The sequence below is a fragment of the Sceloporus occidentalis genome, unplaced genomic scaffold (assembly GCF_023333645.1).
Source record: "Sceloporus occidentalis isolate IW3139 unplaced genomic scaffold, rSceOcc1.0.p SCAF_1, whole genome shotgun sequence".
Taxonomy (NCBI): Eukaryota; Metazoa; Chordata; class Lepidosauria; order Squamata; family Phrynosomatidae; genus Sceloporus; species Sceloporus occidentalis.
The window spans coordinates 133,996,508-134,131,970 of NW_028316981.1; the positions used below are offsets into that span (position 1 = coordinate 133,996,508).

General features: G+C 43.0%; 3 protein-coding genes across 5 annotated transcripts; 2 read left to right on the forward strand and 1 right to left on the reverse strand.

Annotated features, from left to right (window-relative positions):
* The first annotated feature begins 6,230 nt into the window (after positions 1 to 6,230).
* On the forward strand, positions 6,231 to 21,759 carry LOC149322219 (uncharacterized). Its single transcript, XM_089524715.1, has 8 exons — positions 6,231 to 6,282; positions 10,869 to 11,210; positions 11,891 to 12,035; positions 15,245 to 15,354; positions 16,963 to 17,011; positions 18,064 to 18,145; positions 19,196 to 19,336; positions 20,989 to 21,759. Exons 1-8 carry the CDS (start codon positions 6,234 to 6,236, stop codon positions 21,184 to 21,186), a joined length of 1,116 nt encoding a protein of 371 aa, XP_089380841.1. The 5' UTR covers positions 6,231 to 6,233; the 3' UTR covers positions 21,187 to 21,759.
* A 3,101-nt stretch (positions 21,760 to 24,860) lies between these two features.
* Positions 24,861 to 66,514, reverse strand: HEATR9 (HEAT repeat containing 9). The gene is made up of 16 exons (XM_089524855.1): positions 66,418 to 66,514; positions 60,525 to 60,574; positions 56,313 to 56,482; positions 51,110 to 51,206; positions 48,162 to 48,218; positions 47,290 to 47,346; positions 45,041 to 45,101; positions 42,435 to 42,565; positions 41,875 to 42,063; positions 40,451 to 40,543; positions 36,565 to 36,684; positions 31,140 to 31,213; positions 29,389 to 29,440; positions 26,430 to 26,516; positions 26,221 to 26,312; positions 24,861 to 24,945 (listed from the first exon to the last, which is right to left on the reverse strand). Exons 1-16 carry the CDS (start codon positions 66,512 to 66,514, stop codon positions 24,861 to 24,863), a joined length of 1,512 nt encoding a protein of 503 aa, XP_089380981.1.
* A 22,318-nt stretch (positions 66,515 to 88,832) lies between these two features.
* Positions 88,833 to 131,105, forward strand: XYLT2 (xylosyltransferase 2). Of its 3 annotated transcripts, XM_089536885.1 has the most exons (12): positions 88,833 to 89,093; positions 111,592 to 112,063; positions 112,758 to 112,933; positions 113,414 to 113,616; positions 116,355 to 116,435; positions 117,355 to 117,571; positions 118,814 to 118,990; positions 121,541 to 121,803; positions 123,053 to 123,248; positions 124,612 to 124,945; positions 127,649 to 127,832; positions 128,075 to 131,105. In XM_089536885.1, exons 1-12 carry the CDS (start codon positions 88,935 to 88,937, stop codon positions 128,433 to 128,435), a joined length of 2,823 nt encoding a protein of 940 aa, XP_089393011.1. In that variant the 5' UTR covers positions 88,833 to 88,934; the 3' UTR covers positions 128,436 to 131,105. The 3 variants fall into 3 exon arrangements, with proteins under 3 accessions (XP_089393011.1, XP_089393016.1, XP_089393024.1); XM_089536890.1 differs by lacking the exon at positions 118,814 to 118,990; XM_089536898.1 differs by having other exon boundaries at positions 127,649 to 128,163.
* The last annotated feature ends 4,358 nt before the right edge of the window (positions 131,106 to 135,463 follow it).

Below are 135,463 nucleotides of genomic sequence, written 5' to 3' on the forward strand. Positions count from 1 at the left end.
CACCTCTCTGCTAAAAGGTAGTCTCCTTCATTTCTAAGTTGCCAGGCAATGCAGGATCATTATGGGATGGTAGTACATGACCTGTTTCGTATGCATGCTCATGAAATGTGGCCTGCTAATTAGTGACACAACAGCTATGCAGAATCATAGAATTGGAAGAGACCGCAAGGGCCATCCAGTCCAACCCCCTGCCATGCAGGAAATCTCAATCAAAGCATCTACAACAGATGCCCATCCAGCCTCTGTTTAAAGACCTCTAAGGAAGGAGACTCCACTACACTCCAAGGGAGTTTGTTCCCCTGTTGAACAGCCCTTACTGTCAGGAAGTTCCTCCTAATGTTGAGGTGGAATCTCTTTTCCTGTAGCTTGCATCCACTGCTCCGGGTCCTAGTCTCTGGATTAGCAGAAAACAAGCTAGGTCCCTCCTCAATATGACATCCCTTCAAGTATTTAAACAGGGCTATCATATCACCTCTTAACCTTCTCTTCTCCAGGCTAAACATCCCCAGCTCCCTAAGTCGTTCCCCATAGGGCATGGTTTCCAGACCCTTCACCATTTTAGTCGCCTTCCTTTGGACACGCTCCAGTTTATCAACATCCTTTTTGAATTGTGGTGCCCAGAACTGGACACAATATTCCAGGTGGGGCCTGACCAAAGCAGAATAGAGTGACACTATTACTTCCCTTGCTGTAGACACTATACTTCTATTGATGCAACCTAAAATCGCATTGGCCTTTTTAGCTGCCGCATCACACTGTTGATTCATGTTTAGTTTGTGGTCTACTTGGACTCCCAGATCCCTTTCACTCGTAGTTTCATTCAGTCAGGTGTCCCCCATCCTATATCTGTGCATTTCATTTTTCTGCCCTAAGTGCAGTACCTTACATTTCTCCGTGTTGAAATTCATTTTGTTAACTTTGGTCCAGCTTTCTAGTCTATTCAGGTCATTTTGAATTTTGTCCACTGGAGTATTATGCCCCCAATTCTGTCATCCAAGTCATTGATAAAGATGTTGAATAGCACTGGGCCCAGGACAGAGCCCTGTGGGACCCCACTAGTCACTTCTCTCCTGGATGAAAATAGAAAACAGAAATAGGATGATGCGTGATTATCATATGAAAAAGTGTGTGTGTGGATGCACATAACTGTCTGCTTCTTTCCTTTGTGTCAGTCTTTTGGGTTGTGAGAGCACTGATAGCTATTCACTGCAGCAAATAAAACTACAAATTCTCCTTCCGCCTGTGTGGACATTGTCTTAATCAAACCAGGGCAATGAACTCATATTTTTATGGATATTAATATTATCCCTTCCCCCCTCACAACCATTGCCATTGCCTTCCCCTGAGGCTGAGAGAGTGTAATAATAATAATAATAATAATAATAATAATAATAATAAATTATTTGTATCCTGCTCCTCTGAGAACAATTGGGGTGGTTAACAAAGTTAAAAATACAAAACATAAAATCCCTGGTACACTCCCCTCCTTAAAAAAGTATTAAATCCAATACAATATTTAAAAAACAGAACAAACAACAACAACAAACAAACAAACATACAAATTAAAAACTGACCAGAAGGTCAACAACATCACACCAGCAAACAATCAGTGGGAGCAGCAGTATCTTCCCCAGACGTTTTTCTGAGGCCAGGTTCTCTATTCTGGGAAGGCCTGCCAGAAGAGATCCATCTTAACAGCCTTTTTAAAGCTGTCTAAGGATGTAAGTAGACAGATCTCATCCGGCAGACCGTTCCACAGTCTGGGGGCGACGATGGAAAATGCCCTCTGTGTCCGGGACTGTGGCCAGCACTCACAGACACACGCTGATAGGAATGGCTCAGCCAAGCAAGTGGATGCAAAACACAGACCTTGCAAGGATTCTGTGTGAAAGCTGTCCGAGAAGTCAAGCTGAGGTCAGGATACCAGAAGACAAAGCAAACCAAAAGCCAAGCCGAAGTCAGGATACTGGGAGTCTGAGTGGTCAAAGCAGCCAGAAAATAACAAGGATCCGGTCCGAGGTCAAAGCAACAAGGAATCAAGATACAAGAAGCCAGTGCTAGCAGCAATCACGCCAAGGAATCATGCAATAAACTCTAGCAAACAGTGAAGGTCTCTCAACAGTTTAAATAAGGGAAACTCTCCCCCATGCCACCTGAGTCTGGTTGGCTAATTGCCTCTCTGCGATCCTCTTGGATCTGCGCCTGCAAGCACTCTCAGCCCTTCTCTCTTGGAATGTAGGCACCTCTATGCAAGCTTCCTCCCCAGAGTCACCACTAGGCTGTTGCACCATAGGAAGCCCCTCTCTAGCACTAGGACCTGGTTGGGCCTCCTCCTCTGGGGCTGGGAGAGCACAGCTGGGACCTGACAGAGCAGAATTGCCACCTGGTGTAGCCTCAATCAGCTCTTGCTCTGGAGGAGGCTCATCCTCCGAGAGCTGATCTTGGCTGGCCATGACACTCTGGGAGGTAGTCGAAAGCCTAGATTTTTGTGGCTGAAGTAGGCCTCTCCCAGAGGAGCAGAGTGCGTGGGGAGGATTGCAGGGGAGAAGGCGGTCCTGGAGATAGCTTGGACCTAAGCCATTTAGGGCTTTAAAGGTGAATACCAACACCTTGTACTGGGTCTGGAAGCTAATGGGCAGCCAGTGGAGGGACTTTAGAACCGGGGTAATATGGTCCCTCCTGGATGTTCCAGAAATTACTCTGGCTGCCATATTCTGTACTAGTTGCAGTTTCTGGACCAAGCACGAGGGTAGCCCCATGTAGAGCGCATTACAGAAGTCTAGACATGAGGTTACCAGTGCGTGCACAACAGTCTCCAGATCCCTTACTTCCAGAAAAGGGCACAGCTGGCGTATCAGCCGAAGCTGATAACAGGCGCTCCTGACTGTCGCATTTACCTGGTTCGACATCAGGAGCAACGAGTCAAGGAGCACCCCCAGACTGCGAACGCAGTCCTTTACGGAGAGTGTGACCCCATCCAGGACCAGAGGTTGCAACCAATTCTTGGTTTCGGGGCCGCTACCGTGAGCACTTCCGTTTTGTCTGGATTCAGCCTCAATCTGTTTTTCCTCATCCAGCCCATTACTGCCTGAAGACATTCATTAAGAGAGGAGACGCCATCAGAATTCAAGGCCGACGAACAAGACATGGAGAAATAGATTTGGGTGTCATCGGCGTACTGATAACACCCAGCTCCATAACTCTGAATGATCTCACCCAGCGGCTTCATATAGATGTTAAATAACATTGGGGACAGAATAGAGTGTGACTTGCCCAAGGTCACCCAATAGCTGAGCTGGGAACTGAATCCTGGTCTCCAGAGTCATACTCCAGCACTCAAACCAATATGCCACACTGGCTGTCATTACAATAATAATATAAGTAACAGTTATAAAACAAATGTTATGTTAATTGTTGCACTATTCATTACTTTTCCATCATTTTATGTTACTTTTTTTGAGTGGGAAGAAACTCCTTAGAATGATAAAAGGACAACATGAATTTGACAAATCCTTGTGAAAAGACCTATTAAAAATGTCCAACAGGATTTTCAAAAACAGCTAAATACCATTACTCACTGCACCAATAAAGTAATTTTGCTCTTACATATTACATTACCGTTGAAACATATCATACTCTTGTTGTCCTCAAATGTAACTAGTTGTGTGTAATTAATAACTAGTGATTCATTTGTTCCAAGTTTGCCTGTGATACACTGAAAGGAAGAGCAGCAGAGAGAATGTGTGCATTGGCAGGAGGAACTATGTTTTTGAAGAAACCAAAACCTTTTGAAACCTGACTCTCAAAAACAGGCAACAGATCCTCAAGATCTGTCTTCATACTCTTGCTATCCTTTTTAAATGGATAACTGTTCTTTGTCACATGGGGGGAGGTCCTCTGCTTCCCAGTGTTGCAAAGCCACATCAAAAGGTAGGTCCTCCTGCTTTTATATTTGCTAAGTGTTTGATTTTTATAGCTGTCTGCATATTTCCCCAGAAGGAAAGAAAGTCACTATTTCTCTAATTGGGACTAAGCAGTATGTGAGAGATAAGCTGGAAAGGGCTGCCTCTTTACTGTGTGGTATCTGTAACTGCAGTGTACTCAAAATGTAAAGAATTCTTCTGAATTCCCAAAATGAAGTCTAGCAGACACGAACAAGAATCAGACTACACTCCAATTGTGTACACAACATCACTGTGTGCAAATTTTAGCTGCAAACACTTGCCTTCTCTTCTGTGGCTGTCAGAGTCAGTGTAAAAAAATTTGCAACCTGACATAAAGGACAAAATAAGAGATTAGCACACTCTTTTTAAAGTGCCTTATTCCCAAAGGGATAGAGGCACATTTAAATTTACAAACAGGTTTTATCGCATTCATCATGGCCAAGTGAATGCTGACTGTATACAGCCTAGATGCCAGCCAGGCTTATTCTGCAGTTTTCAAGAATAGGAAAATCCATTTTTTGAAAAGCCGTAAAATAAGCCCGGCTGGTATCCAGGCTGTACAAGGGCTGCATTCGCTGGCACCCATGCTGTATAAGGGCTGCATTCACCCAGCCACAGGTGAATATGATAAAACCCGTTTGTAAATTTAAACTTGCCTCTATCCCATCAGGGATAAGGTGCTTTAAAGAATGTGCTAATCTTCATAGTCTCTCCCCCATCCTTCCAATTTACCTCCATTCTGTGCACAGAAGCATACAAGGATGGTGAATCTAATTTCAGCCTTGGTTTCTGGATAGTATCCACCCTTACACTGAGGTGGGTGGCACACAAATCTCTGATGGCAGGGAAATAGGTGAGAGGGGACTCAGGAGGAATAGGGAATTGTCACTGCCACCTTCAGCTTCTGCCACCCGAGGCAGTTGTTTCACTTTGCCCAACAGTGGAATTAGCTGTACGTTTTCTATGTGTTCACCCAGCAGAATTAGCCCTAATGGACATGACATAGGCTCAGAAGTCCAAAACACACTGCAATCTAGTTTGAGACTACTTCAGCTGTCCTGGGAATTGCAGTTTATTGTGGCACCAGAGGTCTCTGACAAAGAAGGCTAAATGTCTCACAAAACTACAGTTCCCAGAATTCTGTAGCATTGAACCAGTGCAGTTAAAGTGGTCTCAAACTAGATTATTTCTGCATTGTGTTTTGGACCAGAAATGGGGAATTAATCCATGCTCACCAGTGACCCGTCAGCTCATTCCACTGAGCATTTTCAGACCTCACCAGTGCCTCCTCCCCATCTTCTCCAAAGAGCTCCATCATTGTTCCAAATTCTAAACTATACCCATCTACATAGTGATGGAGGAGACCACCATAATGTTGTTTGTAGGAGCAAACTATATTCCAGAGCCAATGTGTTGCACTGGTTAGAAAGGAGTATGTGGTAGATTCAATTCGCCATTCTGCCCTGATGATCATTGGCCAATCTTGGGTCAGTTCTCTTCCAGGTATGGTAGCCATATTCCAGCTCCTTATATCCTCAAATTATAGTAATTTGCATATAGTAATGCAAATTATTCAGGGGCATCACTATGTCACAACAACTATTGCCATTACATTCAGTGATATACGGGCATTACAATTTATGAGTAACATCAGTACTAAAAACATTACTAAGGATTTTGTGTGATGTGGTATGGGAGGAGGTCAATGGCAGGGGAGCTGTGGCACCAACCCTAGTGATGCCACTGTATCCACTTCCTCTTCTTTCTTGCATTTTACCAACAGCTCTATACTATAGCAGTCTGAGACCATTTTAACTGCCAGAACTCCAACTTATGACAATCTGGGATTTATAGTTTGGTGAGGAATGTTGAATTCTCTGCTGGAGAGCTCTAGTGCTGACTCTTCCTCCTGTGCTCCAGTTGTGAACTTCCCATGGCCATCCTGCCAGCTGTTCTTGTGAATAGGATGCTGTGTTCAATGTTATTTTCATCTGATCAAACAAAACAGATGGTAGCTTATTACTCTCGTTCTCAAAATAAAAAAGGGGAAATACACTAACCACAGCAGCAAATGATCAAGAAATTGCAAAGAAGCAGCAGCAGCAGCAGCAGCTTCCTTTTCCACTTCATTTTTCAAGAAAGTTAAATTGCTCTGTTTTCTGATCTCATAATATGGGCTAATCTTCTGGATTTTGAACCACACAATCTATCAGACTGTCTTGAACATCCTGGGACAGAAGAGTTCATCTATAACTTCTTAAGCTTTGGGCCGAGAAGGGAAGCAGAAACATGAGACTGCTGAAGAGGTTTACTCTTCTGAGCTGGGTGCTAATTCCAGGTATTGATTTATTATTTGTTATTAGTTACATTTATATATTGTTCCCTCCTTCTCTCCTATGAACTCAAGGTGGCATTCACTGATGCCCTCGTCCCCACTGTTTTCTCATAGCAATCCTGTGAAATAAGTCTGGCTGAGGGACAATTAGAGACTCAGCACCACCCATGAACTGTAAGTATTCATGGGAATTAGACTCTGGCTTTCCTAAGTCCCAGTCAAACCACTACACTACACTGCTGGGATGAGAGAAGTATGATATCAAGGGTGTGATTTTTAAGGGTAAAGCAGGGTTTCATAAATAAAGGTGGTGAGCAATTGTCATGGAATGCCCAGTGATTCTGAAAATGTATTGACGAAACACCTGATGTCAAAAGGTAGAAAGAAATAGTGGAGGGATTTACTGGAGTATGGTATGATGCAGGCTGGGAACCAGGAAGGACAGGTGATAAAATGGGCAAGAGATTCCTCCTGAGGCTGGGGTGTTAACCAGTTTTATAAAATGTGAAGTCTCTAGAAACCATTGTCTCTGTTTAACCCAGTGCCAATGGATTGGAAATTGCAGATATATCCCAGTTCTGCTGTTTCTCTTTCCTATCTTCCTTGGAAGTTTTCATTTTCTTTTATAGATTGGGAAGAGATTTGTAGATTGGAAAGTGAAACAGCAGCATCAGAATAAATCTACAAACTCCAGTGCATTGACAGTGGGTTGAACAGAGATAATGATTTCCTGGCACGCTACACATATAGCACTAGTTAGCACTCCAGCCTCATGAGGGATCAGTTGCCGATTTTATCACATCTCTCTGGTTCCCAGCCAATATCACACTTCATTCCAATAACTCACTGCACCATTCATATGGTTTTCTACTCCCCTTGACTTTAGGCAATATCCTTCCTCCCACCTTTGACCCACAATGGCCATTGTTAAAACTGAACATCTCATCTCATCACCATCCCCACAACTTTTGCATTTCTGGTGTTGCTGACACACATTGGAAGGCCTATATAGAGAGCTTACTCAATTGGCTCCCCCCCTGAACCCAATACTGGAGTCATCGAAAGCCTGCTGTGACAAATTTAATAACTTCTTCGCGGATAAAATCTCTCGGATAAGGGCTGATCTTGACACTGTTATTTGTTCAGAATCAAGAGTAGAGGCGTCCAGAGCTTCCGTGGACTCAGTTGTACTGGATCATTTTGAGTCTATAAGTACCGAGGATGTGGACAAGATCCTCAGTAGCATTAGGAAGATGACGTGCTCTCTCGATCCCTGTCCTTCATGGCTGGCAGTTCAAGGGGGAACGGCGGTAACAGAGATGTTGCGCCGAATTGTCAATTCATCTCTCAGGGAGGGCCGATTTCCATCCAGTCTAAAAACGGCCATTGTAAAACCTCTATTAAAAAGCCCTCCCTTGACCCCCTAATTCGAAATAATTGTCGGCCTGTTTCACTGCTGCCATTTCTAGGAAAAGTGATCGAGAGAGCGGTTGCCTCCCAGCTGCAAGGGATCTTGGAGGATACGGATTTTCTAGACCCATTTCAAACCAGCTTCCGGGCGGGCTATGGGGTTTAGACTGCCATGGTCGCCTTAGTCGATGATCTCCGTCTGGGCATGGACAGGGATAGCGTGTCCCTGTTAGGGCTTTTGGACATCTCAGCGGCCTTCGATACCATCGACCATGGTATCCTTCTGGATCGCCTGGGGGAGTTTGGTATTGGGGGCACTGCTCTGCAGTGGTTCCGTTCCTACCTCTCAGGTAGATTCCAGATGGTGGAGCTGGGGGACTGTCGCTCCGATAAGAGGGCCCTTACATCTGGGGTCCCTTAGGGAGCGATCTTGTCCCCTATGCTATTTAACATTTACATGAAGCTGCTGGGAGAGATCATCCGGAGACACGGGGCGCGGTGTTATCAGTACGCTGATGACACCCAAATAGTCTTCTCTGTGTCTCCGACTGATGCAGTGACTAGGGATGGCATCTCTCTGCTCAATGCCTGTCTGGAGTCGGTAATGGGCTGGATGAGGGAAAATAGACTCAGCCTGAATCCAGAGAAAACGGAAGTACTTGTGATAGGTTCCCCTGGTCCGGGGATGGAAATTTTTCCACCTGTCCTAAATGGGGTCACGCTCCCCGTGAAGGACACAGTTTGCAGTCTGGGTGTGCTTCTGGACTCGTCGCTTCACCTGACTTCTCAGGTGGATGCGACAGTTAGAAGTGCCTGTTATCAGCTTCGTCTGATACGCCAGCTGCGACCCTTCCTGGGCCAGGGGGACCTTGAAACAATGGTACATGCACTGGTAACCTCTCGACTTGACTTCTGTAATGCACTCTACATGGGGCAACCCTTGTACCAAACTCGGAAGCTACAATTGGTCCAGAATATGGCAGCTAGGCTGGTCACTGGCAACTCCAGAGCCAGCCATATAACACCGGTATTGAAAGATCTTCATTGGCTGCCAATCTGCTTCCGGGCGCAATACAAGGTGTTGGTTTTTACCTATAAAGCCCTAAATGGCTTGGGCCCAGGGTACTTGGAGGACCGCCTCTCTCCATACAATCCACCCCGCACTCTCAGGTCGGGCGGGAAACAACTTTTGAGAGTCCCTGATACGAGATATGTGGTGTCTGCACATAGGGCTTTTTCTGCTTCGGCCCCGCAGACCTGGAACTGTCTGCCTGATGAGCTCCACTCAGCCCCCTCCCTGGAGTCTTTCAGGAAAAATTTAAAGACTCACCTCTTTCGTCAAGCTTTCCCCCATGTTCCCTAATTCCATTCTTCCCCCCTTGTGTTGCTGTATTGTATTGGATGTAATTGGTGCTTTGGTTTTTAACTGTTTTAACTGTGATTGAATGATGGATATTTTTATTGCTGTACTGTATTGTTTAATGTGGGGGGGGATTTCTTTCTATTGGATTTTGTAGTTTCGGTAGGTTTTTATTACTGTTGTAAACCGCTGTGATCATGGGAATAGCGGTATACAAATAAAGATTCATTCATTCATTCATTCATATATAGAGTGGGAGAAAATATGCACACCTGGCAAGTTGACAAGACTAATTCATAGAATCACACAATCATAGAATCTTAAAATTGGAAGATGCCACAAGGGCTATCTAGTCCAAACCCCTGCCATGCAGGAATATACAGCTACAGAACCTTTGAAAGAGGCCCATCCAAACTCTGTCTAAAGAGTCCACCACTCTCCAAGGCAGTCTGTCCTATATCAAACAGTCCTTACATTAAAATAAGCTCTTCTTAATGTTTAGGTGGAATTTCTTTTCTTGTAATCTGAATCCATTGGCTCATATTCTAATGCTGAAGAAAAGAAAGTACCTGACATATACTACTCATATGTGTTCTGCTCACTGCTACAGAAACATGACTTTAAGGAATAAAGAAGGATAGGGAGCACTCCCAAACCAACCCAGATTCTTGGTGCCTCATTTGACCACTACCCCACAAAACCTTTCAGTTAGCGTACATTAAACACGTGTGCAGGACATCTAGATTATTATTATTATTTTTATTTTTTGGAAAGTGTAGCACAGTGATTCAAGGATTCTCTTTTTCACTTGATGCCAAAACAATCAGAAATTATTGCTGGTCCTGGTTTGGTCTGCTGGACTGGATTTTCTTTTCTATTCAGTTGGCTGGCCAGAAAGAGGGGATTAGGAAGCCTACCTATTCATTATTTCTATGAAGGATGGTCCATGCCAGACCCTTGAAAGGTCAACATTATATTGCATTCCTCTGTATCAACCATGTGATCTTTGCAAGGAAGCATGAGTTGGGAGGACATTTGCTGTATTTGGCATTAGCAAGGCCTGCTCTCCATCCCACAAGCTGCCAGTGGGCTCCAGCCACTGGGCTCCAGTCACTACTGCTCATCTGGTTCACAAGGAAACAAGGGTTGGCTGAGTCCACCTTTCCATCCATCCAATGAAAATGGCCCAGGGCAAACATATGTTTTCCAAAGTGTTCTTGGTTTGAGTGTGTGATGAGTGTCACATGGTCCTTGGTAGGAGAATTAAATACAGTGGAGCGTTGCCTTACACGAGGGATCCATTCCAGACAGCCCCCACCCCCGGCATAAGGCGAATAATGTGTATGCTCGAGCCCCATTCGGTATAATGGGGTTCATGCTTGCGATGGGGTGGCACGTGCGTGAGTGTGTGCGACATTCATTTAATTGCTGTGCAGCTTCTGCATAAACCGGAAGCCATGTATGGTATGCCCGCATATAGAGCAGGTGCACTGTAGATACCTTTTTTCATTTCTGTGCCAGTTCAGAACATCACAAATTTTCCCTTCAGACTTCACATTTTGTTCAGAGGTGAGGAAAGCCCAGAGAGACCTTGTTGAGAATGTCATGCCCAGTACTGCTACTCTGTTCCTAGAGGCAGACAGAGCAGCAGAATCTCCTTTGCTGACCAAAATGTATGGAGGAACGAGTGGGGGCACATATATGAGAGCAAAGACTTTCTGGATATGCAAGGGCAAGCAATGTATTTGGCACGACACAGGCATGACTGTATAGCAAAGGATGGATGATCAGTACCTACACTTTCTTTTGCTTTCCACAGGTTGCTGGGCACTCAATGGTCCAAACAACGTGAATGGTTACATAGGAGGATCACTCTCTGTGTGCTGCCATTATGACAAAGGCTATGAAAATAACTCTAAATATTGGTGCAAAGTTCAAAAAACCTGGAACATCTTTAGCCTCTTTTGTAATGTGTTAGTTAGATCTGAATTAGACAAAAAGGTGAAAGACAACAGAATCTCTATCCAAGACAATGAAAAAAACCAGTACTTCCAAGTGATCATGGACAACCTGACATTAGAAGATATTGGTCATTATCGGTGTGGTATAAGACGTGTTTTTCTTGATTTAACACACGATGTTAAAGTGACTGTATACCCAGGTAAACATTTCTACTTCTTCTCTTACTGTAATGATAAAAATGGAAGGATGAGGAATTGCAACTGCATGCGTATTTTGGTGTAAGTGGAAGAGTTAAATATCTCCAGCATAAATGAAGCTTTCCTGTTCATGCAGTAGCACATTGTGGCTGGTGTCCTTTTCACGAATTACAATGGGGTGAGTATGACACCAATTTACATTTACAGTTATGGCACAGATCAGAATTCTGTTCCAACCATGTAACAATCAGAAGTCTTCTCAAAACCTCTCTTTTAAACTATACAATACCCCCCTGTCCTTCACAACACAGCCATTTCCTTGTAGCTGGAGAACAGAGAGATGGGCAGGGATGTACACAGCTCTTTCCCTGTAGTTGGACACAATGCAATAGACATCTGCAAATATTCTGGAGATGCCTTTCACAGCACATTTACCTATGGGAGAAAGTGCTGGATTAATCCCCACACATCCCTCTGTTCTCTAGCAACATGGAAATGGCTGGGTTGGGAAGTGGGAACTGAGCTACATGAAAGGTTGTGGGGAGTAAAATTGGGAGATGCAGCTACACAGAGATCTAGCTATGTTTCTTGATCCAGGATCGCAGTTAGTATGTTTTTTTAATACCAAGAATGATCAGAACCAACCTTTTTTGTTCTGATCCTCTCCAGTGTTTGTCTTTAGCCCCCACCTTAGAACCATCAGGAAGGCTATCAACTACTGAACAAGAAGAAAAGCTACCAGCTACTGAAAAAACAATAACTCCCTCCACCATTCATTCAGAGAACACAGATGAATCCAATACCAGCCCTCACCTCACTCCCCCAGAGTAAGTATTGTTTTTTCCCTCTGGGTAACAATGTGAACTCCTTGCTAGGTAGAATTAGTTACCATGAAATGCTTTCAAGATCCACTTTTTGTCAGAAACATCCAAGCATTTGGATTACTGACTGAGTTGTCAAATTAAATTGAGAGATTGCTGGAAAACTTTCTGCTATGTGATGTTGGCACTGATATGACAGACTCTGGATGTCTCTCCAGATAAGACTACTTAGAGGTATTATAATTAGTACAGTGAGGCAGTCAACGATTCTGAGAAGGAAAGACACCAATGGCTTAAGAGCAAACTATTTATAAGTCTTTATTATAGGAACTCCATTCAATGACGCGTTACAGACCACCATTTAGTACGCGCTCCGCATGTACTAGGGTTAGGAAGGGGCGTGCTAGGGTTAGGAAGGGTCTTATCTTCCTAACCGGCCCCGTCCCTAGTACGCACAGAGCACGTAGTAAATGGCAGCGCCCGTCCACACGGGCACTGACATCTTTACGTCTCGGATGCACAGCGTCCAGACGTCGCACAGCGGAAGTGACGCTGTGAGTGCACGCCTCATGGTCTGGCTGCTGGGGCTTCTCGGCGCAGCTAATGGCGGCGGCAAACCGCCCGCTTTTGGGCGGTCTGTAGCGCGCCTAAGATAGGAAAGTTACTGAGAGAGCTGTTCTAATGTAGCTACATGACTAAGAGGCTATTCAGAAAGCAAAAATAATCCGGGATGAATCTGGGTTGAATCTTTGTTGTTCATATGCATCCTGAATGCACCCAATTCAGTTTTGGGGGGAGCCTGTCAAAAACCCCACTTGACCTGGAATAATCAATACTGGGTTTTTTTTCCAGGGTTTTAAAAAAGATTTGCATCATTGGTAGTGTGACTAACGATATGAATAAACCCAGGATTTAACCCTGCATGCCCGGCTGCATCTTTCCTTTCCGATGAGGGGAGAGGAGGACTCTCTCTCTCTCTCTCTCTCTCTCTCTCTCCCTCTCCCTCCCTCCCTCCCTCTCCCTCTCCCTCTCCCTCTCTCTCTCATTTCCACCCACCTGCACAGTCTCTTGGTAGCCAGAAGCTCCAGGGAGTAGTGGGAGACATTGCCCCACTGCCGCCACCACCGCTGCCTGAATACACCCAGTTGGGGACAGTTTCTCCCAGGGGCCGTCAGCACCCTTGGGATGGAAGTGCAGGCTGGTGAGCATGTCTCAGCAACAGCATGCTAAGAGATCCAGTTCTGATGAAAAAATAGTGTGTTTAACAAACCTGGAATGTGTAGGTTGGCTTATTCGAATCAAAAACATATCTGAATGGCCGCAAGAATGGTCTCAGAGAAGAGTGGGGCTAGGAAGAGGAGTGGAAACATCCCTAAGAGTATCAGAGGTTTATCACACAGGGCTTTTTGCAGCTCAGATCCAGGGTGACTCCTGGTTCAGCTTCCATTGCCCTTCCGAATCGAGGGAGAATCGAATCCAAGGCAAGTCACGTGATGCAGATTCACGCAAAGGGAAGTGAGTGCAAATTGTGTTACCACACCGGTCCATACCATGCAGATTCAACAATTTGAATTGGGAGCCTTGCGCATACTCAGTGGGGGTCTGGAGGCTGTCCTCCTTCCCAGCCCCCTCCTTAGCTGTCATCCTTCATCGGTCTGAAGGAGCAGTCAGGGGATGATGGGATAGGTCGCAGGGAGTCACTGGAGCCAGGATCAGACTGAAGGAGCAGTCAGGGGATGAGGGCATAGGTCGCAAGTGGTCACTGGAGCCAGGATCAGGCTGAGGGAGCAATCCAGGGAAGATGAGATAGGTCGCAGGGGGTCACTGGAGCCAGGATTGAGCTGAAGGAGCAGTCAGGGGATGATGGGATAGGTCGCAGGGGGTCCCTGGAGCCAGGATCGGGCTGAAGGAGCAGTCAGGGGATGATGGGATAGGTTGCAGGGGGTCACTGGAGCCAGGATCGGGCTAAAGGAGAAGTCAGGGGATGATGGGATATGTTGCAGGGTGGCAGAGAGGACGAGATGGGGATACAGGAGCAGTCAGGGGATGATGGGATGTATGCCAGGGTGGCAGAGAGGATGATATGGCATGAAGGAGGAGGAGGGGGATGAAGGAGCAGGATGCAGGGGGCAAGGGGGGTGACATCGGAGTGATCTTTCACACCAGACCAATTTGAAGTGAAATCGAAGTGAGCTTGAAAGTGAATTCTGTGGATTCGCTTTTTTCCGATTTCACCAAAATGAGGGGTCACTTTGGAATCAAAGTGACTTGTCCATCATCTTATGCTGATCCTTTCCCATGCAAACATTTCTACATACACACAAATATTGTGTTTCCTTTGTCAACTAAAACCATTTTCCAAGTTCTCCCTCACCCCCTTTGTTAGTCAATTGTTCCACATTAAAAAGGGACCAACAGCAGTATTAGCAGGTTTTGCCCTCATAACATAACATGACATGACATGACATGACATGACATGACATGACATGACATGACATGACATGACATGACATGACATGACATGACGTAACGTAACGTAACGTAACATGATGTTCCTGGTGCTTTGTCCTCTCATTGAGTCTACATGTACATATTATGAATTTCATTGAGGTTCTGTAAAATTACAAACATGTCGGAATATATTATGAAACAGTGTAAAAATGGATCATGGGAGATGTAGAAAGGAACATATGCCCAAATAGTCATATAGAGCTCATTTGTGCCAAAGTATGGTACATTATATGGTCAAGAAAAATGGAGTGATATGGATCTTTTTATCAGCCATAATTATACACAATTAAATCTCTTTGTATTAAACAGTTTGCATAATCTATTGATCACTGAATCTGAATTGTCCAGTCTTTTTAAAGAACTGGCTTACAAATTATGGAATGCTGGATGTCCCATTGTTTCCTTAATCAGCCCAAATAAGTGTTTTATGCCATGCTCAGCTCACCAGTCATTGTGTTGCTGATTGTGGCACAATTCTGCTTGACTTCTGTTTAAAACAGGTCATAGACACAACAGGTGTATTATCTGGATGGGGTTTTTTGTGCTTGTTGTGTATGAACAGTGTATTTCTTCAAGAAAATGTCCTTTAAAGGTAAGATGTGGAAATGAGGATACTGTCTTTCTAAAGAAGAGAATACATAATGAAAATTGGCATTGTGAGTGTGTGTGTGCTTTTTTTTAACAAAATTAATTTTTGTCAACAGTTCTGAGGAAGCAAAGGTCCAACTTTTGATATATTGCATGGTTCCACTGCTTAGTCTCCTCTTACTTGCAGCTGTGGTCTTGGTTGCAGTTTCCAGGAAAAAGAGAACAGGTAAGAGCAACACTCTGACATTGTTGCATTATGGTGTGTCAATTCATTGCTGCGCCTTCGTCCTGTACTTCCTTTCCCTTCAGTCACAGTTTTACAGTTTCTTTCAGTGAAAGTAAAAGACAGCTTGCTTTCTTGGGAGGAAGCACCATTGAGCACACCTGTTCTCACTGAATACGTGTGCATTAGGCTGAATGGTCACAGTCTTGTTCACGCATACTTGAGAATAAGCCCAAACAGGGAAAATTTAACCTAGTTTTGCATAAAATGTTAACCATGAAAAAGATGCAGGTCTTCATGACAGGTTTACTGCTAGAATGAGAGTGGAAATCATGTGGCCCTCCACATGATGATATTGGACTGCAAATCCCAGAAGACCTGGACAGAATAGTGAATGATAAAGAGGGTGGAAAGGAGCCATGATTCCCACCTCTGTACATGAAAGAGGACTAACTGGTCCCACCATCGAACAGAGTGAGACAGTCTGGAATGTTATGAAAAAGCAAGTCATTTTTAGTTAATAATTTTTGTGATTGTATTTCCACTGATTGTATTTGCTCTACCTCAGATAGCAAAATCTTGAGATGGGTCAAACCTATGGATGGTGGGCCAGGACTATTGGTTGCAATAGGCCAATCCACACTGGAATATTAAGAAGGCAAAAGTAGTGGTTCCAGAAAGATGTATTTCTTTAAAGCTTTCTGTTTTGAACATAAATCTCCTAGCTGTGTGAAATCTTTTCAATTTATAAATTAAGAAATCAATATTTTAACTGAATTTGGTGAGTCTACTGTTAAGGAAAACTTGATTTATTCAGCAGACCACAGTTGTTAGAAAATTTAAAATTTCCTCAGATTTACTTGTCATAAAGAGCCTGCACTCCACATGGGAGTGGTGATGTAGAGCTGTGAAATAAATCTGCTTCCTTGGTATAAAAAAAATGGAGGAAATTGCATTCAATAAACTGGAGATTATACTTTTAAATATAGTATAAAACCCAACAATGGCACCAAGAACAGAAAATCTAAGTGATGGGAAAATAATAAAATAAGACAATTTGCTAACATCATGATCTCCTGTTTAAAACAGGCTGACTCGTTATGTCTCAGGGAAGAGCAACCTTTTGCATATCTGTTGTGAACTATCTTGCTGTTGTTTTTAAAGAAGACGTTAAGTTTTCAGGCTTTAATTATATACCTGTTAGGGTTGCCAGGTCAGGATCATCCCAGACCCTGAGATTTTCAGGTCAGAGCCTGATTCCTAGGCATGGCTCTTGGTCCTGTCATAGGGATGAGCCCTCATGATATCACAGTGGAGAAGTGAGGAAGATGAGCTAAATAAATAAATATATTAATCCCCACCCACCCACCCACTTTTCCAGCAGTTTGCCACAATTTGACTGAAGTCAATTGAGGCAAGCTGCATGACCAGCTAGAATACTACAGGCAGAAAAGGAGGCATCCTTGCTTCCCATCCAGAACTGGCTTGGTTTCCATGGCCAAGTGGGGATTTGAAACCTGGTCTCCCAGTGTCCTATTCCAGTGCTCAAATCTTTGGTTGTGCCTGTGTGTATTTTGACTCACTGATTTCTGTCTGCTGCCCCCATTTCAGGATCGTGTTTGCAAAGGAAAGAGGAAATGAACATGTCAGTCATGGTAAGGCAAACCATCGTATCATCCCTTCATACCTTCATAGCATTCACTCTTAACACCAATTTCCAAAAGATTTCATAGTATCAGAGGAAAGGTTTACTGTACAGGGAGAATATAACTAAATCTATACTTGAATATTTTGTTAGATATATAAATGCTCCACCTTCAAAGCGTCTGGAAGCCATTTTATTTTTCCTGTCTGTTTCACCCCAGAGTCATCCACCCTAACATATTCTAATGACATCAATCACTATAGCATATTATTAACTTCAGTATTAACTTGGGAATCTAGAATGTTGGGTGAAATGACTACAATTAATACCATAATAAATTAATCAATGAGTCAAGCTCTGTGTGTGCCCACTGTTGCCATTTTCTTTGACAACCCTCTTGTGTGCTTTCTTGTTTTCAAACCATGTTCCTAATGTTTCCTCATACTGTGTTGTTGTTGTTGTTGATGATGATGATGATTTGTTGCTATTACAGTATACTCCTTGTGGTCCTCCAGCAACTGCAATACACCTTTCCATTGCCCTCTCAAACTTGTTAAAGCCCCCCAGAGCTACTTTAGACCCAGAGGAATTTTCTCTTCCACACAGATGCAGGCACACAGACACCCAAACCTATTAATTCTTTTTAGTCACCTCCAGAGTTTCTTTTTAAAGCCTATATTACATTAGCATAACACCCTCCCCCCCCCACACACACACACACAAAGCTGGCAAAATTCTCCTTCATGGTTTCTGGAGGGAATTGGGGATTTTAAAAAAATGGAGCAGGGGGGGAAGCATGGTCATTCTAGGTGTAGCAGAGTATGCGTATGGCCTCTAAACTTGGGCAAATTGTCTACCTGTTCTGTGCAATGTTTTACGGTGCAATCCTATCTATATTCTTCCCAGAGGTACATTCTATTGAATGGGCTTTAATCCCACCCAAGTATCCATCAGATGGCAACACATGTCTACCTTGACCAGCAGCATAGCACGGGCACAATACAACAGATAGATTGCAGTTTTGAAGTACATTGATTCTTTGTATCACTGCTGTCCTTGGGGAAAAGCAGCCAGCTGGAAATGCCTTCAGGAGGGAACCATTGTTATTTTACAACAGAAGCTGCACATTCTAATATACTTGCAAAACAGGTGCAATACATTCTCTAACACTGACTGGGAATATTTAATGCATATTTAATTTAATTTGAACTTTATATCTATTTTTTTAAAGAATATCTATCATCTGCTGTCCAATTGGCTCAACAGAAAAGTAATCAGTAAACTGTACCTCTCTGATATACTGACTCCCAACAATTATCATAATCCTTGATCATTGTGTACCCTTCAAATGTCCTGATTTGGCAAGGACAGTCCCAATTAATCCTCTGTTGTCCCACTTTTTCAGCTGCTTTTCAAAAGGCAGTTTCTCTCTCCTCCTTCCATTTTTGCCCTTTGTTCCCAGCTTACTACAGTTGCTTCAAACTGAGTTCAAAGTAGTTTGATCTCAATTAACTCAAAGAGTGGAGGAAAGAGGAGGGGTGAAATAATGTACTTTCCTATAGACTCAGGAAAAAGTAAACAGCTGCAGCCTCTCCTAGCATACTCATTGTTCCTCATTAATAACCTCTGTCATCTTAACCACACTCCAATATTACTTGGTCACAAACGTTGGTACTGGGGAGGATGCCATTGGTCTTGCTTGTCGGGGCAGATGGGAGCTGTTATCTACAGCACCTGAAGAGTGTTAGATTCCCTTTCCTTGTTCTAAATTCTTATTTCTGGGAAGTGAGATGATGGAGAAGTGGCCAAAGCCAGTATATTACAAAGACCCTCACTGTGGTGCATCTTTTTGTGTTGTCAGGACTCCAAAACACATTGGTTTCACACTTTTAAAGCTTTGTTCTTAGTGGCATGTTAACTAAACTGCTGGCCAATATAAATCTAATTTAATGCCAGGAGTATAGTGTTTTGTATGCTTCTCTATGGAACAATATAAATAGAAACAAACCTAAAGACAGATTTCAGAACCCATCTCTTATTTTATACCTGTATGATTCCAGAGTAAAGTTGCATTTCACCCAATGGGCCAGATGCTTCTTTGCTTAGGATCCAGTTGCATCTCGCTTGCCCTTTTCAGAGTTTTAGTCTGTTGCTGTGATTTGCTTTCTAAGTTTGGTTCATTTTCTGCCTCTTGCCCAGGTATCTACACACAATACAGAATATGTCCACACAGAGGACACTATTCTAGATCACCCTCCAGATGCTGAAGGGACAGGGCTCTACCGGATTGTTGAGGTCCAGCCAGAATATAACTCTGATGAGATCCACATTCAGGAAGAGGTAAGAAGAAATGCATAGTGTAATCAGTGTACTTTGTCATTGTTGTTTGTTGTTGCATGCCTTCAAGTGTAACAGAAATTTCAGGAAACTTAAATTTCTAGGATTGGCAGAGCAATAGGATTGGCAAGAGGACCTAGTAATTGAAAATCCATAAGTTTATTTCCAGTTGTCGACAAAGGAAAACAATGAACTCAGTGGAATTCAAGTTCCAAAAGCTGAGACCCCGAACAAGACAAAATGGCTCTTTTTATATTATTCAAGACAAAGAAGCTTCTTCAATACACCTGATTGGCTAATTACAATTTAAACATACAGAATTCTTACAATCAGAACAGAAATACATGCATACATTAAAACTGCATCATCACTCCTTACCCCCTCCTGTAGGAATTCAGTGGCTTTCCTCCTAACCTTGCTTCTGAATGTCCTTATCTCAGTAGTTTATGTTATGTCTTTTTACTGGTGCCAGCTTCCATCCAAGTCAAGATGCACTCCTTATTCCTTTGCTCTAGTTTCTCTAAACTCCAAGCCTTTATTTCAAAAACCATCTCTCTGGCTGACAAAGGTGACTCCATCTTTCTATAGTTTTTTATTTCAACAAGGAATATTTCCACCACACAAGTACTTCTTGACTTATGGTGATCCTAAGGCAAACCTATCATAGGGCTTTCTTGGGAAGTTTCTTCAAATGTGGTTTGCCATTGTCATCCTCTAAGGTTGAAAGAGTGGGACTTACCCAAGGTCACCCAGTGGGTTTGTTGCCATCTGTTAAAAACTGTCAACACATCCAGTTCTCTTGTCACCAAGGCAAGGGAGAGACTGGTCTCTCAGGAACAGTTCAGTCATCTTCCCTGAAATCTCAAATCCTTGAAACTAGTTATAAGTTGATTTTATCCCTCCCCCCCCCTTTTCATTCAATGAACTCAAGATGGTGCATATCAGTGCTTCCCAAGGTATCTGATGAGAGGGATGGACAATTCCCTCCCACCCCCCATCCCCCACTGTGACAGGAACCAGTACCATATTCATGTCCATTGGCTAGTATTGTTTCTTTCTTTCCTGGAAGCCCACAAAGGACTGATAGCCAATGACTCATGGACCACCACTGGTCCATGGATCATCACTTTGAGTAGCACTGTTGTATTTGATTGAGCTCCTTCCCACTTTATTTTCACAACAATCTCCTGATATAAGCCAGGCTAAGAGAATGGCATGCCTCAAGTCAACCAGTGAGCTTCATGGCTCAGTTGAGCCTAAAATCTGTATCACCCAAGTCCTAACCCAACATCCTAAGCACTACCCCTCAATGGCTCTGTGACTTACTCTCCCATGAATCAGATTCCTTTTCTTAATAATTAACAATATTTGTAGTTATTAATCATACAATATTTAATTTAATTTAAAACATTATTAAATGTATTTAATGCACCACCTGTCTGTTGCACCCAAGTGAGTAACAGTACACTTGGTGTAACCTTAGTCCCACTGCCTCCCATGTTTAGCTCCAGCCCTGACCAAGTTAGAGAGTAGTAACATAGATCTCCTGAGAGGAGGGGAGAAAGCCATGCCCAGTTGACACTAGCACCAACAGGCTGAATGGGGCTTTCTTTGGATCAAAGCTTGCTTGTATTTTTCCTCTTATTTTATTTCAGGCTGTGGAGAAGAGAGATGAAGATCCTTATATCACACTGGGTCTTTCAGATGCACAGGAACAGACCATCTATGATAATGTGAGTCTCCCCAGCCAAGCAACTTTGCAGCTACCTTCTCAGGAGGCCTTATATGCAAAGGTGAACAAGAAGCCTGCCCAGAAAGGATGTGCATTGGATCTGACCAAAATCCAAACATAAGGAGGAATGGTTTAGCTGCTTCCCAATGCAAAGAGGCCTTGGAACAAAGCCAGACATCAACCTAGCCAAACCTTCATGAGATCTTCAGATAGGTAGAGTCCAGCACCAAAAATAGTGAGGATTCTGTGGAAAACATCCAGGCTTTCAGAAAGAGGGAGAGAAAAAATGGGGATGAGAGAGTGTAGGGTTGACAAACTTGCTACGAGTCTCCAGTCACAACATTTTGGAGGTGGAATTGCAACTTTGATAAAAATTAATGGTTCCATCTTCCTTCTTCTTTGTGCTTGAAGTCAAAGAGCGAGAGAATGCATGAACAGGTTAGGTTTTAACTATTTAATTTATGGAGTTTGTTTGGGGCCTTCTGTTGTTTAACTGCTTTGGTTTACAGCATCTTCTCTTTTTTAATTTGTTTTTTTATTATACACTTACCCTTATTTATCCCATTCGATCTCTGTGCCTCCCAATCAACCTCGCTTTTCCAAACTCTTTATCTGTAATATGCTTCTTTTTCCCCATTGTTACTACTGTAGTACTATTAGTATATGTTCCTTAACATCTTGAGCATGTATCTTTTCATTGCACCCTCACCCCAATTTAGATTAAATGTATATTGAGAGTGTGTTTAGAATTTGGTTCTTCTTGTTCCTTCCCTCAAATATAGGTCTGTGTGTGTGTGTGTGTGTGTGTGTGTGAGAGAGAGAGAGAGAGAGAGAGAGAGAGAGAGAGAATCATTTTCCTTGTATCTTCTCTACATCCTTCAGTTCTTTCAAATTAAAATTGATTGAGATTTTTCTCCTTATAGTATTTTCTTCTTCTTCGTGTGTGTGTGTGTGTGTGTGTGTGTGTGTGTGTGAAGTTTTGGTTCTATTGTTTGTTTCCATGTGTCTTAGGAAAATTTATTGTTGTTATTTAGTAATATTCAAAAGGCAATTAAATCCCACATGAATTTTTTTGGATTCTATTCCCTTAGTTCCATTTTCTTTGTGTTTCTTTCTTCCATCTTCACACATATATATTTGGTCTGTCAAACACCACCACGCTTCATTATTTAAAATGTCCAACTGGTTTTTATTTTATTTTTTTCAATTCCTTATTCCAAAAATCTGTATAAACTCAAATTGTACAAATATTCTCTTTTCTTACAAATATAAAATACACAATAATCACTGTATTACAAGTTATCTGTCTATCTTAATCTATTTACTCTTCATTAACTACCTGAAGGCACAAGCTGTTGTTATTTTCTTCTCTCTATTACATCTATTATCTCTTCATTTCATATCAGTCTATTCCATTGTTAATGGTTGAATTTCATTACTTCATTACATTCAATGAGCATGTGATTTATTAATAATTAATATTCTAAGTCAAGAAGTTCCAATAAGATTACAAAATTATGTACATTATTATAACTAATATGTATTTCCACTTTTTTCACTGATAAGTTCTATAAAATCAAGTATGTCCCTTTCCTCTTTGAATATTTTACTATTGGAAGCCAGTCTTCTTCAACCTTTTTATTATTATTTAACAAACAGGTGAGTTTATCAGGCTCTAGCATATCAATACATTTTATTAATCACTCCTTTATCTTTGGTGCTTCTTTTTCTTTCCACTTACTGGCAAAAAGAGTATGTGCAGCTGTTACCATAATTTCCAATGCTTAGTTTCATCTTTTTTATCTAATACATCTGTCATCTATAAAAGAAACATTAATTCCAGTGGTCTGGCACATTACTGAATATATCTGTTTCCAGAATTTCTTGGTTTTGGGGCAAGTCCATTATAGATGAAAAATGTTCCATTTAGCTCATTACATTTCCAGCATTTAGGGTCCACCGATTGTCCACTTTGTTAAGTTTTTCTGGTGTTAAATACCACCTATGTAGCAATTTTAAGTAATTTTTTTTATTTATTTATTTTTTATTTATTTTTTTGAGATCTTGCAATCTTGTGAATTTTTGTGTTCTTTTCCAGGAATTTTCCCATTCTTCCAAAGTAATTGTATGCTCAATATTCTGGGCCAATTGATCATGGAATCAGTAACTGTCTCTTTTTCCAAGAGGATTCATAGGGTAACCTTGGCGGTATCCAGACCAGCACAAAGCGCCAGCCTGGATACGTACTAGGGTTGCCTTGGGGTGTCCTTTCCAGACGCCCCACAACCCTAGTATGTAGCCGTGGTATGGTAATGGCAGCGCCCTTTCTACATGGGTGCCGCCAAAATGACATCACGGCTGCGCCGCAGCCAAACAGCACAGCGCAGACGTGATGTCCTGGCACCGCTGCAGGGCACTTGTGGCACCCTTTCAGCGGCACCAGAAGGAGCTCCGTTTTGGAGCTCCTTCTGCCGCACGTATCACTGGGGCAGCCTTTAAACAGCCGCACCAGCGATATAGAGAGAAAGGGGCCTATCATGGGGTTTTCTAGGACTGAGAGGGTGCGACTCACCTAAAGTCACCCAGTGGGTTTCCATGGCTGAGTGGGGAAGTGAACCCCATTCTCCAGGGTCCTGGTCCTATGTTCAAAACACTACACCTAGCTCTTGTCCTTCAGATTAAAGACCCCTTTTCTTTAAAAATATAATGAGCAACACAATGGAAGAGAGTTGTTGATACGTTTCAGCACAGCCACCTTCTGGTGTTTTGTTGTGAGTGAAAGCAAAAGGATCAAAAGGATCACTATAACCAGAGGACAATGTTGGATCTACACCAGGTGGAGAGCTACTATGACAGGAAAGTGCAGAAATTTATCAGAGTGGTAAACATTTCGACGGGCGGAAGGTTGCTTTAAGGATAACCTTATCTTCTTATCTGTGACAAAATCTGGATCTGATCTGGTCCTTGAGAATCATACATTCTCATTTACATACACATATTTTGGGGGAGGGCCTCTCTAGCTCACTGAAAATCATTTGTTTTGTTATCAAAAAACAAGTAGCTTTCTAGCTTTTATTTTAAAAAGGAGAAAGGTCAGAAACTAAGAAACAATTTTAGGCAAGAGTGCCAGGAATTAAAATGGAGATCTGATGTAATTCATTGCACATCTCTTTTCCACTCTATAGTTTTTCTTTCATACTACAGCAAGTCTAGGAAATGAAACTGGCCTGATTATTTGCTTAAGAGGACAGGAACAGGTTTAATGTGTTTTGAAATGATATCAACTGAATAGCAGCGCATGAGCAACCACTCTATAGAAGGGCTACAGCAACCTTAAATGTGGGCTCTGAGCAGTGTCTGCCTTCAACGTGACTCCCCTGAAACAAATATCTACTGAAGAAATGCATTCTGTAAACAAGAGGTGGCCATCCCTTTTAGACTTAAAAGTGTTGGGGCTACATGCCAGTAGAGTAGCGAGGTCAGAAAAAGAAAGCTTGAATCCCTTCTCTCCTTCGTTTTTTTCTCTCTCTCCACCATTCCTTCCTTTGCTTTTGCAAAGATCTGGAATTATCATTTGTTCAGAAATCTTTTGAAATTACTGTAGTGTAAAGGCCACCTGAGATCAGGTCTATGGATGCATGAAACCCTAGGGCCACAGCTTGCTCATCCATGCTGTAGTCAAAGAAAGCTTCACACCACACTGTTATTCCTTGCCTCTATGCTGAACAATGCAAAGCCAGAAGCCTTGTTTTAATCTTGTCCTCATGGCATTCTTGTCATCCTAAACCTGAAGTCTCAGTAGATTCTATAGGATTGAATCACTGACTGTTTTCGGGCCATGGAGATTTTATCAAGGACTTTCAAAGCTTTGGTACATTCTCTGTAAAATGAGAGAAAGAGAATCCAAAACAGAAGAAAAGTTTGTGAACAAAACACATATTTTGGAATCCTTTATTAGGAATATTTCAATCAGCAAGAAAATTATCTGCCCACACTAACTGCTGCTTTGGAGTATAAATCTGCTGATCATAATTTTGTATTAAGAATTCTCTGAGCAGAGATTTCAGGCTCCAGTTCCAGACCCCAGTGACTGATTTTCAGCAAGCTCCCATCATAGTTGTGCCTATTACTTTATCTTATATACTTTGAACATGCAAACAATCTATTGGTTGCTTTCCATCTACTAGGATTCAAGCCTGCAGCAGGTTGGAATTGGAAACAGGACAGAGTTATTATCAGGCAGGGATTCATCCTATGGACCAGCCTGTGTCTATCAGGTCAAAGGAGGGAACTACAAGCAAGGAGACTAGCCATGTATGCTAAGAAGATATTGCAACAAATCAATCAAAGAAGTGATGCTCTCTGACCCTGAAATACTTCCTGATACACCAAGTTATTAACATAGGAAACCTAATCCTGCTGCTCACAGATAGCTTTACCTCACACTCCACTTCAATGGATTAGGGTCCATGATGGTGGTGGTGATTATGATGATGGTAATCATGATTACTATTATGGAGCTTATTGCTTGGCTATTAAAACCAGCTTACTTCTATTGGGTTTAAAGCTTAATTCAGGCAGCATCCCGATCTTATCAGAAGATTTTTGCTGCTGAATTTGCTGCCTGAATATAGCCCAGTTTCCATCCCCACTTGCAGGAGCACTCCACTGGGCTGTATTCAGGTGGCAAATTCGTTGGGGAAGACCTGACAAGATTAGGATGCTGCCCAAATCAAGTTTTAAACCAGATAGAGGTACACTGGTTTTAACAGCCGAGTGATAAACTACTACTACCACCACCACTACTGGCATTTTCCTCCCTCATTGCTCATTTCATATGTCAGATTCTTAGAATCCAGAGATTGGAAAAGTTATCACTGTTGTTACTAATACATTCACAAAATCCCTCTGTAATCTGAAAAATTAATTTTTCCAAGGTCAATTAGGACCTTAAAGTTGGAGGTCCCATAGATGCCATCCAGCCCAGCCTGCTCAGTGCAGGATCTGGAGTGTTGGATATAATTAGACCATTCCTAACAGATGGTCCTTCTCTTGCTCTGTGTCTCCTTTCCTATAAGCCTTCTTCTGCCTGAAAGCACATAGGGTAGGCATGTCTTTACTATACCCTAGCTGCATTCCTTAATGAGGACAGTACCTGGCTAGAATCCCCGCTGTCTGCTCCTTGCTTCTAAGGCTCTTCTGCACATAAATATTGTTCATTCCCAGGGTAGAAAATGCCCTGATAACCTATAAAGAAAAGAGGAGATGGGTCAGTAAATACACCGAGAGAGAGAGAGAGAGGAGAAAGAGTACAGTACCAGGGGAGAGATCTATTCCCCACTAGTCTCTCTGGAGCATCACAACCTGTATACGGACATCCATGCTGGTATCCAGTTCCAGCATCTCCAGCATGACAAAGAACACACTCTTCTGGCGAAGGCCAAGAACACCCTAGTAAGAGGCAAAGAGGGCAGAGTGTCACTTGGCAATTACAGATGGCATATTTATTTTATTTATTGAATTTATAACAATAACAATGTTATTTTTTACAAAACATGATTAAAAACAGTTAAAAACACATGAAGTGCAGAGAGGCTTCTACTCTCATTATTATTATACTAGCCTTAATGATGTGGCACAATCATTTCTAAGGAAAAGAGCATTATTCTGTGTCCTGGTGGTGCAGTCACTCACAAACTATAAGATTGCAAGTTCAATACCAGCCCAGGGGCTCACACTCGACACAGACTTGCATCCTTCCGAGGTCACTAAAATTCAGCTTGTTGGGGGCAATTGGCTTACAGTTGTAAACCAATTAAAGACTGCTTAGGCAGTATAAAGCAGTATATAAATGAAGCTGCTATTGTTATTATTCTTTTCACAATTAAACAAAGACCATAAGAAGCAGAGGCAAAGGCAGATTCTCAAGGTGTCACACAATAAGTTTTTAGCAAACCAATCTTCATGAACAGCCAATACATCCTGTTGGTACAGGATTTTTTTTAACCACTGTTGGATGTGGACCATGAAATCAAACAGCATCTATGGCATAGACCCTGAGACTAGATAAGACAGAGTGTGGCATGAAACATACCACGGGGCACAGTTAAGCAACCAATCCAGGCAATGAACACTGGGAGATGTGCAGAGCTCCACTCCCACTAGTCCATCTTGTTCTCTGCATGTCTTCTGGCTGGCTTCCTCACCTCTTAACTTCTGCCATCAGATGCAGTGGAAGCTACTGTCCCATTACTAGTGCTGAAATCTGATTCAGCTACCAGTTCAGGTAGCATTTGCACATAGAAAGCTGGGAGGGAGCATGTCACACAACTTACATTTTATCTCACACAGAAAATTGTGTTGGAATGGCTTTAATGATTATTTTTTTAAAAAGATTACTACAGAAGGTTAATATAAAAGACCCAGAACATCCACATTAGTGCTCTAAATCTTATGATTGGAGCAGGAATGCTGTTCTTCACTAAGTTTCTTCTTGAAGGAAGCAACAAGTAATTGTAGTAATTTTCTTCCAGTCTTGGAAAACCACACAGTTTTTAAAGCCGATTCGCAATTCAAGACATTGCACACAAAATTTGCATATAGTCACTTGCAAGAAACAGGGCAGAAGAAAATCAACCACATGCAAATCTAGTGCAGAGTAAAGGTTGGAACTGACTGGAGAAACAATCCAGCTTGCAACTGCTTTACTGCCCTGGCTCAATGCTAGCGAATTTCTGGAACTGTATTTTCTTGTAGCTACAGAGCTTTCTAACCAAGAAGGCTAAATGTCTCACAAAACTACAGTTCCCAGCACTCCATAGCATTGAGCCAGGGCTGTTAAAGTGGTTTCAAGCTGGATTATTTGTACAATCTGTTTTGGCCCTAAGTCCCCAACTACAGTATTTTCTGCAAAGAGAAACAGCTTTTTCCTGCACAGGAAATACTATTTCTACATTTTGTATAAAAAATAGTATCATCAGGGTTTCTTGGCATCTGGAAAAAAATTTTTTTTAATATTTCACAACAATTATTTGGAATATTTTTGAATAGTCTTTCCATTGCTAGAATAGTCATTCCATCCCTTTCCATCCCTACATTTTGGCCCCAACATGCACCCCCATACCCTTAAGGGGGTGGAGGCAATTTTGCCACATTTTTGGGCCCTTCCTAGGTCACTTTAGGCCCAGGAAAGGTCTTTTTAAAAACTGGAAACAAACCAGAGGTGATTTCTGCTAACTTCCTGTTTTGAAAAAAGTCCTCTCTTGAGCGTAAACTGACTGTAGGGCTCAAAACATGGCAAAAATGCTTGCCACTGCCCCTAAAAAAAATTAGGGTTTGTTTGTTTTTTGCAGTTTAGGGGATGTGCCCCTCAAGATCTCCTAGGGTAATGGTTCTCAACCTACCTAATGCCATGACCCTTTCATACAGTTCCTCATGGTGACCTCCAGCCATATCTCAATTTCTAAGACCATCAGAAATACGTATCTTAGGCAACCTCTGTGGAAGGGTCGTCTGACCGCTAAAGGGGTCTCGACCCACAGGTTGAGAACTGCTGTCCTAGGGAACTAATACAGCTTCCTAGCCTCCCACAGTTGACCATGCCTATTTAGTCGTTCAACGAAGGGTATAATTTTTAAATACTGTTGGTCCTCCATATCCATGGGTTCCTTATCCACAGATTCAACCATCCACAGCTTGAAAATATTTTTAAAAGATATGAGTTCCAAAAAGCAAACCTTGGTTTTGTCATTTGATATAAGAGACACCATTTTATGACACTACTGTATATAATGGGCCTTGAACATCCACAGATTTTGATATCCAAGGGGTTTCTGGAACCAAATCCCAACAGATACTAAGGGCCCACTGTAAATAAATAAGGTGTTTTTTTTTTTGCTTGATGGAGGTAAAACGAAACAGAGTAGCTAGTAACCCAAGTGAAGTCTGCTGTCCACATTGAGTCTTGCAGTTATACAGCCACAAGTCATCTTCACACCCAGCTCAGGGCACAGACAAGTTGCCTGAAACTGCAGGCTTTTCAGAGCACTGCAGCTTAATCCTGAAGTGTGGAGCATTCTTTACTATTGTATTATACTGTAGATTGTTTCCAATGCCTCCCTCTGGAACACCCCCCCCCCCGGCACCTTCAAATTTGACTCCAGAAGAGATTTGGGGAGGCAGTAGACAGGAGTGCAAGTTGGAGAAAGGGAGAGGAAATTCCCACAGGGGCAGCGGTAGATTCCATCTGAGATCTGTAGTACTTATTTGAGAATTACTGATACACAATATGAAGCTCACTGGCTAGACATGAAAAACAACTTACCAAGGCAATCACAGCCTGCTTTCGAATTTCAGCATTTTGATCCTTCAGATTCCTATGGAGATAATGAAAACGTTGATTGAAACTTTGGAGTGGGGTTGAGATTGTATCCGTTAATTTTTTTTTTAAAAGGAGCACAGTAGAGTTGAATTCAGCTGATCTGCCTTTAGTTCAACCAAAGGCAAAGTCTTCAGTTACATATCTCTAAACTTAATCCTATCTGCATGACTAATGCCAAGAACAGGGCTGTGGTTCTACATATGCTTGTTTTGGAGTAGGATCTGTTTAATTTGGTGAAAGGCTTTGTTCTGAGTAAACAGGCACATGATCAGGGGCTCTTTGACACTACACATTTATACTACTATGATTCCACTTTAACTGCCATGGCGTCCTCCTGTGGGATTCTCCTGGAGTTTATAGTTTGGTCAGAGACATCAGAGGAGCTCCCTGGCTGTGGATTCAAAAATGTCTCTCACTCCACTACCAGTCCCTGGATTCCATAGGAAGTTGCCATGGCAGTTAAAGTGGAATCATAGAGCTATAACTGTGTAGTGTGAGAGGAGAACACTCTCATTCCTTTTTTGGCTGACACAGAGGGGTGCACCCCCTGCACCAAGGAAGAAATGACACTGGAATTGCAGAACAAATACAAATTTAAAAAATAAAGGTATGCTGGGTAGGGCATATGATAGAGAGGTGGGATTAAGAAGGAATGAGGAAGAGAGAAAGCTGGGACCACTGATGGCACAAAAAGTCCCATCATGCTACTGAAGAGAGGTGTGTAGTAATAAAAGCTCCAAAACTGGTATGTTTTCATTCTGCTGCAATTGTGGCAAGACAGAGGTGAGACCAAGGCTTGTGTGATAATCCTTAACAGAGGGCCTGCTCATTTTCCCATATAATAACACCACTGTTTAAAGTACAGTGTTGGTGTTAACTCTGCCTGTCTGGATTTGATTGATCATGAATTGGACAGCCAGGTAGCCAGAAGGTGATCCAGATAGATACAGATTAGCTGACAATTGGCAAAGGAACCCCAGTTTCTCCACATAAAGATATGGGGTGGGAAACCATACCCATTTCGCTTATCCAAAGTTTTATTTTTTAAAATGGGGTTCCTATGATTTGAAGGCCATTATTTTCTCAATTTTTCACTGATGCATTAATGCACTGTAATGGTCAGGGGGTTTTTAAGAGAAGAGAAGGAGACGATTTTGTCCCAATATGTTGCAGAATTAAAAATAACCCCATTTGACACCAGAAATAAAATGTTGCAACCATTGCCAGGAAGTATCAGAAAATAGTTGAGGATAGCATAAACATTATTTTGCAAAGGGATCTTGTAGAACCTTTGAGACTAACTGAAAGGGAGAAGTTGGTAGCATGAGCTTTCATAGACTTGATCCTACTTCCTCAGATGCATGGGGAATAAACTTTTTTAAAATTTCTTTTCAAAACAAAATGAGAACTATAACAGATACTGCAATCTGCCAGCATATTTGCCCCACCTGGAGCAGCCCAAAGTGGACCATACAGATGGATTAGTGGTCTGTGCCAGCATAAGACAGCTTCCTAAGTTCCCGTGGGCCTTTCCTACTCAGTCATCACTTTTCGTCCTTAATATTAAATAGACCTGATACTGAACTGGCTGGGTGTCAAAATCTTATCCAAATGTTGTTCCCTAAAAGGGTTCCCTGCATGTGCTGGAGGACAGAATGGGGCACAGCAAGTAATTCCCTATTTCTCCAACTTACTTCTCCATTATCTCCCAGACCCGCTTCTTCATCTTCAGTTTTTCAATAGCCAAGGCTACACTCTGCCTCACTACCTAGGTGAAGATGGAGAATGGGAGAGACAGTTGTTAGATACCACCAGCTGGTGCTGAGTGAATGCAGGATGTCAGTTTCCCCCATGACAGGAGACATTCTTTCTTCACTTAATAATAATAATAATAATAATAATAATAATAATAATAATAATTTATTTCTATACCACTGTTCCAAAGATCACAGCGGTGTACAACAAGGATAAAAACGGATAAAAACATCACAACCTCACACCCCAACAGTATTACAAGAATAGCAATAAAAACAATTACAAACAACAACATCCATACAAGTGGCTGTGTAGAATGGAATACAGCAAAACATTGTGAAGGGGAAGAGCATAACAACAAGGCTCACGGGGGGAAAGCCTGGCAGAATAAATAAGTCTTCAGGTTCTTCTTGAAGACATCAAGGGAGGTGGAAGTACGGAGCTCATTGGGGAGGGAGTTCCAGAGCTGTGGGGCTGCAACAGAAAAGGCCCTCTGAGATGAAACATATCTAGCATCTGGAACTCTTAAAAGATGTCTATCACCCGATCTGAGAGTGTGGGGCGGATTGTATGGGGAGAGGCGGTCCTCCAAGTACCCTGGGCCCAAGCCATTTAGGGCTTTATAGGTAATAACCAACACCTTGTATTCGGCCCGGAAGCGAATAGGCAGCCAATGAAGATCTTTTAGGACTGGTGTTATATGGCTGGCTCTGGAACATCCAGTAACCAGCCTAGCAGCCATATTCTGCACTAATTGAAGCTTCCGGGTTTGGTACAAGGGTTGCCCCATGTAAAGCGCGTTATAGAAATCTAATCAAGAGGTTACCAGAACATGTACAATGGTTTCAAGGTCCCCCTGGCCAAGGAAGGGTCACAGTTGGCGTATCAGCCGAAGCTGATAGCAGGTGCTCCTGACCGTCGCATCCACCTTAGCAGTAAGGTGGAGCGACGAGTCCAGGAGCACCCCCAAACTGCGAACAGAGTCCTTCACAGGGAGTGTGACCCCATTTAGGACAGGTGGGAAAATTTCCTTACCCGGGCCAGGAGAGCCAATCACCAGTACTTCCGTTTTCTCTGGATTCAGGCTGAGTCTGTTTTCCCTCATCCAGCCCATTACCGACTCCAAGCAAGCATTAAGAGGAGAGATGCCTTCCCTAGTTACTGCATCAGTCGGAGACACAGAGAAGACTATTTGGGTGTCATCAGCATACTGATAACACCGCGCCCCGTGTCTCCGGATGATCTCTCCCAGTGGCTTCATGTAAATGTTAAATAGCATAGGGGACAAAATCACCCTCCTATTGGAGCGACAGTCCCCCAGCTCCACCATCTGGAATCTACCCGAGAGGTAGGAACGGAACCACTGCAGAGCAGAGCCCCCGATACCCAACTCCCTCAGGCGATCCAGAAGGATACCATGGTTGATGGTATCGAAGGCCGCTGAGATGTCCAAGAGCACTAACAGGTACACGCTCCCCCTGTCCATGCCCAGACGGAGATCATCAACTAAGGCGACCATGGCAGTCTCAACTCCATAGCCCGCCCGGAAGCCGGTTTGAAATGGGTCCAGATAATCCGTCTCATTCAAGATCCCCTGAAGCTGAAAGGCAACTGCCCTTTTGATCACCTTCCCTAAAAATGGCAGCAGCGAGCCAGGCCGATAATTGTTCCGAATTAGGGGGTCAAGGGAGGGCTTTTTCAACAAAGGTTTAACAATGGCCGTCTTCAAAATAGATGGAAACTGCCCATCCCTGAAGGATGCATTAATGATATGGTGTAACATATCGGTTACAACCACTCCCCCTTGAGCTGTCAGCCATGAGGGACAGGGATCGAGAGAGCAAGTCGTCTTCCTAATGCTTCAGAGAATCTTGTTTATTATTACTTGTTTATTACTATTAGTTTAAGGTGGTCATGTGCTCAGAGCCCACTGAAGTAAAAACTGTCCAAAATGTGTGAAACCTTTGGAGTAGAACTATTCCCACTGTTCGGACCACATGATGATACTTGCCTCAGGTGTTGCACCACCTGAGTGGTCTTGGGTGAGGGGACTATTGGTGAACCCTTGGAAGACAGCTTAGAAAATACATATGCACTGCAATGGAGGAGAAGCAGCCCAAAACCTTAGGAGGATCAGTCATGCTAAGCAACATACTTGCCCAGGGGGAGGGAGAATAAAAATCCTGCTGATGAAGTTAAGACATTCAATTGGTGTTAGATAGCAAACTAAGTAAAGAAAAATTAGAGTTAAGAGATAGGATGCCTAAATAAACAGTTACAAGATAAAACATCATTCTGTAACTCAATGGAAAATTTTAGCATAAAAAGCATGGTCACTGAAATGGGCATCCTATGCTAAAATCAGTGCACCTACACTTCAGGGCTAGTAAGTGTGATCACCCCTCCTTCTCTGCATTCTCCTTGTTTTGCCAAAGCCTGTTCTCGCCCTCCAATCTTCACTCTCTGCCACACATACTTTGAGGACAGGCTCTTCCTTTTCTGGGACAGATCTTCCATAGTGTCTGTCTACATCTGTCTATATCTAAATAGTATCTGGACTTTCATCCAATTACTAGCTCCTACTAAAGTAGATCCATTGAATCAATGGGATGTACCCAAGTGCTGACTTACCATTTTGCCTGAGTCTACTGCTGTTGGGACTAACCAATATAGTTTTAGCCCTAAAGTCCAGTTCAGACCTGTAGCAAACAACCCTGGCTGACTGGTCACATGACCATTGTTCTGCTGTCAAGGTGCTCCAGCATGTTTTATCACAAAAACAGGCTACTCTTGTCCAGAGCATTGTTGAAATCCATGTGAATAACCATTCATACAACTGGATGGAGCCCTCTACTCATGCAGCTGTATTACCAACAAGACGAGTAAAAGGGTCTCAGATTGACAAAGGGATTTATTCTCCTTGCCCCCACATGATTTAAATTGTTACTTTTCCATTTGTGGAGAAAAATCTAGCAGAAAGACATTTCTTGAAAGAAGGCAAAGTTCACAAATATAACCTCTTTGGAATGCAAAAGAAGAAGGAAGTAGGCCTGTGGCCTTACAATGTACTGTACAATAAAACCACCTAGGGGCCATTCACACTACATTATAAACCAATTTGTAAATTGGTTTAAAAGTGGATTGTTCACACTCGAATCAGGTTTTTCCAACCCGAATTGGGGTGGAACTGTGTCAAATCACCCTTAGCACAGGTTTTCCGATATTGAGCTCTTCCTCATTTCTTTTCCAAAAAAAGCAGGTTTTATCAGGGTGCTGCCAATGGCAACTTGCTCCCAGTCGGATTCAGGGCTATCTGAAAGGAGGGATTGATTTCTGTAATGCGCTCTACATGGGGCTACCTTTGTATCAAGTTCAGAAACTTCAACTGGTGCAAAATGCGGCAGCCAGATTGGTCACCGGAACACCTAGGTCAGACCACATAACACAAGTTCTAAAATCCCTTCACTGGCTGCCAGTTAGTTTCCGGGCACAATTCAAAGTGTTGGTTATTACCTTTAAAGCCCTACATGGCCTGGGCCCGAGTTACTTGAAGGAACACCTCTCCCTACACAATCCGCCCCGCACCCTCAGGACAACAGGGAAGCATCTATTGGATAATCCAAAGACCAGACTAAGGTCTACTTCCCACAGGGCATTCACTGCTATGGCTCCCAAACTGTGGAATGGCTTGCTAGAGGAGATCTGTCTTGTTACCACCTTAGAAGGCACTCAAGACAGATCTCTTTCGGCGAGCCTATCCCCTTCACCTGCTATAATAACTTTAAGATGACACTTCATTCGGAGCATGTATGGGAAATTAGATATTGATATTGTACCTGTATAGGGTTATTGATGTGTTTTTAAGATTTTATGATCTGAGAATGTATTTTAATTAACTGTAATTTTAAATTGTTGCTGTACTCCCGCCTCGATCCACAGGGAGAGGAGGGATATATATAAATAAAAACTATTTATTATTATTATTATTATTATTATTATTATTATTATTATTATTATTATCAATGGGCAGAGGGTGGATAGAGGGGCAGAACATGCTTGGAGGAGATCTGATGCTCCCACTGCCAGCAGCTCTGTGTGGTCAGGGGGCTTCTCTTTCTCCTCATCTTCTTCCTTAAGGATGAGAGAGAGATGGGGAGAGAGAGAGAGACAGAGACAGGGAGCACAACCACCAGCAGCAGGGGCTCCCGCTGTACCCAGCCCTTCTTCTTCACCTTTTCTCTCTATTGTTCAGCACTACTTTTGCTTCCTTCTGTGTCTCTCACATTTCCCTCCCCACATTTCCACCATGGGGGCACCAAAATACATACCCACAATTTAACACCCACACACACTATCACCTGTTTATCTGACATGGGAACTTCTCCCTATCCCCCACACATAGACACAAATAGACACACCCACACTGTGTCAGCCCACAACCCCAGGCACCTCCCCCCCAAAAAACCTCCCAAGTGAGCAGAAGTGACAACTTAGGGTTGCGGAGCACGAGGGCCTCCCTGGCAAGAGTGGAAAGAAAGGGCTCCCCATCAGCATCATCAGCATCATCCCAGATGCCATCACCGTCAAGGAGGATTAAGGCACCACAAAATGGAAGACATGCCCAAATAAAAGCTAAAAGCACTCATAGAAAGATAAAATGCATGTTTCTCAGTCAGGCTCCAAAGGGGGGACATTTGGACGTTTTTCCTGGACAGGAGGATGAAATGGAGGATAGGTCCTGGGAAAGGAGGATTCTCTGGTCACCCTGTCCTCATCCCAGGGTGATCAGATAGATGTCATCCCATTGGGGGGAGGATGACACGGCATCACTAAATGGAGGGTGTGTAAGGGCAATGGAGGTTATGCCCCAATAAAAGCTCATATAAATATAAAATGTGTGCTTCTTAATCCTGCTCAAAATGGAGGACATTTTGGACACTGTTCCTGGGCAGAAACAGCAGAGTGATATGGTAGCCAGGGAGAGGAAGGAATTACCACTTGGAAGACAACAATGACAACAGAAGTGGAATGATGTAGATGCGCATCATTTGATTGACAGAACAACAAAAAAAAGACCCGAACGTGATCATATGTGATCAATATGGAGGATCCATTTTGAATCATTACTTTGGTCAGTGTGAACTTCAAGAGGGTTAAATTGCGCCAGAGTGATTCAATCAGGATAAACAGAGTGATTCAATCAGGGTAAACATAGTGGGAACTTCAATTCAGGTCAGATTCAGTATTGCACTTTCAAATGCATTATCGAATCTCCCCGGATCTAACCAGCACAAAACGCTAGTATGAATGGGCCCCTAACCAAAGAAAATGGAGCAGGTATTCTCCCAAAGGTTTCAGCCTCACCAGAAATGGTTCCTCAGATAACTTCACTAGAAGCACATTAAACACTGTCTCCTCCATGTCTTCCTCTTGAATGGTATTGAGCCCTATAGCAGCCAACAGTTTTGCAGAGTCAGCACGGTGCTGGGTAGAAAGAGGTGGTGAGAGAACACAAACTGTTCAACCAGTGACACACAGTTAATTTCAACACTCCCTTTCTCTTCTTCCTCATTAAGCCTAACTGCATCAAGTAGTCCTGCCTTCCTTTTACTATCCGCCTCCTCCAGCACCACCACCACCTTCTCCAATTGTCCCAATTTGCCAGAGACAGTTTCAATTAATCCTCTGTCACCCAATTTTTCAGCTGCTTTTAAAATATCCCAGACTCATTACAAACGAGCCTAAAAGTGTGCGCTCTGCACGTGCTAGGGTTAGAAAGGGGCATCCTTTCCGGACGCCCCCAACCCTAGCATGCACAGAGCGTGCACAAAATGGCGGCAGCCGTTCCACACGGCTGCTGCCAATACGTCACAACGCGGAGCAGACGTGACATCGTCACGACGTGCCAGGGTGCATGGTACGCCCCTTCCCCGGCCGCAAAAGGAGCTCCGAAATGGAGCTCCTTTTGCCGTTTGCATCACTGGGCGCAGCCTTCGGACGGCTGCGCCCAGCGATGCAGAGGAGAAAGGGGCCAAGCGGCCCCTTTCTCCTCCTCCCCGCCACCGCGGGGTGTCCTTGGGGCTTGAAGCCCCAAGGACACCCCTTTCCAGGCTGCAGGTAAGGGGCCTTTTGCCACTTCCCCACAGTCTGGAAAGCGGTGGATCGGGGCCTCAGTTAGAGACATGCACCAAGGTCTCTTTTATACTAGATGACCATAGCACTGTGATTCTACTTTAATTATTACCATGGGTTCCATCTTTTAAAATCTTGGGTTAAGCAGTTTAGAGAAGGGACTGTTAGAATGATCAGCCAGAGAGCTCTAGTGCCTCCCCAAACTACAAACTCTGGGATTCCACAGATGCAGCCATGATGGTGAAAGTTAAAGTGCTATAAGTATGTGGTGTGAGGGAGAGTGTCAAAGTGAGTATTAAAGAATATCAAGAGTATTGATTAAGATCAAGAATTTGTTTTGAGAACCAGAACTGGACTGAGTTCTGTTTTTTCCACAGAAATGCCCATGCCTTGTTCCAGCAACCTTTCATTATTTCAAAAAGTATATTTTGTTATTCTGTTATTATTGTTGAGCAACCAAGGCGGTTTACAGACCACCCCTTTCCCCACCGGATCAGGGCCTCAGCTGGCACAGCGGCAGCCTCTGAAGCCCCGATCCTCCGCTTTCCAGGCTGCGGGGAAGCGGCAAAAGGCCACTTCCCCGCGGCCTGGAAAGGGGTGTCCTTGGGGTTTCATGCCCCAAGGACACCCGACGGTGGCGGGGACAAAAAGAAAGGGGCCGCTTGGCCCCTCTCTGCTTTGTGTTGCTGGTGCAGCCATCTAAAAGCTGCGCCCAGCGACACAAAGCTGGAAGGAGCTCCGAAATGGAGCTCCTTCTGGTGCCGAGGAAAGGGCACCCCAGGCATCCTCACACAGCACCAGCACGTCACTTCTTCGCCACTCCATTTGGAGGCGGTGCGGTTGTGACATCCCAATGGCAGCGCCCATGTAAAATGGGCGCCACCATTTTGTACGTACTAGGTACGTACTAGGGTTAGGGCATCCGGAAAGGACGCCCTTTCCTAACCCTAGTATGTACCTAGTATGTATTTTGCATGCGTCTGGAGCGCGCCCAAGACATCTTACATAGGATGTTGTACACTTCTTAAACAGAGCACATATTTGCTTTGGAATATTCCTTATCTGATATCTCCTTGCATGGCTTTTCTTTCTTGGAAAATTTCAACTTTTAAAATCTCCCTTTGTTATTCTTGTTTGCCTTGATGTCATTTCCTAAGGGGACCCTGTCACAGAGTTTTCTGAAGCTGGGTGTGTGTGATTCATCCTAGGCTGCCATATTCCAGTCCCTCATATCTGGGCATCTAATTTGCATATTATATAAATTATTATAATTTTCTGATTATGCAAATTCAACATATTAATCATTGTACTTTTTCTACCATTATGTTTCAACCTCAGCACCAGTACCAAGCTAAGAGCTCTTTTTTCTTCTTCCTCCACCTAGCTGGTGTGAAGAGCAAGAGGCTTCCAAGCAGCCACAGAGAGTAAAGGACTCCTTTTACTCTCTCAAGGCTGTTTGGAAGTGACTGTCTACTGTGCTACCTAGCCCTAGGCTCAAGCTGCTGACACAACCACCATACAACACAAGGCTATTTCTGCTCACCTCCATTCCTTTCCAGCCTTCTGGGGTTGTTGGGGGAAGGAAGGAGAAAATGAAAAAAATATTTTAATAATGCTACACCTGTGCAGTAGCAACTGGAGCCTGAAGTGCAGAATGAGACTCCTGCCAGTGCCTGTCTTTGCACAGTTTGTTTATTTATTTATTAGAGTACTTATACCCTGCCCTTCAGCCCTAAAAGCTATCAGAGCGGCTTACAGTTATTATTTTTAATTAGACGGTTCCCTGCCCTCAGGCTTACAATCTAAAAAGACATGACACAAAAGGAGAAGGGAATGGTGGTGAGAAAGGGGATGAGGTCCAGTGGTTATTCTCTCCCTCTGAGGCCTGGACCAAGGCATATGGACTGGAGGGAGGGCTCTGCTTCTTAATAGAGGCCAGGCCTGATGGAGCTGGCAGGCCTCACTCTCCCTCTAAAGATGTAAATGGCAAAGGGAGGGCTCATCGCCACTGCCACATTTTAACCTATCCATCAGCCTGTGATGAAGGACAAATCTGGGTCTTACTGCTTCAACTGGCACAGCTGGCTATGACAATTTTTATTCCTTTCAGTCTGGGATTTTCCAGGTTTTCTGAGACAAATGGCAACCCAAATTCATGCAGTGGGTTTCCATGGCTGAATGGGAAATCAAATCCTACTCTCACCACCATTCCCTTCTCTTTTTGTGTCGTGTCTTTTTAGATTGTAAGCCTAAGGGCAGGGAACCGTCTAATTAAAAATAATAATTGTAAGCCACTCTGATAGCCTTTAGGGCTGTAATCCAATGTTCAAACCACTACACCATGCTGGCTCTCAGCTCTGTTATTACTGTTGTTCAACTGAGAATCCAAAACACTAACATTTGTCAACCAACTACATATCATTCAGAGATCCTGCAGTTGATCATCATCAGCCTTCTTCCTATTCCTTTTGTAGATTCTCAGCAGTATTTAAAATACATTCCACATTTTTCTAAGGCGATTCTTCTTCTTTTTACTCCCCCCCCCTTTTTTTTCCTCTTTTTATTTATTTATTTCATTATGTTCATACTTTACAGAACTCAGCAAAGAAAACAAATCCTGCAATAAGCCCTGAAGCTTGAATGCTAATAGCATCCTGACTACACATGATTTGATTAAATTCAACACCATGTCGGGGGGGTGTTATGTTATGTTACGTTACATTACATTATGTTAGGCTGGGTGAGAAGGTCCAAAACATACTCTACACATTCTTCTCCTAAACTGTAATCCTGGCAGAGATTCCCACTTCTGTCTCATCTGCTTGCATTAGAAAACAGGGGGGGGGGGGGGGGAGCTTCCATTCCACTGAACTGAAGTGGGCATTTTTGAGTAAATGCAGATAGAGTCACTCAATAAAACAAATAAGCAAACAGCGTAACAGCAAATGGGACCTGGCATTTAACCAAAGCATCAAATTCTGCCACTTTAGAAACAGAGAGAAATTTCTAAACATTATCTGCAGACAAGCAAAGAGAAAAAAATTGCCAAGAATGTAAAATAAGCTCCAAAAGCCTTAGAACAGGTTCCATAATGCTCCATAGGACAAAACCTACTTACCTTGTACACAGGGGAATGCTGTAGCTGATCTATAACGCTCTTGATGATCTCAGCATCCATTATTCCCATGTGTTTTATAAGCATGACCAAGGCCTGCAAAAGGGAGATGTGGATCAAGGAAGTTCAAATTCACCAAGGGGCAGGATGTGTGTGGACAATTTAGGTGTCATTCCAAGAAGACCAGGTTAGATCAATGACATTAACACAGTTTAGAAGTAACTGGTTAAAATTACTAGTCGTGAGATCCCTTTTCCAATAATGAAGGTGTATAACTATATTATGATAGTAAATTAATTATGGGTCAGTTCAGTCCTTCTATGGTATAACTATAACATTTAGTTATTTTTATAATTAGAGGGTTGGGGCCTCTCTCAGTGGTGAAGGAGAAATATCACACCATTCAAATGCTGGCTGGGGCTGCATCCTTGTGGTTGTTAAGGTGACAATGAGGTAGATGCAAGGGGAGTGTGTTTTCTGCCACAGGCCATCAACTTGCAGGATTAAGTGTAAGAAACTAAGGCCCGTTACAAATGGGCCATTTTGTGCATGCGGAGCACGCACTAGGGTTAGAAAGGGGCGGTGCTTCTGCACCCCCCCTAACCCTAGTGCGCGCTCCGCACACACAAAATGGCAGCGGCCATTCCACACGGCCGCCACCATGAGGACGTCACGACCGCGCCACCTCTATACGGGGCAGCGCGGACGTGACGTCCTCGCTCCGCGCCAGGGCGCATAATGCGCCCTTTGCACGGAGCAAGAAGGAGCTCCGTTTCGGAGCTCCTTCCTGGTTTGGTCCACTGGGCGCAGCCTTCAGACAGCTGTACTCAGCGGACCAAAGGAGAAAGGGGCCAAGCAGCCCCTTTCTCCTCCTCCCCACCGCCGCGGGGTGTCCTTGGGGCTTGAAGCCCCAGGGACACCCCTTTCCAGGCTGCGGGGAAGCGGCCTTTTGCCGCTTCCCCGCAGCCCGGAAAGCAGCGGATCGGGGCCTCAGCGGCTGCCGTTCTGACCACTGAGGCCCCGATACTCCAGGGAAAGGGGCGGGTACAGCCCGCCCCAAATGGGCGGTCTGTAACCCGCCTAAATTTACTTACCTTTGTTAGTTTATACTGAGAAACAGGAAAATAGTTCCAATACCATTATTGTGTATGGCAAATTTCTCCCCTCTTATCATGAGCACTTCTAAAATTAGGGGGGCACCATATAACAAAGGGATGCAAATGTAGGGAAACAGAATAAATGTACATTTTCCATATGCTCTGAGTAAGAATAGAAGGAAGTAGCACTAACAACAAATCCATCCTACTCCCATTAGAATGTAGGACCATGGTTCTCTTTTCCTCTCTTTTTCTGAGAGATCTCAAAGAGATCTTTGGGATATCAAGATGTAACTCAGGTTTATCTCTGTGTTTGCACACCATACCTACCTGAATTTTCTTCTTCCAGTCCTTCTGAGCCAAGCACATCAACATGGTCTTTTGGGCAAGCGGACTGGACTGGTCCAGGTAACCCAAACAAAGTGCTGCATCAAAGCTTATATTGTCCAAGGGATCTTGCAAATTCACCAGCCGCTGTAGATTTCGAATTAAGCTATTCTGGCTACCTATGCAGTACCGCTGGGGGAAAACAGCAGATTTAGGAACACCAATGATCTGAATGCCATTTCAATAAGACTACAGAGAAAAGGAGAGCAGTTGCCAGTTCTGGCAAAGCATGAATTGGGGAGTTTATCAGACAAGGGAAATTGAAAGTATAATCCAATGGCCATCTGAACGCAATCATGGGGTTTCACATTATTGTGTGATAGACTGCCACACGCAAATTTGGGCAATTTTCAGGCAATGGGAAGCCAGTTCGAACACAATTCGCATTCACGTAAATTTACTGAACTAGCGAATTCACGTGAATGCGTTCTGGCCCCACTTTCTTTTCATTCTAAATTAAGAGAAATTCCTAACATATGATAAACTCCCTAGTTATATGTTACCTCAAAAGGTGGCATGAGTGACCAAGCTTGTAGAGATACTTTAAAAGCAGCCAATATATCTTCTCTCCGATTCAGGCTCACTTCTTTCAGATGTCTAATTAGTAATTTCACTACAGAAGTTTCTAGGCAACCTGTTCCAGACAAATAAGAGAAATAAGAAGCACAGATAAAACATAAAAACAAAGCTCTCAGAAAGTTCAGGGACACTCAGGGGAAAGAGCACACACCCTGCGCATAGTTTATAAAGAAGGATAGAACAAGCATGTGATGAGGCAAAATGCAACATCCTCATCTTTGCTACTAGTTCTGTCATTCATTGCACAGATTCATTACATTAACACAAGAACTAAAAGAAATGTGTATTCTCTGTGATTAATCTGATGAAACTGTTTTGCCTCCCACAATAGGATTTACTCAGAGATAAGTGCCTCAGGAAATTAAATGTATCTTTACCCTCCAAAGTAGTTCAAAGTGTTTGTTCCATGACCCGTCATATTACATAATTCATCCTAGATTGCTCATCACTTTTGTTGCAAAGGTGGCCTCAGGGTTTGCAGAGCTTCATTTGGCCTGCGATTGCAAGTCATATGCATGCCACTGTAGAAAAGGATAACCGGCCTGTTACAGACTGCCAAAATAAAGCTGCTTCGGGTCTCTTTGGAGGTATGCTGTTTAAATGATGCATGCATCCTAAGAATCCGGAAGCTGCACCAAAGCTGCACTCCAGTGCTTAGGTATGGAGTGTGGCTTTGGCGCGACCTCCAGACACGTAGGACCTATGCATCTTTTAAACAGCATACCTCCAAAGAGACCCGAAGCAGCTTTATTTTGGCAGTCTGTAACAGGCCGTAGTTGGCGAAAGGAGATACAGCAGCTGGTGAGACTTTCTGAAAACCTGGATGTTTTTGTACTAAGTTAATTATACCACTATGATTCCACTTTAACTGCCATGGCAACAGCTTATGGAATCCTGAGATTTGTAATTCAGAGAGTGAGATTTAGAATTTTCAGCCACAGAGCTCTAATGCTTGTTGTTGTTTTTGTTGTTGTTGTTGTTGTTTTGTACCTTCAAATCATTTCTGACTTATGGCAACCCTAAGGTGAACCTATCACAGGGTTTTCTTGGCAAGATTTGTTCAGAGTAAGTTTGCCTTTGTTTTCTTATGAGGCTGAGAGAGTATGACTTGCCCATGGTCACCCAGTGGGATTCCATGGCCAAGCAGGGAGTCAAACCCTGGTCTCCACAGGTGCTCAGCCCACTACATAAATCCCAAGATTCCATGGCAACTGCAATGTAATCATAGTTCTACAACTGCATAGTGTAAAAGGGCCTTCTGTATTAACTGTAACCTGTGGATATTTGTTCCACAGATGCAGTACAAAACAAGACTGTGAAACTCAGGGAGGCTGTAGACGATATTAGATCCCTATAGCTTGGTAGTAGACCACAGGCTTTGCATGCAAAGAGTCACAAGTTCAATCCACAACTCCAGGCAAGGCTGGGAAAGGCTGCCAATCACTGTAGTAAAGCAATCTTTCTAAACCTGATAGCTTCTAATTGTATTGGATTAAAATCCCTATTATTCAAGGCCAGCATAGTAATGGCAGATGATTGAATCTGTTGTGCTTATATAGACACTATTAGGATTAACAGGCTCATGGTTTAGCTTGGTATGGCAGCTTCCAATGTACATGACCATCAGTCATTAGCTAAATTAGTGCACACCATGGTGGCTCGTGGCTTCCATGCCAGTCCTGAATGTTCATCCAGACTTGAAAGGAGATGTTCAAAGTGCTGAACCACATCCTCAAAATAAGTTCAGAACCTTAGATAGATCCTTCAAAATTCATACTTAACCCCATGATATGGCTATGTGAATTGTCAGCTGCCACTGGATAGAAGGCATAGTGATTGTAGGCAGATTTGAAACTGGATTAGAAGGACTGAAGGTTATGTAGTTTTCCCACATATTATGTCCTGTTTAAACATCTCTCTTCATCCCTTAGTTCAGCAGCTGGCAATTAGAGGAGCATCAGAATTAGCAAGGATGAGCCCATCTGATGCTTATTTCTTTCTTCTGGCAAGCAGCAGGTTTTATTGGGGGTGAATGAGTGTGTAAATATAGGAAAAACTAAGAACACCTTAGCAAAGCTAGCATCCTCCAGATGTGTTAGACTACAAGCGACAATGTGCATATGTCTCTCTGTGCATCCCCAACAAAATTAAAGGGTCTTCCCAGATCTAGATGGTGGATGGTCTTTCAAAAGCCAAGACCAACACCACCCAAGTGCCTTACTTAAACCTGCACCAGAGTTTTACAGGGTTAAAATGCACAACACACCAGCCACCCAGAAACATAAATTCTAATTCTTAATGAATGTGTATCATAACCTGTGGTACTAAATTCTGGTTTCTTTGTTTGAGGCCAATTTCACACTTTAAAAAAATATTATAGCAAAAGTTGTATGTTCCCAGGAATGCATGACGAAGTAGAAAAGTTTCTGCCACTACTGTGTCTGCCTGATGAGTCTACCAATGGGCCTAATGCCCTTCCCCAATGCCAGTACTGGGAATCTTGAGTGATCTGAGAAATAAAGTCACTCACCCAGCAAAGCCAGGGACCGAGCTGCTTCATACTGCAAAGACGGACTGTTGCTTTCCTGAAGCTAAGAAAACAAGCACTAATAGCAAATGGCTGCAAACCACTCTATGCATGAATATTTACCATCACAAATTAACAGAAGTGAAAGGGTCCCCCAAAACAATCAGATCTAACATCAAGATGAAACAGTATACTTGTCTGCCCACTGACCCCACTGTGTGTCATAACTAAACACTGAGTACTCAAAAAGCAAAGTTGTGCATTAGTCAAGATACATTTTAGGTTATACTGTAAAGCAGTGATTCCCTAACTTTGGTCCCCCAGGTGTTTTGGACTTCAACTCCCAGAAGTCCCAAGCAGCTTGGCCAACAGTCAGGAATTCTGGAAGTTGAAGTCCAAAACATCTGGAGGATCAAAGTTTGGGTAACACTGCTGTAAAGCAAATCTTCTATCCATCTTAGCCTACAACGAAAACTCTTTCCATATCAAATACGACAACTAGCATAACCCAGAAAATGTGACTAGATGTTTCTCATAAGCCACTAGGCCCTGGGGGTCAGAGGCATTCTGGAGAAATTACAGGGAAAGGTAGAAGGGATTGGAGATGCTGCTGGGAGAACACCAACCCTCTCTCTGCCAATGTGAAGGGGAATCACCTTTTATATATCTCCTCCAAAGAACCATTAACTATTTAAATGCCCATCACCTTTGGGTGAAGGTGAAAATTGAATACCAGTTTCAAATGGCCAGTCCCTGTCTGAAAAATAAAATTAAAATGCTGTAAAATGCCAAGGAAATTAGTCAAACCCTAACGTACCTAAAACCAAAGAAATCTGTTAGCAGTAATGCCCATCCTCCCATCTGCCCACCCTCTGCCATGCAAAGGTATTCGAAGAGGAGAAGAAGATGTCCACACAATCAATAATGCAATTCCTTCAGGATACTACAGTAAAAAGTGTGATACCTTATTCTTTGACATTTGAGGACCTTTTTGCTTCCCGCAGGGAGAAATACACTGAATCATATATAGCCCGGGGCATCACTAGTGGGTGGGGAAATGTAGACCACACCAAGTGACACCTTAAAGGGAGGGGTGACACCACTGCTCCCCAAACATCTGCTTTTTGACAAAAATGGTCTATGGTGTTCACTGGCATCCCTTGAAAACACTGAAGCTAAGTAGAAGTAAGAGTATGAGTCAAATGAGGCTCAGTGAGAGGAGAAAAGAGAAGTTCCAGTTTTTTTAAATACATAAATAAAATTTAAAAATTTAAAAAATAATTTTTAATATTCTTTTAAAATTTACTTTAAAAACATCACATTTTACCAAAGTTTCACTTTAGCCACATGAAACTATGTACATGTAAATACATTTAGGCTGTGTGCATGATATTGTAATTAAAAGATATAATTTTAATTTTGCTAGTTGTTTATGTCACAATTCTTGCCACTAAAAGGTAAAGGTTTCCCTTTTGACAAGTTTGTCTAGTCGTGTCCAACTGTAGGAAGTGGTGCTCATTTCCATTACTAAGCCGAGGGAGCTAGGCATTGTGAAAGATGACTCTGTGGTCATGTGGCCAGCATGACTACATGGAGGGCTGTTACCTTCCCACCAAAGTGGTACCTATTTATCGACTTCCACTTTTATATGCTTTCAAACTGCTAGGTTGTCAGAAGTTGGGACTAGTGATGGGAGCTCACTATGTCACGCCATGCTTGGATCTCGAACTGCCGATCTGCTGACCTTGCCGTCGTCAGAGTTAACATCTTAACCACTAAGCCACTGCATTGCCCCTTGCCATTATATTCGGTGATATGTGAGAATTAAGATTTATGAGTAACATTAGTACAAAAAACATTACTAAGGATTCTGTATGGTGTGGTAAGGGAGAAGGTCAATGGCAGGGTTACACCATGAGTTACTGCACTAGGAAACACCAATCATATTCTTCTCACATTCTACCAGAAGAATTTTCATCATGTAGACTGGCCCGTAGGCTTACTTCAATTGCAACAAACTGAGTTCAAAGTGTAAAGTAGTTTGTACTCAGTTAACACAGCAGCAGGGAGAGACAAGGGGGCAGACTTTTGCCCTTCCTAATAAGATCCAGCAAAAGCAATCTGCTGCAGCCTCTCCTGTCTTGTCTGTTGTTCCTCATTCATAACTTTAGCCGTTTTGACCACACTCTGATGCTGATTGACAATATGTGTACTGGTTTTCATCTGTGAAATGTTGGAGGGTATGTACTTACAGTATTATAAAGTGCAGATATAACAGATTCTTCAGCAATCCTAAGGTGCCCAAGGGCCTAGAAAGACGAGCCAGAGAAACAAAGAATTATCACGGGGGAAGCCTCTCAAAATTCCAGTTCCAAAGGGTGAATTCTGCCCAGAAGAAGAGAGGGAAAGTATTTTGAAAACTAACTGTTTCCAGGTACAGCATAAGGGAAGGCCAGAGCTTGGAAAAATTACCACTTTGAACTAAAATGTTTAGAATACCACAATCACTTTTCCTAATTTTCAGTAAGATGAGATGTCAGGACTACAGGCTCCTTCTTCCTCTGAAACAGTTTCAGAAAATATTTATGGTTAAACCTTTCCCACGATACATGTAAAGCTACAGATTTTCCGACCTCTGCTTTGCAAGAATGTCTCTATGGCTATGGTTCCTTGTTTCCAGAAAAAGGCTTAATCTGCATTATGATTTCTGAGAGAATCTGATTTTTTTATGAACATGAGGATGTCAACATTTACTCTGAGAGCCAGTGTTTGAGTTTATCACAGGATACGAGGGTTTGAATCCCTGGTCAGTTCTGAAAATCCACTGGGTGGCCTTGGGCAAGTTACATTCTTAGCCTTTGAGGAAGGCAATGACACATCTCCTGTGAACAAATTTTACCAAGAAAACTTTATGATAGTGCTACCACAAGTTGAAGAGGACTTGAAGGCACCACCACAACAATATTGTGCATATAACAGAGGGAGTCTGAAAAGATGGAAAACTTTGTGGCAAAAGCAACCTTTGGCAATACTCCTTCCATCATCCCCAGCCAGGATCTTGAGGACCCCAACTTAGGAAAGGCTTTGCAAAGTTCTAGACCAAATGGAGAAGACTTGACTTTACCTGAGCAGCATAGATTTGTTCAAGTTCCACTGGGGAAGCCAAGTACTTTATGAGAACCTGCAGCAACACAGAATTGAAATACACAGCAGTATTAATAAGGAAGGTAGAAAAGAGTCAAAGTATCTGTTACATGTTTGTAAGGTCTACCAAGAGAAGTAGTTTCATCTTTCTGGTAAATGGTGCTGAGTAACATCTCAAAAGACCATGAAGAAACGCTGCAATCTTTGCCTATCTAAGCCACACAATTATGCCCCAAACCTCTTCAGCCATTGTTCATAGAGTAGATAAAGGGTGCCCCCCCACCCACCATGGATTTACTATGCGACCTTAGTCAATCTCACTTTGCCTCAATTTCAGACCTGTAAAATGGGAATAATAGAGATAGCTCACATGAGTATAATTAATAATTATAAATTAAAAGTTATGTTAATGATAAACCATAAAATCTTACTAAAACTGGAAAGCCTTACAGACATGTAACTGATTTCAGTCCCTTTCAGATAAATGATGATAAAATGTTACAGCAGGAATGGGAATTTTGTGGCCCTGCAAATGTTGTTTGACTGCAATACCCAGCAGTCCTAGCCAGCATAGCTAGGGATGTAGGGAGTTGCAATTCAACAACATCTGAAAGGGTATTGATTCCCATCTGTGGGTTACATGATGGTGATGGTAGCACAGACCTAAATATGTTTACTCAGGACTAAAATCCTGATAAGATTTAATAATGTCAAGCTGTAATCCTCTGTCCTCTTGTCTGCGAATAAGCCCCACTTAACTCAAAGGGACTTGTATTCAAGTAGACATGTGTATGTTTGTGTTTAGATTCCAATTCCTACCTATGGGAATGGGAAGTGGGGGTTCAGTCCTCTAGACAGTGGTGTCACTAGAGTTGGTGTCACCCAGTGTGTCACCTCCCATTGACCTCCCCCATGTCATACCCGTACAGAAGCCTTAGTACAGTGGGCCCTCGGTATCCATCGGGGATCCATTTCGGACCCCCCTGCAGATACCAAAATCAGCAGATGTTCAAGTCCCATAGTACTCAATGGTGGCACAGTCACGTAGCCGCACCACCACTGGGGACAATGGCACTTTGTTCCCCCCCCCCCCCACCTCCAGCCAGCTTCACCGCTCTCACCATGATGAGTGGCAGGGGGAGCTACATTTTCTTTCTCCTCTTCCTTGCCTCCTCTTCCTCTTCTATTTTTCCCCCTCCCATTGCCACTGCCGTGGCTCTTCCTCCTTTTACTCCTCCTCTTCCTTCCTCCTTCTCCTCCTCTTACCTGCCTCCTCCTCTTTCCCCCTCCATCTCTGCTGCTTGTCATCCTTGTCCTGCCTCCCTCCTCCTAATTTCTCCTCCTCTTAAACCACTCCGTTGCCACTGCTTATCCTCCTCCTTGTCCTTCTTTGCTGCTGCTCATCTTCTTCTTCCTCCCTCCTCTTCCTCTGCTGCCCTCCCCCCACGGACTTGCCATGTGCGGATGCTCAAATCTGCACATGGCAAGTCTGCGGATATGGAGGGCGAACTGTAATTTTTTTGTACTAATTTACTCATAAATCTTGTGACATAAACAAGTAACAAAATTAAAATTGTACCTTTAATTTACAATATCATACACACAGAATATATGTGTTTACATATACATAGTTTCATGTGGTTAAAATGAACATTTGTTAAAATGTGACATTTTTTAAAAAAAATTAAAAATTAAATTTTGAAATTTGAAATTTTAATATTAAAAAAACCTGGGCCCTCTCCTTTCTCCTCCTTTCTCCTCCCACTTAACCTCACCCCACTCACACCATCTCTTCAGCATTTTAAAGCAATACAGGCAAATGCCACAGCCCGTTTCTGCCCAAATGCAGATGCTTGAGGAGCAGTGGTGTCACCCTCCCTCAAGGCGTCACCTGGTGTGATCCATACCCCATGCATCCTCCTAATGACATCACTGCCTCTAGGAGTTGTTGGACTGCAGTTCTTGGCATCCCTTAGTCACTGGCTATGCTAACTAGGGTTCCTGAAAGTTGTAGTCCAACAGCATCTGGAGGACCACATAATTCTCATGCATGTATGAGTGAAAGAGCCTGATCTAAATGCAGCAAATAGTTTAAATGTTGGCTCTGTTCCTTCTGCACTGGCAGTCAAGAGTGAGAAGTTTTCTTTTTCTGCTAAGCCTGGCACTTGTGCTTTGTCAAAAGAGAAAAACCCTGTGCACAATTCTGCCCTTCTACTCATCTGGATAGCTGAACCACAAGACAGTCATCTACCAGTTATATTTTTGCTATTTTCTGGCTTCCAACTAGTTATTACTAGGATATCAATGAGAAAATGACCAAACTTTTACTTTTATGTTGGATCAATTTTCACTAAAAGCTACTGTATATACTCATGTATAAGTCTAGAAATTTTGATCAAAAAATTCACCCAAAAACATAGGTCGACATATCCATGAGTCAATTTAAGTCATGTACTTTAACTCATAGATATATATGGTAATTAAAGCAGTGCATTAATTATACAGTGTAGATGTAGCTTCTGTGGCTGGGTCCATGTTCCTAATGGCTCTGAACTAGCTAGCCTATTGTGGAAGAGAACTTAAGCTTTGGACATATATTAGGGAAGAAAAAGGTGACAAACAGGTGACAAGTGCTAATTCATTAGACACTTTAAAAGATGTTGACTGTTGAGCTAGACGGAAATATATGAGTTTTGCCACACAACAACAACGTGATTAGTCTACAGCAGAGGTGGGCAGCATGTGGCACTCCAAATATTGTTGGGCTGTAACTTCTTCCAGCCCTATCTGGAATTATCAATGGTGAAAGCTAATATAGGTTTTGCAGTCCAACAACAATCCCCATCACTGATCTACAACAATAGAATTCCTAAACCTATTTTAGATGGATGCATTGTTACAAATTATAAGCTTTGTTTAATATCTGACCTTGAGTCTTTCTGGTTCCAGTTTTTCCTCCCAAATGTATCTCTCTTTCTGTTTAATCTTTGCTGACTTTACAAACTTGAAGAGAGAGAAATCAGACCTGAGTGGAAGAAGAAACATCATTATGGCTATGGTGGCACACGTCTGGATTACGAAACGGAGAATAAAACCAGGGAAGCATCTAAAGGAGACCATGGTTGAATAACGTATAATTTAAACTAAACTTAAACTAAACTTTCACTGACTGGATAAATGCATGCTGCAGACATAAATAACATTTCGAGATATCTCTAAATGACTGCACCCTAGAACAGCTGGTTATGGAATCAGTGGGAAGGTGACACTTGACTTCATCCTAAGTAGCATTGCTCAAGACTTTAGTGTAAGATGTGAGCAAGATTAAACCAGTTGGAAACAGTGGGGCCATTCACACTACCATATACCCCGGTTTCCAACCCAGATTAAAAGGGAGAAGTTCACACTGGCGTCAGGGGCTTGCACATCACATCCAGGACAAATGACCTTAAGCGCGGGATATTTTACACTGGAGATTTTCCATATTTTTTTTTTTTGAAAAAACGGGGCCAGGCCAATGTGAACTTGACCCTGGTCATGATCGGGCAATTTAGGGGGAGGGATCAAGGTCAGAGGGTGGGTAAAGGGCAGAACATGCCTCCCCTCTCACACCGGTCACTTTGCAAGTGGCATTTTATTTTGACAGATTATGTGAATGCTGATGCTTTTATTGATAGAATGTGTGAATGCTTGTGCAACATATGTGTTTATAGGAAGGGGATATTGCTTTGGGGCAGAACAGGGGAGAAACCCCAGGGAAAGGAAGGCTTCTTTGGGAGGCAGATCGGGGAGAAACCCCAGGGAAAGGATGGCTTCTTTGGGGTCAGATTGGGAGAGAAACCCCATGGAAAGGAAGGCTTCTTTGGGGGAAGATCGGGAGAAACCTCATGGAAAGGAAGGCTTCTTTGGGGGCAGATCGGAGGACAAACCCTAGGGAAAGGAAGGCTTCTTTGGGGGCAGATTGGGGGAGAAACCCCATGGAAAGGAAGGATTCTTTGGGAGCAGATCAGAGGACACACCCCAGGGCAAGGATGCTTGTAGTTTGGGGCAAATCGGAGGAGAATTAAACACAATTGAAAATTTGACAGAATATGTGAGCCTGCTGCTAGATTTTTTAAAAAGGGGGAGGGGGAGGAACTCATGCTGTTGACGAATGGCTACATGACATGTCACCATTGACATAATTTGATTGACAACAAAGAGGCTCCATCTTAAACCATAATTTTGGTGAGTGTGGACATCTGCGGGGTAATTTACACCAATCAGGGTAAAGGTAGTGGGAACTTCTTACCAGGGAGATTCAGTATGGGTGTTACTGGATCTGCCCAGGTCTACCTGGGGCAAATGCCCCAGTGAGAATGGGGCCAGTGATCATAAAGCTATCAAATTAAATACATGTGAAAGTGAGAAAGTAGCAAAAGGCAAAAGATTTATACGATCTGAAGAGAAACCAGTGAATGCATTTCATTTGTTTTCTGTATACATCTCATAACACTTAATAAAGATTATGAAAAAAAAGAAAGTGAGAAAATAGCAAGGAACGCAGTACAGTCCTACTTGACTTCAGAAAAGAAGAAATTTATCTGTGAGAGAATTGGTTTTTTAAAAATGTTGGAAAAAGTCAAATGGGTCAAATCTCTCCATGATGCATGGGCCTACTCGGAATCATGTGAAACTCAGACTGCATGCCACAGATCAGAAAGGGAAATATGAAATTCTAACAGTCACCAGTGTGGCTAATGAGTGGTGTGAAGGAAGCTATTAGAGATAAAAAGCCTTATTTTAGAAACTGGCGGTCTAGCTTAAGTGAGGTGAACTTAAATGAATACCTAGTTGTAGAAAGCATATGCAAGTAGAAAATTAGGGAGAAAAGGAAGAAGGATTTTGAGGGGCAACTTCAAGACCAACAAAAAGAATAATTTAAATGCTTTAGAATCAGGAAGCCTGCTTGGAAAACAGCTGGAGTGAATGAAATTAAAAGAGTTTGGAAGGAGAAGGAAACTCCGGAGAAGCTGAAGGAACTTTAAAAACTTGTATTCACTGCTGGAGATGGAAGAGAAATGCCCATGAGTGACTTAATATTTCCAGGTGAATGCTCACCTGAACCAAACAGTATAGTCAAGAAAGAAATTTAAAGACTTCATTGCCAAATTGCAAACAAAAAAACCACTATGTACCTGGAAGTTCTTAAAGAATGCAAAATTGCTGATCTTCTAACTAAAATATGTAACATGTCCCAAAGATCATATATTAGAGGGCTGGAATATAATCAATACAACACTTTTTAAAAGAGAGAGAGAGGGAGATCTGTGCGTGGAAACCAAATTGTTAGAAAGTGTTATTAAGGATAAAAATGTCAAACATATCAAAGGGCAAGCCTTGCTGAAAAGACCGGGCTTCTGAAATGGTAAGTCTTCTAGAGTTCTTTCAAAATGTCAATAAATATGTGGACAGGAGCGATCTGGTAAAGACTGTCTACCTGGATTTCCAAAAAGCTTTTGAGAAAATCTCCCTATTGAACATATAACAAAAAGGATTCTTCTCAGAGAGAATTTTGAGCCCAGAGAAACTGACTGTGGTAAACAGGTTTATTGCTTTCACACAACATTAACTAACCGCTGTAAAGAGCTGAATCACCTCACCCAGCCCTTTGATAATTTAGGGCCAGGAACATTATTTGCATCTTTCTGGATGTTATTATATTCTGTCCACTTCCCACAACTGTATAAATATGCTTTCTGCCTGAGACTTTAATATCACTCTGTAGTGAATCTGAAGAAGTAGGTTTATATCCAAGAAAGCTCATGATAAAATAAAAATGATTTAGGCCATGCCTGCACTGACAGAAAAACCCAGCTTACAGTTGGGGATTCCAGATCTGAGGAGAGGACAAGGGTCCATACAACTGGCAGCCACAACAGGTCAACACTGGCAGCACTGTCCACACTTTCCCCAAGCCATCCTATTGATCCTCAGTGCACTGTGCTGACGGTATTGTTGTGCTTATGTGTATGTGTGTAATCAATTTGCATGTCTGCAAAAGGAATGGCTCTGGAGTTGCACAAACCTCAAAGTGAAGTGCTGTGATGGAGAGTTGGAAGTTTCAGGTGGGAAGAGGTAAGTGGCTCATCTGCCTACCAACACTCCTCCTCATCCCTGCACTGACACACAGTCTAGAGCACAGGAATAATCTTTTTACTCCAGAGAATCACCCTAGAGCATGGACTGGGCCCATGTTTCATCCATTTTGGTCCCATGCATCATCTAACAGGTCAGTGCAGGAACAGGGCAGGACTATTTCTTCTTTTCTGTGTGGACATGGCCTCAGACTTAAAGGTGCTACCATATTCCTTTTTTCCCTCCCCCTCTCTTTCTCCTTTTTATGCCACATCTAAGATTCCTGAGCAAATTTAGGGTTAAGAAAAGAGGATGGAAAACTGGGAAGCAGAAAGTAAGAATAACTGGTCAGTTTTTGCATTAGAGAGATGTGTGCAGTTGGGTCTTTCAGCAATCTGTTTTAGGGACTCATGGTTTTTAACTTGTTTATCAATGATCTTGAGTTGGGACGAATATTAAGATATCCATATTTGCCAATAACATTGAATTGTTTAGGCTGGTGTGAATAAAAATAAGGTTATGAAGAAATCCAAAGAACCTCTCTAAACTGAGAGAATGACTTGATCCCCTTCTCCACTGTCATTCCCTTCTCCTTTTGGCCATGTCTTTCTAGATTGTAAATCTGAGGGCAGGGAAATGTCTAATTAAGTATCTGTAAGCTGCTCTGAAAGCCTTTGTGGCTGAAGAGCGGGATATAAATGCAATAAATAAATAATAGCTGAAGACACAATAAGTCTGAAGTGGACCTTTAAACAGAAATGTAGCATCTGTGATATGCTAGTACCACCTACTGGAAATTAAGAAAAAAGCAAGATGCTGTCTAATACAAAAGGCCGTTACGCACTATTCAGTCATAGCACTATGGGTCCACTTTAACTGCTATGGCAATATCCTGTGGAATCCTGGGATTAGTATTTTAGTCTGAGGCACCAGAGGACTTCCCTGTCTGAGAATTCCAATTAAAGTGGAATCATAGCGCTATGGCTTTGTAGTGTGAATAGGTAAATGAGAAAGGGGGGGTATTAATACTTCAAAGTGATGGAGTAAATAGTATTTGAGGATTCAGAAAAGAACAACATGCAGTCCTGAACATATTTCATGATTATACCTTGAGAGAGAGAGGGAAAGATGTTCTGAGGGTTTAAAGGGGTTTAGAGAGTGGTAAAAGATGAATGTAAGGCTTAAAAGGTGTTATCTAGCATGGTAATCCAACCTTTAGTTTAAAGAAAAGAGGATAAATCTCTTAGGGAACGTTAGGCCTAAATCCAATTATTACTCCCAGCTAGGAGAAATTAATTAATGCAAACTTGGTAAAGCGATGCATAGGTAAGTTCTGTTGATTCAATAAGTCTCTTCTAATCAGAACTAATAATTGTATTTAGGTCTTAAAAGTTTAAGGTTAATACTACTTTGACACAACCCCAAGCACTGTGTGGGATTTTTGCATTATTCCCCTGTTAATTTACATTCCTGGAGGAGAAACAAGTTGGACTAAAAGGTCACTTTAATTTTATTTCCTCAGGAACAATTTTTGTTCCTCAAAACTGTACTTTTCCTGAAGTCTGAAAAATATTTCAAGATGTAAACATCTTGCTTTATTCACACATCTTTATTAAATAATAAAATTAAATTAAAAATTTATTTATATTTTCCTGCCTCTCCCAGATGGATCAAGGCGGGATTACAACCCGATAAAATATACAGAACACAACAATAAAATACAATAACAATTAGCAAATAGTTCCATTATTTGCTAATTTTTATTGTAAATAGCAAATAGTTCCATTATTACCTGTTCCATGTGCAGCATTATTCTGTTCTTTTGAAGTTAGGCAATCCAATGACCCTGGATAGTTTATAAAAAGGTTATATCAGCATACCAGTGTCAGGATCTTCTACACCAAGTTTAACAGGTTATTTTGTAATTTAAAAACAGCAGAAACAATGCTTTAATACCGGTATGTTTGTTCTGGTTGACTCAGTCTGTAGAGAAACTCTAGATCATATTTCTTACTTTTTCTTCATGGCTTTGGTTTTCTCCTTTTCCAGCTTCTTTCGATACATACATTGCTTCTTCAAAGTTGCTGGATCCGGCTGCTCAACAATTCTGGGCTGGATAAAGCATGAGTCAGGTACGTATGTTCTCCACAGTGATGGAGTACGTGGGTAAGTGATATGTGGAGTCTAGGAAGGCAAAAAATGAAGCCTCGTCACTGCAATAGTCACAAAGCAAAGTACATTTAACTGTCAGAAACACAACAGAGTTCTATAGTAAGGTCATGGGTACATCTACACTGCAGAAATAATAATGCAGTTTGACACCACTTTAACTGCCATGGCTCCATCCTACAAAACCTGAGATTTGTAGTTTTGTGAGGCACCTGCACTCTTTGGCAGAGAAGGTTAAAGACCTTGTAAAACTACAAATCCAAGGATTCCAGAAAATAGCAATAGCAAGTACATTTCTATACCACATACAGATGTACTAAGTGGTTTACAAAGTGTAAACTAATTTCCCCCAATAAGCTGGGTATTCATTTTAGCGACCTACAGAAGAATGCCAGGCTGAGTCAATCCAGAGTTTGTGAATGAGTGGCTGGAGTACAGACATTTAACTACTGCACTTAAAGTGGTGTCAAACTGCATTATTTCAGCAGTGTAGATGCACCCCACATTTCTCAACATGCTTATGCTGAAGCAAAACCCTCAGGCGTTTCCCCCTTCCTAATAGCCAATATATTCTTCTGGTTCTTGGACTGGCATTCTAGAAACTTGTCTTCTTGCAGGGGCACAACTGTGTGTGTATCTTCAAGTCACCTGTCGACTTATTGAGCCCATGGATTTCATAGGGTTTTCTTAGACCAAGAATGCTCAGTGGTGATTTGCCATTACCATCTTCTGAAATATATTCTATAGCACTTGGTACTCTTTGATACTCCCCTATTTAAAAATTACCAGGGGAACAAAAGTAGAGTTCTGTCCCCAAAAAAAGGATTTCTCCCTCAATGAAATTTTCCTTCAAATCCCAAATTTCGAGCATTGCAGTAACTTAAAATACCAGCTGAGCATTTAGAAATAGTGTTTAGGCGTCCAAAGAAAAGGGACAGGCAGAGTTACCAAAGCAGAAAATAGAGTTCTGGGTGCTAATAGTTCTCACTGACTCACTTTGAAATGCTAGAAATTTGGGGAGTGAAGGGAAATGTCATTCTTACTGGGCAAGGAATGTCTTCATTCTCCCCTTGTAGCTAACATTTGCTACCTCCCTCCCCAAGTTTCATAAACTCTGACTGTGCATTTCTGCAATATTCAGGAAAAAAACAAAGAACTTAGCCAGGAAGAGGAGTGGGCACATGTGATGAGTCCAAGAGCCCATTTTCACTCCTACACCTCCTAAGAAGTCACACAGCCATTTATGGGGTTGAAAATTGCAACTAGATGTCAGTTCTGGTTATGATTTCCTTCTTTGTCCAGAGATTTTTAAGGTCCTCTGAGTTCTGAGAGTTCTCTACTTTGAGAGGCAGAGTGATAACTTGTGAAATGATAAAGATTGTATACAAGAAAGATGGGGAACTATGGATTAGGCTGAGGCCATCTCCTCCCCACCTTGCCTCATAGACTGCAAAGCCATTCCCAGTGCACAAACTGCCACATTTTTATGGTGCATTTAGAATAATAGAATCTTAAGAGTTGGAAATGACCACAAAGGCAATCCAATGCAACCCCCACCATGCAGGAATACACAACCAAAGCACTCTTGAAAGAGGCCAATTCAATCCAACCTCTCCAACAATGGAGAGTCTACCACCCTCTGAGGCAGTCCATTCCACTGCCAAACAGTTCTTACAGTAAAGAAAGTCTGAGTAAAATCACATATCTTGTAATTTGAATTCACTGGTTTATGTTCTAGTCTCTGGAGCACCATAAAACAAGTTTGCTCCAACTTCTGCTCTTAGGTTTTTCTCAGCTGTTGGGGAGAATTGAAAAAAAAATTGAGGCTGGGGAGTGGTCTCCAGGGAATCTCTGGGGGCTGCAAAATTGATTGTCAAGACTCTTTGATTCTTCTCTGTCGTGTATCTCTCAGATCCAGACCACAGCCAAGGCTTGTAGATTCTTTTTGTACAACATTGCCAAAATCCGACCATATCTGTCCGCCTCTACTGCCAAGATTTTGGTCCATGCCCTAGTGGTATCACAACTTGATTTCTGTAACATCTTCCTGGCTGGGCTTCCTCTTTCTCACCTCCGTCATTTAATTTCTGTCCAGCATTCAGCTGCACGCATTATCACATCCGCCCACCATTCTGACCATATCTCGCCTGCGTTGGTATCCCTTCACTGGCTCCCCCTCCCTTTCCATATTCAGTATAAGCTCCTGCTGTCAATGTTTAAAGCCCTCCATTGGCTGGCCCCTCCTTATTTATCAGACTTTCTCTCTCCTCACCTTCCCACTAGAGCCCTCCGTTCTGGTAGTCAAGGACGGCTGTCCCAGCCCAGGATTTCCTCTGCCCCATCTAGGATTCACCCCTTTTCACTTGCTGCCCCTCACTCCTGGAACCTTCTTCCCCCGCGAGCAAGGGCCATCACTTCTTTAACCAGCTTCAAAACAGAGTTGAAGACCATCCTGTTCAGAGAAGCCTTCCCAGGCATTGCATGATTGTCACTTGCTATCTGATGTTCTTTTTTGTTGCCTGTTTTATTGAACCATTTCCTATATTGCTATGTATTTTATATGTATTAACCTATTATTTCTTAGATTGTACGCCATAGGCAGGTTTACACTTATATATTTATTGTTTTTATGTACAGCGCTGTGCAAATCTACAGCGCTATATAAATGAAGAAGAAGAAGAAGAAGAAGAAGAAGAAGAAGAATCAAGATCTAGGGGGCACACTTTCCCTACTTCCAATATATAAAGTGATATGTAATTGGGTTTGACTGTTGGACTATGACTCTGGAGATCAGCACTCAGTTCCCAACTTGGCCATGAAACCCACTGAGTGACCTTGGGCAAGTCACATGTTCTCAGCCTCAGGGGAAAGCAACGGCAAATCTCCTCGTAACAAATCTTGCCAGGAAAGCCCCAGGATATGTTCGACTTGGGGTTCAGCAGAAGTCGGAAACAACTTGAAGGAACAACAACAATAACAATAAATGCCCTAAAGGCAGCAGACCCCATCAGATTTCAGAAGCTAAGCAGGGTCATTCCAGGTTAGTACTTGGACTGGAGACTGCTCACCAATACCAGGTGCTGTAAGTTATATGAAGGAAATGGCAAAGCCATCTCTGAGTATTTCTTGCCTAGGAAAGCCCTAGGAAATTCATGGGGTCACCATGTCAAGTGACTTGAAGGCACATAAACACACTCACACACAAACATAAGTAATTGCTACACTCTAATAACCACAGGTCCTAGAGTTCCTTTAAAACCCTACATGGCTTGGGCCAAAGTTACTTGAGGAAACACCTCTCCCTACGCAATCCACCCCGCACTCTCAGAACAACCAGTAAGAATTTACTTGACCATCCCAAGGTGAGATTAACAACTACTCACCAAAGAGCATATACTGCTGCTGCCTCCATGCTTTGGAACAACCTTCCGGTAGAGATCCGCCTCATATCTACCTTAGATGCCTTTAAGAAGGCATTAAAGATGGAGCTCTCCCGGTGAGCCTACCCCCCAGATCTTTTATAGAGAAGAACGGTTTACCCCCAGGTCAAAAGGCCAGTTATTGATTTTATTGTTGTAGTTTTAGAGATTGTATTTTAGACATGTATTTTAGACACTGTATTACTGTATTTCTTGTTGTAATCCCGCTTCAGTCCCTCAGGAAAAGCGGGAAATATAAATAAAATTTTATTATATATTATTTATTATGGCAGCCTTTTCTAGCCTGGCGTCTTTGAGATCTGGTTGACTACAGCTCCCATCATCCTTAACCAATATAGATATTATGGGTACTTCTGAAAGTTAAAAGGCTGATGAAGGGTGAGCTCTGCATAAGTGGGGTGGAGGTGGGGCAGGACTTTGGTTATGGCAGAGAGAGGAGGAGGAACATGGTGATCCCAAACAAAAATAGTGAGTTCTACTTAGAATCCTAAACTTGGAAGAGTCTACAAGGACCATCCAGTCCAACCTCCTGCGATGCAGAAATATACAATCAAAGCACTTGTTTTAGAATAATCCTGAGCCTGTGGGCTCCAAAAGTTTCACCAAGAACTACATACCTGCTGAAAGGAGTTCTTTGGTATCTTGCACTGGACAGTCAACCTGGCCTCTAAAGGAAAAGAAAAAGGGAAACATCCATCACTACTCAGAGCAGTTGCTTCTTTGGCAGTCAACATTGCACCTGCAGAAAGAGCTAATCACTGAAGTAAAACAGAATGTCAAATACTGGCGGGTTACAAACGGCCCTCAAGGGGCCGTTTTCCGCCGCCGCCATTCGCTGCGTAGGGAAGCCCCAGCGGCCAGACCACGAGGCTTCCCCATGCAGCGAAAAAGGAGTGCCGAAATGGCGCTCCTTTTCGAAACGCGGAAGTGGTGCCGTGAGGGGCGGAGCGCGCCCTCGTGGCGTCACTTCCGACACGACACGTCTGGACGCACAGCGTCTAAGACGTCAAAATGGTGCCGGCCATGTGGATGGGCGCCGCCATTTACGACGCGCTCCGCGCGTACTGGGAGGAAAGGCCGTGAGGAAGGTAAGAACCTTCCTAACCCTAATACGGCCCTTCCTAACCCTAGTACGCGCAGAGCGCGTACTTTATGGCGGTTTGTAACCCGCCTCTGTCTCCTTGAGTAAGACTCAAATCCAAGGTCCAATTCCTAAGCAAGTTCCATCTGCAAGAGTACGTACATGGGAAAGTGCTGTTGGGCTCATGTCCTGTTTATGGGCTTCCCAGAGTCGTCTTCTTTTTTGGTTCTTAAACAAAGGAGTGGGGAAACTTTGGTTCTTTGTTTGGGGCTGGAACTTCCATAATTCCTTCCCCATGGCCATGCTGGCTAGAAGTTGAAGACTAAAACATCTGTAGGACAGAAGATTTTCCACTCCATCTTAAATGTATGCTTTTCAGTTGGCTATGAATGGCCAGATTTTGCTCCTCTATACACTCTTAATATTCTCTTTAAGGGCATTTATTTTCTCTCATCTTTACTTCAAGGAGCAAAAGATGGTTCTTCCCACTCCAGGTTTTTTTGTTTATTTATTTTATACTGTTTTGTTTTTTGTTTGTCTGTGGAAATTTTTGCTCACAACAACCCCATGATATGGACTAGAGACTGGGAAGATTATCGCACTGCATTCTGAGAACGTTCTCATCACGTGATGAGAACGGAACGCATTTGAGTATACCGCACGTATGTGTTCCAATCGGGTTCTCAGAACGTTTAAATGTGTTCCAGGAGGGTACAGATTGAATGTGTTCCCAGAGAGCTGAAATGTGATGAGAACGTTCCAACAGAGGTGTGTGCGGTATTCTTATCTGTTCTCAAATCCGTTCTCTCATTCCTCCGTCTCCTGATTGGCTGAAAGAATGACAGGCAGGGAGGGAGGCAGGCAGGCGAGCGACTGCAGTGAGGGAAGGTGTGTGTGTGTGAGGGGGGAAAGAAGGAGGGAGGGAAGGGAGGAAAGTTGGGACAAGTGAGAGAAGAGGAAAGAAGGGAAAGAGAGAGAAAGAGAGAGGGAAACAGGGGGGCCAGAGCAAAGAGCAAGAGGGAGAGGGTCTGGCTGCTTCTGCAGGGGCCTCTAGTGTCATGTCCAGCGGGGCTCCTGTGCTGGCAGCCTGCAGGAGGCAAGGATGGCAGGGATGCCCAGGACCTTCTCCTCCTTCCCTCCAGGAAGGAACCCACAAAAGCTCCTCTGTTTGGAGCAACACACAAAAGCAAGCAAACAACTCCCAGAATTCCATAGCAAAGAGCCAGACAAGAATTAAAGCGGGGAGGGAAGCTCACAGGCCCCACCTGGAATATTGTGTCCAGTTCTGGGCACCACAATTCAAAAAGGACATTGAGAAACTGGAGCGTGTCCAAAGGAGGGCGACTAAAATGGTGAAAGGTCTGGAAACCATGCCCTACAAGGAATGACTTAGGGAGCTGGGGATGTTTAGCCTGGAGAAGAGAAGATTAAGAGGTGATATGATAGCCCTGTTTAAATATTTGAAGGGATGTCACATTGATGAGGGAGCAAGCTTGTTTTCTGCTGCTCCAGAGACTAGGACCCGGAGCAATGGATGCAAGCTCCAGGAAAAGAGATCCCACCTCAATATTAGGAGGAACTTCCTGAGAGTAAGGGCTGTTCGACAGTGGAACACACTCTTTCCTCAGAGTGTAGTGGAGTCTCCTTCCTTGGAGGTCTTTAAGCAGAGGCTGGATGGCCATCTGTTGGGGATGCTTTGATTGTGATTTCCTGCATGGCAGAATGGGGTTGGACTGGATGGCCCTTGTGGTCTCTTCAAACTCTATGATTCTATGATTCTATGAAGGCACACATTACATGCGCACACACACAGGAGGCAAAAGGGTGACAAGCAGCCAAAATGGGGAATTGGGATGACAGCAGAGGACTCTTCTTTTCTAACCGGTTTAAAGAGCTGCTATGGCTGCCAGGGCTCTGCCATTGGCCCAGTCCCTCCCTGGCAACTTGCTTTCCTTCGGCTTGAAGAGACCTGCATGGAGCTCCTCCTTCTTCCCAGCCTTGCAAAGGAGGTTTGGGATGTAACTTGCAAGGTTCATCTCTCCCCATTTCTCTTTCTCCCTGCCTTCCTCCCGATCCCTCCTTCTTCCCTCCCTTCCCTCCCTCCTCCTTTCCCCTCTCTCTCTCACACACACACCCCTTCCCTCACTGCAGTCACTCGCCTGCCTGCTTCCCTGCCTCCCTGCCTGTCATTCTTTCAGCCAATCAGGAGACGGAGGTGGCCTTGGTGGAATATGTTCTCGGAACGGTTTCAGGAATCGCTGTGCGGTAAAATGCAGTTCTGATCACGTTCTGATCACGTTCTAGTTTACTAATGCAGTAATATCTGTTCCAGGAACGTTCTCATCACGTGATGATATGGAAAGTTCTCAGAACGCAGTGCGATAATCTCCTAGGTTTAAGTCTTCCAGTAAGCTGCACAACTATGTGGGAGTTTGAGCCTGGCTCTCATCACTCCTAGTCCAAAATACTAGCCATGACATCACTACACCAGCTCGCTAAACTGGTAAGTGGCAATGCAAAGGGATCTTGTAACACCTTTGAGACTAGCTATACAGAAGAAGTAGCATGAGCTTTCGTAGGCTTGGTCTGAGGAAGTAGACCAAGGAGCTAGACTGACCGGCAATAAACACTGGTATCAGGGCGGAGTGGGGGTGTGGTGACCACATGCCGGATGCCCCAACTCCTCCCAGATGCTGGCATCATGGTGCCCACCTGACCAGATGGTGGGCGGCGTCACACCATTTCTTCAGCACAGCGTTTAGATGCACTGTGCCGAAGAATCAGCAAAAAAAACGCAGCCACGGTAAGGGCACCTTTTTGCTAGTGTTAAAAGGAGTGGCATTTGCTGTTCTTTTTAGTACCAACAAAGCACTGGATCGGGGCTGCAGCGTGCAGTTGCTGCGGTCCCAATCCAGCAACAAAAGGGACAGCAGGATGCCACTCCAAAGGGGCAGTCTGTTTTGCCCCCAAGTCTACAGAAGTATATGCTACAACTTCCATTAAACAGAGAGTCTGTGAACATCTAGAAGGCAATGCCATAATCACAAAAAGTCAACATGGGTTTCAGAGAAACAAGTCATGCCAGACAAATCTAATCTCTTTCTTTGATAAAATTACCAGCTTGGTAGATGAAGGGAATGCTGTGGATATAGTATATCTCGATTTCAGTAAGGCCTTTGACAAAGTTTCCCATGACATTCTTGCAAACAAGCTTGTAAAATGTGGGCTAGACAAAGGAACTGTTAAATGGATCTGTAATTGGTTGACTGGCCAAACCCAAAGGGTGCTCAACAATGGCTCCTTTTCATCCTGGAGAGAAGTGACCAGTGGGGTCCCACAGGGCTCTGTCCTGGGCCCAGTGCTATTCAACATCTTTATCAATGACCTGGATGACAGAATTGGGAGCATACTTATCAAATTTGCAGATGACACCAAATTAGGGGGAATAGCTAATACCCCAGAGGACAGGATCAAGATTCAAAATGACCTGAATAGACTAGAAAGCTGGGCCAAAGCTAACAAAATGAAATTCAACACAGAGAAATGTAAGGTATTGCACTTAGGGCAGAAAAATAAAATGCACAGATATAGGATGGGTGACACCTGGCTGAATGAAACTACGTGTGAAAGGGATCTAGGAGTCCAAGTAGACCACAAGTTGAACATGAGTGAACAGTGTGATGCGGCAGCTAAAAAGGCCAATGCTATTTTAGGCTGCATCAATAGAAGTATAGTGTCTAGATCAAAAGAAGTAATAGTGCCACTGTATTCTGCTTTGGTCAGGCCCCACCTAGAATATTGTGTCCAGTTCTGGGCGCCACAATTCAGAAAGGACATTGAGAAACTGGAGCGTGTCCAAAGGAGGGCGACAAAAATGGTGAAGGGTCTGGAAACCATGCCCTATGAGGAACGACTTAGGGAGCTGGGGATGTTTAGCCTGGAGAAAAGAAGGTTAAGAGGTGATATGATAGCCCTGTTTAAATATTTGAAAGGATGTCATATTGAGGAGGGAGCAAGCTTGTTTTCTGCTGCTCCAGAGAACAGGACCCGGAACAATGGATGCAAGCTACAGGAAAAGAGATTCCACCTCAACATTAGGAGGAACTTCCTGACAGTAAGGGCTGTTCGACAGTGGAATGCACTTCCTCGGAAGGTGATAGAGTCTCCTTCCTTGGAGGTCTTTAAACAGAGGCTGGATGGCCATCTGTCAGGGATGCTTTGATTTGGATTTCCTGCATGGCAGGGGGTTGGACTGGATGGCCCTAGTGGTCTCTTCCAACTCTACGATTCTATGATTCTATGATTCTATGATTCTTTCACACAGTCTCAAAGGTGCTACAAGATCCTTTTGCATAAAGTTAGATATGTTTCTTCAAGTCATTCTTCAAGTCATCTTCTGGTGACTCCATGAATTTCATAATGAATTCTTAGGAAAGGGGATGCTCAAAGGTGATTTGCCATTGCCTTCCTCTGAAATATAGCCTACAGCACCTGGTATTCCTTGGTGTTCAAGCACAAGCCAGGGCTGACCCTGTTTAGCTTCTAAGATCACATGGGATCTGCTGCCTTCGGTATGTTTAGGCAGCTAAAAACATCAGGCTGTAAATTCACATTCACAGAGTAGTCCTTTTGTTGGGCTGCAGCTCTCAGAACTCATAACCAACAGTCAGTGGTTGGGGATACTGGGAACTGAAGTACAACAACATCTGGATAACTGTATGATGTCTTACTCTGGGGTAAAGCATAGAATGTATCACTTTAGAAGAGCAGTGAGCAATAAACAACATACACCTTACTGTGTCTTAGAGACCTGTAAGAGAATCTTCTGCATGTCTACTCAGAAAAATTGCATTTACTTCCAGGTAAGGATATATAAAATTGCAGCCTAAGAGATTCATTGCAACACAAGCTTTAGGTCTTTGAGGTGATACAAGTCATTTTTGTTGCTGTGCTTTTCCGCAGCAGGAAAGATTGCTCCTTTAGATTGTAGTGTTCCATCACCCAACCATAAGTAAGCGCCAGCAAAAAACAAAAAAAGAGTATGATTAATGCCCCTTAAAAGAGAAGCTTGAGGAGGCACTTCTTCTTTATCTGAAGCAAAGGCAGCATATTATATAATGAAAATGTATGAAATACTAAATAGGGCTGAGTGAAGAAGATAGGAGCAAAATCCCTGGGCCTCTGTGGGCCTGGATAGTGGGGGGAGAGAACCCCACACAGTTTGTTACAAAAATAAATTTTGAAAACTAAACAGACCATAGAGAGAGAGACTTCTCCCACACAACTACCATTTCTCTGAATATACAGTATCTGGAAACTCAGCTTCTTCTGCATTAAGGGTTGTATATGTCACAGGGAGTCCTTGAAGTAGGAGCTGCTCACATAACAGTCGAAGACTCATCAGCTCCATGCTGTTCCATGAGGCATACCTTTGTCCTCTGTTCTCTCAATCATGGAGCTCCATGAAAATGGTCGAGGCATTTTGGCACCAGAAGACATCACTGGGACCATCTTTGATCCACCCATCTTCGGGGTTTTCACTGCAGGTCTGGAGCTTTGATCTTCACAGTCACGTCAACAGCTCATCAGACATCTGGGGCTTCTTGAGGACTTTTTTTCCTGAACCAAGGGTGAGGAGTGATGTCATAAACCATTACTATGATTAAGCCTTCATTTTGCATGTCTGTCCAAAGAGACCCTCAAAGTGATGGTGACTCAACCCCAGGAGTCTGTGGGTGAGGCTAATTATTTTAATCTGGATTCCTTCTGGCCTGGAGATTCAGATGGCCATGGTCAACCTGCTGGGTGATTTACTCTGGGACTGCTAAAGGAGGACCATACTCCTGTTAGTTCTGCTGGACTTTATTGGAGGAGTCCTGGTGGTGCAGTGGTTAAATGCCTGTACTGCAGCCACTCACTCAAAACTATAAGATTGCGAGTTCAATACCAGTGAAAGGGTTCAAGCTTGACTCAGGCTTGCATCGTTCCGAGGTCGCTAAAATGAGTACCCAGATTGTTGGGGGAAATTAGCTTACAGTTGTAAACTGCTTAGACACTGTTAGTTCAGTATGAAGCTGTTTGTTTTGTTTTGTTTGTTCTTAGCTGCCCTGAAGTCAACTTGGACTCATGGTGATGCTGTGAAGAAGACATTTGCAAGACCTCCTATCATCTACCACTCCATTCAGGTCCTGTAGACTCCGGCCCATGGTCTCCCTGATTGATAACTTAGTCATTTTCAGTATCACTGATTAACTACATCTTGCTGGGCCACAAGGATGGGCTAAGGATGGAGGGGTACCATTTTATTATTATTCTAGGCCTTTTTGAAGAGATAGGGGCTGAACAGGCACATGCTCCAACTCCGCCTCCATGCTGGTGTGACACTGTGCATCCCCACCACATGACACATGCCCTGACTCCACCCCCATGCCAGTGTGACACCATGATGCTACCCATTGTGTGAGCCTCGACAGACCAGTATCAAAGGCCGGCATTTGGGCAGAGTGGGGGCATGGTGTCCATGCAACATATGTCCCGACTCTGCCCCATGCCAGCATGATGCTGCACACCCCACCACAGGCAGAATCATGGTGCTGCTCTGGCACTGTGTCCAAATGATGCAGCACCGAAGGAGTGCTGAAAAGCCACAGCACCAGTGGCTATGATGCCCTTTCTGTGGCACAAAAAGGAGCCACTCTTTGCAGCTCCTTTTTGCACCGCAGAAAGGTCAGATTGGGGCCAAGGAGTGTAGTTGCCACAGCCCTGATATGGCAAAAACAGAGATGGCTACAGGCCACCCCTTAGGGGCTGTTCAGCCCCTATGTTTCAGAAGGTGGTGCTTGGGTACTTCTGCTTGACCCCATGGACTTGTGTCTACACCATCCCAAAAAGTTTAATGTTATCACATATTGCACATTTACTTGAATAAAAACAGTCATGGCTCTCTTCCTCCCCAGCTTTGTCCTCACAACAAACCACTAAGTTTCATCGCTCAGGGAGGATCATAACCTGGACTTCCCAAGTCCCGATCCAACATTCTAACCACTATACTGTTCTGATTCTCATGAAAACAAATGGGGATGTTCTAGAGATTTAGTTTATCATCGTAAATATACCAAAGATAGTTCTATATCTTTCCCCCCCATCTCATTCCACACTGGTTGTCTAGGTGTTATCGCATATGGATTTTAATAAAATTTTGGAATGCGTGGACTTCACTCAGACCCCAAACTGACCTCCTAGAGGAGCCGCCATTCCCCCAAAAGCAAGGAGGACACGTAGTCAGCTTGCCAAGGAGAAGGCAGGAGCCCTAGGAATAATAGACTTGGAAATTCCCCACAGGAAGTTTGGGAGGTGCTAGACAAGAATAGCTACTGCTTCCAAAAGTAAGACAATACTTTGGGCTGGTGATCAGCTTAACGACTCACCCATCGATCTGTTTGCCCACCCGATTGTGTCCAGACCTTGTCACATTGTCCTAACACATCCTCTCCTTAGCTTAACAAAAGCCCAGGTAAACAAATCCTTTGTCTCGGCTTCAGCCAAGCCATTAAGCTAATCGCTAGAGGCTAGATTCAGCCTATAAAAACCTTAAGAATTGACCACTCGATGTGCTATTACCAGATTGTAGTCTGGTCCACGCTAGTGTGGACTCTGATTTTAGCTCCTTCAGCCATCTTTTCCCCACATTTCAGCATTCATGCTTCTTTCATCATCCAAACCTGCATCGGACTTCCCGAAGAAGACTTCTAAGGTAACGTATCTCCCGTAGTGGTGCCTCTCTCAACCTATCTCCTGAATTCACCCTTTTGCTTTCCGCAAGCATTGAATGTGTGTGTGTGTGTGTGTGTGTGTGTGTGTGTGTGTGTGTGTAGTCTGAAAGGATCCTTTGGCCACCCTTTGGTATACACCTTGGGACACAGTCTTGCAAGGGCTTTGTTAGGACCTGTCCTCTCAGCAATTTGAGCTAATTAATATTCCTTCATAACATGGGGCTCAATATGTGTCTGGGATCACTAGTGAAATGTGGATGGCAAACTGAAAATTCTGATAAGATGGAAGTGTCCTGGCAACAGGGAGTCAGCCTGTTTTGAACAGGTTGCTTTTCTCTTTTTTAAAAAGAATAAGTGTTACACTTTAGAAGTGCTCTTAGATATAGGGGGTGCACAGATGGGTGCTCTGGCCAGGAGGTGCAGCATTTAAGCACATTGCTAGAGATGGGCTCCCTGGTCATGGGTCCTAATTAAGGTTGGATGGCTGCAATGAATTTGATGCTAGTCTGTCTCTGAAAAGTCTTCAGAAATGCAACAAATCCTCTTCATTTTACTTATTAGTTAACATTTTTATCCTGCCTTTCCTTCCTGCAATGTCTTCAAGATGGCATACTTGGTTTTCTTTGCCCTGTTCTTTATCCTCACCACAGTGAGTGAGGTCAAGCCAAGAGAAAATATGACTAGCCCAAGGTCACTCAGTGAATTTCAGTCTCAGTGGTGCCTAGAAGCAGGAACTCCCAAGTCCTACTCCAACAAATATACCACACTGGTTCTCCTGCATATATCAACATCACTGGCTGTGAGCATATTCCAGTTCAGAGTGCTGCTTATTGCTTTTAACCTTGTTAACTGCTAGGTTGCAAAATACTAAAAAAACTATCCTCCCACATGAACAACTGTGCTCACCCATTTAAGTTAGCAGAAATTGCCTCTTTGGTTTGCTCTACCTCCATCTCAAAGGCAATTGCCTAGAATATGTGAGAGGGTGTTCTCTATTGTGTCACTCAAACTGAAGGACTTTCTGCCCCTGCAGAGCTACCTAACCCACTCTCCCCAGCTCTGACCAGTGTAGTCAATGATGATGGATGGTGGGAGTTACAGTATGTAGTAAGTTGGGTCTCTGCCACCAGGCCAATGGGTTTTGGAGTCCTTGTTAGCATTGTAGTCAAAATTAACAGTTGTACAAGATCAATTTGTGTTAGTGACTTTGATACAGTTTGCATTAGTTTGGCAGTTTGAGGTTGGAAAACTATATGAAGACTGTGAACTGACTAGGGAAGTGAATTGCCCTCTGTTACTAACCTGCTTGCACAATTCTTATGGTATGAGGAAATAGATGAGTCACCCTTGTGCACTTGATTTTGTTTGCTTTTGCACTATATAATACATGGGAGTCCAAACTTCATTGGCCTCACCCAGGAGGATGCACCCCAGCCCAGGGGCTTCCCATTTAGCCAGCCATGGCGAATTGGGTTGCAGTCCAGGAATACCCTGGGTAGGATTAGTAGGATTAGTTGTTTATGAGTCCAGTTCTACCACTGGCTGTGAGGGAATGCTGTACCCCATCAGCAAAAGGACTGATGTCTATGTGTCCTATTTGCTGCATCATTTACCACCAATAAAATTTACACTAGTAACGTGGCACCAAACTAAGTATTGGGAAGGCCTAGAACTAGACTCTGTTCTGGAACAGAACACAATCCAACAACATCTGGAGAACTACCTGATCTCCGCCCCCACCCCCACCCCCCGTGCAGGGGCATCACTAGGGGGTGCAGGGGATGTGGGCTGCACCAGGTGAAACCTTAAGGGGGGAGTGACACCACTGTTCCCCACATATCTGTCTTTTGGCAGAAATGGGCTGTGGTGTTCACTTGCATCCCTTTAAAATTCTGGAGCACAGCAGAAGAGATCATGTGAGTGGGGCAACGCTCAGTGGAAAAAGAAAGGAGAGGTCTCAAGGTTTTTTTAAAAATTAAAATTTACAGTGGGCCCTCTCCTTATGCGTTCCGGATCTCCCCATGTAAGGAAAAATCCACCTATGCTCGAGCTCCATAGGAAATAATGGGGCCCGTGCATGTGGTAGAGTGGGTGCACTGTATTTTTTTAAAAAAGTATTCTTTTAAAATTTTCTTTAAAAACATCATATCTTACCAAATGTTTGCTTTAACCACATGAATCTATGTAGATGTAAATATAGTTAGGGTTGGGGTGCATATATGATATTCTAATTTAAAGATATAATTTTAATTTTGCTAGTTGTTTACATCACACTCAGTGATATACAGGAATTATGATTTATGAGTAACATTAGTGGGAAAAAATTACTAAGTATTCTGTATGGTGTGGTATGTGACACCAGTCCTAGTGATGCCATGCCATTGCTTCTTTTCCCTTGTTGTTTTTTCAGTTTTCCTGTTGACAATTATGTTTTCAAGAAATGTCAGACAGAAAAATAATGGAAAAATAAAATAAATAGGCAACTGAAAAATAAAAAAAAATAGCTTTCCTTCACTGGGAAATACATTTAGAGCTGAGACTAAAATCTGTAGACACCAATCCTTGTTTGATAGTTTGGAACAAAACTGAATGCGGCTTTTAGAAATGCCAAACTGAAATGTGGGATTTGCAGTCAGTGGAGGGAGTGGGAGAGGAATTCATATCAAAATCATTTCAATCAAATTGCATCAAGAACAATGGCAGTAGTATAAATGAAAGAGTATCTTGCAGAAACTTTGTATAAGAAATCCCAAGGCTTCCTTAAAGTAAATTTGTTAAGAGTTTATTTAGAGGTCTCAGAGCAGCAATTTCATATTGGGTGTATTTACATCAGAAATAAGTCCTAAACTGTTAAACATCAAGTGTTTGCCAGCAGGGTGACAGTGGGGAAAAATCCAGGGACATGGAGAATACCATTATCAGAGCAATTCCTGCTCAGCCATGGAAAGCCATTGGTGTAACTCACTCTCAATCTCAGAGAAAGGCAAATCTCCTGTGAGCAAATCTTGCTGAGAAAACCCAATAATAGGTTTGCCTTAAGGTTGCCATAAGTGGTAAATGACTTGAAGCCACACAACATCAATAAATATCAATATAAATTCCCTGTCTATTTTGACTGAAGAGGGTATGAAAACAGAAATCAGGATTTTTTTTTAAAAAAAAAAAACTATTTACATAGTACATTTCAGGAACAACATGTAGACCAGTTGAAGAAACTGAATTGGGCATCTATCAGTTCAGTATATATTATCTTCTATACACAGTGCCCATCTGCGTTCTAGACTGGACAAAAAGCCAGTCTCTCTGCAAAGTAATAAATCAACACAAATCTGACATCAGAAGTGGCAGTAAAAACAAACAAACACAAAACCAGGATATTTGCTGTATTGACTTTAAAAGACTATTCTAGAGCTAAGAAACTGCAAAGAAAGATTACCATGAATAACTGCTAAGTTACAACTCCTTAGAAAATTTCAATTTATCACCAGAAGGTTGAATCAGGATGACAATTTCTTATCACTATACTTCTGGTATCCTGTTGGTTACTCCCAACCATAGAGTAGATCTATTCAATCGCTGAATACAGAATCATCACACGAGTAAATTGCACTGATTTGATAGGACTATTCCAGTCAGGACTAACAGGGTTTAGGCCTCCATGAAGTATCTTGTGCAAGGATGTTCGTGTTACCAATTATTTCTTTTTTAGCAGGCTAGTGCATAGAAGTTCATGCTATAATTAACATGTTCATTTTTTACTGAGCCACGGACTCTTTACTATTTTCCTCCTTGATTTTGAAACTGGCCTAGCGTGATGTGAGAAGAAAACTGTGTGACAACTCACAGCCAGAATATCCTGCCACAGTGTATACCCTTCAACTGTGCTGACTTGGCAAAGACAATTCCAGTAAATCCAGTGGTACCACTTTTCAGCAGCTTTTAAAATGTCCATCTCTCCTCCCCTCCCACTTTCCCACTTTGTTCTCAGCTTCCTTTAGTTGCTGCAAACAGGAGTTCAAAGTGCAAAACTCGTTTGTACTGAATTAGCGAGCAGGAGAGAAAGGAGAAGAAGAGGTGGAATCTTGCCCTTCCGAGTTGGCTCAGATCAAAAGCAAATTACTGCAGCCTCTCCTAATTTGTGTATCCTTCCTTATCAATAACTTTTGCCATCTTTACCACAATCTGATATTGCTTGGGCACATGTGTTCCAGTTTTCCTTTGTGAAGGTATGACAGTGCAAGAGCTAAGAAGTAGGGGGGCACTTCTCAGGCCATGTGACCCAACCCAGATACCAAAATGTATAGAATCCTAGGAGAAAAGAACTTTAGGAGGACTCATCTTATCCCACTATTTACAGCAAAGACAGGCTGCCAAGTTTAAACATTTTTCCAAGGGGAACTGCAAATGTGGTGTTATTCAGTGGGTTTCTTTGTCATGCTCAAAATAAAGAACATTTTGAAATTCCTCCTGGGCAGAAGGACATGTCCTGTAAAAAGAGAGTGTTTGGTCACCCTGAGAATGGGGGACCCTCCCTACTACCCACCTGAAATAGGAGCCCTGTTGGTGCAGTGGTTAAATGCCTCTGCTGCAGCCACTCACTCTCAAACCACAAGGTTGTGAGTTCAATCCCAGTCAGGGGCTCAGGCTCAACTCAGGTTTGCATCCTTCCAAAGTTGCTAAAATGAGTACCCAGCTTGTTGGGGGCAATTGTAAACCACTTAGGGACTGCTTAAGTGCACTGATAAGTGGAATAGAAATGTACTTACTATTGCTATATTTCTTTATCTTTGTGAGGAAATCGTATGATGCATTAAAGCAGTGTGTGTATGCTTGTGCATATGGGCCTTTGGTATCCACTGGGGTTTGGTCCCAGGACCTCCTCTCACCTCCCCCCCCCCCCTGGATTCTAAAATCTGTGGATGCTCGAGTCCCATTAAATACAATAACAGAGAAAATAGTGTCCCTTATATAAAATAGCAAAATCAAAGATATAGCCATGTTAGTCTGTAGAATCAGTATGTAGAAAGATCTTGTAGCACCTTTGCGACTAACTGTAAGAAAGAAGTTGGCAGTATGCGCTTTCATAAAGTGTACTTCCTAGTACACTTTGGTCTACCAAAGATCAAGCTGCCAACTTCTTTCTTTCAGTTAGAGCCTTGTGGCATTATTAAACAAACCCGACAGACAAACAAAAGCATGTGTGTATGTTTTTTTCTCCCTCTGCATGACATCGTTCTCTTTCATTCTCTTCTGGTTGTAAAACCATGGGAGAGGGCCGTAAAAGTGTCCCATTTGCCAAGCTGAAGTAATCAATTTGGCAAAAATGATGCTTTTACAATGCTCTGCCATGCTTTTAAAATGTGAAGAGAAAGAAAGTCATGTGGAGGGAGGGAAAACAAATTATATAAACTTACACACACACACACACACACACACACACAGACACCATGGAAACTGTGCCCTATGAGGAGTGTCTTAGGGAACTGGGTAAGTTTAGCCTGGAGAAAATAGGGTTAAGAAGTGATATGATACTCCTATTTCAATATTTGAAGGGATATCATATTGAGTGTGAAGCAAGCTTGTTTTCTGCTGCTCCAGAGACTAGGATTCAAGTAATGGATTCAAACTACTGGAAATGAGATTCCACCTCAACATTAGGAAGGACTTCCTCACAGTAATAGCTGTTCAACAGTGGAACACACTCCCTCAGAGAGTGATGGAATCTCCTTCTTTGGAGATTTCTAAACAGAGGCTAGATGGCTATCTGTCAGGGGTGCCTTTATTGTGAATTCTTGTATGGCAGGGGGTTGGACTGGATGGCCCTTGTGGTCTCTTCCAACTCTATTATGCTTTTCCATTCTATTATATTGTATGTATATGTATATGTACAGTATATTAATATTTTCAAGCTGTGAATGTTTGAAGACGCGGATAAAAAAATCAGTGGATACAGAGGGCCAACTTATACAAAAGCACACACACCTGCATTCATGCACCTAGCCTATGTGATTTACCATAAGGCACTATTTTAAGATCAGCTAAATTTACACAATGAAGGGTTTTTTTTCCTTTTAATCCAGGCTAGGGAGCTCTGAAAACTAAACAAAACAAAAACATGTCTTGCAACTATATATACTACTGTTTTGCTGCTTACAGACCATTAAACTGTGCAGTGGGAACAATGCCTGAGGAGTTGTTGCTTTACGCAGTCTTGATTATAACAGGATAGAAACACAGTGTAAACACATTTGAAAACGTAAAGATCTTTAAGCAGTCTGAGAATTTTCTCATGAGAGGCTAGTCCACACAAACCTGTACTTGAGTTAAAACAGTTTTGAATGCAGAACCTAAAGAGTGCCTTTAAAGAAATCTTTTATCCTGTTTTCAGATTTACTGCTCACAGATATAGGGCTGGATGAAAACGCACATACACTCTCAGCCTCAGAGGATGACAATGGCAAACCCCCTCTGAAGAAACTTGCAATAGGTTTCCCTTAGGGTTGCTGTAAGTGTGTTGGAGGCAAACAACTCTCTCTCTCTCTCTCTCTCTCTCTCTCTCTCTCTCTCTCTCTCTCACACACACACACACACACACACACAGCATACTATTTCAAAGGACAAAATGCTAGCACATCCCCACTCCCATTATGAATACAAAGGTAGACTTGATTGGCAGTCAAATCTCGTTTCAGGACAGAGATGGGACCGGACCTTCCACCATTAGGGTGACTGGGGTTCGGGGGGTGCAGACCAAGCCACAAGGCACACAAAAATCTGTCTTCCAGCATCTCACACCCACCTATTGGCTGAGAGAAATGACTTACACTGTCTAATGGAAGGATAGGTCCTGCATAGATAAAGCAGCAACTCTGTGTATGTGCATAGTCATTACTGATGTTCACATTTACTAAATTTCCATATCGCTTACTATAGCTAGTGAGAATTAAAAATACAGTACTATAGGTAATTTTATTAAAAAATAAATAAAACATCATAAAATACATATTTAAAAAATGTAAATTAAAACATTTTAAATCAGAGGTTGAAAACACAGTTCTCACATTCAATTTGGGAAGACCTAGGAAAACAGGGTCTTTAACAATGGGGCAGAGAAGATGATATAGTCCACTGTGTCACTCCAAAATGCCACACTGGTCAAAGCTAATGGACATCTCAGCAGTGGCAGTAACTGCCACTGCTAAACCTGAGATTGATGTTGAGAGGTGCAAATAGAGTCTCCACACATGATCTGCTCCCAGTTTAGGATTCAAACTGGGAAGGGGACAGAGAAGAAGACACCCTGACATGTTAGGAAGGACAAGCAGCAAGATCTCCATTGAGGGTGTTGGAGAGCATCCCTGAGCTACAGTCAGGATTGCTAGATGGCGGCAAATCCTTGTGGCAAACCACTTGCGCAGGCACATGTAGGTGTTACTTGCCCAGGAGACAATGCCACCAGTAACTGACTGGCAGCAGTGCTCAGGAAAGTTCCTTTTCTTTTGGCCTGTAACTCTCAGCATACCCTAGACAGTGTGGCTGGCATGTAGTCCAAAAAAGGTAATTTTCCTAAGTTCTGAATGATAGTGTAGGACACATAAGAACCAAAGGGTCACAGGTACTTTGTGACTCTGCATTTGCTACCCAGAGTAATGGATTATTATTTTATAAATAAATAAATACAGCAGGGAAGTTGCAGTGTGACAAATAAGAGTTACTAGGAGGCTATTTAACTACAAAGCTTGAGGCAAGCAATGTACTCACACAACCATTTACAACTGGTGAGTCATCATTATATAAAGCACTTAAAGCTGGAGACAGAAATACATTTTTTAAAGAGCAGAAATGATGTGAATGAGATGTGTCTTCGCAGATGTATACATGCATATTTCTTGCATCAGATGCAGCCATCCTTATTTCAAAGCACATTTCAACAGTTTGGGCCACACGTTTTGCATCTGTCCTTGGGGCAGAAGGCAGGGCTGGCATGTGACAAAGAGCTGGCTAGGAAATATCAGGATTCTGTTTTGCTAAGGACTAAAGATTAAGTGAAACAGCTGGCTTCTAAAAGTACCAAAAAGTGATCTAGCTGTAGTGGATAAAGTAATGAGTCATGAGTGTATGATAGATAGTGGATATAGTGGATACAGTAATGAGACAGAGTGTATGACCAAATCTTCTTGATTCACTTCTGAGCCTATTAACAATATGCCTGGAGGGAAATCTCATTGAACTTTATTCTTCTTCTTTCCATAGAACTAAATTGCTGGCCACAATGTTACATTCACTCTTTTTACTTTTAGCCTCCATTTTAGATGTGTTGGACTAAAACCCATAATTGCTAGACAACATAGCCACTGCCCTTGCTATCTTGCCATCCCCTCAGTTATACCTTGTTGTCATTATATGCCTATAACCAGTGGTGTCCCTAGGGTTGGTGTCATCCAGTGTCAACCGTCCTCCACTGACCTCCTCCTATTTCACACCATACACTACCATACCACTGTTAATGTCATGCTAACAGTTGTGACATAAACAACTAGCAAAATTAAAATTATGCCTTCAAATTACAATATCATAAACATAAGCTAAATGTATTTAAATAATAATAATAATAATATAATTATTTCTATACCGCTATATCATAGATCACAGCGGTGTACCGCAAGTAAATAGAACAATTAAAACAACATAACCCAAATACCCCAACATACACAATATCATATTACAATAAAACAATAAAACAGTTAACAGTTAAAAACAGCTAAAACCATGCAAAACAACCCCATACAAATGGCTGAATAGATGGATTCCACCAATTAAATTGCCAGGGAAAAGAAAAATAACAACAGGCTCATGGGGGGAAAGCCTGGCGGAATAAAAAGGTCTTCAGGTTCCTCTTAAAACCATCAAGGGTGGTAACTGTACGGAGCTCATGGGGGAGAGAGTTCCAGAGCTGAGGGGCCGAGACTGAAAAAGCCCTCCGAGATGAATTAAGCCGAGCATCTGGAACTCTTAAAAGATGTTTCCCACCCAACCTGAGAGTGCGGGGCAGATTGTATGGGGAGAGGCGGTCCTCCAAGTACCCTGGGCCCAAGCCATTTAGGGCTTTATAGGTAATAACCAACACCTTGTATTCGGCCCAGAAGCGAATAGGGAGCCAATTAAGATCTTTCAGGACTGGTGTTATATGGCTGGCCCTGGAGCATCCAGTAACCAGCCTAGCAGCCTTATTCTGCACTAATTGAAGCTTCCAGGTTTGGCACAAGGGTTGCCCGATGTAAAGCGCGTTACAGAAATCCACTCGAGAGGTTACCAGAGCGTGTACCACAGTTTCAAGGTCCCCATGGCCCAGGAAGGGACGCAGCTGGCGTATCAGCCAAAGCTGATAACAAGTGCTCCTGACCGTCGCATCCACCTGAGAGCTAAGGTGAAGCGACGGGTCCAGGAGCACCCCCAGACTGTGAACAGAGTCCTTCACAGGGAGCGTGACCCCATTCAGGACAGGTGGGAAAATTTCCTTACCCGGGCCAGGAGAGCCTATCACCAGTACTTCCATTTTCTCTGGATTCAGGCTGAGTCTGTTTTCCCTCATCCAGCCCATTACCGACTCCAAGCAAGCATTTAGAGGAGAGATGCCGTCCTTAGTCACTACGTCAGTCGGAGACACAGAGAAACATATCTGGGTGTCATCAGCGTACTGATAACACCGCGCCCCGTGTCTCCGGATGATCTCTCTCAGCGGCTTCATGTAAATGTTAAATAGCATGGGGGACAAAATCGCTCCCTGAGGGACCCCAGATGTAAGGGCCCTCCTATTGGAGCGACAGTCCCCCAGCTCCACCATCTGGAATCTACCCGAGAGGTAGGAAGGGAACCACTGCAGAGCAGAGCCTCCGATACCCAACTCCCTCATGCGATCCAGAAGGATACTATGGTCGATGGTATCGAAGGCCGCTGAGATGTCCAAGAGCACTAACAGGGACACGCTCCCCCTGTCCATGCCCAGATGGAGATCATCAACTAAGGTGACCATGGCAGTCTCAACTCCATAGCCCGCCCAAAAGCCAGTTTGAAATGGATCCAGATAATCCATTTCATCCAAGATCCCCTGAAGATGAAGGGCAACTGCCCTCTTGATCACCTTCCCTAAAAATGGGAGCAGCGAGACAGGCCAATAATTATTCCGAATTAGGGGGTCAAGGGAGGGCTTTTTCAACAAAGGTTTTACAATGGCCGTCTTCAGAGTAGATGGAAAAAATTAAAAAATATATTATTATCATTATTATTATTATTATTATTAACTGAAAGAGTCTGCTTCGTCAGATGCATTTAGTCTCAGAGGTGCAAAAAGATCTCTATGATATAAGGATTTATATTAATGTGTTTTTAAATAAATAAATATATATATATATATATATATATATATATTAATTTTTTGCTTTTAGTTGGTTGTGTCCTCCATTTTTATGAATGTCCTACATTTTGGGCTAAATTTTGTCCTACAATTTGCCCTACATTTTATCCTTGATTTTGTCCTACATTTTTCTACGTTTTGTCCCAGTTTGGTGGTAGTAAATTATGGCAACCCTAGCCCAAGGTCACCCAGTGGGTTTCCATAGCTGAGCAGAGATTTGAACCTTGATCACCTGCAGTCCTAGTCCAACACTCAAACCACTACACCATGCTAGCTCTATCAGTTATCCTCGGGGTTCCTAAATGTCATGGTCTGGCCCTGAGTTTCAGGGTCTAAACCCTCTTTTCCAACTCTAACAGTGCTTTGAAAAGTGTGTGCATATATGTTTCCCTCATTCATTAGACTTCATGTTGTTGCTTTTAATTTGAATAGCATGCTCTGTGCAACTGCGGGTCATGCTTAATGATGTCATCAGTGGCTTCCTGCTGTGACATAATAAGCCGTCATCCCTAGGTCTCAGATTGTGGCCACAAAATTTCAGGGCCTGGGATAGTCCTGCCCTAGTTGTGCCACTTATGATAACTTTACTATGTTAACCATCCCTAAATCACCTTTCACTCTTGTGCTTTCAAAATCTTGGTCAAGAAATAAGAATTTCAGCAGAGAACCAAAACAATAGCCAGTCTCTGATAACAGCCTGAATTACAATAAAAATATTGAAACCACTAGACCATTTCAGATTCATAGATCAGATCTGAGCCTTCATTTCCTTGGAGAGCTCCTTGGAAGACTCCACATCATGTCCTCTGATAACCTCAGTGAACTGTGACTGACTTTGAATAATTTACTTAATTCATAATTCACAGTTCATTAATTCATAATGTGTAATTCATTAATTTTGACTTCTCAATTCATAAATGTCATTGGTAAGTAGCTTCACAAGCTGCATATTTATGGAACCTTCCCAATATCTACTGTTTGCTTTAAAAAGTACAGTTCCAGACAAGATACCAGTTCCAGACAAAGCATCCTGACCAGTCCTTCACTGGCTACTAGTCAGCATGGCTACACACAGGCCCTCCAACATTTCATAAATGAAAACCAGAACATATGTGGCCAAGAAACATCAGAGTGTGGTCAGAATGGCAAAATTTTTAATGAGGAAGAACATGCAAGCTAAGAGAGGATGCAGCAGTTTGCTTTTGCCCAAGTCTACTGGGAAGACCAAGTTTTCATCCACTCCTTTCCTCTTCCACTGCTGAGTTAACAGAGTACAAACTACATTTGCGCCTTGGACTCAATTTGCAGCAATTTAATTAAGCAGAGGACAAAGGGGGAATTGAGGCATTTTAAAAGGAAATGAAAAAGTGAGAGGATTGCTCAGCCAAATTAGGACAGTTGGACAGTATGTATATATCACCTCCAGCATAAGAAGTCAGAATGTCTCTGGGTGTCAGCTGCTGGAAACACAAGAGGAAGGGTGCTGTTACACTCTTGTCATGCTGACAGACTTGTTGTAGGCCACTGGTTGGGTGGTATAACAAAATGTAGGACTAGATAGGCCTGTCTAGATCCAGCCAGGGCTCTTCTTTCCTTAAACATGTCATTGATAGCATGTCTCTCACCCTGTGACCTGAATGATGCCTAAAACTGCACCATTTAGGTAGCCTGACCAAGAATCAGTGGTCTAGTTCTCAGTGAAGTGATTAGCTTGTAGCCAAGGCCTCAAATAACCATATTTTCCTTTCCCAACTCTGCTCATAAAAAGTAGGGTCATTTCACACATCTTTTTATAGTGGAATGCAAATTGGTTATAGTTGGCAATAAAGAACCCTTTTCACATTATGTTTCTGCTACTCCGTTTTCTCCCAATGTAAACTCAATTTTGTTGGTGGAGGGCGGGGGGGGGGGGGGAGTTGCCACCCAGAATAATCCATTTGTTAGGCCAGGTCACAGGTGCAAAGGATCTCTTTCCCAAGTATCCCAATTTAGGGATTAGGTGGGTGTGCCTTGGGGAAGATTGTCAGTATGGTTACTCTAGGATTGCCTGTCCCCCTTCTCATTTCTGGAAGAGGAGGTAGAAGGAAGGAGATGGATAAAGACTTCCCTGGGACATCTGTCTGGTTGTTGTTGTTTGTTTTTTTTAGTCCATTAAACTGTACCATTTAACCCATTACACTGGTACAGTAGCAAGGGAGCCCACTGGGGCATGCTGAAGGAAAGTGGCAACAGCACAATTACAACTACAAAAAAATTAAAAATTAAATAATTTAAAAATTATTAAAAGTGGGAAATGCAGGATGGGAAAAAGTGACAACAGCCACCTGGGAAACAGTCAGATCAGGATGTGTGATAGGTACAAGAGGACCATCCACAACTACCCCATGTGGGAAAGCTATAGCACAAATGACTGCAGCAATCACTGAACCAAACTAAGGGGAGCATTACAGTCCCAATATCAAGGTCAGCCTTGGTCAGTAGTTGGAAAGGGGGTCACCAAAGAATACCAGGGGCTCTAGCCTATATTTCAGATGAAAGCAGTAGCAAATCTGCCTAAGAAAACCCTATGTAATTCATTTGGTTGCCATAAGTTGACAGACAGAAACAAGAGTAAAGATATAAACCTCACTCCTTTGACAGAAGGCAAGTATGAAAATGCCCTGAATATTAGAGAGAAACCAATTCTAGCTTAATCTTTTATGTGACATCTAGCTTTCTTTGTGTATGATTTTTTTTAGATGGGGATGAATTGTTTTATCATATCAGCTCCAGCTCGCAGTCTGACATAGTTCAGTCCAGCCACACATTTACAACTTGAAAGCTTAAATCAAGAGAGATTATTCTTAAGGAAGGCAAAGATCTTAATTGGTTTGCTTATACAGCACGCAACTTAAGGACAGATTTAATCAAGACAAGAAAAATGCAGCCATCAGGATAAAAGGAAATGAGTTTTATTTAGAGATGTGTAAAGACAATGACCACATAATTTAAAAAGTGAAGAAATACCTTCTGAAACTACAGGCAGAAGATGAGCCTGTAAAAGAGTACATGATAAGGCAGGCCCAGGATTTTGGGCATAACTACCATATTGATGTATAGGGGAAGTGTAGTCCAAAGATATAAAATTTACTTGTTACTGTTCTAAGATTTATAAATTAATCCAAAAAAATTTAAAGCCAGATTTTATAATGTTACGAGAAATGTTTTTGCTGGGATAAATAACTGGACAATAAATATAGATCACTTCTTATGTAACAGCCACAAGAATATAGATTGCTCATACTTGAAAGTGAATAGAAGCACTGATGGTGGAAGAATGGATTGTTACAGTTGATGACTTAGCCCAAATCACCAATTTTAACAAGGATTCTAAAGGATAAACCAAGTGAAGACTTTTGGAAAGACTGGAAACAATTTTTGGACTTTCTCAGCAATAAGAAATCTAACAGTGTAATAAATCTGTGATTACATAGGGCCAACATAAGCAGAAATAACTTGAAGGCACACAACAATGGTTATTTGTAATTTTAGTAGGATTACTTGGATCTATGATAGAATAATATTTTTCCTTCTTAATTTTCCTTTTCATTAGTCAGAATTGTAGGACTCAGAGCCCTAATGGTTGTGTGACCCCCCCCCAGTTTCTTTACCTTTGATTTAGAGGGTCAGCATGGTGTAATAGTTTGGGTGTTGGACTAGAACACTGAGAGAGTAGCATTTGATTCCCAGCTCAGCTATGGAAACCCACTGGGTGACCTTGAGCAAGTCTCTCAGCCTCAGAGGATGGCAATGGCAAACCCCCTCTGAAGAAACGTGCAAAGAAAACCCTATGGTAGCTTTGCCTGAGGGTCACCATAAGTCAGAAACGATTTGAAGGCACACAACAACAACAACAACAACAACAACAACAAATATATTATTTTGAGTGTAAGTTAAGACTGCTACTGCTGAACATGCAGCCTGCCAAAGGATTTCAGGTGGCCCACGAGGATGTGGAATGACTTCAAGGCTCCTCTGCTGCTGGGCCTTCTGCTGAAGCCAACTGCCAAGTTGTGCAAGTCTGGACTATACTGTCACCTTGCCACACCCCTTGGATTCTTCTGTTTCCTTTGAGTTTAGACACAATCCCCACTGGAACAGGAATGAATTTTCCTAGCAACAATGCATTGATTGAAGCTATCCCTTAGGCGAGAGCCAGTGATAGAATGGTCTAAGTGCTGGACTAGGACTCTAGGAGACCAAAGTTCAAATCCCTGCTGAGCCATGGGAGCCCACTGGGTAACTTTGGGGAAGTCACACTCTCACAGCCTAACAGGAAGGCTATGGCAAGCCTTCTCTGACTAAATCCTGCCAAGAAAATACAAGGATAAGGTTGCCATATGTCAGAAGCAATTTGAAGGCACACAACAACAACATTCCAGACCTAAGTGGTTTTGGCTGGCTTGCTCCTGAGCTGACAAGACTCATCAGTTGTACAAAAGACCAGCCTTTGGTGGAGAGGAAAACTACTAAAATAGTAGCGCAACACAGACATCCACTTTTTGGGACCCTCTGTTGCTAAAGAGCAGGAGTAAGCAACAGCTTGCATGGCAGAGATAATTTTCACACACACACAGGCTGCACCTACCCATCTATCTCCTTCTTCAGCCAAATCCAGAATGGTGACTGAAGTGACACAGTGTCACTTTCAGTTGACATTTTGACCAATATGTGGCTGAAGAAAGAGATTTTTGAATTTTCTCTGTTTTGGGGTCCTTGGTTTTCAGGCAAAGCACACCCATTTCTGAATTTGGGAGAGTTCAGAGGATTTCAGCAAACTGGTAGGGTTGGCTTTAGCTCATACAAAAGTGGGGTTCAGGAGCAGCTTGCAGCCTATGGGTCCCACTTTACCACCTCTGCTATAGAGACAGTCCTAGCGAGGGCGTGCACTTCAAAACTGATCACTGCACTACTGGTAACAAGCGGTGACTCCTGAAACCTGTTTTGCAGCAAATGTTGATTCTTATTTCTATGGGGACCTGTGACAGGCAAACTAATTTCCTTTAGCATTGCTGCCACAGTGGCTTAGAAATCAATAAGAAATCTAGCTCAGTCTATGTTAGGTACAATTAGCAAATCCTTTGGGGCACCTCTTTAGGAGGTCAAAACAGGTTTCCAGTTATAACTATTCTTGCCCAAGGACACACAAGATCAAGGAGAGGACAAGCATGGAAAATTCTGCAACTGCAAGGCTTAATCTTTGTGGTAAAAAAAGTTAGGTTTGCCAGAGTGAAAACTGGAGAGCTCCTGTACCTTTAATAACTGTGTAGAAGGGGGAATTTCAGCAAATGCTGTTTGTCATACAAGCAGGTAATATGCAATACCTGCTGAAATTTCCTCTTCCACACAAACATTAAAAATCCAGGAGCCTTGTCCTCTTTTCCACATAGCACTTTTGTGTTTTATTCTCAGCATTTGGAAACAATGTTTTTTTAAAAAAAGAAAAAGAAAGAAAGAAAAGAAAGAAAGAAAGAAAGAAAGAAAGAAAGAAAGAAAAGAAACTAGAGTAACATCCTCAGAGTAACATTTCTCAGCAGTAGCATTATGTTATTTACTGTTGTAATATCAAAAATATTTATGTTTTGCCTTCCACCATTAAAATTAATCCACACAAGGTGGCTACCATATGAGCAAAAATTTAAAGCCAAAATTACAAGGAACAAATAAAAACTAACAGATGAACAGCAGGGGGAAAATGACGTTTTAAAAAAACCTTCTTAAAAATTCTTTAAAATAATGGAAGGACTACTAAAACATAAGGATATGCAGTGTAACTTGTATCCCCATTAAACAGAAATCATCTCATTCTAGGTAGTATTCTGGAGTAAGTCACTAATGTTGATTGTCTTTGCATAAACATCACACCTCAGCAGCAACATCTGTGTTCACCAACCTTTAAATTTTCCATCACAATCCAGCTTGGACACATTGCCAGTACTACCAACTTGCTCCTTTTGTTCAAAGGCCTTCTTAGATCCCGTTTTCCATGGGGATCTTTCATGTACACATATCTACCAGCCCAGAAGCCCTTGATCACTAAAGGCCTAAGGTTGCCATAACTGTCCACTAAAACCCAGGACAAAATGTAGGACAAATTCTAGACCAAACTGTAGGACAACTGCAGGACAAAACTCAGCCCAAAATGTAGGACATTTAAGAAAAATGGAGGGCCTTAAATGTCCTACATTTTGGGCTGAGTTTTGTCCTGCAGTTGTCTAGATTTTGTCTTACATTTTGTCCCGGTTTTTAGTGGACAATTATGCCAACCCTAACTAAAGCCAATTCCTCACAATATCTGCATGTCTTCTATCCTATCTGTGTCTTGTTGCAAATCCACTGTAATGGTTCTTTCTAACCAAAGCAAGAGAGCTAGACTTGTACTTGGCCTTCTACGTATCATATATACTCAACTATAAGAAGACCTCATGTATAAATCGAGGGGAGGTTTTGAGACCAAAATTATGTATATGTCAAGGGTAAAACCCAGGGGCATGCAACAAAGGATGTAAAGAAATGAAGGAAAGGAAAATGATACTGAAGAATGCTACTATTTTCGTGTCCAAGCATTCAAAATGGCCAGAAGCAGCACCACAGTGGAGAGAATAGAGGAGGTTGGTGCTTCTTTTAGGTTCTCCCAGGATGGACTAAGCTCTTACCTTTTGTCACTCTGCTCAGAGAAGGAGATGGATCCTATTTTGAATTAAGGTACAGCACTTGCATTGACCTGTGGATGAGTTGACCCAGGTGTTTTGAGTCAATTTTTGACTCAAATGTCTAGACTTACACATGAGTATAAACAGTAACTATATCTTCTCTTTCTCCTTGCAAACAAAACTATGGGGAAAGTTTCTACCTTGATTCAAATGCATTAGCCTCACCAACAGCCAGATGAACATTGCTTTGGGAGGTAGGTTTGTTTTATAGTGGAAGTCTACCTGTGTTCCTCCCCAGGTAAGATGTATTCTGATGAGAAGCTTTGCCTGCTGCTCAAAACAAGCCGATAGTTTCTGCTGTTTTTTTTTAATATCTGCTTTTGCATGAGTTATTCATTTGTCTGAACATTTTAAAGAAAACCCACAACCTTTCCCAAGATTTGACCAGGGGTAGGATGGGAGAAAGGGGTGAGATTGCTCCAAGGCTTCACAGAACTGAGGGTCCCCAACATACTGGCTCAAACAACTAAGGTCGGTGGACAAAGAAGGTCATGTCAGCTGCATTCATTCTCTGGAAGAGTGAAGTCAACATGAGCCTGAGGGAACCTGAAGCATTGATTCGTCTCTTGAAGCCTGAATGAACAGTTGAGCCTATTCCATCTTTTCAAGGGGATGGAACAATCCAAGGCCTAGTATTCAGGGGTGGACATTGCATGGCCATCTAAAAACTCATGGACTGAAATGCCCAGCATCCTTCACTATTAGCTGTGCTTCCCAGGGCAAGCCTAGACAGAACCAGTGCCAGTTCTTAGTTAAGTATCACATATTGCTTTTCCTACAGTCCAACATTCTTCTTCTGTTTCTTTTTCTAATCTGATTTTCCCAATGAATGATTTACAAATACTTTGATTTTTGGAAGCATTCTGGTATATACCCTGTCTCACAGACTTCTTGTTGTTCTGTGCCTTCAAGTCATTTCTGACTTATGGCGACCCTAAGGCATACCTATCACAGGGTTTTCTGTGACTCACCAAAGATCACCCACCCAGTGGGTTTCCATGGCCAGCCAAACAAGGAATCAAATCCTGAACTCCAGAGTCCTAAACTCTTAATCCTATGCTCCAACCACTATAGCATGCTGGCTCTCATCTCACAGATGCATGTATCCAGTGGTGCTTACCCAATCATTCATTCACTTTGGGACTTCAGAGCAGTGGCTTTCTGCACTCTATGGTAATGTCCTAATATTGTTAAGTTTTCCTTTTGACTCCCGTTAAAGAAAGATTGCCTAGCCAACAAACTGGTTTAAATGGTCACTGGTGAATAAATTACAATTAAAACTACATCCCTAAACTGTACCTTACAAATCACAGAGACACCCTCACAGATACACAGACATACATACACCCATACATATGTACACTTGTCCCTCCACATTTGCTGCTTTGACCTTTGTGGATTTGATCATTCACTGATTTTATTAATATGTTCTCTCTAGGAATATCTTGGTCCTCCAGTGCAACTCTATGGTCAACTTTAACCAAAAGTCCCACTGAAGGTTCTATAGAGAACACTCCACGAGGCATTTGTAGCTCCTCCAGCGCAATTGTATGGTCAGTGTCTGGCAAATGCTGACACAGAGTTGCACTGGAGGACCTAGAGATTCCTAGAGAGGAGTCCTCTCAGGTAAAAACATGGTGTTTTTGTTATTTGTGGTTTTTCCATATTCACAGGGGTTTTGTGCCCCAAATCCCAGCAAATGTGGAGGGATGGGTGTATATACACACATACACAATATGTATAGACACACACATGCATATATATATATATATATATATACACATACAGAGAGAGAGAGAGAGAGAGAGATACACACACACCACACAGAGATATATTGTATACACACAGGCAAATATGCACACAGGGAGACACAAACTCAGAGAGATGTGTGTGTAGACACCCCCCCCCTCCACAGGCTCAGAGAGGAGCCTTGCCCTCTGCCTTTCCCATCTCTAGTTCTGCTGGGCAACTGCATGGCCTCCTTTAATCGAACTTGAAACCGGAATTGGCAACCAAGCGAGCCCCAGAACGGTGGCCCTCCCCCGGCCGAGGCCCTGCGCTGGAGCCCCTCTCGCCCGCCCTCCTTGCCTCCGCTCCGCTCCCCGGGAGGAGGGCAGCGAGACAGAGCCCCCTCTTCCTCCAAGGAGGACAAGCCCCGCCAATGGAGGACATCCAAGAAAAATGGAAGACCGGATCAAAGACAGATATAGATATACAGACACACACACACACATATATATTTCAATATCATTCGATGCTTGTGGCTCCTGCTCAGAACGGAGGGTCTTTGGGGGCTCCTCCTGGGCAGAAGAAGGTGATGAAATGGAGGCCCCCTCTGCTGGCCCTCTCCCAAGGGAGGCTTCTCAGGGAAAGGCTATCTGGCACAGGAGCCCCCTTCCCTTCCCTTCCCTTCCCTTCCCTTCCCTCGGGGATCCCTGAATGCAGGGGGGGGGGGGGATCGTGTGCCTTGGCAGCTGTTGCTGGACTGCAACTCCCCTCAGCCCCCGCCAGCCCGGCCAAGGCAGAGGGAGGAATGCAGCCCTGCTTCCCATCCCTCTCCTCCTCCTCTGCCTTGAGGCCTCCCTCTCTCAGCCTCCTCAGGGGGAAGGCGGCCAAGGGAAAAGCCTCCTCTGGACAAGCCTGGCCCAGAAAAGCCCCTCTCCAAGGCCTTGAAGGCGCGCAGTGAGTGAGCCTGTGCTGGGCTTCTTTGGCCAGAGTTGCTCAGAGGAGGCCAGACCTTTGCCTTGGAGGCTGAGAGAGTGGCACTCACTTAGGGGGCTCCCTGGCCCAGCCGGGATTCGAAGCCAGAGAGGCAAAGCCCACCCAAGGCTCCCCTCCCTTTCCCCAATTTGGCGGCGTGCGCGTCCCCGGGGCAGCGGGCGTGCTCGCCCCCGCGGTCTGCAGGCTTCTGGGTTCGGTCGCCTTCCTCCTGCTCCTCCTCCTCTCTCTCTCTCTTTCCTTCCTTCCCTCTCTCTCTCTCTCTCTCTCTCTCTCTCTCCTTGCCGGGCATGAAGATGGTGGCCAGCGTCCGGGTGCAGAAGCTGGTGCGGCGGTACAAGCTGGCCCTTGCCACGGCGCTGGCCATCCTGCTGCTCCAGGGCCTGCTGGTGGTGTGGAGCTTCAGCAGCCTCGAGGAGGAGCAGGAGGAGGGCGGCCAGCAGGGCCAGGTAGGGCGTCCTCCTTTCCCCTGGCCTCTCTGGCAGGGCTCCCTTTCCAGCCCTCCATTTTGAGCAGGACCAAGAAGCCTGCATTGACACCTCCAGGAGCCTGTTTGGAGCTCCTCTTTGGGAAGGTCCTCCATTTCTGCCCAAGAGGGATTCCAAAAGGTCCTCCACTTTGAGCATCACTGAGGCATACATTGACATCTCTAGGAGGGTTTGGAGCCTTTCCTTGGGAATGCCCTCCGTTTTTCGGGAAGGCCTTCCCTTTCCCCCTTCTCTCCAGAAGGAATTCCCAAAAGATCCTCCATTTTGAGCAGGACCAAGAAATGTCCCCCATCATCTGTCCCGGAGGAACTCTCCTCCATTTTGAGAAGGACCAAGAAGCATGCATTGGCATTTCTGGGAGTGTTTGGAGCACTTCTTTTTTCCTCACTGTCCTCCATCTCAGGGTGCCTTGTCCTCCTTTGGGATTAAGATATCTGATCACTCTGGGTGGGAAGGAAGGGAGTCCTTTGGGGGCAGAGGACCCAGAAACATCCTCCTTTTTCCAGGCCATGGCCTACATTCCATCCTTCTGTCCAGGAGGAATCCCACAATTTGCTCCATTCTGAGCATAGCTAAGAAGCATGGATTTATATCTGTATAAGTGTCTTTAGCTTTTCCTTGGCCAGATCCACTATTTTTATTGCGTGTTCTACATTTTGAGATGCCTTATTCTCCTTTGGAGTTAGGACCCCTGGTCACCCTGCATCAGGGCCAGATGGACAGAAGGGGGTTTCAAGCAAGGGGATGGAGGTGGGGATGGGGAGGGGGATCTGTTGCCCCTTAGGGTCAGACATGATCATGCATTAAAACCCTGGGCAGGTGGTGTTGTGGGGCAGATCCCTTGGTGGGGTCGGTTGTGCATGGAGGACTTGGGGGAGCCTGGTAAGTAGCAAGCTCTTGATGGTTGACTGATGGTTGAACCACGTGTGATGGTTTGGCACAAGGTAACCAGACATCCTCCTATTTTCCAGGACATGCTGTACATTCCAACTGTCAGTTCAGGAGGAATTTCAAAATGTCCACCATTCTGAGCATCATTAAGAAGCATGAGTTTATATTAGTGTATTTAGGTTTGTTTGGGTTTTTTTGTTTGTTTCTTTGTTTGTCACATCCTCCATTTTTCTTGAATGTTCTACATTTGGGGTGCCTTGTCCTCCTTGACAGTTAGGACCTCTGGTCACCCTGGTCCTGCATCCCAAGGATCTGGGCACTGGCCATTTTAAAATTAAAATTGGAGAGAGAGGATGCCACGCATAGTGAAGGTGGCATTTTAGGATGCAGCTGGCAGGCCTATCCAGACACTTTTAAATCATGACTTTTTAATCTGTATGTGAACCCTTATGAGTGTATTTTAATGATTATATAGCCTTGTATTTTAAGTGTAGGGTTATCTGTTTTTAACTGTGTTAAAACACATTTTTACTTGTGTTTTAACATGTTGTACCCCACCTCGAGTCTTCAGGAAAGATGGGAAAGAAATAAAATGTATTATATTATTGTTGTTATTATTCAGACAGCCCTCCTTTTCTCTACCTGTTTGCTCTGAGATAATTGCTTCTAAATTCAATGGAGACATCTCCCAAGAATCTAGGAGCAATGTAAGCATGTTCATGTTTAATTAATTTGTTTTTTTTATTAATTAATTAATTAATTAATTTGTTTTTTATTTATTTATATATCGCTATTCCAAAGATCATAGCGGTGAACAGCAAGTAAGCTAATTTGCCCCCAACAGTCTGAGTACTCATTTTAGCGACCTCGGAAGGATGCAAGCCTGAGTCGAGCTTGGGCCCTTTTGGTTGTCTTGAACTCGCAACCTGTGGTTTTGAGTGAATGGCTGCAGTACAGGCATTTAACCACTGCGCCACCAGGGCTCCCTTGGTTCTTCTTTAACACTTTAAAAAGAATGGAGAGCATGTCATAAAGATAAATTCATTATTTCAGTCACCAGTTCACTTCATTCATGATACCTCAGCTGCAGGATTTCAGGGCTGGTAGTAGGGCATTTTCCACAGACATATATCCAGATAAGTTTTTTTTAAGCTTCCTTTACTAAAATTCACAGAGGGTTTAGATCAGGATGGGAACCATACAGCTCTCTAGATGTTGTGCTAGGAGTTGCAGTCCAACAGCATCCAGATGGCTGAATGATTCTGACCTCTAGTTTAGAAGATGTCCAAAACAGACTGAAAAAATGCAAGAGGATTACTGCATTTACTGGGCATTGTATCCCTTTAAAATTCCACATAGGAGCAAGAGCAACTGTGCAGTGAAAGTCAATGTGGGCTTTACGTTGCAATTCTTCATGTTTTCTAGATGCTTCTATTATAGTTAGCAAGTTTTGCATGCCTGGACTGAGTAACTGATAGTTTGTTTGCAGAATTGTTTATTTTCATGGAAGCAATACCTCTAAACGTACACACAGGAAAGAATGTATCTTTAAAAAATGTTTGTCACATTGTTAGGTACGGAGATAGGACATTGTCTTTGTTTTTGGGCTTGCTCCTAAGTAAATGCAGTATCTTATACTGTATACCCATTCAGAAAATTTGGTGTAGCAATTTAAATTGGGTATGGAAACTGTGGAGCAGTTGGTGCATTGCTCTGTTGGGTGACTTGAAGGCGTAGACACAAATACACGTTTTGTAATGATACTCAAACTCTGCTAAGCTCAATTACCAAGGTTTGAACCAGAGAATTTCTGTTGTGTAAGGTAAAGGGAGAAAATTTGTGTTTTACCAAACAATTGTCCCTTCCTGATATCTGTAAAATGTAAAGTAAAACATGTGGTGGTGCTAGGCCAAGATGCAATAAAGGGCAGAAAGTGTTTAAACATAGCTTTCCTCAATTTGAGGAAAATTGATACCCTCCAGACATACTGGACTATAGTTCTCATCATCTCCAATCAGCAAGGGAGCATGCTGGTGTTGTAGGCAATCTGGATTGCAACAGGTTTTGGAGAACTGTATTCAGTAGTAAACTGAGCAAAGACTTGAACACACCAAGAATAAACACTTTAAGGAGAGGGGAAAAACAGAATGGTGAGTTACATTTAGACACTGCCTTGTGGGCAAATGCTGCTATGAGGTGAGCTGGTAGAGCCATGATGGCAAACCTATGGCACGTGAGCTACGGGTGGCACGCAATGCCGTCGCCCAGCACAGGCCAGGGAGAAGGAGGAATGGGCATACGCATGCCCATTGTTATTGCTCCCTGCCTTTTTCCAGCCTCCAGCTGTCTCCAGAGGGACAACTGGGGGCAGGAAAAGGTCCGTGGGGAGGAGAAACAGGCACGTGCCCACTCCTCCCCCCTCACAGGGCCTGCCTGACCCACAGCTGCCTCCCTAGGGATAGCTGTGGGTCAGGAATGGTCCGGGAGGGGGGGTGGAGGAAAGGGCACTTGCCCACTCCTCCTCCCTTCCCCACGGGCCCTGCCTGATCCATAGCTGCCTCTGGAGAGACAGCTGGAAGCCAGAAAACGGTGCTGGGGAGAAGGAGCCACCCCTCTTGGGCATTAGTTCTAAGTCTTTGACCCTGCTGATCCTTTGGACTTCAGAATCCCTGACCATTGGCCATGCTGGCTGGGGCTTCTGGGAGTTGAAGCTCAAAACATCTGAAAGACCAGAGCTTGAGAACCACTGATGTAAGGGATGCCGGACTTGGACTGAGGTGCTCTGATCCTGCAGTTCAAAGGTCAATTTGTGTGGCCTTTTCCTTCCCTTCTCTTGCCATGCTTTCAAACATGCATTGGTTTGGGTTTCTCCCCATAGCCAACTCATTAGTAATGTACACACACATTGACTTCTCAAGCAGAGTGGGTTGTGATCTGAACACATGGTGAACTGTTCACAATGTAGGTCATGATATCCAGTTCACTTGAGGAAGGAAACTGAATGTGGGGCAAGGGAGAAGGAAGCCTACACCGGCAGTCATTAAATGAGCCTTTGGATCTGCAATTAAAAGATTAAAATAATATTCAATAGAATTTTGAATGTTTCAGAAATTATCACTTTGTTCCATAGGAGAAAACCCTAATACTGTTGGGTGCCTTGACCTCAAGTGAATAATGTAAAGTGTGTGTGTTTAAAAAAACTGAAATAATTTTAATTGATTTAAAACAGAAAATGAATCTGACACTGAGTGCATACACTAAAGCCTTTGGAGCACCCATAGCATTTCAACTACTTTATGCTATAGCAAATAAGTTAGCCTGCATGGACTAATTCTGATTTACACAGTTAGAATTTGCATATTTCCCCTGATGTTCTGCATCATCTTTAGAAGATTTTCCAGAGACACAATTTCCAGAGCCTGTTGACCAGAACGTCTGGTTTATATCTTAACGTAGAGGTACTAGTACATAAAAAGGGTGAAACCTTTACTGTACCATTAAATTGTCTCATTTAGTTGGATCGGATCCCTTCTGGCTCCACCACAGGAATTGCCAGCCTGCCTCTGATGTAGTGCATTTTGTGGGCTAATCAGGAAGAGGTCTCTTTTCCACTTTCTGGTTTGGAAAATCAGATGTTATGGGTTTCTTACGGATACTTTCTCTTTAAAAAAAGAAGAGAAACATCTTTTGAAAATTTCTACCATTGTCCATAAATAGAACTTATTTGGCTGACTGGCTGGCTCCTGGTTATGCAGGTCTAAGGCATTTTGCTCCTTAAGGCAGAGCAGAGTATGGTTCTTCACACACACACACACACACACACACACACACCAACCATGCAGAAAACCCTAAGCCATGTTCGCTTATTTTGCTACATTAGACACAAAATTTCATAAACACTTCCACTCCCTTTGCCTGTTAAGATACAGTGATACTGTGATCATAATACTCAATAATAAACAATTTGCTATCTTTCCGTAACATATAAAAATCTACTGCCTGTGGTGACTTCTTCAACCTGTCTAATGGAAGCACCAGCCCTGTGATCTGTGAAAAAGAAAAATATATGCTTGGTGTGCTTTGTTCAGAAGATACAACAGGTCTCAAAAGGACTGTGAGAGAATATGATCCTTTCCACAGTTCAGGAGTGCTTGAGTCACAGTTTTTTATGTATACACCAATTGCTTTCTGACTAAACATAGTGGGATAAGCCACACTGACAAAGAACAAATTAATGACAGGATTCTTCTACAAGAATAGCTAGTTCTAGGATCTATAGATGCAATAGACCAGAGATCAGTTAAGGTAGACCACGAAAATGTTCTTTTGAAGGGTTATAGATGAAAGGCTTTTGTTTCATGCTCTAGTTCTGCTTGGTTGCTTTTGGGCCAGTTTACAAGTTGAAGAAAAATGGCATGATAAAGATTGCTAGAGGTTCTCCTTTACAAGATCAGACCATATTAAATTTCTTAAGTATTTTAAAGATGCTGTAGGACTTTTTGTTATTGTTGTTGTTGCCTTTTCCCCCCTACCATTTGCAGATCTCTCATTCCCTGAAAGTGCCACTGACTTGAAGCAGAAAATTCTGGAATTGTTATTCTAGTGTATTCTTTTTTTTTTTTTTTTTTTTTTTTTTTTTAGTGCAACAAGTTCACACACAGACCAAAAAAAATCCTCTTAATGTGGGGTTCTTTTCATGGTGTGTGAAAGCCCTGTTTGGTTGTTGCAGTCTGAACGTATGTATGACTTCTCAGAAAAATTTACTAGATTTAAAGCAGCTGTTTTGGTTCTGTTTTGCAGAAAACCTTCCCTTCAGTGTCAGCTTTCTTTTTCCTGTTTTCCTAACTTCCTGAAGTTCTATTTTTCAGAGAAAGTATCTTGCAAGATAATAGGTTGGTGCTAAGAATAGAGAGACTGTTACAGGACGTGGGCGAGGGAGGGGAAGGAGACAGAAGAGCTTCCAACTGAAGAATCAATACAAACTCAGAACACTGGTCTTCTTGTGGGCAGTGCTGTTCTCTGACAGAGAAGGAGCTGTGGCAAGAAAGGGAGGAGATGGAGCCCTTTAAAGCAAGCCTTTGAAGGGTCCGCAAAAATAAGAATCCAGACCTCAGCTTGATTTGAAATGAAAGGATGTAGCTTTTGCCAGTTGTAAGGGGTGGCTTGTGTCCCCCCCCCCCCAAATCCTGGCTGTTCAATACAGTACAATTGGCTTTGTCCAGAATAGGGTAAAAGTGCAAGTAGAGGCAGCTATTTATTTTCAAGATTTGTCTTGCCTGTACATGTCCTTTCTACTTTCCTTGGAGTATAAACGGTCTATGTGTGTGCATGTTTATCATGTAGTCTTATATAAACTAGCCTTCCCCAGCTTGGTGCCATCTGAATACATTGTGTCATAACTTCCATAATCTGACAGACAGCATAAATTCTGGAATTATGGGGGTTATTGACCAACATTTCAGGTTGGGCCCGCTTGGGAAAGCCTAATAAATCCCAAGGTTATAATCCTATGCATACAAAGAATCCAGTAGAAATAGAACTCCAGAATGCACTCACTTGAAAGTAAGTCCTATTGAAATCACTATGACATCACTAAATAAACACAGTTGTTGTCCAGCTGTACAGACTTCAGGTGCTTGAAACCTGTCCAAATTGTATTGTTCATCTCCTAAAATATCATTTCTGTTCCAGCTGGGAGAAATAAGACACACCTCCCTGAATACTTAGTGCTAATCTTATTTATATCTGAGTTACCTCCCAAAAGGAAATTAAACTTTCACATCAGTATTACATCTTTTTGCATATTGAGACACAGAAAAGAAAGCATTATAAAACTAAGAAAAGAAAATCCATCTCAGTTCAGTCATAAAGCATTATTTGAAACATATCTCACAGCCTCTATATTGATTATACAAATTTGACTGGAGGCTAATCTTTCATCACACTCCCCATTTCACACATTTGGGGATGACCCAGTACATTTTGCTACCCAGAAGTAGAACAACAAATGTTTTCCCATACACGCATACACACACAGCTGAGTAGCAAATATCCAAGAATAATCAAGTTACGTAAACCCTAAAAAACTTGGAACTGGGCTGTCTGACAGATCACCTTCCCTTGTGACCATATCCTCCCAGAAGCAATTGCAATAGCATTTCCATTTCCATACCAATTCATAGTGAACTATGCATCTTTAAATGGTTTACAATCTGTAAGCCAGTTGCCCCCAACAAGCTAGGTACTCATCTTACTAATCTATGAAAGGATGGAAGCTGAATCAACCTGGAACCGGCAGGTATAGAAAGAATAGGAACTGATATAAAAATAATAACTGGGTAGCTGAAGCAGAAAAATATACAAATATGTGTTCCACCTCCCTTGCTGCCTCTTCATGTCATCCCAAATGGGCTGCCAAAGATGGCCAACTGATTTTCCTTCATAGCAGGGCTGGTCTGTTACCATCCCCTTTGAGCTGTGGATTCCTATTTGCATGTACAGTCAGAGAAAGATATTTGGCTTCTGTTGTAGTGTGTTGACTACAGAACTCTAATTCTGAAGACGACTGATGCTGTAAAAATACATGGTTTGAACATTAATTTGTTGGGTCATTGGAGGTATTTGACCACTGTTTCACCACAATGACAAGGAAGGTGGGAAATGTATTTATTTGCTTTCAGTCTTTCTTCCGTTACACATATTGGAAGTGTCCTTATTTACCTCCTCAGAGCAAAATTGGGACGTTACTTTGGAAAGAGACTGGGACCATAGCTCATTGGCAATGTGTATGTTTTGCACAGAGAAGTTCTGGTTTCAGTCGTTGGTTTATTGTTGTGTGCCTTCAAGTTGTTTCTGACTTATGGTGGTCCTATCTTGGCAAATTTCTTCATATCATCTACTGGGTTTCCACGGTCAAGCCAGAATTGGAACCCTGGTCACCAGAGTCCAACACTATACCACAGTTTTCTGTCAGTTTTTCAGGCTATGTTGCCATGTTCTAGAAGAGTTTTTCCTGATGTTTCACCAGCATCTGTGACTGACGTCTTCAGAGAATGATGGCATGGAAGTGAGTGGAGTATATATAGATACTGTGTCACCTTTGGTTGAGAGCATCTGATTTACATGTTAATCTGTGTGTGCATCTGTATTGAATGGCAAGGCCTCATGGTGTCTATTTAATTGATGATCCATCATCTGTTGGGAAATCCCCTCACCCTGCGTGGTGTTCATTTGCATGTTTTGAGTTTTGATTTTGGTGTTTTTGAGGACTGGTAGCGAAACCTTGTTTACTTTAAGGGTTTCTTCTTTCCGGTTGTAGTTGTTTAGGTGTTTGTGGATTTCAGTGGTTTCCCTGTGTATATGCTGGCCCGATAATTGTTAGCATGGTCCAGAATTTCAGTGTTTTCAAATAGCATTTTATGCCCAGGATGGCTTACAACATGTTCTGCTACTGTTGATTTTTCTGGCTGGCCCAGTCTACAGTGTCTCATGTTCCGTGATTCATGTTTGAACACTGTTTGGTGGTCCCTATGAAAAACTTGTCTGCAGCTACATGGTATGCAGTAAATTCCTGCATCCAAGACAGGGTGTCTCCTCTCCTTCGCTGAGTGCAGCATTTGCTGGATTTTCTTGGTCAGTTTGTAGATCATTTGCAGGTTGTGTTTTCTCATCAGTTTCCGCATTCTGTCTGTGACTGTTTTGATGTATGGTAAAAATACCTTCCCTTTGGATGGTCGTTTGTCTTCACTCCTCTGGGTTTTTCTGAGTCTGGCAACCCTTCTGATGTCTGAGCTGGAGTAACCATTAGCCTGTAGAACCCAGTCTAGATGCTTCAATTCATCTTCCAGGAAGTGGGGTTCACAGATCCTTTTTGCCCGGTCTACCAGTGTTTTTATTGTGCTCCTTTTTTTGTCCTCGGTGATGGTTGGAGTTCTTGTGTAGGTATCTGTCCATGTGTGTAGGTTTTCTGTTTATTGTGTGGCCCAAACTTTGGTTTGGTTCAGGGACGTAGCCAGGATTTTAGGAAGGGTGGGGGGGCCAGACTAAGTGCCATCACTATAATGGGGCTTGGGCGCGGCGGTGCAGCAGCACACACCATGCATTTTTCTAATGGAAGAGGGGGTCCGGACCCCAAGAACCCCCCCCCCCTTGGCTACGTCCCTGTTTGGTTTGTGGGTGACCAGAACATCCAAGAATGGCAATGTTCCTTCCTTTTCTTTTTCCATTGTGAATTGGATGTTTGGGTGGACGTTGTTCACATTATTCAAAAACACTGTCAGATCTTTTCCCCCGTGGCTCCAGATGGTGAAAGTGTCATCCACATATCGGAACCAGGTTGTGGAGTTTTTTGGTGCTGTTTCCAAGGCTTATTTTTCGAAGCGTTCCATGTAAAGGTTTGCTATAATGGGGCTCAGGGGGCTTCCCATGCCTAACCCATCTCTCTGCTCATAGAATCCATTGTGCCACTGGAAGTATCTTCTACAACATGGTTCCAATATGTGGATAACACTTTCATCATAGAACATCCATTAAGATTTGTGGTGGTTAAAAAGGAAGATACCCCTATTTATTTATTTATTTATTTGTTGTAAACCAATTCTATGGCTGGGGCTAGGACACTGGAAAGGTTACTTTTCCAAGCTCTGCTGGGAACTAGCATACTGGGTTAAGTTGTTTTGTGCTTGTTCAAGACTTGGAGAACCCTCTTCTGTCATTGAAGGGAACAGGTTACAAGCCAACTCTTTTGACTGGCGGACAGTTTGAACTTTCTGCGTTTGCTGTGCCCAATGTCCATTCTGCCAATGAGGACTTCTGTTATCATTTCCTACTCTTCAGGTTCCACGTGCCCAGAGCTGATCTCAGGGGATCTGCTCCAGGTCTTGAATGAGTTATGCTGACCCTTGGCTGTGAAAGCATCTCTTTTCTTCTTTGCCTACAATCAGCGTGTAACCATATAATCCTGGCTTGGGTACCATGTGTTTCTTCCTTTCCCCTCACAAAACAAAGTTACAGTTCTGTAACAATTTACCCTTTGTAACAGAAATAAGGACATTGGTAAGAGCAGGTGTATTCACTGTGATGGTCTCTGCAAGCCATTGGCTCCTGGTCTGTGATAAGTTTCCAGGAAATTATGGGAATGCAATAATATGGTACCAATCCCTGACACGCTAGGCAAAAAGATGTATAGCAGTTAGCTTGATAAACATTGGAATCTAGTATAAAGACCCAGGTTTAAATCCCGCTCAGCCATAAATCTCCCTGAGTGATTTAAAACCAGTCACACTGTCATCCTAACCTATCTTGCAGGATTGTTGAGAGAATAAAAGAAGGGAGGTAAACCATGGTAATTTCCTTGAGCTACTCAAAGGAAAAGTAGAATATAAATGTAACAATTAATACATTTATGCACTTCGTACTCATTTATGTGTGCTTTAGTTTATCTTCTGGCAAAAGTGTAGATAGTTGTATATAAAAGATCCACAACCCTCCATCAAAATTAATCTGTATCTGCCTTTTCAATCTTGTTGTTTTGGAGTGAGTAATGAAATTGGCCATTTCATAACTGCCTTCTTAAGATTTATCATGGGTTTTGGCCATAGTGTACAGGGTTAGTTTAGAATAAACAATTCTGAAAAAGATCAAAATACTATGTGGTCCATAAGAGTTTTACTTCTGTCCCAGAATTGGCTATCGCCCCGTCGCGCTGAAGGACCTAGAGGTTCCTGGAGAGAACACTCCACAAGGCATTTGTAGGTCCTCCAGTGCAATTCTGTGGTCGGTGTTTGGCAGAGTTGCACTGGAGGACCTAGAGGTTCTTAGAGAGGTGTTCTCAGGTAAAAACATAGTGTTTTTGTTATTTGTGGTTTTTCCACATTCTTAGGGATCCTGTGCCCCTAACGTCAGCGAATGTGGAGGGAAGATTGTACTTCTCACAAAATTAATGGGGGGAAGAGTTTCTGCTAATTTAACCAGGCTCTCAAGGTAGCAGACATAAGCATGTAAAGAAATGCTCATTAGGGTGGAGAAATCAAAGTGCCTTATAGTTCACTTGACAGAAAGTGGTAGAGCAAGAAGAATCCTTAATGTTAGTGAACTGATCATTTGTAAAACAGTTCCAGAGGGTTTCTGAGCACATTGGTGTGGTGCCAAAAATCCCCAAATCATTTAATATCTTAATCAGATAATTATGCAAAGAAAAGGTGGAGGACATTCAAGATTCCATGTTGATGATAAACAGAAAGAAATATACAACAGCAAGACATTGATTAATCTAGATGTTAAGCATTGTATGTCTGTTTTTAACATACTGTCACAGATTCTATAAAATTCATTCTTGGTTTTTCAGTTTCCTGTGACTAGAGGAGTTAATAACATTTGTGTGTTATTAACACATTCTGTTGTTGTGTATTTATTACGCTGCATGACTGCTTCCACAGTTTTGCAATCTTACCATCATCACTATGTTTTTCCATCTCCCTGAGAATATTGGCATTGACAGTGCCAGGTATAGGAGCAAACTGTAGCTTGCTGTTTCTTGTGTTTTGCATATGGCTTTCTTCTTAGAAGGACAGTAGCTCAGTAGAGAACACCATGGGAGCTGAACTTGCAGGCACAGGTGACCATTTTTTAAAAAACTAGGAGCCCTTTTTCACTACACAGTAATAATGCTATGGTTCCACTTTAACTCCCATGGCAGCATACTGTGGAATCTGGAATTAGCAATTGAAGGGAAAGCCTTTAGAATCCTCAGCCAGGGAGCTCCTTTGGTTCCTTTGATCATACTACAAATCTCAGGATTTCACAGGATGCAGCCATGGCAGAAAAAGTGGGATCATAGAAATATAACCGTAGGGTGAAGGGGCCCTAGAATTGAGGGGTGGGACCTGATAGCTTCTGGGTGTTTGGGGTTATCACCTCCAGAATTTCTGATCATTGATCTGACTAGCTAAGACTTCTGTGAGCTATAGTCAGAGACAATCTGAGTGAACAAGGTTGCCTACCCCTGGATTAAATTGACTGACCTGGTATAAGAGCATCAAATGATGTGGAGACCATGGCTCAAATCCTCTAGAGTCACTATGTCATTGTGAAATTAGTAGTACAACCGGTTGTGTCTTCCTAGCGGTTGCATAATTGGGGCCACCAATATTGTCCATCATTCCCACAAGCACACAGAGAACCTTCCTACTTGCTTTTTTTCTTGGTGGGCAGGATGCTAATCACCTCTTACAGACGGTTGAGCTCAAGACTACTGCAGCCGTCATACTACTGGTTGGACAACTGTGGGATCCAGTATAATTGTGCTGGCATATATTAACATGATGTTGAAAGTGGAGAGATCATGTTCCCATCTTCATGTTTAAGGGACACGAAAAGGAAATATGACTCAACGGTGGTAAAGCCTACCAAGAGATTTTCAATATAACATTCTAGGCTAAATATTGTCCTTAAAAAGTGAGCCAAGTGAAGCTGTGGATAAAGATTTCTGGTATGCTGGTGTGGTTAAGTTTTGCTCAGTACCTAAGATTGGTCTGAGCATTCCAAGAATAGAAAGAGAGGCATGATCTTGGTCACAGAGCATCATAGAGCCTGTGCCACAAATTTATGTTAAGCGTTGCATATGGAAGTTAATCTCAGTCTTTTTGGTTTAGACTTCCAGGGTTTTCCTGGTGGCTGGTACCCTCATTGTGACTCCTTGGACTGCTCTTTTGGCCATAAAAATAAGTGAATTACTTCTGCAGGAGGGGCAGGCCCTTTCCTTCACTGTTCAACATTTAAAAGTGCACATTTTTTCAAACCAGAAGTAGACTTCCTCTTTTTCTTTCTGGCTCTCAGAAGGCCACATGGGCAGAAAATTGGCCGTGGAGCTGCTGTAGTTGCCAACCCTGCTTCAAGCAATCCTCAGCTGTAATGGCTAGGACCTGGGAAAGACCTTCACTTAAGCAGTGCTTTAAAATTTTAATTTGGGGGACTCCAGCCTCTAGAATCTCCCAGCAAGCATATCCAATAGCTATGTTACCTGGGGGATTATAGTGCCCTCCAAAGGAACCTATCCAGTTTTTACACTTAACACTTTAGAGAGCTACTGCTTTCAAAGATAGTTTTGCCCAGTTGACTTATTTAGGTCCTGTGTGCATGAATGACCTTCTGTGGCAACTTGTTTTTCACTGAACCATGAATAAAGTCATTGCCAAGAAGGTCCTCGATGTGGAAGTGCTGGTGTGAGATGTGGTCAGGCAGACAATATGGCAGAGCAGGGAGCACCACCTGGGCACAGACTGTGGCATATTTTGCATTGTTTCAGGAGTTACATGGGTAACTTGCTCATCATAAAATGTTGTGAATTAGGTGTGATTGGTTATATAGAAGAAGTTGTATTGATAAGTCATGGTTATTTCAGACATAGGTGCTAAAATAATGCTGGAAGAGATGCAAGTATAAGCCAAGCCTATTCAAGGTCATTTCTATGAAAGAATTTGGTTGTAACAATAAAGAGGGCAGTATGGGAAAGAGAGAAGTGTGTTTATTAATTATAATGAATAAGGATTAAGCCCACCTCAACTTTGAAATTGTGTGTAGTGTAATTAGGAGATTTTAATGCTTCCTAATCAGTTCTGACAATGAATGTCACTGGACTGGATTTATAGTTTCTTAATAAAGGTTTTCTGAGTGTTAAGTACTGAAGCCTGGATTTTTGAACTAGTATCCTGTTGGGCTTGACACACTGCATGTGGGTACTGGAGATACTAAATGTTATGAGACAACTATTCCTCAGTGGACAGTTTTATCAGTAAATCTGCTCTCCTCCATTCTTTTGTAGATGGTTCAGAATGCAGCTGACAGGCTGAAGTTAAGTGGTAAGGAGAAGAATATGAGAGCACTGGCTCGGTGAGAAGCAAGAGGTCCACTCCTAGGCATGGACAAGAAGTCCTGCAGAAATGTTAAATAGGAGTTGGGAAGGAATTTGTTCTCTGTCTCCCTGGTTTGCGCAGAAGGCATTGCTTTGGCCCAGTGCAGCAATTAAGAGGCACTGAGTCTGTTAACTGGCAGCTGAAGAAAGGGCTGGGACAGGATGGATGTGCTCTCACCTGTCATGTTTCAGTTGAACAGTTACTTCTGGGAGAGATGGATCTGTCTGCCACTGTGTCTTGTGGCTACTGTTTAGGAGGCTTACCCTGAATGCTCAAGCCATTCACATTGGGGGGTCGGAGCAGCAGACAGGTGTTCGGCAGTTTCCTTTCCTTCTTTGCCTTGTCATTTGCTCATCCAGGTTGAGTGCTGGCGAGAACATATTTGTCCTGAAGGGCATCTTCATTTGGGATGATGATGCAGTGGGCTTGATAGTGGGAGGGGAAGCGAGATGTGCAGAAAAAAATGGGAGGTACATGCACAGATGCTGCAGGGCATTTAAATCTCAGAGTAAACAAAATATCTTTCCTTCAGAAGGAGGGAGTATGTGGAGGGGGGAGGCGGGTTGCAGTTTCTTCCAGACTGCAGCCTCCTTGCTCCCTCAACTTGTGATTGAAGCCAAGCTTCTTCCTTTCCAAAAGGATGCAGCCTTTCCTTCCTTCTGTGGGTGCCTGGCTGACCCTGTCAAGGCTGCATGAATTTGAACAGGGAGCAGAACTCCCCTTGTTTGCCCATCTCCTGCCTCAGCTCTCACCTCCTGAGTGAAGAAAACAGGTTTATAAGTCCCCAAACAGATGGTTCAGCCTGGTGACTAATGAGCTGTTATCTCTGCCTGCATGAAGTGGAAACCTGGGGAAGTTTTTGATCTTTGCTTGTATTTTTCCTGCTTAAAAACAGAGCTGCTGGTTTTAGACAAAAGCAACAGGATAAATTGGGTAGATCGCTGACTGTCAGGACATGTGTAAAAATCGAAAAGATGAGTTAGTGCAAATGGTATGGCCCCAGGCTGGCCCTAGGTGATTATTTTTAATAGCACCAAATGCCTGCTTATGCTGCAAGTTCATCTTCAGTTGGTTGGGCTTCATTCCCAGCTTTGCATACTGTAGCCTCCACTGGGTTTCAGGGTCAGTGAGCTTCAGCAGTCACCCTGAAACCATCTGGTTCTAAGGCGTACCATTTCCTTGGCCTGAAACATTGGTAACCTAGCCATGCCTCAACATAGTACTCCTTAACTGACCTTTCTCCCTTCTGGATGAGGGCTATAGAGCCTGACCAACCAATAAAGAGAGAAGAAACATCTGATTCCCCACAATACTGTATCTCCTGAGGTTATAGAAACTAAACTACAGCAGTGTACATAATGAGAGGTGTGACCAGTTCTATGTCTGATGCTTTATGATTTCCAAAGAGAATTTTTTTAAGTACCCCCACTCTTTAAGGAGATGAAAGGAAGAGGTGGGAGAGTCACACTCAGCCATCCCCTAGGAGTCCACTGAAGATTCAGCTGCAGGCTTCATGAGCCTTGTCCGATGTCCTAACCAGCTCACCAATATAATTGTAGCTGAGGTTCTCTGGATAATTAGATTCATTCTCTACTCACACTGATGATGCACATCCAGAATGACACTGCTTCTGAAGCTGTGATCATGTGAACAGGCTTGCCTGAGGGTTTATTACAGATTAGCATCCTTATTTTGCAAGTGTTTGCATCAAGGCAGAGTGGGGCGGGTATATAGCTCAAGCGAAAGCAAGTTCCTGAAGAAATCATCTTTGGTTTTAAACGACTTGACATTTTTGAGTCATGTGCTCTGATTTCTACACATGAATGCCATGTACTGAGCTATTGAAGTACTTCAGGGTTGGCCCTTTGATTGCAGTCATGGCAATTACTACAAATGCCCATTTTCACTTTAACCATTATCTTTACATGGACATGAAAACACCCTCATGTGAAGCACAACCTGTCCACTCTGCAGTAAAAAGTCAGGGTGAAGAATGCCTGAGGACCCAGGTTAAAACTGAGGATGGGTGAAGGCAGAGGAACATCTGTGGGTGAAACCAAAGTGTATACAAATAATGCTCACTTCTTTGAATGAGTGCTTGTATGAATTGAAAGGGGAGGGGGTTAAAACATAAACTATCATAGGTCCAAAATCCACAAAACAGCTATACATGATGCAGGCTTTCAAAGTGTCACTGGCTTTTTCATCAGGCAAAGGTGTTAAAAATCAAACGGGGGAAAGAAATTAAGGAGCCAGTGGAGCTTCTAAAGCGTACACCCTGTATTTGGTGCATTTTGGTTCATCCAATAAAGGTATCACTGTATTGTGGAATTTTGGTGTTATTGTACTGAGCTGTATGGCCAACACAGCTATCCCTGGATATGTTTTCTGTATCATAGGGCAGTTGTAAATTGCAGTCAGACAAAAGCATAGGGGAAAACCCAGGGTTGATCAATATGTGGCAATTAACTGGTATGTGTAAAAGCTGCAGCTTCATACTAATCCTGACAGTTTGGGAATGGACAGTTTGGCAATTACACAATGTCACCATTCTATAATTATGGTAATTTGGTATCTTCTATTAAAAGTTCTGATGCTATCCACTTACATTGTCCAAAACTGGGTGGAGAACCGGTTTTTTTTGACACACACACATGGTTGAATTCCAGTTTGGGAGCTACATTCCAGCAATGAATGAGGCCAAAGCACAGTAGTGGGACCAATGCAATTCTAACTTATTTGGACATTTCCCCCCAGCAAATATACAAAGGGCAGCTCAGTTCTGTGCATGCTTACCCAGAAGGCTTATAAGAATAAGGTTTCCATGCACTGCACTGAAGAAAGGCATTTGCACGCCTTCAATCTCTTCAATCCATAAACAAAGTAAGAGTGAGGGGGCTGTTGCACAGTGTGGAACAGAGATGGGGAGGGCCTGTGAAAGGAGTCTGAACAAAAAAGTTGCTGAACTTTCATGGATTTGGTTTGTCTCTTGAGATTGAAGGCCCAGTTGGTAGAGAAGTTTTGTACTTGATGCAGTAGCCTTTGCCCTGAATGTGTGAATAGATAAAGGGTGCAGAGTGCCTGATTCACATTGGCAGCCAGCATGCTTATGTGAGGAGACTACTCCTGTTTTTCCTTCCATATTCTGCAGAACCCTCCTTAATTTCCACAGCCAGACTTTCTCTTGCGTCCAAAAATAGTCTGGTCTTTTCTTCTTTCCTTCTGCTAGGATGATTGCTTATTAAAAGCTATGTAGTTTCGACCAGACTTAATGCAGTCATTGTGATATAGAAATACTTTGTGGGGGGCGGGAATGAAAATGCTTTTGAAACACATGCCACAAATTCAAAACTGATCCAGCCATGCCATGATAGCATGCTAGATTTAGCACATCCCAGAGTATAAAAAATGTGTTGGAGTGGGATGGCAGCTTTGTCCTACTTGCTGTCCCAGCATTCATGGTACAGTTTCTTTCAGATGGAAATAGCTATAGTACATATTATACCAGACTCATCCCTTTTCCTGTCTCCCCTCACCCCCCCCCCCCCATTAACTTTAGCAATTAATTAGTACTGTCTGGAAGAGGCAGCTTCACAGCTGGCTTTTCCATTGACTGCTTGTCATCTGCAAATGAGTCTAGAAAAAATGGAGGCTTTCCCTGGGGGATGGGGAGGTTAACTGCCGTTCAGTTGTCCATTATCATTCTGCACTGATTTCCTACTGGGTAAGAACGCCAGCGTAGTGTGAGTGTTGGACTATGACACTGGAGACCAAGGTTAGATTCCCAGCTCGGTCATGGAAGCCCACTGGGTGACCTTGGACAAGTCACATGCTCTCAGCCTCAGGGTAAGGCAATGACAACCCTCCTCAGAACAATCTTGCCAAGAAAACCCCATGATAGGGTCACCTTAGGGTCGCCATAGGTTGGAAATGATTTGAAGGCACACAACAACAAATGCGCCTATTAGAGCCAGTGTGGTATAATAGTTTGAGTGTTGGGTTAGGATTCTGGAAACCAGGATTCCAATCCCCACTCATTCATGGAAAGCCACTAGATGATCTAGAGTAAGTCACACATTCTCACCTTCAGAGAAAGGCAAAGGCAAACTGTATTGGAACAAATCTTGCTAAGAAAACCCTGTGATAGCATTGTGGCTTTAGGGTCACCATAAGTAAGGAATGAAGACACGGAACAACAAAATATGCTTATTTAGGACCTGCTGAGAAAATTACCATCAGAGTCATACTGCAGAGAGGTCAAAAACAAAGAAGATCAAATGGATCTTATCCTTTCATTTTTATTTTTAAACAAATTCACTGTTTTGATTATACACCCTGTCTTGATGTTTTACTAGTACAAATAGCTTATTTTTAAATGTAATGATGGTGGTGTAATTGCAAGTTCAACTAAAACCCTATGTATTTAGATGCTCATTTAAGTAACACTTTTTGCTGGGATTTGAGAAGGTTTGTTCTTACATAGAATCATAGAATTGTAGAGTTGGAAGAGACCACAAGGGCCATCCAGTCCAGATGATGTTGGACTGCAATTCCCATGATTTTTCCGTTGTCTGTGCTGGCCTAGAACTGATGGGAGTTGCGGGCCTACTGTATCTGGAGGGACAAACCTTTCCCAACCCTGACTTACTGGCTTAGTGGTCCTGGGTGAAGAAGGAAATTCTGCTCTTTTGTAGAGGGTAGGTGGGTGTAATAGATCTTGCACATAGGATACATTTTCTGTAGTAGTTTTTCTGATAGAGTCCTCTCAGCCTTTGGCTCATTGGAGGAGAGTAGAGATATAAATTAACCAATACATAAAACAAATAGTTGGCCAAAATATAACAGAGGAGATCTTAATGAAGATTGCTGTATAAAAGTGGATTCTCTCACTCATTCCTTCAGGTAAACTCATTTTTGACTCTGATATGTTGTAGTCCTAAGTATGAAACATTGGAATCCCCCCCAGGTATTCCTAAACCAGTCAAACAGCTTTGCTGACTCTAAAATTTACTAAGACAAGCCTGTTCTTGTAAGCAAACATGGGGAGAATTGGAAGGTTGTGATGGGCACATTGTAGAAGCCAGCCCTGGTTCAATTCAGTGGTGGACAAACTTAATACAGGAGAGAGGAAGCTTTCTGGCAGAGCAGTGAAAGCATATTTTCTGTATTCCCATAAATTTATCTATTTCCCTGCATCTTGCACGACAGAATGGAGTTGTGCACTTGACCATAGGTCAGCCTGAAAGCTGTGTCAGATCCAGTCAGCTTCACTGCTGAGAAGCCAGCCTTGTTGTGTGAGAGAGCATTTTTGCTCCTCTAGCACTGGAGAGGAAAAGCTGTGAACAGTACAAAGAAAAATGGATTGTAGGAAGTGTTTTCACCATGGTGAGTCATTGTGCTATGGGAGCAGAGCCACACTGCATTATTATTATTTTTAAAAGTTAGCATGGGTCTTTTCACACAGGAAAATGAAGTTTTTTAAATTAAATTTGGGGAGCGGTGGAGAGGGGGTTAATTTGCTGATGGTTAACTAAAATGAATGATGCTTAGCTATCGCTCCTTCTGATAACAAACATGGCTGGTGAGTGCCAACAGAATTCTTACCAAAATGAGGCCACTAGCATGTGAGATGGAGGTATCAGCATGCCCAAGAACACCCTGAGGTTTACTAAACTAGGGAGGAAGAAACCAAGGAGCAGAAAACCAAAGCTGTTAAAACCAGATATAGGTGGATGAGGACTGAATTCCTCAGCAGAGGAAAAGCAATGGAGAAAGTGGGAGGAAGCAAGGAAGATATATTCTGGAAAACGATGTAGTTGATTATCTGGAACCCCCAACTGGAAAGTTCAGCTCATTGTTATTGCAGCCCCTCCTTCATCTGGTTTAATATTTAGGCTTAACAAGTCTGAAGAAAAAAAAAATCACTAAACCATTTTGGACATGAGTAGTACTGGCAGATGGGTATTACTTTGTCATAGGCACTGTTAAGTTAGTTAGTGCACTAGTTGCACCAAAATATTCTCCAAAATACCAAAGTATGTGTCAGAAACACTGGTTCTGGGGCCGTGTGTGTGTGTGTGTGTGTGTGTGTGTGTTGGTTTTCATTGCTTCCACATTAAGAAGAAGGGAAGATAACACTTGAAAACCTTGTGAAGACAAGAAATGAATGTTCAGGAGGCAGAAAATAAAATAAGTAGTATTATATTAGGGCAGCCATATAAAGAACAGGAATGTGAATTTTCTTCTGAGACCCAGCAGGGCTAGAAAATGTGTGGCCCACTAGTCCAGATATTTCTAGACTGCAGTTCTCACTGGTCCTGGCCAGAAAAGCCATTAATGAGAGCAGATAACAGTTGCAGTTCAACAACTTCTGAATGGCTACAGTCCCTGTTTCTATTGTGCAAGGATAGAATATTTGACCATAACATCCCCTGAGGTCTAGCAAAATGTTTGGTGCTGATTAGCATAATTTACGAATACATGTCAGTTAATAGTGTAGTTTTGTAATGGATGAAGGCACGAACGGGTTTTGCGAACTTTCTTCTGAGATTACTTTTGACTTTTCCCAGGGCACAGCTAAAGGCACTAGGGGCAGCTGTAAAACCAGCTTGAATGGAGACCATTAACTGTTAGCTCTGTAAAACAGACCATGTACAGCCCTGTCCCTAAACTTCAGAAAAAAACAGTTGTGTCTCCAAAGCCTAAAACAATTGGGGCAGGGGAGTCACCAGGCCACATGACCTGAGGTAAACATGTCTTGGGTGGGAATTGTCCTTCCTTGGTCACTCATGTGGGCGTATGTTGAGTACTGTGGGAGACTTGTGAGGGTTTGAAAACCAGTGTGGTCCAGTAGATAGGCATTTAAACTTACAGCTCTTTGATTCAGGTTTCACCTTTGCCATGGAATGAAAGTTATCTCCCCAGATCCATGTAGTGCAAGAGGGTTTTTTGTTGTGTGCCTTTAAGTCATTTCTGACTTATGGTGACCGTAAGGCAATCCTGTTATGAAATTTTCTTGAAAAGATTTGTTCAAAGAAGGGTTGCCATTACCTTCCTCCCAAGGCTGTTAGCATGTGACTTGCTCAAGATCACCCAGTGGGTTTCCATGGCCAAGTGGGGATTTGAACTCTGGTCTCCAGAGTCCTAGTCCAACATTCAAACCACTAAGACAGCTGGCTCTTAGTGGAAAAGGTGGGTGGGTACCTAATGGTCACAACCTGTACAGCCAGACTGTAGCCCCTTGTACACATAAGGAGAAAACACATTAAATTCAGGGGACTGACCTCCGAATACACATATAAAGTACCCAGCTATACAGTAGCCAGGATTTAATTTGGCATTGTCAAAGCCGGTCTCATATAAGAAAGACACATTTCCCCAATTCTGAATAAAATGTTGATTCTTTGCCTCTAGCTTCATCTGACAAAGACCTGCTTGTATTGTAATTTTTCTCAGTGTGTGTACCTTGCTACCTTATTGATGATACCTTCCATCTCCATTTGCACAAGGCTATGTTTTACATTCTGCAAGCCTCCTTTTACTTTGAATAATTGGAATAGTAGTTTTCTACCTCAAGGAGAGTTTATGGAAGTATATTGCAAATTCAGTGCTATCTATTCAAGTGTCCAAAATAGCTTAATGTGCATTGTGTTTGGGCTGTTGTTGTTTGTTTGTTTTTTGGTTGTTGTTTTTTATTCTGCCCTTTTTTTCTGAGGTGCTCAAAACAGTGTACATGACTACGTTTTATCTTCAGAATAGCCTCATGAGGTAGGTCAGGCTGAGAGATAGGGACTACCCCTAGGACAGGTGAATCAGAATTTGAAACTAATGCCTCCACAGCTCTACTAGTGACCCTGATTACAGCACCACCCTGGTTGTCCAAAGCACAGAATTATGTCTAAGTATAAAGATAGGTTAGATGAGGGGCCAATAAATTGAGACTGAATCCTCAGTAAATTGAGATGTAAGTCATTATGAAGCAAAAGAACAAGACTCTGTCAATTTGTGGTTTGCAGGTCCAGGAATAAAAAGAAATGTATTTGTTCTGAATAGGGCTCTCCTACACATTGAAGAACATCTTTGGAATTTGGAGATACTCTTGAATCTCTCATTTTTCATTAGACAATCATGTAGTCTGTGTCAAGTGCCTGTTGTCAACTTCCCTTGTTACTTCCCTTAACATCCTTTCCTGGATTGGAATAGCTTGGCCACTGTGGCTTGTTAATTTGTGAGAGACTACTTGAGAGATGGCTTCAGAAGCTGCAGCCAGTGTAAAAAAGCCCTACTTGAAATTGAGGGGAGTGCTTGGCAGTGCACTTATTATACCTGTGTTAAAAGAACTGCATTGGCTGCATTGTCATCGAAGGTATGTAGATGACAGGTTTGTTTGTTTTAATTTCAAGTGGAAGCAGCTGTCTGTTGCAAATAGGATACCCCATATATGTAGAGTACATTGATACTTTGAAATGCTCCTGTTCTTTATTGTTTGTAAAGTGCCACGTACATGAATAGCACTATATAATTAACAACAACAATAATGATAGAACTGAATGATGGATGCTAGCTCTTTAAAATGCACTGCAAGATAGCTTGGAGGTGAATCCCTGATTTAATCCCTCCTCTCTCTCTCTTTTGAATTTCTGTCTAAAAATGAGAAGGCCCGCCAAAAGAAGGCCCAGCTACTTGAAAACAGTGAAGGCTCCAAGGATTCAGACAGCTCTGCAGGCAGACGGGGTGGCTTGAACCGGAAGCATGGACGATGGAAGAATCGCCAAGACAGTCCTGGAATCCTGGTTGCCAAGGTGATGAGGGCAGTTACAGTGAAGCACAAGCCTGGGCACAGGTTGCCCATCTACTTGGACTCTTCCAGTCAAAGGAACCTGACTGATCTCAGGGGGGATGGTCAGCTGGCAGTCTTCCAGCAGGGGGACACAGGCAGTGTTGAAGGGGCACCTCAGCCCACTGAGAACAACTTCACTCCCAAGTGCGAGATCATGGGCAAGGACGCCTTGTCTGCCTTAGCCAGAGCCAGCACTAAGCAGTGTCAGCAGGAGATTGCCAATGTGGTGTGCCTACATCAAGCTGGGAAGCTGATGCCACGGTCTGTACCCCGGCAATGCCAACTCTCAGGTCAGTACTGGATTTATTTGCTTGCTTGCTTGCTTGCATTCATGTATCTTTGAATTTACCTACTTTAGTTATCCTTCCACAGACATCTGCTAGGGCAGACATAGTGGATCTGGGGATCAGTTTTCTGTCCTAAGATTATGTGATGGCCACACAGCCCAGTAAAAAGGCAACCCACACCACAAACAAATAAAACAAAGCTGCAACTGACTAAAAGTCTCTTTGTACTTTTTAAAAAACATGTTAAATAGTGCAAGGCCCCTTACAATCTATTGAAAAGGTGACTTGCCTTTGTCTTTGATCATTATGTATCATGGAATCTGCAGGGTTGGGAAAATGGCCTTTGTCTATCTCTGATTTAGACAGAAGTGCCTTGTTGAAAACTGGGTTTTACCTAGCCCACAGTATACAAATAAATGGTGTGCTGATAAGGTGCCCCTTCCTTTCCCCCCTTGGTGATGGATTGTATATTGATCTCTAACACTTCAGATAAATGTTAGCAGCTTTTGGTGGTGTGGCCAACAGAATAAAGATAATTACTTTTATTCATTTTTCCATCCTACCTCTTGGCTCCTAACCTGAAATAAATTTTGGCCTCAGGACCTTGCTTCTATGATGGCTACCTTTATTTTCTTACTTCCTTCCCACTCATTTCTAACACTTACCCCATGTGTGTGATCTCTCTTGATCTTTGCAGGGAAGGTCAGCCCAGTGATCCAGTGGGATGACAGCAGAATGCTCCAGGCCTCTGTCAGCCAGCCAGTTCGGATCGCCTACATGCTGGTGGTTCATGGGCGAGCCATCCGCCAGCTGAAGCGCCTCATCAAGGCTGTGTATCACCAGCAACATTTCTTCTACATCCATGTTGACAAGGTAAGAGAGGAAAGGGGGCTTGGCAAGCATGTGCAAAGATTTCCTGCTACTGGCAGCACAGTAGATGGCAGGGAAGGATGAGGAGGATGAGTTGAACCAAAAGTGAGCAAATTGTGCAGATGTAGGTGGTGGAGGAGGCAGACATTTTCATAATCATGGAACACCCAGAGTGACAGGGATAAGACATAACAAACTGTTTTATTGACTGCTAGAAGCTTCATCTGTCTGGGTTTTTTAAGAGTTTTATTTTATTGTATAGCATGCAATGCCTTTATATTATTATTGCTGTTGTTGTTAATTATTTGTATGTAACTGTGAGGGCTAGAAATTTTGCAAACAAAAATTGCTGTGTTTTGGAGCTTCTGTTAAAGTTTGACCAAAGTTTAAAAACTTGTCATGCATACTTCTCAAACTGTTCTAGAAAGCAAGGGTCCAAATTAATCTCAAGGATTTCCTCTCCTTATTTCGGCTTCTCTATAGCGTTCCACTTACCTACATCGTGAAGTGGTGGAACTCGCCCAGCACTATCCCAACATCCGGGTTACCCCTTGGCGTATGGTCACCATCTGGGGTGGAGCCAGCTTGCTAAAGATGTACCTACGCAGCATGAAGGACCTGCTGGAGATTACAAACTGGGCCTGGGACTACTACATCAACCTCAGTGCCACAGACTACCCTACCAGGTGAACTGTGGGAAGAGCAAGAAACAGCAGGCAGAGGGTCTGGCTGACAATTTGTGAGCATTTAGAGCATTTAGCACATGGCAAATCTCTGCTAAGGTCTCACCTGAACTGACAGGGACAGACCAGCTTCTCCCCACCCTGCCACCCAGGGCTTGGAGAAATTGCTTTATTTAGAATACAACTCATTGAATCTGGAAGTTGTAGTTGTGGTGGGGGGGGGGGGGGGGACAATGTTTTCAAGCTTTGCAATCTGCTAGACAAGGTTCAAGTAGGATCGCAGGTCAGAACATGAAGAATAAGCCAGACGCTTCCTGGTATGCTGGAAGAATGTAAGACCAAGGCCCTTCAGTAAAAGGAATCGAGCATGGTTTAAATGGGACATGACAGGTTAGCTGGATTTTCAGGAAGTGACCTGCCCTCTTTAATCTACTCTTCTTACTTCAGGCCCAGATGGCCTTATTGGCTAAAAGTACCTTTTCTCAGTTCCATTTTCTTCATCAGCTTCTATGTTTTTGGATGAGAATAATCTGGTTACAGTAGTTGAGGCTCTGATACCTTCCTGTTTGGATTACTGTAATATCTAAGATGGGGGACTCCTCTTCAAAATGTCAGAGGATTCTGCTAGTGCCAGATATAACAGCCAAGATTTTAGCTAGGCCATATGGGGAACCATGTTACACTAAGGCCTGGTACAGACTGGGTCCGATTTTAGGGCTTGGGAGAGTGGAATAGCCACACGCTCCCAAGCCCTACCATGCCATAATGGCTCGCCCCATCCACACGCCCTCCACCATGATGACATATGCACGGCGTAGTGTCCAAACAGTTCCACACTGTGCAGACGTCATCAGCACGTAAGAGGGCACTAATGGTGCCGCGCGCATGCCCTAAGAAGAACCCACCAGGAATATCACCCCTAACTATAGAAAAAAGGAACTCCTCATAGCTCTGGAGTGCAATTCAGTGTCTTTGTAGTTAAAGATATAGCTGTGTTAATTTGTAGAATCAGTATGTAGAGAGATCCTGTAGCACCTTTGAGACTAACCTTGTTAATCTCAAAAGTGTTACAGGATCTCTCTATATACAAGATCTTGATGGTTACCTTTAAAACTTTGAAAAGCCTGAGATTCAAATATCTACAGTAGCACTCTCCTTTGTTCTAGTTAGCTTTGGAACTGTTGAGAGAGGTTCTTCTTCAAGTATAGTTGATGCACTATGTGAGAGCCAGGGATGTAGCCAAGGGGGGGGGGGGGTCCTGGGGGTCCGGACCCCCCCTCCATTAGAAAAATGAATGGTGTGTGCTGCTGCGCCGCAGTGCCCAAGCCCCATTATAATGGTAGCACTTAGTCTGGACCCCCCCCTTCCTAAAATCCTGGCTATGTCCGTGTGAGAGCAAAGGGAGAACCTTCACTTTTGTGGTGCCTAGATTGTGAAACACCTTCATAGAGGAATAGTGACTGGCTGCAAGTCAAAAAGTATTTGTATGTCCAGGACATTTTAAACTGCCTTGTGAAACAATCTGGTAAGGGCCATCTGTTTAAGCATTGCCTCCTTCAGGTAGCTGTAGTTAATGATAGTGGGGGGCGGAGGTGGTGTTGTATCAGAGTTTTTTATTAGGATATATTGGCCCGTTACACATGGGCTCTTGAGGCGCCCCCATCACGTGATAGGGGTTGGCCGGGGACCTAGCGTCCACACCGGCCTCACCCCTATCACGTGACGGGGGCATAATAATGGCGGCGCCCTATACACACAGGCGCCGCCATTATTACGTGTCGGGCGCATAGTGTCCGCACGTCGCACAGCGCTTATGACATCGCGAATGCGCGATAACCACGCCACGGGAAGAAGCGCCATTTTGGGGCTTCTTTTTTGCTCCGCGCGGGAGCCGCACGGTCTGGCTGCTGCAGCTCCCTTGCGGAGCAACCAGCAGCGCCGGCAGACCGCCACTTTTAGGCGGTCTGTAACGGGCCATTAGGATTTTCATTATATTTTGTATTCCACCTTGGCATCATGAGATGAAAGTCATTATGAAGCGAGTTGCTACTAGGCAGATGGGTTTTGGAGTCTTTAGTAGCATCATGTGGTGGTGGTGCTGGTGGTGTGCCTTCAAGTCATTTCCAATTTATGGTGAACATATCATGGGGTGTTCTTGGCAAGATTTGATCAGAGGTTTGCCATTGGCTTCCCCTGAGGCTGAGAGGATGTAACTTACCCAATGTCACTCCGTGGATTTCGGGCTGAGCAGGGAATCTAACCCTGGTCTCCAGAGTCATCGTCCAGCACTCAAACCGCTACACCACATTGGCTCCCAGTTTCATTATTAGCATCATGGCCAAACATAAAAGTTGTCCAATGGTATAGAAAGGGTTAGTTTGTGTTAATTATTTTGTCAGATACTTTTTGCATTCTCTTGAAAGGTACCTGATTCTATTTGACTTATTGCAATATTCTATGGACCCTCATAGCTTTTGGATGATATTATTTTTGCCACAGTGATAAGGTTGTATTTATATTCCTAGAACCTTAGTATAGTTTGTTATAGTCACACTGTTGTATTATCTATTCATTTTAATAGTGTTACAATATCCTTTTATAAAGCATACAGTGTTACAAATATTGTTATCTAATTGCTATTCACATTATAACCATTGTTCCCCTCTTCCATTGTACCTTAACTGACCATCTTCAAAAACTTTCTTGTCTCTCATCTCTTTTCTGACTGCTGCCCCCTGCAGAACCAATGAGGAGTTAGTGACTTTCCTGTCTAAATATCGAGACAAGAACTTCCTGAAGTCTCATGGCCGAGATAATGCCAGGTAATTCTCACAGAGGCATAATTCTGGGAGCAGATCAGTAATAAACTATGGACAGGAATGGGTTTCCCACCAAATGTAATGTGGCAAGTGTCAGAATAATTGGTTGTGACACCACGGTTCTGGACTATCCTCCACAGAAAGGCTTTCCTGTTGCCTACCCTTTTGCTTTTTTTGGCACCTATTTACCCATTCATTCTTTTTAATGTGAATCTCAGTGGCCTAAATCCAATTATTAGACCCAACTATAATCAACTATAAGTTGCTGAATGGTAAGTGACCATGTATGGAAAGCCCATAAATTCAAAAGATGTAACCTAGCAAATTTGATTTATGGAAATGATGTTTCTGGATTTAAAAGTTGAGAAATAATCCTGTTGCTATTAGCTTGTATATATTTGTTTTTATTCTCTGTTGCCGTTTAATGCTGTTTTTCAATTTTATTGTTCAATGATTTCAGTGTATTTTTTAAAAAAAAAATTATGGTTAGTTGCCCAGAGAACTGTTGAATATATGTATAGTAAGTAATAGGTAGGTAAACAACTAAATGAATGGTTATACTGAGGACAATATTATTTTTTTAAATATTTTTATTTATTTAATCTAAGGGCAATGCACACAACCTTTCGAAAGAACAAATAACAAACTTATCTCTGCTACTGAGCTCTAGTCGACTCCCCTGACCTACACTCTGACTTAAAATACTAGCGCTCTCTGGTAGAGAATTCTGAGGCCTTCAACAAAGGACCCAGCATTCTCTAGTTGGGAGCCATATTTTTAAAGCAACTTCACAAGTGGCCATAACTGTGTGAGGTCAACACCACCTAAGAGTGTAGTGTTCTGGAGCCCTTCTTGCTGTGATCATATTGCAGAAAACCTATTGTTGTTTTCTAGTGAATCTCAGCCATTTATCCACGTACAGGTTCATCAAGAAGCAGGGCTTAGATCGGCTTTTCCACGAATGTGACTCTCACATGTGGCGGCTAGGGGAACGGCAGATTCCAGAGGGCATTGTGGTGGATGGTGGTTCAGATTGGTTTGCCCTCACTCGCAGCTTTGTGGAATATGTGGTCTACACCAGCGACCGGCTAGTTTCTCAGTTGCGGCAGTTCTACACATACACACTTCTCCCAGCAGAGGTGAGTTGGCCAGCTACTCAAGGCAGAGGGACCTAAGGGTATCCTTAATGGTAGCCTAGGTTGTGGTCATGGTTAAGATGAAAGGTTCTTAAGTTGTGTCCCTAATAAAGCCAGTAACCTGGTTTGAGTGCTAGGCAAGGACTCTAGGAGACCAGGATTTCCACTCAGCCATGGAAACCCATTGAGTGACTTTGGGCAAGCCACAGTCTCTCAGCCTCAAGGGAAGGCAATGACAAACGTCCTCTGAAAAAATTTCGCCAAGAAGACCATTGGCAAGATAGTATCATCATATGTTGAAGTCTACTTGACAACACATAACAACAACAATGTTAATTGGCATTTGTCCAAGGCACTAAACCAGCCAGATCTCTCATAATATTCTTTTCCACTTTCTCAGTTATTATACCTTAGTCAGACCTAAGAACATGTAACAGATATAAGTAAATACATAAGTTAGCTTTGCCTTCCTCTGTCTTTCCAGTTGAATTTTCAGTGGTAAGCATTTGGTGTCAGAGGCCTGCCTTATAATATATAGCATGAAAAATGCATAAAGTTTACTTTCCAGATATAATTATTAGTTTTGATTTCAATGTGTAGGAAAGGAGTAACAGAACATGAAGAACACAGCTAACTACTGTGGTGTAATTGGCCCTGTTATTTAGCCATTTATTCCATTCTGGGTCTTACAAGGGTAGTAATTTTGTGCTCCAGAGTATCTCATTGCATGATGCAATTTATATATACATAATTTTCTTTCATTCTTGCTTTAGTGTTCTCTTGGAGGAACATTCCGCATTGTATAAAAATGCATTTGTGAATCATTGTATTGCAGTTTCTGAAAGGAAATGCATAAAGCAAATGTTTATATCATGATGTATTGTAGAAGGGGAAAAGGCCCATGGGGCAGATTTTCTAGAAATCTTAAACACCCGTGTTATTTTTTTAATGGTTCACACTTCATCTCTCTGACTCAGATGGAGTAATAATGTTTTCCTTATTCATATTCACAGCAGCCCTATTAGGTGCAGGAACAGTGTTGTGGAGTGACTAGAGCATGGGTTGGGAGCCTCCGAATGTGGCAGTGTTGGCAGCATGCACAACACTCAAAGCCCTGCCCTCGAAACAGTGGTCAGATTTAGAACAAGGCACACTTTGGGTGTGGAGGGCAAAAGTTGCTCCTTACAGGAGGTTGCCACTTTGCTCACTGTGATGTGTATGCTCTCTCTTTGTGTGCATGTATAGTCCTTTTTCCACACTGTCCTGGAGAACAGCCATGCCTGTGAGACCCTTGTAGACAACAACCTCCGAGTGACTAACTGGAACCGCAAACTGGGCTGCAAATGCCAGTATAAGCACATTGTGGACTGGTGTGGCTGCTCACCGAATGACTTCAAACCACAAGATTTCCTGCGACTGCAGGTGCTTCCAGCTTTCCTCAAAATCCAGTTTGGCTTTATTCGTAATCAGATCAATCACCCTTTTCCTCTTCTGCATGATTTGGAATAGCTCAGCCTCTCTCACTCTGAGCTTCACGGTAGTTCTCTAACTAGGAAAAACAGTATCTGTTATGAGGTACTCAATGGCATTGTTGGTCTGAGTGCTGTAGAGCATTGCTAGTAAAGTGGCATTCCATGAGCCATTGGTTGTCGATCACTAGCGATATTCCAGGAAAGAAAGAAGCAGTTGTCTTCAGTGGATGAAAAAATGGTGCTGGTCCCTGACACAGTGGAAAGAAAACCCTGCCAGTCCCCCACATAAAATAACTTAAGAAATACTGCTGTTGAGAACACAGTTCCTACCTAGGATGCTCTGAATAAGGATGAGCAGTCTGTGGCCCTCTAGTACACTCACTGGATTGAAATTCTTGTGATCCCACACTTCTGGCTAGGATGCCTAGGGTTGATGGGAATTACAGTCCAACAATATCTGGAGAGTAGCATTTCTGTCCCACCCATCCCACACAAACACTTTTCAACTACAAGACTGCAGTGGAGGTGCACGGCAGAGAAAGCTTTCAGGTCAGTGAGTGCAGAGAGTTTCTAGTGCATATGAAGGCAGTGGATGGTCTTCCAGATATTCTGTTTTTCTGTTTCCCCTCAACACTAGCCAGAAAAGTAATGGCTTAGGTCCAGAGTAACTGAAAGACTATTTCTCCCAGCATAAGGCGGTCTGAATTTTAAAATCCTCAGGATTTCTCTTGGTCCCACCACCCTCACAGCCTCATCTGGTGAGGATGTGGGAAAGAGCCTTCTTGGTAGCTTCTCCTAGGCTGTGGAACTCCCTCACAAAGGAAACTTGATTGGTCCCCTCTCTGCTCTCTTTCAGCCTACAGGCAAAGTCCTTTTTTGTTTAAACAGGCCTTCAGCTTTTAATTGGTTGGGGCATAAGTTTTTTTTTAAATAGAGTATGCTATATTTTTTAAAATTATGCTTATGTTTTAATGTATATTATAATCTGCCTTGGGTCCCATAGTGGAAAAAAGGCAGGATATAAATTAAATAAGTAAATAGACAGGAAGGATAGAAGGTGCAGCCCAACATCAGTCTAATGGCACTAGAAGAGCATGTAAGATGAAAAGGTGGTAATTTGGTTTAAATAAACAAGGAGAAAAAGGAAAGGAGCAAGCAACTTCAGAGAAGGCAACTTTGAAAGGCAGACAGCATCATTACAGAAGGCACAAGGGAGGGAAAGTGGTCTTGAGAGCAGGTAAAGATGACCTTGTGGGGTATGAGGTGAGCAAGAAACTGCCTGGAAAGATAAGAAGTGGTTGATAGGTATAATGATTAAGACTTGAGCCTTGTAGTTTATATGAAGCTTGAGAGGAAACCAGTGCAGGGATTAAAGGAAGAAGATAGCATGGTATTTCAATACAAATAAATGAAATGGTGAGCTCAGTAGTTGTAAGGATGAATTGTGGAAGTTAAGAGGTCTGATCAGAGCTCAGCAGAGACTTTCATCTGTATGAAATAATCTACCAACCAAACCAAAATGGTTTGGATGGGCGAGCTGGATAAGTGATACGAAAGTCAAAGTCATTATGGTAACTGGTGCTTCAGAGTTAGATTACTTGGCTGAAAATGTCCTTCAGAGACAGCTTTAGGTGCTGTTCTTTATAAGGCTTTCTTAACCATTAAGATGTTAGTGCAATCGCAACCTTTGTCTGTGTTTTCAAAAGAGTTCTGTAGCTAATAGTGATCAAGAAGAGTTATCTATCAGGTCGTCACTCTATTAACCCAAATCTCTGGCAGTTCAGATCCAGGCTCAGTCCTGCACTGAGCAACCACAGTTGTTTGTTGAGAATAGATTACCCACTTTGACTAACTGGCTGCCTCTTCTTAAATAACGGGTGGCCACTCCAGACAACAGCAAGAAACGTTGGGAGTTGAAGTCCAACAGCACCTGGAGGGGTCTGTGATTCTTACCTCTACCGTAGACCCTTACCATAGGTTCAGAAGCAAGAGTTTCTAGGGGCCTAGATTGTAGCAATAGTTGGGGCATGCTCCATGGTCCATAACATATACAGTTGGCCCTCCGTTTTTGCGGGGGATCTGTTCCGGACCCCCCACACCCACACACACAAACGGAGGCTTGCACATATTCAAGCCTCATAGGTGCACGCACCATTGAAAACAGCAGAGGTCACCCCTCTGCAGGTAATTGAGGGTGCAGATCCCAGATCCATGAGTTAGAAGGGGCGACTGTACTTAACTTTCTCAACTACAGGGCCAAAGGGATCTTTTGGTGCTGAGTTCAGGAGATTTCTCTACTTGGATCTTCTTGATCCCTGGTCTTTTCCTAGTAACTTTCCTATTCCAGATTGTGTTGAAAGCAGAGCTTGGTGAAGTTACTTTGACAGCATGGCCAGTGGGTTCAGAGAATGGTAGTCCTAAAAGTAACTTTTCCAAGATCAGGTTGTCACACACTCCCTGCCACTATCTTGGTCCCCGACAAATGTCTATGTCTTTTCAGCAACTCTCCAGACCCACCTTCTTTGCCAGGAAGTTTGAATCAACCATCAATCAAGAAGTGCTGGAGATCTTGGACTCTCATCTCTATGGTAACTACCCACCTAATACACCAGCCCTCAAGGCCTATTGGGAGAATGTCTATGACCGCGTGGATGGGCTGAGTGGGCTCAGCGACGTCACCCTTACTGTATACACATCCTTCTCCAGGCTGGGCCTACAGAAAGCGATGTCTATGCCAACACAGAAGGAGGAGAGGTTTTGCAGGTACTTCAACCAGCCACCATATCATAGATTTACATTCTGGAATGAAATAGAAGAAGGTTTTGTTTGTGGATGTACCAATCAACTATTTAATAGGGAACCACTGACTGTTCAAACTTCCATTTTCTACTCCTTGAGAAGTTCCTCATTGTCAGGGCAGACTGTGACCCTCTACTCTTGGGAGATGGGTTATATCAGGGAGCCAGTGTAATGCTAGAACAGGGGTGGGAATCATGTGGGGTTCCAGATGTTTTTGGACTTCAGCTTCAACTGTTTCTCATAATTAACTATGGAGTTTATCACACAAAGGAGATCAGAAGTTTATCCCGTGAATATCCTGAAAAAAATAGTGTAATTACGCTTAACAGTTTCCCACAACATTGCACAAAACCCGCCATTAAAATGGTCACAAAGAAGCATTAATGCACATATTTTTATTTTTGGGATTTCAGCGACAACGCATTTCCGATATTGCTTTATTTGTGTAATTGCGTGTGATAATCATTCATGCAATTACTCACCATTTCCGCTTCATTTGCGGGATGCTTTAAATGCTCTTTAATCTTTCTTTAATGCTAAAATCAGCCCCAGTGAGATAAGCCCCTACATTGGCTCGGGCTGCTGGGAGGTGTAGTCCATCATCAGGGGAAGGGCTGGGTGATTCGCACATCTGAGTTGCGGGGGAAGGACTGGGACGGGAGATCCAGCTCCCACTGAGCCATGACCTTTGCTAGAAAAGCTTGGATTGGTCTCTATCACTCCCATACTGGCATAATTCACAGTGTTGTTGTGAGGATAAAGTCTGGATTGTAAAGTCAGTGAGTTCCATTCACAGAGGGTCCTCCCAAAAGCAGAATTGATTTTAGCATCAATAGGAACAGGAGAGCTTGAGATTCCTGACCCCAGTACCGTGAACTTGCCATGACTCTTCTGGTAGCTGGTATGGCATAGTGGGTAGGAGACTGAGGCTGCAATTTTATAGCCTCATTGAACTCACTGGAACTTATTTCGGAGTCCTGCAAGCAGAACATTAGGAAGTTCTTAGTTCAGATCTTTCCTCTTCTGTGACCCTGCTAGATGGTCTTAGACAAGATACTCTTTCAGTTTCATCCCACCCCCGCCACCCAGTGACCTTTTTTTACAGGGTTATTGTAAGCGTTGCAACTGGTTTATGCATGTGAAGTACTCTGACCACTTAGGAATGCCAACGAAGTGTGTTATTGTTGTTACTTCCTTTTATTGTTTTCTCTAGATTTGAGCCACAGGGCTTCCCATCAAGTGTGCACCTGTATTTCTTTGATGACCATTTCCAGGGCTACTTGGTGACTCAGGAAGTACAGAACTCTGTGACACAGCAGGCAGAATCTCTAGAGATATGGCTGATGCCGCGGGGGACTCTCAAGCTGGCAGGGCATACAAGGCAAATGAACCGTTTGCAGAATCTTGAGGTAGGATTCCTGTTGGTGGTATCCCACCACCTCTCTTATCGCTTAAGTTCACCCCATCCTCTCTTCACCCCTGCCTAGCTTTATCAGCATAAAGGTGTCGAAAAGAAAGAGCCATCCATTAAGGTAAAAAAATTAATTTATCTATAGAATACACTTACAGCAGTTTGGTATCACTTTTATTGCTTTGATCTTTTTCTAGGGGAAGTCTTTCATTCAAAGTTTGGCAGCATCATCCAACAACCTGGTCTCTTTCTGTGACAACTGGGCAGTCTTTTAACTGGCACATAGAGACAGGTTCTTGTTTTTCCAGGCTGGGTGAAACTCAGTTATAAAACTACTTGAGTTTTAAATATTAAACAGCTGCCTGCTTCTTTTAATAAAAGTTCACCTGAGATTGGCCCTTTTTGAACCTGTCTTCTATAGCATAATCCTAACCAAAAAAGCCCATTGACAGTGATTTGGAAGAAGTATTCTGAAATTCTGCAGCAGCTTTCTAGAGCCCTTTAGAAACTGCTTGGCAGTGGCAGGGGGTGAGGTGGGGGTGTTGTTATTGTTGTTGTTAACTGCCCTCAAGTCAGCCTCTACTCATTTTGGGGAAGTAGTTATGTCCAGTGTGGTTGTGAATCATATGGGTACTGTAGCAAAGGAGTGGGGAAAGTGTGGTCTAGAAGCTGCATGTGGTATCCAGACTCCACTTTTATGACCATTAAGGTTCCCTGAACCCCCATCCCCAACTGAAATGCTGAAGGGGCTATCTCACATCCCATTAAGCATAGCCCCCTGACTCCTTCACATTGTTTCTGGTTCCCATTTTGGGCAGCATACAATTTAAAAAAGAGGACCTCTTCCCACACCTATGCATTTCCCAAGACCTACTGTAGCCAAGTGGATTGGCATGGTCACACACATCTTTCTCAACCAAAAGCATGTTAAAAGCATAATGTCAAGCATGTTGGCCTACAGCATTGGCTCTGCCCATGTGGGAGAGAACCTCAGAGTTCTCTGCATGGATCAGTGAGCCTATGAAGAACTTCTACAGAAATCCAAATATCTCCCTGTGATGATGTGGAACTTCCCAAAGTTAGTATATCTTCAGTGGTTGACCTAGTTTGCTTGGAATGAAATGTCTTTGTATAAGTCCTAATGTTGTTTAATTTGATGTGTATTTATACAGCAAATTCTGTTGTCTAGAGATGTTTCTTATCCCAAACCCATATTCAGCAAGACAAGTTCTAAATATTTTTTCTGCCTATTAGAGTCAGTAGCATGACAAAAAAGTGGGCATAATATTTTTGCCACATGGTGGCAGCATTGTGTTCTTTCTTGTTCTAAGTTTCTTCCTTCTCCATCACCCTTCCCACAGGTAGGAACGGAGTGGGACCCTAAGGAGAGGATCTTCCGCAACTTTGGTGGCTTGATTGGGCCTTTTGACGAACCAGTGGCCATGCAGAAGTGGGCACGAGGGCCCAATCTCACAGCCACTGTTGTTTGGATTGACCCTGCCTACATCATTGCCACATCCTATGACATCACAGTGGACGCAGAGGCGGAGTTCACTCAGTACAAACCACCCCTCAACCGCCCTCTTCGTCCAGGCATATGGACCATCCGCCTCCTCCAGTTCTGGGAGCCCCTGGGAGAAAGCCGGTTCCTGGTGGTCCCACAGACTTTCAACCACAAGCAGCCTCTTAGGAAAGGTGAGAGGGCTAAGCTGGGGGTGCCATTGCTGCATGTTAGTGACACAGATGGTCACAAAATCTATTCTGAAGCTTAGGGGTGGGTGGCATGTGGCCCTCCAGATACTGTTGTACAGCAAGCTCCAGCCAGAAAAACCAGTGGAAAAGGATAATAGAAGGAGAGTTGAAACTGCTTCTGGAAGGTCACACCAATCAGCCCCTGCTTTGAAGACTCCATGGCCTTTCTGCCCACAACAAATCCAAAGTTTACTCTAGCAAGTGAATTTTGCAGGAATTCCTAGCCAGTCCTGGTTCTAAGTATACCAGCATGTGTTTGTAAATGTGTTGTGACCTCATTGTGCACTATATTTGTAGTTACACATGTTAAAAAACGTTCAGCATATACTTCAAAAACATTGTGTTGTGTGAATAGTCCCTCAAGGGTTTTTTGTGGGTTTTTCGGGCTATGTGGCCATGTTCTAGAAGAGTTTCTTCCTTCCTGAGTCCCTGAAGGGGTGAGTTTTGATTCTGTGTTTCCTTCTCAGAGCCTTTCTGTGTTGTGTGCTTATCATCATCTACTGATGTTCACTTGTTGTGTTCTGGTATGCTAAATTCCCATGATATGAGGATATGCACTCTGCAAACACAAATCTGACAGAAGAATTTACAGTAATCTTCCAAGATAGGTGTGCCAAAGGCTTTGGTCCTAAAATTTCAGTAAAGGGTCATCCCAAGAGTCTTTGCTGCCTGTGGCAGAACAGCCAATGGTATTACACAGTTACCAAGTCATGGTTACATAGAACATAGATATGCACATAGATCACTTTAATAGGAACATTTTAATTCAGATTTGTGGGTAGAGCAAACATAACGGACATTATTATGCTGACTGTTGTCTATTCCCATAGGACTGTAGGCATGGTCCCTGCAAAAGAATTGAGGTGCATGAACCCAGATATAAATATCTGCCAAAGGCAAATTTATCCTGTTGGTTTAGGCAGTGTTTACTCATGAAAATTTGATTGTACAGTTTGCTTCTTCCGTTGTATCTACCCATGAAAATTTAACTGTACAGCTTGCTTCTTCTCTTTTCGTTTATTTGTTTGCTTTTTACTTAGGTGTAAGCACAGTTAGCTTTCTAGCTGTGTCACAAGCACAAAGCAAGAAAAGGTATATAATAGAAAAAGGTGAGGATAGGGCAATTAGTGAATGCACTGACAGCAGTTAAAATCCTTGCAATGCAATTTACAGTACAGAAAAAGAGGAAGTGGTGCTTGGATGCTTAATTTGCAGCCTGGTTTTAATTAGCCTGTGCAGGGGGGACTCAACTGTTTGCTTATTTAATATAATTCTTGCCTCCTTCCAAAATAGCAGTCTTGTGTCAGAAATGAAGCAGTTAAACCGTGCGCGGGTTGGTGCCCTTGCCATGGTTTTCTCCAACCTCAAAATGCACATACACATGTAGAGGTGCAGTCGCACTCGTACTGATTTGGCTCATCTTCACAGTGAGAAAAAATAAAGAAAGAAGGCATGTTTTTTCTACTACTGCTCGGCCGCTGGCCTGGTAGTACCAAGAAAGGACTAGTACTATTTTGCCACCGCTTCTGGCCAACCAAGAATATCTATGAAGGTGGCACTACATGAAAGTAGGATGACTGAGGCTTTTTTTTCTGTTGCACCTGCCACAGCCAGCACAATCTTTCTCTCTAGAGGATAGAAAAACTGCCTGCTTATCTATCTATCTATCTATCTATCTATCTATCTATCTATCTATCTATCTATCTATCTATCTATCTAAGCTATAGCTCCCAAATTTTGAAGTTAAAAATAATTTTTCCAAGCCCTTGCCTTTTTTCTCTCATGCAGGCAGGTGCAGCTATGTAAATACACTCATCACCTGTTTTACTGCTCCTTCCTGCTGGTCTGCCCTGTTCTTCTCTCCTTCCAGCCATTTGGAAGGTGACAGGCAGAGAGGAAAACAGCAGGGTGGAAGCAAGTGGGGGAAGAAGGAAGCAGGTGATGCCACTTGATACAGTATTGGTCACTATTATCCTGCCTGTCCACTTTCTTATTTTTTTAAAGTGCTAGAGATGGCTAACAGTGTCACTTTAAAAGCAAATGAAATAGTAAGACTTAAAGAGTTCTGGCTGGCTCAGACCAGAGACTTATCCAATTCTGCATTCTCTTCCATGAGGCTACAAACATGCCTCTGGGAAGCTCGCAAACAGGATGCAAGAAAAACAGTAAGAAATGCTCCCTGTGATACTGAGAGGAATCTATAGCCACCATGACTGGTAGCCATTGAGATCCTTGTCCACCCCTGAATCTATCTAATCCCCTTTTAAAGTCGTCCAAGTTGGCAGCTATTGCTAACACTTTTGGTGGTGAAATTCATGGGTCCCACAGAGTGTGGAAAGGGGGTCGAATATGAGCCTGGAGGAGATTTTAGACAACATTACATTTTTGGACTCACACTCCTGAATTCTCTAGTCAGCATGGTCACCGGCCATGCTGGCTGGGAGATTCTAAAAATGGAAACCGCTAAAAGGTTATTTCCCCCCCACACATTCTGGACTTAGAAAAACAGTTTGGATGTACAGTTGTTCCTGCCTGGTTGTTCAGAGTGCTTCCCCTGACACTCACAACACACTGACTTTTATCTTGAATCCTCACTGCATATGCTTGACCCTGCTCATCTCCTTTATTTTCTGTCTCCTGACTTAGATGACGGCAAGTGGCTGCATGGCGGTCCTCCCCACAATGAGTACATGGAGCAGAATTTCCAGGGCCTGGCTGGGATCTTGAGCCTCCCTCATCTGGATGAAACTAGGAGAGCCTCCAATCATCACACACAGCTGGTTGGCCATGCACTAGAAAACTGGACGGACAGCAGCATCAGCAACTTCTGGTCAGTGGCTAGCCTCTGTGTGGCAAGCCCCTCCAGCTGCTCCAACTTGGAGCTCTGTAACAAAACGTCCTGGAGTTCACTGTCCCCAGACCCCAAATCAGAACTAGGGACCATCAAGCCTGATGGGAGACTGAGGTAGCAGGGGCAGCCAGCAGCACATTATTGGGATCAAGGAAGCATTGCTCCCCCCCACCCCATGACATGCATGGGGTGACGGCAGGTTTGCCCATTCTTCTCCACAGGGCAAATTCCTGGCTCAGACATCATATTTTGAAAAGGCACCATCTTCATGTGAGCGAACTAAAGGAAGAGATCTTTAGTGAAGCAGAAAGAAAACTTTCCTGTTGGGGGCTCATTGAAGGTGCAGAAGCAGAGATCCTACCCACTGGTTTCAGGATTGGAGGGAGAGAAGATGTGGTTAGGGGGAGCTCATATATTTATGAATCCAGGCTTTGGAAACATTTTGATCTGGATGATAAGCTGTCAGCTTCCTGGCTCCAGGGCACTTCAACCAGCAGGCCCTTCTCAACTGGACAATGTTCTGCAAAACCAAGACACTCTGTTCCCATGTGGTTGCTGGCAGAGGATTCTGGGAAATGTTAGGGTGGGGTAGTTGGGAGAATGCAGGAAACCAGGCTGCTGCTGACTGTCTCTGGGTCTTCTGTGCAGCTAGTGCTGGCTCTACAGGCACGTTTCCACTCCTCCCTCTCCATCCTTTCAGTCCTTATTTTTTTATGTGTATGTATGTATATGAAATGTATAATGAAAACAAAGTGCAATAGAGAACACAGTCATCCCACCATCCTCTCCACCCCACCATCTTAGTGTTTCCAATTTCTCCTTCCACTGTGACATAACCTTATCCTCCTTGATTCTGTTAGTGGTGGGAATAGGGTGGGATATTTGGGTTTCCTCCAAGCTGTGCTAGGTGCTTGGATCTTGGCTGCTGATGTTTGAGAAAGGGTCTCTGTCTTTTTCTGTCTCTCTCTTTTCTGATCAGAGCTATTCCTGCCCCTTAGTCCAAAGGAAAGACGTGATTGGGCTCCTGGCAGCTCTGCCAAGGATCACTTTCAGTGGAGCTGGCAATTGTGCCAAACCTAGATACCTGATAATGCCCCCTTGTGTACTTATCTCAGACTTCACTCTCACTCTTTTCTATTTTCTGCTTCTCTGCTTGCAGTCTGGTATAGTCATGCATTGGTACATCTTGAAGAGTAAGGTAAATGATCCCTGCCCATCCTATCCATCCTCAAGCCAGATACTGTGGAAATCTGAAGTAAAATTTGTTGTTGGATTGCTGGTCATCCACTCTGTCTCTGCATCTGTTTCTGCTGATCTAATCTGACCTGCTTCCACTCTTCTCCCAGCCTGTTGACTGGTGGTTCCCCTCCACTTTCACTCTGCCAAACAAATTTAAGTGGGCATCATTTGCGATCCTGCACACACATGTGAACACGCGCACATACACTTCTGTTGAGAATCTAGCCCTCAAATTGTATATCTCCCAGCCAAAAATGTATTCCCATCCACTTAGCGTGATCTTACCTGTTCTAAGTGTTGTCCACTCATATTCCTTGCCCTGCTCTGATCTTTCAGGTGCATCCCACTATGCTGAACGAACCACTCCCAGTTGAACTGGGGACAACTGTGTATGGGTTTTTGTGGCTTCTTTCCTGATTACTGTTACAAAGGGAACATGTGAAGACAAAATCATCTTTGGAATATATTTTATTTTTTAATGTGTGCCATATCAAAATTCAAGAGAGAACAGACATGGGGAAGTGCCCCCCAGATGTTGTGGGACTCTAATTCCTATCAGCCACAGCCAGCAGGGTGGTGGCCAAGGATAATGGGAGTTGTAGACCAGCAACATCAGGAGTCACAGATTCCCCACTCCTAATGCAGTTGATTTGGGAGGGGACTGTAATTGCTGAAAATCCTTTTCAGAAGTTGTTTCATTCCCCTTCTGTTCGAAATGGATCCTGAAGCTCAGAGTTCTCAAATGGTCTCACCAGGATTTTAAGAATGTTCTAATCTCAGGCTTTGGTTTGAGCTTTTCAAGAGAGTCGACTTCCCTGCCTTGATTTCTTCAAAGCCTGACTATTGGTTTTCCTTCATCTTGAGTTAGAAGTGCAGCTCACACAGGATCTCCAGTGTTAAAAATTCTCTGATTTATATGAGCTGTGCTGGTGCTAAACAAATTGTCTAAGATGAGGGTTGCCAAACCCATAGCACATCTGATTGGGACCAGTTCCCCCACCCAGGGCACAGATCGCTCTGTTTCCAGTTTGGGGATAGGGCCTCAGAAACCACATTAGCCTGGAAAGGGGGGCTCCTTTCATGTGTCCTGCCTTCTGAGCCAAGGGGGAGAACCAGGCAGAGCTCAAATGGAAACCTATTCCAAAGAATGAGTGCCGAAAGCTTTTGTGTCAGAAGCATTATGTAAAGTTGTCTTAAATATGCAACACAAATATATCTATATCTCTACGGTGTGAGGAGTGTGAATTCTTATAGCCAGCTGCTTGTTCTCTTGATGTGCTGAAGAGTCCCCAGATTGGTTCCTTGGGTGGTGGTGTGCAACCTCTCTAGCAAAACAGCCTGCTGGCACCACAATGCCAGAATTATATTTTGACAGAATGGGGGAGGGAGTACTCCAGTGCCTCAAATCTGCTTCCAGAGAGCCCCAATGTCTCTATGTACTTGGAGGGTGTGGTGCAGCCCAGTGGCCACTGGTTGCTTCTACCTGCTGACCCCAAGCCAGTCTCTCAAACTGAGAGGACATGGTCAAGCACATGCTTTCAAGCCCTTTTGAAGACTGGGAGGTCCCGTCCCCTTCTTTGTCCTTACAGCAGTTTGTCACCATATCATTCTCTCAGCTGGAACCTCCCACACATCCTTACTCTAAATATGTATGTAAGCCTTTCAAGAAAGTTCTATATTTGAGATCAGAAAATAACTTATAAACATTCATTTTTGTACTACAACTCCTAGATTTGCCCAGCCAGCATAGGTATGGATTAGGAAGAACCATTCTCTTATATGGATTCTGATTCCCCCCCCCCCCCAAATTGCTGCCAATTGCTATATGTACCCAGAACCCACAATGAGTCAATCCATCTTCTTTATCACCCTGTGTATGCATTAAACAGATTCAAGAACAATTTGCATTCCAAGTCCTTTATACAAAAATCTGGATTTCCTAGTTTAAAAAAGAATGGAATTGTTTTGTGCAGAATTCCCTGGGCCCTTAAGTATAGTGCTGAAGCTCATTAGCACAGAGTAGAGGCTGAGGCCTGTTACAGACTGCCAAAATAAAGCTGCTTTGGGTCTCTTTGGAGGTATGCTATTTAAATGATGCATGGGTCCTAAGTGTCCGGAGGTTGCGCCAAAGCCACACTCCATTCCTAAGCACTGGAGTGCAGCTTTGGTGCAGCTTCCGGATTCTTGGGGTGCAAGCATCATTTAAATAGCATACCTCCAAAGAGACCCTAAGCAGCTTTACTTTGGCAGTCTGTAACAGGCCTGAGACAGGATTGCTGACTTCGCCATGCCCTGTTAGTGTCCTCTAATACCTACTACCGTTTTTGCTACAAGAAACCTTTGTGGTTCTCCACATACACACAAATAACACTTGAGTCATCTGACCCAAAATTTGGCCTTCAGAGGCCTTCACTGCTTTTCACTTTCAAAATGTTTCTAGTTCTCATGTTTGTGAGAAATTTACACAAGCTAGAAGTAAGATTTTGGTGGCATTCTCATGTATCAGATGGAACAGATAACAGCTTCTGTTTCTAAGATCGCTACTTTACATGAGCTTTTGAGATGGCTATTCAGTGCAATGAAACAATGAACATGAATTTAGCATACAAAATAAATTAGCCCCAGCACTGATGTGAGTAGCAGGTGAAAGGCACAGAGGATGGGAGAGTGCATGCAAGAGAAGGGCAAAGTGATAGGAGGTCCTATTTATAACCCGTCACACTAATTTGAGGGACCTTTGCTAGGCTGCATCACCACGGTATTTCTGAGTACTGAATGAGATCATTATCCCTCCGCTGCAAAGGAGCTGAATGAATTCATCATTGCCGAGTGCTCAGAGGCATAAGAATTGGTGTAGCACTGTCAGGCATGATTAACCTTGCCATATCCCCTTTATTACTAACATGTGAGCTGCTGGCACTCCAGGATGTGAAGTGAGGCTGCCTACACTCTGATACTATAACCATCTTTTAATAAACCTAATGAGAGCTGATTGAGTAAATGTGACACTTTTCCAAACCATTCAACAAATAAATTTTGTAAGAGCACCAGGGAGAGACTTTTCACCTGTTGGTAAATAAGCCAGAAGTAGGGATGGAGAGAGATTGGAAAAGAAGCCAGTTTCTGGTGCTATATTTTTTTAGTGGCTACACGAACAGGCCCATGAACCTTAAGCCCTTTTGTTGAAGTAGGACCACAGTTTTTAAAATAATGTTCATAATCACAGAGTTTGGGTGGAAGAATGTCATATCCGTCAAGTGCTACCTAGGCAGTTCCTTGTGCTCTGTTGTGAGCATCAAGCAACATTCAGGGAGAAAGGAGGTATGTTTTGTACCACAAGCTGTCACGTCGTAGCATTCAAATTTTTAAAAACCTCTAAAAACCCTTCTAGTTCCTTTGCAAGGAATGGGAAAGTAAATAGTTTTTTTTTTTAATGTAACAGATTCTAATGAACTACTCTGGGGCAAGACAGTGTTTTTGAGTATTGTTATAATAAATTGCTTATTAAAGGTAACTTTCTAAGTTCTGCACTGTAATTCTGTTCAAAGGCTCTGAAAGAGTTCATAGGCAAACATTGCAAACCCAGAATCTCTGTGCCCTTTTAGATCTTATCTGGTGCCATTAAATACAATTTAAGTTTTTGGGGGTTTTTTTGTTTTTGTTTTTAACCCACCTTTTTACAGATACTGGTGCTTTTCATGGTCTTAAGACAAAGTGTTCCATCTGAAGACTGTAAAGGATGGTAATAGTTGTCCTATTTTATGTCACAGGAAAGTATTTTACAGCAGCACAATGTATGACTTTTCAGTGTTAGCATATAAGTGCTAGCATATAAAAAGGGATGAGTGGAGCAATAGTTCAACATCACCACCAGGCCCACATAGTTTCTCAGGCAGGGCTGGTGAAGATTATTGGGAAGATTGTGTTTTTTCATGATTGGAAAGATCTTATTTTTCTGTACAGTGGATGAACAGAGCTGCAGGGATTTGCAGCCAATGTTCTGGTTGTTCAGAAAACATTAGGTGGCTGACCAAATTTAATAGAGCCAGCAGAGGGAGCTTCCTCTAGGCTCCCTCTCAAAGCAAATACTTGAAAGAGCATCTTTAGCCATCCTGAAGGAGGGAGATCAAATGAAAGGACAGTATATAGGACATACCTGAAGACTCTGGAGCAGCCACTTCATGTGCTGCTGAAGGAGCATCCTGTGTTTCCAGAATCTGAAAGTGGGGCAGTTGCCGCACTGCAGAAGTAAAGCAGTTTGACAACACTTTAACTTCCATGGCTCCATGCTATGGTGTTATGTGGTTTGTAGTTTGCCAGAGCACCAGAGCTCTCTGACAGGGAAAGCTAAATATCTCACAAAATTACAAATCCCAGATTTCTATAGCATTGAGCCATGGACATTGAAGTGGTGTCAAACTGCATTAATTCTGCAGTGTGGCAGCAGACTGAGACCAGTAAGTGCCTGACCTGGCCAACACTCATCTTGAGGGATATGTCTTTATGAACAAGATTTAGGAACTCATTAGCACTGACTGAGTGTTGTCAGCCTTCCTGCAGCTCTAACTTCATACAGAGATGGTTGGTTACTAATCTAGTCCTTAAGGGGCAGTGTGTTTGACTATTGGACTAGGGGAGATCTAGGTCATTAGTGCTGATGCTGTTATAATGACAGTCAACCTTCCATAGCCATGGACTTTTTATCCGTGGATTCAACCATTCAAGGCTGGAAAATATTTTTAAAATATATAAATCATTGTGCAAAATTCTAGTAACAATGGAGTTAGAAAACGCAACTGACCTGTTTCCCTCTGTTTCTGAATGTGGCCTGCCTCACAGGGTTGTTGTAAAGATAAGGTGAGGAAAGGGGGAATCATGTATGTGGCCTTGAGCTCACTTAAGAAAACATGGTGTATGAATGTAGATAATCATGCACACACTCAATCTCAGGGGATGGCAACCACAAACCCCCTCTGAAGATGCATGCCAAGAAAACCACATGATAGGTCACCTTAGGATCTGAGATGACTTGAAGACACACAACAACAACAACAACAACAAACAATAAAGCAGTCCTGTCAGGTGTATTATGAACTGTGCCATATCCAACAGATCCAGCTCCCCAAACAATTCAGGGCAAAAAATCCAACAACAACAGATGAATCTAAGTGTCTCTCTCTCTCTCTTTGACACAACAGGACAAAGGCCACCAATTGGCTTTTAGTTCTGTTTTGCAGCTCAGAACTCATTAAGCTGCCCAGGCAAGTGGGTACAGCCAGGGCCAAACCTGGCAAGTTGTTACAGGCTGCATCTGCACTACAGAAATAATATAGTTTGACATCACTTTAAATGCCATGGCTCAATGTTATGGAATTCTAGGATTTGTCATTTTATGAGATGTTTAGCTTTCTCTTTCTGCAAGCTCTGGTGCCACAACAAACTACAAATCCCAGGTTTCCATGGCATTGAGCGATGGCAGTTAAAGCAGTGTCAAACTGCATTATTTCTCCGGTGCAGATACAACCACAGTAAAGGAACAACTGCCTCCCTTTCTACCCTACAGTTTGGAACTGTGGCCATTTCTCGACAAGGCCAGAAAGAGGACGAAAGATGCCAAGGTGCTGGCAAAATAGTGCGCCTTTATCACGTTTGTTGTGAGAGGCATGTCAGAGGGTTTTTTCTCTCTGTTCTCTGGAGGTTTGACGTCAAACCGAAAGATAAATGACTCATCCAGGGGCATCCCTGTTGAGCAGGATTTAGGAGAAGACACACAACAGCATGGAGGCACATGGGGAACCCGGCCCTGGCCCTCCAAATGTTATCAAACTACCACTGCAACTCCATTCTGCTCTCAGCCAGGCTGTGTGAGGAGGCTGATGGGAGTCCAAAGGCCCTGAGGGAAGGAAGGCAGGGCCCTTCCTGGCAGAATACAAAGATATACATTCGTCCCTCCACATTTGCGGGTTTGACTTATGCGGATTTGTTATTCACGGATTTTATTACTATGTACTCTCTAGGAATATCTAAGTCCTCCAGTGCAACTCTATGGTCAACTTTAACCAAAAGTCGCACTAGAGATTCCTAGAGCGAACACTCCACTAGGCATTTGTAGCTCCTCCAGTGCAACTCTATGGCCAAGGTCTGACAGATATTGACCACAGAGTTGCACTGGAGGACTTAGAGATTCCTAGACAGACATTCTCTCAGGTAAAAACATAGTGCTTTTGTTATCTGCGGTTTTTCCACATTCACAGGCATCCTGTGCCCCTAAACCCAAGCGAATGTGGAGGGAAGAGTGGAGGTTGGAAAATCAGTGTACAAAAGACTCTTGTAGCACCTTTGAGACTAACTGAAAGAAGTTGGTAGCATGA

Bases quoted from the DNA above. Each gene is read 5' to 3' on its own strand.
- LOC149322219 (XM_089524715.1), top strand. From the start codon at position 6,234: ATGAGACTGCTGAAGAGGTTTACTCTTCTGAGCTGGGTGCTAATTCCA. The intron at 15,355-16,962 runs GTAAGAGCAACA...CCCCCATTTCAG, and splicing joins TTCCAGGAAAAAGAGAACAG to GATCGTGTTTGCAAAGGAAA. The intron at 18,146-19,195 runs GTGCAATACATT...CCTCTTGCCCAG, and splicing joins CTAATATACTTGCAAAACAG to GTATCTACACACAATACAGA.
- HEATR9 (XM_089524855.1), bottom strand. From the start codon at position 66,514: ATGGGTGGATCAAAGATGGTCCCAGTGATGTCTTCTGGTGCCAAAATG. The intron at 45,102-47,289 runs GTAAGTACATAC...TTGTTTTCTTAG, and splicing joins TATCTGCACTTTATAATACT to CTTCAGGAAAGCAACAGTCC. The intron at 26,517-29,388 runs GTAAGTTGTTTT...GCCTCTTACTAG, and splicing joins AGCAGGCTGTGATTGCCTTG to GGTGTTCTTGGCCTTCGCCA.
- XYLT2 (XM_089536885.1), top strand. From the start codon at position 88,935: ATGAAGATGGTGGCCAGCGTCCGGGTGCAGAAGCTGGTGCGGCGGTAC. The intron at 113,617-116,354 runs GTGAACTGTGGG...TGCCCCCTGCAG, and splicing joins GCCACAGACTACCCTACCAG to AACCAATGAGGAGTTAGTGA. The intron at 124,946-127,648 runs GTGAGAGGGCTA...CTCCTGACTTAG, and splicing joins CAAGCAGCCTCTTAGGAAAG to ATGACGGCAAGTGGCTGCAT.